The sequence below is a fragment of the Periplaneta americana genome, chromosome 1, assembly GCF_040183065.1.
Source record: "Periplaneta americana isolate PAMFEO1 chromosome 1, P.americana_PAMFEO1_priV1, whole genome shotgun sequence".
Classification (NCBI taxonomy): Eukaryota; Metazoa; Arthropoda; class Insecta; order Blattodea; family Blattidae; genus Periplaneta; species Periplaneta americana.
In genome coordinates this window covers 52,968,247-53,112,425 of record NC_091117.1, presented here as the reverse complement: position 1 = coordinate 53,112,425, position 144,179 = coordinate 52,968,247, and the positions used below count along the sequence as shown (strand labels likewise).

Genomic DNA, 144,179 nt, shown 5'->3' with positions numbered 1-144,179 from the left:
AGCAGACTCGTGTGGCATTACGTTGTTCTGCTTACCTAGCAACACCACTCATGAGTTACAGCCATTCCATAAGTCTGTGTTTGTCCCTTACGAAGCATTCTGGGATGATGAAGTATTGCTTTACTGGACAAAGCAGAAGGGTGCTCAAAGTCGTAAGTAAACAAACGGATATTTGGGAAAAATTAATAAGGTTTGGTCAAGAGCTGCTACACCTTCCAATGTATCAAGTGGGTTTAGCGCTATTGGAATTTATCCGTTCGACCCTAGTGTTATCCCTGAGAGTGCCTTCGGTCCTTCGGAACTCACCAGGAGAGAAAAGGCTGAAGAAGCCCCATTACAATCACAATCTGGATCCCAGTTGCTCCTACTTCAGCCAAATCAACCCAGAAAAGAGTTTCGAAACAAAGAGATTCAGGGGAATCAGGCTTCACAAGTGATATCTTCTCTCTTCATGACGAATCCAGTGACTTTTCCCATATCTCTAGTGATAATGAAGGAAAATTAGAAACTTCTTTCAAGACATTCTTCGTACCCCTGAAATAAAGAAAAAAACATACAAACCAGGGACGAAAAGCCCTTAATTACCAAGCAGTTGGGGTCATTAAGGAATTTTTTTCAAGACAAAGAGGAGACTAAATCAGTTAAAACTGCAAAAGGACATAGGCCTACAGAGGACCGCGAAAGTGATAAGAATGGTGCTACTGCTCCTAAAGGTTTGAGCGTGAAGACAGCTCAGAAGAGGAAAATATGTTCTGTGCCTTCCGTGAAAGAACTTCTTGAAGCTGGACGGAGTGGCATTCAAACTAAAAGATTGAGAAAAGAAAGTTGGTTCTGCTATTTATGCTGAAATGATCGTATTGCTGGCATGAGACTTCGTGTAAAGTGTTCAACTTATGTTCATGAAGAATGCGTTGGACTTACGGCTAAGGACAAAATATCCAGGCTTCTTTGCCCACACTGTAATATTTAAGTGAAAGACACAATACAACTTTTCTTTTTGCAGAGTGTAATCTTTAGGCTAAGGACAAAATATTCTGGTTTGTTTTCCGAGAATGTCTCTTAAACTTAGGACAATATACCAGTTCTCTCTGTGCAGAGTGTAATCTTCAGACAACAGTGAAAATATGGTGAAAATATTCAGTTTCCTTTGCCCAGAATGTGATCTTAGCCTAAGAACAGTTTTTTTGTTTACTCAGAGTGTGATCTTTAGACTAAGGACAAAATATCAATTTACTTTGTTCAGAATGTGTTTTTGTCTACTTAACTTTGAATATTAGTATTGTAGTTCATTTCGTTTAAATACAATTATTGTAATTTAATTGATTTCTATTTTCTTTCGTAATCATTATTTATTTACACATGGGCCTTATTTGGGACCGACAATGGGCCTTATTTGGAACGAGTGTATCAAATAAGGCCCATTACTCACATTTTAAATATTGCACTATTATAGACACGTTTTTCAATAACTCTAAATCTAAGACCACGTCTTCTTTGTTGCTCATCCTGAAGTATGTTTTAGTACAATTTTCAGAATTTTATCTCCTTCAGTAACAATACAATAGATCTTGATACGTTAAGTGGGCCTTATTTGGCACATGTACCTTACTCGAGTATTATCTCTTAAAATACTGATCATATCAGTTGCATAGAATCGTAATATAAAAACAGCCAGTTCATAGGAGAAATAGGACTGTCTCTGGGTTATTCCATTTGTTGCAGCAGAAATGACATGATAGATTTTGATAAGCGAAATCCCCTCTGAAATTTTCTGTCATCTAACTCCTCGTAAGAATTCTATCTTTCCACTAATGAAACTTCACGCTCATGTGATTTCTACCCAAGTATTTCGAGTACATAACAATCTCTTCGAAATATCAGCTGTAGATCTGACCGCCATTTTGTTTTACTAGACCTACACTAATCACTGGTTATCTCCCTTAACCACTCGAATATAGCCGGTTAGAGATTACCTGTTTAAGTTCTAAGCGAGGTCGTTGCACCGTAAAAATGCATAAACAGGAGTTTGGTGTGCAATTTTAATCGGTGGTTACAATAGGGATATCTTATGCGAAGTTTTACCGCTGGATGGCAGGAGCGTTCCATGCGACGCAACATGTTGAAGGGCTATGTTATGTCACATGCTACAGTTGGTTACGTTTTCCCGCTTATTGGTTTTCTGTGCGTGTCAAAATTGTATTTGCAGTTATTTTGTATAACCTAGTATAATTTAATATAATACAATATTTTCTTACCTCGTAATTTAATTTAATTTACAATAAATAATAACGTAAATCTGTATAATATTGAGCGATTTCAAGAGATGGGTGTGGAAATCTGCAGTATGCAGAATATAGATACGAGTAAATTGAATGTTCATGAACCTAAACGAGAACTTTGAGATCGAGGTGCACGAATAAAAAAAAGTAGGAGCTATGTCGAAGGTGAATATTGCCCTCTTTAATCATTAATATTTAAGAACCGTACGCTAAAAACAGGATATGCAGCCACCAATGTGGTTTTCTTTTTATAGGGAAGGGACTATCGATGTTGAATTCCTTGTATTTTTTTCTGTAGTTACAGAAAGATCAAATGCAATTTTTAATAGGATGATATAATATGATCGCAGTAGTATCACGATTAGTCGTGCGATTTGTAGGTTAAGGACATGCAGTTTTGAATACTATGTAGGATGGTTTTGAAAATTTGAAGTTAAAACACGGTTTTAATAACTAGGGTACAGTACATTAAAAACATTATTCACGAAATTGATTTCACTACGGATCGTCCTGGATAATAAACATCCTAGTTTATAGAGAGTTTACTGCAGGCGTGAACTTTGGAGACTCCTACAACTACTGCATATAATATAAGCTAACATAGCTCGCTGTCGAGGTTGCATAGGTTTTTATTAATTTTTCTTTTTCCTCTTCCAAAATGAAACTGTAGTCAACAATTCCTTACTTGAAGTACAGGTAGGTCTTTTATTTAATACTTTCGAGGCGCAATTTAATTACTTATATTTTTTTAAAGTTTAAAGCATATATTCAGAATATTTCGGGACATGATTGAAGACAAAAAGCTTTCCCTGGTTCTTACTTATAGGAACATAACAAAAATTTGCCATTTTTAGTTGTTTTTAAGAGTATTTAATATACTAATACACAACGTATGTCCTCAATGTTTATATACCGAAAAACAAATGCACACGCAAAGCGCATTCCTCAAAGTACACGTGCGCTATCTGTTGGTGCTAGTTCAGGATATCCCTATAACCGACGTTTTGTTGCACGTGGTCTTTGAACGCAAAAGCCTAAGTACAAGCATCCGTCCCGGGTTCGGCCCTCGCAAAACAAGCCAAGAATGTGGTTATGTAACACAGACGGGATTAACTGATAACAAGAAAATCTAAAATATTTTGGAAATGAGAAAGTTTGTGTTGTCTTTGTGATACTCCATTATTATTTCATATTATGTTATCATTCAAGAGGAAGATAATGGTATGCCACTTCCCCGAGCTAGTACGTATTTATTACAGTATTATAATATTGTTCACATTGCTTGTTTGTTCGGGAAAAGACAGTTTAGTTTTGTTGCTCGTACATTTTTAAGCATAAAAATTGTGTTAAATTACTGAGCAATGTAATGGCATGAAAGATAAGATTTTAGAATTAGCTATCATTTTAGAGTTAATGTCAGTGTTTGATTGTCAGCAGTTTCATTTGATCTCTCTGACGTCAGAAAGAAGCCGGATCTTCTGCTTGAATAGCCCTTTCTTTTCATCGCCTCGACTAAGGATGTTAATCGTGCAATAAACATACAATCCTGCAATATCCGGTAATGAGACCTCATTTAGAAACTTCAGTAAACCTAGATGGTTAAAGATAGCTCAGTCTCGGTGCTAAATTCGTTTCATACATATCGAGATCAACTGAAGAAATAAGCAACGAAACGCAATCGCGGTCTTCCTTCCGTGAAAAGAGGAGTAAGGTTTCATAATCCAACATCAAAACAAGAGAACACGAAATACAGCAAGTGGACTGCTGACCGAAATCTAGGAAGTACCGAGCGAGGGGGCTCAGACGGTAACGTTCGAGACTTGCTTCGGGAGGTCCCGGGTTCAACCGCCAATCTGACGTGGGTTTTTCATGGTTTTCCTCAGTCACAAAGATAAATGCTGGGTTGGAAATTTACATACCAAATTCATCACTCCTTAATCACCAGTATCGCATTAAAAACAAAATATATATCAGTTACATGAGCACGAGCCAACAGTAGACAGTAGAAACAGAAACTCAACAAGAGCTATCGCATTAAAAACAAAATATATATCAGTTACATGAACACGAGCCAACAGTAGACAGTAGAAACAGAAACTCAACAAGAGCTATCGCATTAAAAACAAAATATATATCAGTTACATGAACACGAGCCAACAGTAGACAGTAGAAACAGAAACTCAACAAGAGCTATCGCATTAAAAACAAAATATATATCAGTTACATGAACACGAGTCAACAGTAGACAGTAGAAACAGAAACTCAACAAGAGCTATCGCATTAAAAACAAAATATATATCAGTTACATGAACACGAGTCAACAGTAGACAGTAGAAACAGAAACTCAACAAGAGCTATCGCATTAAAAACAAAATATATATCAGTTACATGAACACGAGTCAACAGTAGACAGTAGAAACAGAAACTCAACAAGAGCTATCGCATTAAAAACAATATATATATATCAGTTACATGAACACGAGCCAACAGTAGACAGTAGAAACAGAAACTCAACAAGAGCCAAACGGCCTACTGGTATACCCAAAGATCCTGAACACGCGATTTCACCATAGATGTTAAAGTCGTAGTTCTACGTCAGAATATCACTCTACATTCTACAAGATTACAAGGTCAATACAGTAGGCTATGCAAATGTGCAACCTCATATAGTGGGCAAAAATTCGCTACTGCCCTTTCGGGGCGGATTCTTGATTTTAAATTAAGAAGTATATAATACAATTTGTTTTATGTCTACTAACACAATAAGAGTATAAAAATTTAAATTCACAATTTTTCATTATTTATAAATTCCATACATAACTTTTTAAATTCAATACTAAAACTATTAGAATTGACAAGATTAGGATATTTAAATATAAATGGTATGTATTATATTCTTAGGCCTAAATTACTACTACTCTGATTAAATACTGTAGTAATGTTGCATTTTGGTTCAAACAATCTTAAATAATTCGTATCTTTTGTTTCATAACTATGAGAATACAATTCATAGTTAAAGAATACAATTCAAGGGGGGAGGGTAAGCGAGCCAGCTATAGGGGAACAACTTAGAAAATTCCGTAGGTCTGCGCATGCATCACTCTTAAAGAGTGGCACAGTAAACTATTCACCTCCTCCTTCCTAATTGTCACCCAATAGTAAGCGCGTACCGATAGCAGTGATGCGTTAGATAACTTGTCAGTCATTAGCGACAAAGGTTCAGATTAATGGAGGGAAACTCCGACTCCGCCTCCAGCACAGCGGTAAGGTTTAGTAACCTCCTATAACGGAGTTTTGCCAGTTGTTAAGCTATAGTTTGCAAGTCGAAATATAGCGAGGGAGGGAAGCTTCTCAGTCCACTTTTCCTTCCTCTCACGCGCAGTTAAGTTTCACGAGATACTCGTACCAAATGGCCTATACATATTAGCCATAACCTCGATCAGATGTAAATAGAGTATTATATGGAACTCACCTCACCGGCCCTGTGAAGAATGCAAAAGCAATGTATCAACTGTTAAGGCTGGTTCACAATAAACCGGGAACAGAAACGACAACGAGAACGGAAATAATCTTAAAATAAACGTATATAACATTATTTCCCTTCTCGTTCTCGTTTCTATCCCCGGTTTATTGTGAACCGGCCTTTACTCACTCCAAAGCTACTTGAAACCACGCCCCTATTCGCCAGCTTCCGAACTGATAACGTGTACAGTACAAACTTCATAAAAACATTAACGAATTACTATTCATTAATTAACCCCTGCGGTAGCTGACTGATCAGACCTTTAACTTATCACCACCTCTTATCAGTTCCATTATATTCCCAGTCCAGCTTCCCCTAGGATGTTCTGCTCCGTTCAAGATCGGTTAGCTAAGTCTCACACTGCAGTGAGGCGAGTTATTTGATGCTATTTAATATTAGTAAACCAAGTCTGGCGTTTAACGATTAAAGGCTGGTTCACTATAAACCGGGAACGAAAACTACAACGAGAACGAGAACGGAAATATTATTAAAATAATAGTACATTATGCAATGAGCCTATAATGATAGTCATTAAGAAGGGAGTATGGATGTTTATGAAACGAGCGCAAGCGAGTTTCATAATTTTTATACGAGCTTCTTAATTACCATTATAGGCGAGTTTCATACGACTTTTTATGCTCGACCATATTTCTAACTTGAAATTATTCAGATTTTATTTTATTTTAATATTTTATTTGTATCTGACAAGATCGGAAGAGACCTTGTTCTAGGTCGTGAATTGTGAGATGTGCGCAGACGCGAAAGTATTGATTTTTTCCGAGGAACAATAATGTCATTGACCTTGATGTAATCCCGTTAAACTTGGTATAACCTTGATTATTGAATTCGACATTGAAAAACGAGATGACAAATTGAATTTATTTGAATATTATTTACAATTGACGCTAATTATTATAGTAACAGGACATAACCTTCTGCGACAGTATTGGATCTCCAGCCTCCGTGACTTTTCGCTAATTCTCTTTCGATTGCATATCCGAGAATAATCGATACTTGCGGTTTTATAACGGTACAAAGCTGACTTGTTATTGGCTGAACAAATGTAAGCTGAGTTGTCATTGGCTGAAAACACCTGTACTTTAATGAGTAGGTGTACTTTAATGACATGCATTAAAGGACTGCTACCAGGTGTATGATTACTACATTTCGGCATGGTCGAGCATAAATGTATTTAAATGTGAGCATTCATAATTAACTATTGTGAATGCTCACATTTAGATATATTTATTTTAACATTATTTCCGTTCTCGTTTTCGTTCTCGTTTTATTGTGGACCGACCTTTATTGTGATGTTTCCACCGTAGCCTGGAAGGTCCGGCGCCGGAGTTCCGTGTGTACTGGAACGCCCCGACCTTCATGTGCCACCGCTACGGCATGGACTTCAGCACTGTGCGGAACTGGGGCATGGTGCAGAACTCGGGTGACGTGTTCCGCGGCGAGCACATGGTCATCCTGTACGACCCCGGCGAGTTCCCGGCCCTGCTGCGGGACAAGCACGGTAACACGAAGCGACGCAACGGCGGGGTGCCCCAGGAGGGCGACCTGGAGCAGCACCTCAACAAACTGCGGGCGCAGGTCGACGAGATGGTGCCTGACCGCAACTTCCAGGGTGAGCTCAACTAAATTTTAGATAGCTCTGGAGAGAGCATGTTATAGCAAAGATACTAGAAAGTGAGAGTAGCCCATAACTTGATAATTCTACCATTGTGGAGTAACGCTTAACATGTCTGACCGTGAAACGAGCGGGTCAGGATTCAAGTTCTGGTTATTTATTTATTTATTTATTTAACCTGATAGAGATAAGGCTACCAGGCCTTCTCTTCCCCTCAACCAGGGGATTACTGGACTACTACTACTACTACTACTACTACTACTACTACTACTACTACTACTACTACTACTACTACTACTACTACTACTACTACTACTACTACTACTACTACTACTACTTACTGGCTTTTAAGGAACCCGGAAGTTCATTGCCGCCCTCATATAACCCCGCCATTGGTCCCTATCCTGAGCAAGATTAATCCATTCTCTATCATCATATCCCACCTCCCTCAAATCCATTTTAATATTATCTTCCCATCTACGTCTAGGCCTCCCTAAAGGTCTTTTTCCCTCCGGCCTCCCAACTAACACTCTATATGCATTTCTGGATTCTCAAACGTCTGGATTTATTGTTCCTAATTATGTCAGGTGAAGAATACAATGCGTGCAGTTCTGTGTTGTGTAACTTTCTCCATTCTCCTGTAACTTCATCCCTTTTAGCCCCAAATATTTTCCTAAGCACCTTATTCTCAAACACCCTTAACCTATGTTCCTCTCTCGAAGTGAGAGTCCACGTTTCACAACCATAAAGAACAACCGGTAATATAACTGTTTTATAAGTACAATATTAAGAATACAATTACAATTATAATTACAATTAATATTAAATTTGTAAGTACAATAAAAATCAAAGTACTAAAAGATTAACTGATCAATAAAGACTAGACAGTTTATTGTCGAAGTTAAGAAGAAAGAAAGATTTTTTATTAGACCTAATTAAGTAAAAATTAAACCTACTCTACGCAGTAAGAAAATGCTTAATAAGTTGCTTAGGACAAGTTGAGGTATTTTCGAGATTTTCCCTCTACCAATTGAAGCAGAATTGCTGGATAACGTTCAGCGTTGGATCAGGGACTCATTTCGCCATCATAATTGAAGACACTGGTGCAAAAAGAGAAGAGCTCCATTTTTATAAAGTTTTCAGGAGAAACAAAAAACTGAATGTGAAAGGATGTAATATTTTAACTAAAATTTTTCCATCGATTGGAGGTAGTTCAGCAAGAAACACAACCTTGTCACGATGTATTTTAATTTTTTCATTTACACAATAATTGTGTCACAATCACAATAAAACTGTTGGAGCTGCCTCCTTTTTGCACGGGAGAGTAGTTATTTCAAGATTTCATGTCTAAAATCTTCCTAATAAGGAAAATATGATTAAATAATTTTTATTGGGTTATTTTACGACGTTGTATTAACATCTCAGGTTATTTAGCGTCTGAATGAAATGAAGGTGATAATTCCGGTGGAATGAGTCCGGGATCCAGCACCGAAAGTTACCCAGCATTTGCTCGTGTTGGGTTGAGGGAAAACCCCGGAAAAAAACCTCAACCAGGTAACTTGCTCCGACCGGGATTCTAACCCGGGCCACCTGGTTTCGCGGCCAGACGCGCTGACCGTTACTCCACAGGTGTGGACATGATTCAATAAAAAGAAATAAAATTTCACAAGTAGATATTTATTACGATCATCAATTAATTTATTCCAATTGTTGATGATGATGATGATGATGATGATGATGATGATGGTGATGATATAGTTGGATGGTACGTATTTTATTGCTAGTTCTTTTACACTTTGGTCGCTTGAGTGGTAGAGATGCAGAATAGAGATGTAAGTTTTCATTAGGTAAGTTTAGTTTAAAACCATGATTTTGTAGAACATAATGTTCCTTCACAGAAGCACTGGCAAAAACACTGCATTGAATATCATTCAGTGTATACTCCAGTACACGTTATGAGGGTAAAGCAAACTTGTGCTTCCACTTGTTGACCACAGTCTTCTTAAATAATGAACTGAAATGGCTATTGAAATTTAAGCTCATTTCCTGGGTAGTATCTCCGGAGCTATTTCTTGCTCCGAATTAAAGTTGGAGGTAAAAGTTTTTCCTCATTCTCTTCATTACGAAAGCATGAAGCTACCCCCTTTGTGCACCAGCTGAAGCAGGCTCGTTCGTTTTATATATGCCGATCTTAACCTGCAATCTGACAAAAAAAAATGGAGCTATCCCCTTTTTACACAGTTATCTTCAATTACACTTCTCATCTTTCATCATCATATTCGTTTCTTTCCCATATTTCGGGCTCGCGTCCGATGTAGAGTCTACTGCGGGCCGTCCACAGAACTTGGACCCCATGGTAAGTGGCCATTAGTTGCTAATGGTACTTCTGTGTTCTATTGGCTCTCCCCCTGAGACTCATGGTAGCTCGGCTCGTGGGTCCGACACATAATTGCTAGAAAGATATTAATGACCTGCAAATGTTTTCAAACGTTTGTAACGTGTTCCGTGAAGGTAACATGTAAAGGCGGAGCATGCCGGCTCTGTATTCGCCTGGGCTGTGTGAGTTTGCTGTCTTATCGGTACGAATCCCGTAACCTGATGTAAAGAGGCGGGGTCTTGACTGGCACATGGCTTATTAGTTCCCCGCATCTCACAGCTGATCTTCAGATTCTTGGAAATAGTTAAAGGTTAAATTGTATTCAGAGGCATAAGAAAGATCATGTGAAGTTAAAGTGGAACTTTATTATTCATCAAATCAAAAAAAGAAAAGTACGTGCAATTCAAACTCAATTTTAATTTACTACTAAGGTTGGATTAAAAGTAATGGCAACAGTTCGATATTTCTGACATGGCTTTATTCACAGAGGTACAACATTTACGTATCTTCTATATAGTCGCCCCCCTTATTTATTATATTTTGCCAAATGTTTGGAAGGCGTCGTACACCATCAGCGCGTCCATCTTTGTTGATGTTCCCTATTGACCGCCCTATAGCACGGATAAGTTCATCTCTGGTATTGTACCGGGTCCCTCGCAGTTGTTCTTTCACTTTGGTGAAAAGATCGTAATCGCATGGACTCATATCGGGTGAGTACGGTGGATGTTCCAGAATCTCCCATTGCCAGCGGCGCAAGAAGTCCTTGACAGCAGCAGTGGTGTGACTCCTTGTACTTAAAAAATCGAATTCCGTGCAAATCAACTACGTACAAAAATCAGAATTAATTTATATGGCATTAAACGTAATTTTGCCAGAACCTGTATATAATTACATACAAATCAGAAATGTGTATAACTGGGTTACGTATAACATAGGTTCACCTGTATCTCTTATTGCCGTGTAATTTGTTTTGTCCACTTTAACAGCCAACCCCATTTGCAGCATTCTTGATCCGACTTAAGCCTATTACTTTTGAAGAATTTAATATTTTTTCTGTTGATTGAGGAGCTGACCCGACATAACAATCCCCAACCTAGAGGACCAAACGATTTAATTTGAAGGTGCTTACTATCTAGTAGAACGGCCTAAGTTTTCTCCTACTACAATTTCCTTTGGCACTCATTTCACCATTACTAGCCACTGTCGTAGCTCAGTGGTAAGGAGCTGTTATACCGATCCGTCTGCGCTTGGACGTGGATTCAAACCCCGCTCCAGTCAGATTACCTGGTTGCATTTTTGCGAGGTTTTCCTCAACTGCATTGCGAATGTAAAGTAATCCATGGCGAGCCTTCGTCCTTCCCTCACCAAAATAATATCTATCACGATTTCACACTGACGCCATATAACCTTGTTGTGGATACAGCGTCATAAAATCGATTTAAAACGATCACCGTTGCTCATCCGTATATCTTATTATCTCTGAAACGTCCTTGTAGTTTATAAGAGATACTTCACACATTCTTGCTTTTAGTCATATGAATCCGTAGATATATGAAAATCGTGAAGACGTTAAACCCACAAGAAATAGTACAATTAATAGTTAAAAGTGCCCTTAATTGCTAAGTTGAAGTATGTCCAACTAAACGCGATAACATACTTTGTTAACACGATATCGCTGCTAATTTAAAGCGTCACGCTACATAATAAGCTTCACAGACCCAAATACACTGCGTGATGAAAATCAGTCTGTGGGTTCGAATGTGCATACTCTTTACTACGAAGCTGGAGAGGTAGGCCACCCACCGTACTGCGCTGCGCAGCTGTACTTACAGCAATTACGCTATCAGGCGTTTCAATAACGAGGAATTTACTGCAGGCGACGAGGAAGTATTCAAATTCGTGATTCAACGTGGGTGATTCAAATTTGAACTGGATTTTATTTTTTATTTGTATTAAAGTAGTCTTTGCTCATAATAATTCCAGATGTACGAGTATTATAGGGTAAGGGTGCTGAATATGAGATCCCTTTTCAAAAAATATTATAACTCCTACTATAATTTCTAAATATAAAATTGTATATATTTATCTTAACATTTAGTTATTATTTGAAATGAAGTTCTTAAATTACAGGTTATAAAATGTTAGCAGATTCTGGGTTTTGAAAATGTTTCATAATATGAGACCCGTCACTGCTTTGTTCAAACAATATTATTTTTTCTCCAGACGTTACATTATGACATACTGTGTATATATATTAAAAAGTTTGTTGAAAAATTACATACTTACTGACAAAAATAGACGTGTACAGAAATTGACTGTACTTACAGTACATTAATGGTCATGTTACAAATTTCATTTATAATCTACATTACGTTTTGAGATTAAATGCACAGTTAACTAGAAAATTGAGTTGGAAGTTTCAGCAATCTGGCAACATCACCGCTAACACACTGCTCTTTCTTCTCGTAATACAGATGTCAGAGGTCAACGAACTCAAATCTGTCTCACTACGCGAACCTCTCTCTCTGACTACAACGTTTCAATGTGGTTGCATCGTTCAATTTCTTCAAATTAGTGATTTTTAAATTAAATTTACATGAAAACCGTCCACGTTATTGAAATATACCAGAGGGATAAATTATTCTTTATTAGATTTCCTATCGATATGGACAAAAAACATTATCCTACTCGCAATAGTTAACGAATAAGAGGGTATTAAACATTAGAGAAAAAGCATTTTTTTTTTAGAAAACTATGGACTTTCCACAACATGGTATTACACTTCTTTTGTTATAATTATACAACATGAGCTATTTGCTCTGAAAATCTGCAGGGTTATTTCACTTCCACTCTGTATATTAAAACAACAGCGAAAGTGGGCAGCCTTGCCTGATCCATTGTTTATCTCTGTTGATATTTAACCAGTACCATTTCCTTTGTCTGTTCGGATTTAAAACATGGAAGACAGCAAATTAAGTAAGAAATATTCATTTGAATACCACCTGGAAGAAGAAATCTTGGAAACTCACAACCGACATGGTATAACGGACAAGCAAGATGATTATTTGGATTATGACATTTGGAACATAGGGCTGTATTTTTTGGTTGAGGAAACCTAAGTAGATTACAGAAATACTCCTGTAAATAAAATATATAATAACATAACTGGCATTGTTATTTTCGTGTATATTAATGAAGTTTCGTGAGGTATAACTGGAATGAACTAGAGTCGGTTCTAACATGGACCGGACTTGAACTGGAATAGAACTGGACTGAACTAGACAAAGCAAGCAGCTGGTAGAGCGATACATATCTGATGAGTGATGATTATTCATTACTGACGATATTCTTGTTTAGTGAAGCACATAATATATTATCATGAATGATACTTCGAACTTTCGTTAATTAGTATCTTCCTAATATTCAGTATTGAGATGTATTACATTAAGAGCAAATATGACGGATTGCACTTCGTAGTTAATAGCTGTATAGAGGCTTGCTATATCAAAGTTTATTGTACAATCCATTGAAAATATTATTAAAAGACAGAGAAAAAAATAAAACTAAGACCTTAGTAAATCTGTTCTTTCTTTTTGCAATAGCATATATTTATTATTATTATTTTGTATTCTGATTTTCAAAACTGTTGCCTGTATGAAATTTATGAATTCGTTTGTGTTGCGTTGTTTATTTTCATTATAATGTGCTTGTTTGCTAGGTACGTTTATGTTGTTTATAAAGTTTTAGATTTACAAACTATGATGTTATTTTCTTTGACAAGAAATTTAACGTAAAATCTGTGATTTGTTTACTACCACCACCACCACCACCGTTACTATTATTATTATTATTATTATTATTATTATTATTATTATTATTATTATTCAAACATAGTGAAAAGTATTACAATGTAATACGCGTAGAATAAACATGTTTAGTTACTGTTAATTTGGTTTGTTTCTCTAGTTACTGCTTATTTTATTAGTTACGTACAGTTTATTTAAAGTCACACAAGCAGTGGTACTACTGATAAGTTATAGGCCTAAACATGACTTTCCACCACCGCTCCGCTAATGTACAGCATAACTGTACAACCCTAGACGACATTTCATAAAAGTTGAGAGGATGCGAAGGCATTTCTTTCCCCTTCTACTTGCCCCGAGTCCGTCAGTAACAGATCGGTAGCTGTTACCTCTTATACCTTCACCCCCCAAGTTGTACATGTAAGAAAATAAAATATTAAATAAAGTACATAAGTGGATAAAATACAGCCACACAGATGTTTGACAATTACATGTTTGAGTATATTTTAGTGCCGTTCTTACAATATTTTCAACTAATAATTAAATTAAGAAATGTTACTTTGTATTATGTCAGGGGGAGCGACACAGTGCAGATTGTCCCTTTGTGCATGCTGTACAGTAGCAACTAGCGGTGAAGAAAACATTTATCTTCTGCTCTCAGTAGCTTTTTAATGCGCCAGTTGATATAAACAACAATAAAATGAAATATTAACGCTTAGTGTAGACTTTCGAAATATAGATTACTGGTAAACACTTTCAATAACAAAATTTGTCACTGTGTTGAAAGTCAGTTAGTCGAACATTAGTAAGATGGACAGTAACATCTTCCCCTTCATTGATGATAGAGTGTGTGAGTAGAGGGGAGAGGCCTATCAACCAAACTGAAATGGAGTTTTTTTTTAGTTCACGTCACCACACAGACTGCAGATACCTCAGCGACTCAGTAATGTTCCCATACGGGCACGCTCCAGTCCTGTAGTAGCAAAGCGGGGAGTATTCCTTGCCGGCCCTGTCCTAAAGCACTGAGTTGCATTTTTTCCTCCTGCAACTTGGATTTTATGAAACACCTTTGTTTATACTTACTGAACAATTTTTATGGCCGTATTACTTACTACAAATCAGAAATAGTGGCAGTATTTACAAAATACTGTTACTTCGAGATTTTCAATATTGCAGGTTTATTGACCGGCCACGTGGTTTGAACTCGCGACCTCCCAAATGCGAGTTTACTGCGTTACCACTGAGCCACCTTGCTCAATCATTTTGCATTTGTTTCCAAGTATAGAAATATTAGATTTCATAAATATCAGGTACTTTGTCACATACAGTACTTCCCAAGAGTCAGAAGCTCAGTTCTTAAGTACTGAATTTGAATTGATGTAGGCAACAGTTTCGTCTTGGATGTTCTTGCTCACTCCTTGATGACTGAATGATGAATAGAGATGGTAGACAGCGTGGCCACGCTCCATGCCTAATTATAGTACTAACCGTAGGACTTGTCTAAGTGATCCAATTTACATTATTTGATAAGTTCACGCAAGACTGATATAAAGGACATAATTATTACTAACCAGAAATAACCCAATACCAAACAGAATATCTTCACATACATGGATAAACAAAAATAATAAGAAATGAAATTGAGAATTTATGTAGTGTCAAAAAAAACACCGAGCATATTTACAAAAATTTCAAATAATAAACAAAAGATGTATTCACGCAATGATCGGAATTCTGTGAATCTCCTCTCACTTTTTCTCATACCTATTTTTAAAGCGCGAATATTGATTATTGTACAGTTATATCTTGAAATTCAAAATATAAAAGTTGCATAATTTCTTAAATAATAAATGTTTTAAGAAGGCTTTGCGTGTTTTGCTACGGGATTATTTTTAATTTATAAGATTAGGCTATATGCATTGAAAAGAGAGGAGGTTATTCAGTAAACTTTAGATAAAAGTCAGGATAAGAGAAGAAATGTCGGAGGAAAGTGGAATAGGGGGAGGAGTACGAAAGGGTGTCCTTAATCAGCCACCCTGTTCTACATCGTTTTGTGAGATTTAGTGAAGTACTAGTTTTAGAACACGGAAGGGGTGATGATAGGAGGAAGACGAATAAAGTACAGTAGTGGTGAAAAAAAAACCGGACCGACAAGAATCCTGTGCTGTGTATTGTGTCAAACTGTGGTAATTTCAATATGGATAGTGAAGCCAGAGGTATGTACTGCTATTTAATGTAAAAATACGCAGTTATCTTTGCCGAATAGAGGTAGAAATGTAATATTGATGCCAGATGAAAATAAAACTCTCAAAGTTTTTTCGTCTGTAAATTTGAGGCACTGAAGGAAACAAAAGACGATAAGAATAGAACAAATGCAACAAATTTAATTGTTATAATTAATTATACAAGATGGATGTGTTTTGTGACTAGCAAAATTTGAATCGGTGACTCTGAAATCAGCTACAAGGGTCGGTTCGGTTTTTTTGCCACTACTGTACATAAAGTTTGCTGTTAATTGTGGCGTTGTTAGCAGAAGAGTAGACGATATTATGGGACATGCTACTGGAGCTAAAGGACAGCTGTGAGCAGTAGGAGGGATGAAGATAAATGCAAATAAGACGAAGAGCACGGCTATATGAAGAAAAGTAACTAAGGTAAAATTGCGAATTCAAAATAGGCAGTGGAACAAGTGGACAGCTTCAAATACTTGGTGTGTACCGTAAGTAGTAACATGAGCTCTTGCCAGGAAGCCAAAGCAATAGCAAATGAAGCTTTTAATAGAAAAAGGAGCGTTTTCTGCAGACCTCTGGAAAAAGAACTAAGGAACTAAGGAAAAAGAACTAGTGAAGCGTTTTGTATGGAGTGTGGCACTATATGGGGTAGAAACATGGACATTACGACGAAGTGAAGAGAAGCGACTATAAGCATTTGAAATGTGGATTTGGAGAAGAATAGAGCGAGTGAAATTGACAAACAACATAACAAATGAAGCCACGCTTCAAAGAGTTGGTGAAGAAAGAATAGCCTAATGCTGAAACTGATCAGGAAGAGTAACAGAAACTGGATGGGTCACTGGCTAAGAAGAAATTGGGTAGTGAAGGCTGCACTGGAATGAATGGAAAGAAGGGGGAAAAGTTCGGGGTATAAGAAGATATCAGATAAACAACATTAAGACATATGGATCATATTCGGAAACTAAGAGGAAGGCGGAAAATAGAAAAGATTGCAGAATGCTGGATTTGCAGTGAAAGACCTGTCCTTGGACAGAAAGCTATGAGTGAATGAATGAGTTTAAAAGTCAGGAAAGATTATTATTATTATTATTTTATTTTCACAGAAACTTCTGTTTGTTGTTTGACTATTGTTGCTGTAGCAAATTAAATAAAACATTCCAACTATTCTTCAGTGAATTTAAGTTTTTCTGTTTAACGAGGAACGTTTAAGGTCCAAGGCCCGTTACGGTCTCAGTGAGTCATTCTAAGCTCACCCTTTTTGACTTCCTAAAGATCTCTTCCCTTGGGGACGGTATTGAAGCATGGCTTTTGGAAGTCTATTCCGATTCATTCGTTGGACATGATTTTTCCACTGCAGCTGGTACTTGTTTATAAACTGTGTGACTGGTTGTAATTGAAGTTCTTGCATGATATCCTAATTTTTTTGCGGTCCAAGCGAGTATTAATTGGGTACCTAGTCAGGAAACATGCCCGTTATAATTTGTGTATTATTCTATGAGAGTGTTGCTTCTTAAAGGGAGCGCGCCGATGAAACCGGCAACATATCATTCCCCCTTAGCAGTAGCGACCGATAGAAAGCGCAACATAACATAATGGTTATAAATAAAATAACTCATAGTAATATAACATGCATAACAGGAGGGGTAACATTAGTAGCAAAAGAACTAGCTAGATATAGAATAGACTTCGTGGAAGTACAAGAGGTCAGGTTAGATGGGAATGGCATATCACAAATAGGAGATTAGTTGTATTATAGGGAAGGAAACAATAATCACCAATTAGGAACAGGATTCTTTGTTCATAAAAGAATAAAATCAGCAGTAAAAAAGGTCGAATTTATCAGTGACAGGTTATCATATTTAGTACTTAAGGGTAGATGATGCGACATCATAGTTACAAATGCTCACGCTCCTACAGAAGAGAAAGACGACCATATAAAGGATAGCTTCTATGAGGAATTGGAACATACTTTTGATCAGTTACCTAGATATCACATGAAAATTTTATTGGGGGATTTCAACGCTAAAGTAGGACAGGAGGATATTTTTAGACCAACTATTGGAAAAGAGAGCCTACACGTAGCTAGTAGTGACAATGGAGTTAGATTAGTCAACTTTGCCACGTCGAAAATTTAATTGTCAAAAGTACAACATTCCCCCATAAGGATATACATAAATATACTTGGACTTCTCCAGACGGATTGACACAAAACCAAATAGATCACATCTTGGTAGATAAACGGAGACACACTAGTATAGTAGACATTCGAACTTTCAGGGGTGCAGACTGTAATTCTGACCATTATTTGGTAATTGGAGAATTAAGAGAAAGACTATCAGTAGCCAAGCGAGTAGAGCAATAAGTTAATATTACTAAATTCAATATTTTTACATTAAAGAACGAGGAAACTGAGCAAAATTATCAGGTCGCAATTTCGAATAGGTTTGCCACTTTAGAAAGTTCCGACGAAGTTGAGAAAGAATTAGATGTTAACAGCGTGTGGGAAAATATCAGAGGTAGTATCTAAATTGCAGCTGAGCAGAGCATAGGCTATCATGAAACTAAGAAAAAGAAACCGTGGTTTGATGAAGATTGTTGCATGGTAGTAGAAAGAAGGAAACAGGCAAAATTGAAATTCTTACAGGATCCAGTTGAGGAGAAGAGAGATAATTATTTCAATGAAAGATGGGAAGCAAGTCGTACACTTAGGAATAAAAAGAGAGATTACTTGAAGGAAAAACTGAATGAGGTAGAAACAAATGGTAAGAATAAAAACATTCGAGATTTATATAAGGGTATAAAGGAATTTAAGAACGGATATCAGCCAAGGATAAACGTGATCAAGGATGAGAATGGTGACTTGCTTGCAGACTCTCCATCAATCCTAAACAGATGGAAAAACTATTTTGCGCAACTACTAAATGTACAAAGGCCAAATAGAAATGATCGGGACGAAATTGAAATACAAACTGCTGAGCCATTTATACCCGAACCCACGCTTTCAGAAGTCGAAATTGCGATAGAAAATCTGAAAGAGTACAAGTCTCCAGGTATCGATCAAATTCCAGCAGAATTAATACAAGAGGGTGGAAGTGCATTATATGGCGAAATTTATAAACTTGTGCTTGCTATTTGGGAAAAGGAAATTGTATCAGAACAATGGAAGGAGTCCATAATTGTACCTATTTTTAAGAAGGGGGACAAAACCAACTGTGGTAACTTTCGAGGAATATTACTTTTGTTGACGTCGTACAAAATTTTGTCCAATATTCTTTTGAGAAGATTAACTCCGTACGTAGATGAAATTATTGGGGATCATCAGTGTGGTTTTAGGCGTAATAGATCGACTATTGATCAGATTTTTTGTATTCGACAGATAATGGAGAAAAAATGGGAGTATGAGGGTACAGTACATCAGTTATTCATAGATTTCAAAAAGGCATATGACTCGGTTAAGAGAGAAGTATTATATGATATTCTTATTGAATTTTGTATTCCCAAGAAACTAGTTCGATTAATTAAAATGTGTCTCAGTGAAACATACAGCAGAGTCCGTATAGATCCGTTTCTATCTGATGCTTTTCCAATTCACTGCGGGCTAAAGCAGGGAGATGCACTATCACCTTTACTTTTTAACTTCGCTTTAGAATATGCCATTAGGAAAGTTCAGGATAACAGGCAGGGTTTGGAATTGAACGGATTACATCAGCTTCTTGTATATGCGTATGACTTGAATATGTTAGGAGAAAATCCACAAACGATTAGGGAAAACACGGAAATTTTACTTGAAGCAAGTAAAGCGATCGGTTTGGAAGTAAATCCCGAAAAGACAAAGTAAATGATTATGTCTCGTGACCAGAATATTGTACGAAATGGAAATATAAAAATTGGAGATTTATCCTTCGAAGGGGTGGAAAAATTCAAATATCTTGGAGCAACAGTAACAAATATAAATGACACTCGGGAGGAAATTAAACGCAGAATAAATATGGGAAATGCGTGTTATTATTCGGTTGAGAAGCTTTTATCATCTAGTCTGCTGTCAAAAATCTGAAAGTTATAATTTATAAAACAGTTATATTACCGGTTGTTCTGTATGGTTGTGAAGCTTGGACTCTCACTCTGAGAGAGGAACATAGGTTAAGGGTGTTTGAGAATAAGGTGCTTAGGAAAATATTTGGGGCTAAGCGGGATGAAGTTACAGGAGAATGGAGAAAGTTACACAACGCAGAACTGCACGCATTGTATTCTTCACCTGACATAATTAGGGACATTCAATCCAGACGTTTGCGATGGGCAGGGCATGTAGCACGTATGGGCGAATCCAGAAATGCATATAGAGTGTTAGGTGGGAGACCGGAGGGAAAAAGACCTTTGGGGAGGCCGAGACGTAGATGGGAAGATAATATTAAAATGGATTTGAGGGAGGTGGAATATGATGATAGAAACTGGAGTAATCTTGCACAGGATAGGGACCGATGGCGGGCTTATGTGAGGGCGGCAATGAACCTTCGGGTTCCTTAAAAGCCATTTGTAAGTAAGTAAGTAAGTAAGTAATATAACATGCGTAATGATCTTTAATTTATCTGCTGTGCATCAGAACCAGGCTTCTGTCCTGGGCACAGAAACGCATGAAGTTCAGAACGCACGGACCATAGTGTTGTGTTGGTCGAGTGGAGTGGAAGATGGAGCGCGCCGTTACTTCGTGTCTCAACATGTAAACAGTCCGTCACAGTACGCTACAAAATATATTTCACCCTGTACAGATGCAGTATATACAGTACATTACTAGTGTAGACAATAAATGTCTACCATTAAAGTATTAACGTGAGTTGTAACCTTCAATCAGGTGTTCCTACGCCGAAGCCTGTTACACGTACCGCAGCCAAGCAGCTATACACACAACGGTAATGCACATTACGGACCAGCCTGTGCTGTTGCAGTCGGGTGACTGCACACGGGTCATGACGTCATTTATACTCCGTGTACTCTAAACCTCATATTGGTTACTCTGTGTCCCTAGGCCCAAGCCTGATCATAACCTGCAAAACATGCAAACCCATACAATCACACAACCACCAATCACTGAAAATTTCCATGCAATTAGGCCTATGGGGATTCTACAAATCCCCTGTCATTTTTTTTAAATTCACACCATAAATAATGGTTTTGCCTGTACATTTGCAATTTGGTCTTATTCAGTGTTATCGTAAACATAATAGGAATTATTCCAGCTCACTGAGAAGATTACAGACTCTAATTGGGTTGAGGTATGAACACTGAAATTCGTCTTTGTGGAATCTTGGAAAAAATTGTAGATATTCCGCAAGATAGTTTCTAAATGAATAAATCTAATTTTTTATCAATAACTCTATTTGTATTTTAAAATGTTATGTTTTATTTAACGACGCTCGCAACTGCAAAGGTAATATCAGCGTCGCCGGATGTGCCAGAATTTTGTCCCGCAGGAGTTCTTTTACATGCCAGTAAATCTACTGACATGAACCTGTCGCATTTAAGCACACTTAAATGCCATCGACCTGGCTCGGGATCGAACCCGCAACCTTGGGCATAGAAGGTTAGCGCTATACAAACTCTATAAAATTATTTGTTAACAAAATTAGAGAACTTTAAAATCTTTCTTCACTTTTGAATAACTATGTACGTATATCGACCTGCTATATCGAATTGTACATGATTCCACACCCAACTACCTTGCCTCTCGGTTTACTCTCCTAGCTTCACATCATAATCGAAATACACGTTCACAGCACAATCTGTTGCTATCAATACCACGTCATCACACATCTCTGTACTCAAGTTCTTTCTCAATAGCCACGGCCCGCTCATGGAATTCGCTTCCGCTCGAAATCAGGGGTAGTCTTAGTCCTCAGTTGTTTAAAATTAGAGGGTCGTATTCATAGACATTCTTAGCGCGGGCTTTCGGTGGATGATCAGCGAACTAACGTTTTTCGTATTCATAAACCAGTGTCAGCGATATGATATAATATGAATCCTGTTTAGCACGCTCGTAGCCCGGGTTAGCGAAATGTCTATGAATAGCACTCAGGTTGTTTAGATATATTTTAAATGTAAAGAATTAGTTTTTTAGGTATAATTTTATTTATTATTATTATTATTATTATTATTATTATTATTATTATTATTATTATTTTACACAGTCATTACTTTATTTTTCCATTAACACTTATATCTAGGTAATTGTCATTGTCTCAATGTAACACGTGCTGTGCTGATCATACTAATTGTACTATTCCTTTATTTGTGAGATTATATTCATATGTATTAATTCTTTTTTTTAAAGTTAATACTGTATACTAGATGTATTTTCCTGTTTGTGATTATATATTCAGTCTCTTTTTTATTATATATATTTTTTATTATTGTTATTTTAAAGTTAATACTGATTGTGTATATGTATTCAATCTCTTTTTTTAACTTAATTATGTTTATTATTATTTTTATGTTAATATTTGTATACCGGTATGTATTTTTTTTTTGTATGTGATTTGATCCTGGTTGAGTAGAAGAGAAGGCCTGATGGCCTTAACTCTGCCAGGGAAAATAAAACTATTATTATTATTATTATTATTATTATTATTATTATTATTATTATTATTATATTACATATAACCTAACAGTAATATTACTTTTGAGTTTGTATAGAAACAAGTCAGCGTTAAGTAAAATCTACGAGCATTTAGGCCTACATAGCGTAACTGCAATGTTGGTAAAGTTGGGAAAAAAGCGGTATTACAAGAAAATAGCTCTTCTGAACTGTAGTACGACATAGGAACTTAATTGTAAGATACAACATCGGCATCTCATAGCAACAACAGAATGAGAGAACTGTTCGCCTCTGAAGGAATAATCGATGCGGGATGCGAGTCTTGAGTGATTGCCCTCCGACGTTGTTATACGCAGACAGAGGAGCAGCGCCACGGAGCTCATCAATCCTTGTTCCTCTTAATTTGATTAAGTTGCCACTTTATGTCCGACGCGGGCGTCGTTCCAGAGGACGTCGCCTCTTGGAGCCGATGCTATCAATCCTTCGCTGCAGCAGCAGCAGCAGTCATTTCCGTGAAGACTGCTGCGGCAGTAAACAAGACATTGTCCCTGTCACACGCATAAAACACATCAGTTTATCTCGACATCTACCAATCAATCCTTCCAGTTCTCTATTCTCTCGTGTATTATGGAAGGGAATTGAGTGCATCTCCAGTAATTGCTACAGTATGGCTAGCAGGATGTGCGACTGAACGTAAGGGTACTGTTATTATTGTCACCCGCAAGTTCATACCGTAGAAACCTTCTAAATATGCGTGCTAAAATGATCTTCAAAAGTTAAAAAACTTGCCATTAAACATACAACAATAAATGAACGATTACGTTTCATGTAACAGTACCTACTAATATAAACTTACATGCTCTCTTTAGAAATTAAAGAAAAAGTGCATCCGTTGTGTAAAATGAACGATGATTTGTAGTTCGTAAGAAGCAATTGGCTGATGTTTTGAGTGGACAAACTGCGTTTGCTGCACTTCAAGATAGTTTAGTAGCAAAAACGATTTCTTTCTACGCCACAGTATATTACTGAATTGTATTTAAATACCGTTAACTGTTCCCAAGAGAGAGATAAATCTGTTGACATAGTGAAAATATTTGTTTTAAAAATGTCTCAAATCTCTCGCATTCATTTGCGCCAGTGATTTTTTTAAAATTATTTTAGTTATCACCTTTAATCGAGTTATTTTGGAGAATAATTATCTTCCAGTAGAAAACAATATTTCGTTCAAAGATAATGACGAGTTATCCGTTCGATACAGGATAGTAACAAGTTCCCCATTCGCTGGAAGACAATATCGATGTAAAACGATGCCGAATTCTCGACTGTGTGGGATATAATGACGAATCTCCGACTTAAATCAATAACGAGTCCAGGACTCAATGTAAAACAGTGGCGAGTTCCGGCATAATTAAAGCAATGACGAGTCCAGGTCTTTATGTAAAATAATGTCGAGTCCGCGACTTAAACCAATAACGATTTCAAAATTCAATCTAAAACAATGCCGAGTTTCTGAATTAAAGCAATGACGAATCCAGGACTCGATGTGAAACAATGACGAGTCCCCGACTTAAACCAATGACGATTTCAAAATTCAATCTAAAACAATGCCGAGTTTCTGACTTAAAGCAATGACGAGTTCAGGACTCGGTGTAAAACAATATCGAATCCCCGACTTAATTAAAACAATGACGAATCCAGGACTCGATGTAAAACTATCACGAGTTCCCGATTTAAATAAAGCAATGACGAGTGTAAGACTCGATGCAAAACAATGTCGAGTTTTCGATTTAACTAAAACAATGACGAGTCCAGGACTCAGTGTAAGACAATGTCGAGTTCCCGACTTAAAGAAATGACGAGTCCACGACTGGATGTAAAACAATGACGAGTTCCCGATATAATTAAAGCAATGACGAGTGCACGACTCGACGTTTAACAATGACGAGTTCCCGATTTGATTAAAGCAATGACGAGTCCAGGACTCGATGTGAAATATGTGAAATAATGTCGTTTCCCTGACTTAATTAAAACATTGACGAGTGTAGGACTCTATATAAAACAATGGCGAGTCTCCGACTTAATTAACGCAATGACGAGTTCATGACTCGATGCAAAACAATGACGAGTTTCCGACTTGACTAAAGCAATGATCAGTCCACGACGCTGAATGAATTCTATAGTTGAAAGTATCTTTACATAAAATCCTAACTAATAAGAGATTGTCTACCACAGGTTTGGGTGTCATCGACTTCGAAGCCTGGCGTCCCATCTGGCGGCAAAACTGGGCGTCTCTACTTCCTTACCGCGAACTTTCCCGTGAGATTGAAAAGGGTCTTCATCCGTTCTGGTGGACGCCACAACAGATAGAGGAAGCGGTAAGTCACAAATCCAGGAAATAATTAGAGGAAGGCAGCCTTTTGGATCACCGATATAATTAACTGTTTCTGATGGCATCTGATCATGTAAAACGAAATACAGCAAAACTAAATTGTATAACTCTCGAAGGTAGCCGAGTTATTGGCAGAAAATATTAACCCTCTGCCGTCTTTCTAGTAGGCCTAATTTCTTACTGCTTCACGTAGCTGCAATAACTCAGTGAATAGATGTGGAAATGATAATGGAGAGGTCCCGAATTCGAGACTCGTATAATATTTTCCTATTTATAATCGCTGTTGCATATTTACTTATGTATTGCTTCTCATACGTTTAAAAGAATACACGTAGAAGAAGAGACGTGTTTAATCTTTTCTTTATTTACTTGCTTATTTGAGCAAATTTATCTCAACATTGTTAGGTTATCGAAAATCACCCAACTTTCATACACATACAGTAAGTGGTGTCATCATTTTGAATTACACTCCCGTTGGTCTTGCATGGATCTCTTCGTAAGGAAGTCCAGAGAGAATATATTTTTTTCGATTATCGAGGCCCATTGCCAGTGTAATGTCTGGAACATGGACAAAATAATAATGCCCAGCACTTTACAGATACTCTCGGGCATATTAGACAAAACATTAAGAGTACACGTCCAGCCTTTGCCTTTTGACAAGAAGAGAGATTTTACTACATGAAAATGCTAAAACTCACATCAACGGGGGACGAGTTTCGTTGGGAAACACTACAATTCCTCCCTTGCAGCCCAGACTTATTTTCATGCTATTTCCACATTGTGGAGAGTTGAAGAAAGGAACCACATTTCCATCACGCGTAGCGGTAAAAATGCTGTTAAATATTGATTCACCTTCAGACTACAGGGATTCAATGAATTCGGTATGCGTCATCTGGTGTCACAAAATATAACTTTGGCTTTGATCATAACTGGATCGTCAATGAGTTCTCATTTGAAGTAACAGTACGTATACTCTTGTAGTTCATGTATATCTTTAGCGTACGAAATAACTCGTAGATACTGAATATGAAGATATTGTCCATTAATTTTAAGAGAAATAACTGTACACAGGCGAATAAATAAAATACATAATTCAAAATCATTATTCGGATAGAGCGAATATTAAAAACTCACAATTTTCTTCGTTGTATTTCGTTTTACGCAAATAACTTCAAATAAATATAAGTGATTTCAAAGCGTATCTCTTGTTTGTTAATAAAACATCCTCACAGAGTGAGTATTAATTTATGTTGTTACGTTTGTGTAACTTGTTCCAGGCGTCACGTCGCTTCGAGAAGGCAGCGCGCGAGTTTCTTTTATCCACACTGGAGTTGCTGAAACAGATGCGCCCTAACGGCCAGTGGGGATACTACACATTTCCCTACTGTTTTAACTACACGCCTAAGAACATGCAGCCCGCTTGTCCGAAAGAGGTTCAGCACGAGAACGATGAGTAAGTGCTGTGAGTAAGTTATAGAGGGATTAAAAAAACACTGGCAAATCTAACCTGAACACAAATGCCAAATAACAATAAGTATAACACATATTAAAATTGCGTTCAATTATATTCCGTTCATAACGAAATAAAAATACAATCGTGTGTATTCTATTTTATTAACCGATGTTATGCGCAGGAGGTTACAGCTCGATAATGACGTAGTCTACGCCGACCATGCAAGCGTATGTTATGCGCGTGTTTCAGAAATTGAATTGAAAGGTAATCTTTTTAGAAGATTGTAAAAAATGGTAGAAAATTGTAAAATTGTAAAAGTTGTAAAATATTGTACAAATTGTAAAAAAATTGTAAAAATTGTAATTGTAATTGTAATTTTGTAAAATTTTGACTTGTTCCACATCTTAAAACTTCATTGCTAATTTAAGATCTATGGAATACAATAAATGAAATGCAGAATAGTTTATGATTTTCATTGAAAAACTATTATGTATTAGTCCCTCCGCCCACAAATAGGTATTATAGGGCATTTTCTGGAAGAGAAATACAGATCCGCAGTTGTAAATTCATTTTCACATTTTTGCGCGCGTGTTAACCAGTGAAGAAAGGACTGATATACTTCACCATTTACATCACTTTCAAGTGTCAAGCCACAAATGAAAAGTAATCGCTTCGATAATAGTTATTTACGATACAAGCATAAAAAATGACATTTTAATTTGCGAGTAGAAATGTTTGCGAAAAGAGGCCACGGATGAGTAGGTAAAACCTTACGAGCAAAATAAAATAATGTTCAACATGCGTGTCGTACACTGTTTTTTAGATAGCGGTTCGTCGGTGTTGGTATAGAAACAATTTCCTCGACTTCTTCACTCGTTTTAATAGTCAGACTTTATCACATTAAAAGCAGACGAAGGCATGGCTTACTGGACCTAAATGTCCTCACGTCTTTTACAATTACATTAAATTATTAATTGTTTAATATGGTTATCCATAAATTAAGTTTTGAAGCAATTTATTTCAACTGTGTACGTTTCTTAACCAAAAACTGTCATTTTAAAAGTAGATGTGGCATTGTTTCAGTCGCTTTTTTTTGATCGGTTGCGATTGCTGACGTGTACATCTGGTGGGAAACAACTGGCAATCGATGCAAATAGTTGTAAGTCAGTATTGAAAAATATAGGGTTTTTAAAAACTAAGAGGTAATTTTAATTGCTCACATTTTCTACACGATCTTAAAAATTGTGGAACTGGCTTATTACTCAAGAAATAGGATTTCTTTCATCACCATGACAACGTTTTTGTTTGTTTCTGATTGTTCTAGTGTTCGTGTTATCAGTAGGCACTTTCCTGTAACTCGGCCTGCACGATCGCCAGATATTGACTCAGCAGATTATTATTGTGGGGCTATCTGAGGGAAAGAATATTTTTTAGCAAACCAACGACAATGGATGAATTGAAGGACTCCATCACACACACTAGAAGATAATCCAGAACACGAACTCAGAGTTGCTGTATACAGCAATAAAGAGATGATGTTACTTGTATAAGAATAAAATGGTGGACACATACAACATCTACGATGAAGTTATGGCGATGGGTGGTGTTGCAAGAAATCTCTTCTTGCGTAATATGCCAGTGCTAGAATTTTTAAAATTGTTTAGAAAATGAAGGAAATGTGAGCAATGAAAATTACCTCTTACTTTTGAAAAACCCAATACTTTTTGCGTTAGTGTTAAAAGTAGACTATGTTTCGCACGCTAATGTATATAACAGTCTTTAACAGGCTTATGTAGCGGTTAAGGAGTTACTTACGTGATTTTTAAAACTTCTGCAATTTTAATCGACAATTTATGAATTTTGAATTACATAAACATGCCTACAATAGTATTATCTGTACAAAATTTGGCCCCCTTAGGGCTAATAGATTTGAAATAATATTTTTAAATACATTTTATATTAATGTCACTAAAAAGACTCTTTGTGACAAGGTTTTCAAAATGTATCAAAATTTGTCTATATAAAACTTTTGATTACCCAACAAAATTAATTTTTCAGGAATTTGGTGTATCAAATCTAGAACAAATTTATAAACAAACATTGGTGATTTACTTCCATAAAGATCACAATACATTTAAATTTGATCCTCATGAATACCATACGAGACAAAACTACAGTTTGTTTTTAAATACTCCCAAATGCCACACAACTGCTGGATTAAAATACAGGATGAATTTTGGACCCAAAATATATAATGCATTAATTAGAGCTTACCCTGAGCTAAGTACACTTAACACACATAGATTTAAGAAACAAATCAGATTAATTATTTAATTGTTTAAGCTAATTGAGTTAAAAATTGATACTCTAATATTCATGTACTTTTGTATTTTCTATTTGTATATAGACCCTATTACCTATTACATACTGTATATATTTTATAATTTATTAATGTTATTGTGCTCAATGAACTCTCTTAATTTTGTGATATATTTTGTATAACTGATCTGAACTGCGCCCGAACACGAGCTTCTGCTCTTTCGGGCTGCAATGCCTAATGTAGCTCAAGTCTAAAGTATAAAAAATATATTGGCTCAAAAGCTTGAAAATAGTCATGGGAATATAAATTAATTAGCTTCTTGAGCCCAGTCTAAATAGAGTCACAATAAATTTTAAGTGTATTTTCTTAATTTTCACCATTATTTCACCATAGTGTCCCCATAAAGATCTAATTTTAGGAATGACTGTCTCAAAATATATTAAATTTATGTTAGTTGGTGGAATGCACTACTGTAAGGTGATGTGTGAATCAGGTACTCTAACAAATATGTCTGCTGCAGGATACAGTGGCTCTTTGACGCCAGCGATGCCGTGTACCCATCACTATACCTGTCCAAGCTGCGCATGACTACGGACCAGCACGTGCAGTTCGCAGTAGGACGCCTCAACGAGGCGGTGAGGGTCGCAAACAATGTTCCGCGACTCTCCAAGCCAACGGTGAACGCATACGTCTGGTATAAGTACCACGACGTGGACCAGTTCCTGTCGGAGGTAAATACAAATCTTAAATTAAATGAAATCAAATAAAATCCATGGCGCGGCCAACAGACTGCTGGCCTCATATTCACGTGCTTCAACAGAGGTAAACGATCATCCAATAATTACGGGAATAACATGTGGTCAGCATGATGAATACGACAAAGCATGGAACGCAGGCTGAGTATGTTTAGAAGTAGAAGAAGATCATTTTCAACTCTGTGTAACATTACAAAGTGTTCTGTCTTGTTTTACTTTGTTTTTGTGTTTCTGTTAAACTTTCTCTTGTTTCATTGAATGACCTATTCTGCTGAATTGCTTATTGAATGTCTGAATTTTGCAAACAATAAAATCCCTCCTATCGTAGAAACTAAGATTTTCTAGACCAATATTTATATTAACTTCTTTTTATCGTGGGATATTTAAGTGGTCCGCCGCTGTGGAGTAACTGTTAGCATGCCTGAACGTGGAACAAGCAGGCCCGGGTTCAAATCCTGGTTGGGACAAGTTACTTTATTGAGGTTTTTCCGGGAGTTTCCCTCAGTCCATTAAGAGCAAATGGTCAGTAACTTTTTACACTGGACCCTGGATTCATTTCGCTGGCATTATCGCCTTCATATCTTTCAGACGCTAGATAACCATATACGTTGATAAAGCGTCGTAAAATAAACCACTAAAATAACATTTAAGTGGCACCTATTCGGGAAAAATGTCAGTCACCATTTCTTTAATACACTATGCGCATCTTGCCCCCTAGCGGCAGCGGATTGATGCAACCCGCAATATTTCATTAGCTGAAAAATAAATAAAGTTTGAATATCACGGTATATGTACAAGGTGCAATAGAATTGCACTTGTATTATTGTAGGGTTAAACATACTGTAAATGCACTCATTCTTTCCATGCCCGTTGAGTCAGTCTATCAAACAGCGTCAGATTGTCTTTAAGAACTAAGCTTCTACACTTGATTTGAAATGCATGATGAGGGCCGATAAGCTGATGCAATAACAATAGGAGTTTTGTTAGGATCCGTCTGTGCTTATCTATTAACAAATATTATTAGTTTACAATATTTGTCACATTTATTTAGTTTTTTAACGTTTTCGGCTTAATTAAGCCATCTTCAGAAAGTTTATGCCTATATACATGAAAGTAGTACATGTGTATTGATACAAATAAATAAACTGATTAAAATAAATCTCTGTAGAAGTAGGTGAACATACAATGGATTAAAACATTACTGTATTAAAACAGGTCTATGTGAGCCATAATCAACGTTATTAAAATTATTAAATACTAAAATTAAATTAAAAAATGTGCGATGCAGTTGCAATTGAAACAGGTTGGTTCATCTGTAGTGATGTCCAGATCTGACTAAAATATGGTGAATCAATATCATAAGTGCTGTGGAGACATCCCTATAGACACTGAGGTAGGAAGACAACCCCATATTTTAGTCAGATCTGGACATCACTACAGATGAACCAACCTGTTTCAATTGCAACTGCATCGCACATTTTTTAATTTAATTTTAGTATTTAATAATTTTTAATAACTTTGATTATGGCTCACATAGCCCTGTTTTAATACAGTAATGTTTTAATCCATTGTATGTTCACCTTTCTTCTACAGAGATTTATTTTAATTCGTTTATTTATTTGTATCACATACACATGTACTACTTTCATGTATATAGGCATAAACTTTCTGAAAATGGCTGAATTAAGCCGAAAACGTTAAAAACTAAATAAATGTGACAAATATTGTAAACTAATAATATTTGTTAATAGATAAGCACAGATGGATCCTGACAAAACTCCTATTGTTATTCTACACTTAAGTTTGTGCAAACATCTGAAGGACCTATTGCGATTTTTCCTGGAATGTCTCCATATACGCCTTATGGCTGGTCTTCTTCTCTGCCATTGAAGTGATGCATATAGTATAGATTCCAGGCGTTTCCTTGGTTCTTGATAAACTCTGTTTCCTATGTCGTGTGTGATCCCTGCATTCAGGGCAGTCTTGAAACTTATTGATTGCCGCTTGTATTACATTCAAGACATTTCTAGAGACTTGAGCAGCGAATGCTGTATTTATTTTCTTGAACTGGTTACGATATAAATTAAAAGATACAGTTCTTTGCATTATCATTATTCTAAGATGATTCTCACCAACAAGTACGTACGGTTAATTATTTGAAACTAACTATTAAAGAAAGATTAAGGAGGTATATATATTTTTAATGTCAAAAAAGTCATTTTTCAGTTTATTTTTTATATGAAGATTTGGCATTTATCCTCGTCAGTGAAGAAATGTTTACGATAAATACAATATTTTGGGAAATATGACCATAAATATGCGGCGTGCGCTTATTTTGCTTTCCACACATAAGGTGTATTTAATGCTCATTTCCCGTAACTTGTGTTTTTCAAAACCTTTTTGTAATAACTCGGTATGTTTTTAAGATACCGCAGTAAAATGTTTAATGCAACTGTCTTCCATACTTGTGAACAAGCTGAAGTACAATTTTATTATTGCTGTAACATTTACAGTTTATTTAAAAAAAATGAGCTAAAAACATTAAAAATTTAACTTCTCATAAGAAATTTAAAAAATACTTCTATTGTAAACGTTTCAAAGATTGTAGTTCATATTGTTCATTTGACATCAAGGAATAAGTAGAAAAAAGAATGGCTCAGAAATATTCATATTTGTGGACATTATCATAAAAACGGCACATCAATACACAAAAATGGCCACTTTTTTGTTATGATAATTATTCATACAGTAATGATGAAACTTTTAATAAATCTGAAAATAGTCTATAATTGAAGAAGCAGTGAATACTGAGCATGTCAAATTGCAAGGTGAAAGAGTCATTAGTTGCTGAGAAAGAAATTGAATTTCCCTAATATTTTAGTGCTGAAACCTGTATATCATCCCTTAAGATTACAACTTTTAACGATTATTTCACACAGATCATAGCATACAAACATCCAAACCCATATAATCACATAACCACAAACCATTTAAATGTTCCACGCAATAAAGGGATTCTGTGAATCTCCTGCATTTTTTATGTTTGATAAATGGGAATACGTCCCTATAATATTTGACATTAATTTAAATACACCCTGTATAATGTAACACAGGAAATGGTGGGAGTATTGACAGCACGATGACTACAACGGATGTGAGTATGCAAAGATGTCTTCTATAGTCCCTCACACTGTCTCTGTGTGCATCTATCCACGCAAAGAAAATGAGAAGTATAAAATAACTGTACTTACACACATAATTATAATAAATTTGGGCACACTTCATTGGCAACCTTCCTAATGTTGGGCACTAACTAGTAATGTGCATTGTATTGTAATCTACAGGAAGACATCCACAATTCGCTGGCCGTGGCTCGTCGCTTCAAAGCAGGTGGCGTGGTCATCTGGGGCAGTGCTAACGACACAAACTCAAGGGAGAGGTGCAAAGACCTCGAGAAATACGTGAACACCGTGCTGGGACCAACGGTCAAGAAATTGTCCAGCACACCCGGAAGGTCCCTTGTTATGAGTGATCCCGAAAGCGGCGGCGTGGGGTCATTCTTGAGACATCTGTTTCAGAGACTCGTCGGGAGACCCGGCGAGTGAAGACTTGGGGATTCTTCTATTCCAGCTGAAGAGGTTCCACAACCTAACTCTCGTAGCGTTGAAGTGCTAAGGTCCGATTTACATGGGTGTAGCAGAGGAAGTAGGTTACAGAAGGTTTCTGGCTTTCAGTGTTTGTGGTTTGCTTAAAAGCAGAGGATGCTGTCTGACGTCAATAAAATATAAATTTGTAACGATTAACACTTCATGCCAAGTGGATATCACGTAAAAGAACTATCACGTCAGTGTTAAGTTTGATGCAATTCACGTAGGTAGCATTTTTTTTTCCTAACGAAGGCCGAATCCGGGATGAATGCATATACTTAGACTTGGATATCGGCTTTTGTGTAGTCCGAGCGAATGGCTGTTGTGTGTACGTGAAATAAGCGAAGAAATTTTGCTATTACTCTTAAATTTTGGAATCGCTCAATTTACAATTTTACAGTATACACACAACATTTGCGGGTATATTTTGGTTTTAGATTATCTTTCTACCTCATACTTGATTTTATCAAAATTTTTAAACCTGAAAAACATAAATTGAATTTAAGTTAAAAGCATGTGTATTTTAGGTACATTTTTCTTGGAAACTACTGGCGATAGGAAGCTGAAATTTTGCATACTTCCGTTTCATATGATATTAAAAAAACATGAGCACCTTCACAAAGTTTTCAAAATTATTATGGATTTTACAGGCAGAAAAGTATGAACAAATATGAAAAATTAAAAAAAAAATGTTTTTCAGGACGGAAAATATTTTTTTTATTGAACAAATATTCATAACGTGATGAAAATAGCGGAAATATAGTCGACTACATTGGAAACATTTTTGAATTTTTAGGAACTTGTAGTACAAAGGGATTCTGAGAAACATGTTCCTAAAGTACCTATTTTTTTAACTTAAATTTAATTAATATTTTTTAGGTTTAAATTTTTAGATAAAATCAAGTATATAAGGTAGAAAGATAATATAAAAACCAAAATATACCTGGATATATTGCGTATGTGCTCTAAAAATTGTAAATCGATAGATTCAAAAGTTGAAGAGTAATAATAAAATTTCTTCACTCATATACAACAGCCATACGTTCGAACTACCCAGTCCTCTTAAGTCCGAGAAGTGGCAACAGGCTGGCATTCGTGAATTCAGAGCTAACAGACGGACCATCCTGCCTCAGTCCTACAGGGCAAAATTCCATCCCCAAACTAGATCTTGTAACTCCAGGATCCGGAACCCCAAACCCTTACAATCTATATAACCATTGGAAACACGTAACTACACCCAAGACGTCACTCATCCTACCCTTAACCAGTGCTGTTGATAAATCAGGTAAGGAGGTGCAGAGTGTGGTGGAATGAAAAGGGAAACGGGAGTACACTGGAAAAACTCTATACAATGTCCGCTTTTTCTACCACAAATTCTATAACGATCATACCAGGGATGGAACCTTAGCTGCCTGGATGAAAGACCTGCACGCGTACTAGCACTAAGCCATAGACGCCATAATTTCACTAGTGCAAAGCTACAGGGCTTTCATTTCAAAACCTCCCACTCTAAGTAACTACTTAATTCAATCAAATTTAATTTAAACAAAAAACACGTCAATTTGTATAGTAGCAGGCCATGGGTATAGATGCGACTTTGTTTTCAAATGTTCCTGGCATTACTCATATTGTGTTCATTTATTTGTAATTGTCGTACATTAACCGTTACATCATCACTGAGGTTATTTGTATTTGTTTGGTGTTACGGTTGCGGGATCTTCGTTTCAGACATTTGTTCCAAGAAATACGTGTAGTTAATACAAGTTCGTTTATGTGTTAATATCTTCTCAAATTTCCATGCTTTTATCCTTTGGAGACTTCTTTCTGTTTACTGAGAATAGAGATGCAAAATGTTTCTCGCATTACGCTTGGTTCATTTATTTGTTAGTAATTGTCGTACATTAATTGGTACAACATCACTAAGTATATATATATATATATATATATATATATATATATATATATATTTGGTGTTACAGTTATTAATAATTAAATAGTCACTGGAAAAAAGACACTACAATGGAAGCGTACGTTAGACAACACGTGTACCAAAACGATAGCAATAAGGTAACGAGGCTTTTCGTCGTGAAGAACAGATGAGATCCTTCGAAAATCTCGGGAGAATAAAATCAATTTAGAAAAGAAAATGATATTGGCCTTTGAACTGTCATAGGAGAATTCGCTTATGTTTTTCATTTCATAAAATATCTCGAACGCTGAACGTAATGTTATGTATTTGTGAATTTCCCGTTGATTTTTGATAGCTTTGGTTAGGCTACAATTTGCAACCAAAACTTTTGTGAAGGTACGTTTTATTTCTTAAAGTGCTCTTTATGACACTATCTAGCAGCCCTTATAAGTTCCTAATGTGGTCAATAACTTTGTTCTATGCAGAATATTTATATTTCGTAGAATAAAATACATTCTAGAATACAATTTTTTTAATGTCCATATTAAGTGAACCATTTTCCTGCAGTATTAAACATTTAATAGTTAATAATATATTCCTATCAATTCCAAATTCTTCGGAGTATAAGGTATACAAATAGTCAAGCTTTCCATAATTTATTTAGTCCCATTTTGTTACATTATTCTGTAATTTTTCTTTTCTACTGTGTGTTTTATTTCGTTTGATACAACCTTCGGGAAGGAATAATAAAATAACAAAATATTGTTGTAGCGGCGCTACAATATGACGCTAAGCATATTCAGAAACGTCGATTCACTCTCTTCTTCGTTTTCACAGTACGATAAGAATTATAATTTTAGTTAAGACGACATTACCAGTTTGTCAAGTGGGTTTCAATGCTGTAATTTTCCTACGTAGCTGTTAATTATAAACTATAAATTGTATGGTTTAAGGAAAGTTCTGAAAATAGAGTCCATTCAGTTTGTTGCACACATTTCAACGTCGCACCGTTGGCTGTAGATCTCACCCAAAGGAGCTTGGTTTCGTTTCACTGCCATCGCAAATCACACAAGCGACTAGAGAATCTCTGTAAAAGTTTATACTAGTCGTTATTAAACTTCTCACAAGATCCTAGAGGAAAAAACCGAGGCCTGGTGATCGTGACGGCCTATCTGTAAGGTATCCTTTTCAGATCCACCTTCCAGGATAATGTTATTTCATGTGCGACGCTTTTGAGTGCATGTAGTTGTGGCGTCGTACTAGTGCTGCAGGGTTTATTTTTATTATAAAGCTAGTTTCTTTTGACACCTGTTACTTCCCAGAATTTGTAACGAATGCGTCCGACATTCTTTGTACTTACATTCTCTGCACCTCTTGTAAATGCAAGTAATTCTATTTGGTGAGTATATAAACTTGAACTTCCCAACATGTACTGTTATTTCTTCCAAATTTTCTGCAGAGATGAAGGTAAGACTAAATAAGGAATTGATTTTAAATTAAAAAGTGATTATTAAATGCCGATTGGATTGCATATACTTACTGGCTTCTCTATTAAACCCATATAAATCAGGCCTTAATGAGGAAACGAGGAGTGAATCTGATATTAAGCAGACAAATGCTTAAAGTACCGTACCTTGATAGCCGCGAATTACCCACATATGGGTTAACTTAATTATTTTCATGTTTAAATAAAATGTAGATATCAAGTGTTAAATCTGATAGAAGAAACTATATTTTCGTCTGTGTCATTGTATCCCTGACAGAATCTAATCATAATAAGATATTGCGAAAAGTCATAGATGCTCTTCATAAGTATGCTTCTCTAATTGTGTGTGTGCGTGTGTATTCGTGTATGTTTTACTTATTTGTACTGGAGAGAGTCAGTAGAGATAGTACGAGTATTTTGAGTTACCTGATAATTCTTGTTTATAACAGAGTTATGAAAAACTTCATTGGCAAAAGTGTATTCGGGAAAGGACATTAGAGCACATGCACCTTCGGAAGCTTTTTACTTCTATTCTAAGGGTTTCTAGTCTGCAAAGAGCAACTGAAATAACACATCTTTGGAGAAACTAGTAATTTATTTCCAAAAAATGACAAATATCATCCACAAAAAGAGAGAGTTGTTTTAGTTGTAATTTATAATTTAATGTCTTTATTAAACACGAATGTGTACAACTTTACTTTCAGCCATTTTTATTTGTTCAGGAGGTTTGTCTCGGACCCATTCAGAGTGAGAATGATGATGAAGTAATCACGATAATGGTGAGGGGAAAGGGAGAACCCTGAGAAAACTCCTCGCGCCCACTTTGTCCACCATAAATTTCTTTGCAATCGAATCTGGATCGCGACAATTGAAGGCAGATCATTCGGCCAGGAGCAGCTAATAATTTGAAAATGTTCGCCTTTATAGGGACTTGTACATGGACACACAGAATCCATTATAAATTTGCAATATTTATTCTGCAGGCAGACAAAAAGCTGCAGCCATAATCTGATGTAATTTTTACAGCTTTTTAACGGATCATTTAGGAATAATAGTATTGATCATAATCGTTAACTGATATGTCATATACTGAACTTTTCACAAAATCCTAGAAAAATATCGAGGCCTGGTGATCGTGACGGCCTACCTGTAGGACATTCTCTTTCGATCAACTTTCCAGGATAATGTTAATTCAAATGACATTTTCAAGGGGTGATAAAAAAAAAAAGATAATCGAGGCCTTATACTAGTAAAAATGGCTTATCTTAATACGTAGTTCATTATGCATTTTTTCTATTCGAGAAACTCAAATTATTTTTGAAATTGTACTGCAAATTGGAAGACTGTGATGTAGGTTTGAGATACTTCTTAATTATTGACACGTCGAAAAGAATTATTGAAAACTCCTCGGAACATGGATCTAAGGTAAGAGTTTTCTCACGTTGAGCTAGATCCTTATTCTGGTGAGATATTGTCGCTGCGCCTCCAAAATATGTTGTGTGCATTTAAACAGATTTCCCAAGGGAAAGAAGGAAACATTGTCACATGATTTTCAAAGCTTCTTTGTCATTTTTCATGTAATTATTGAAATTATACCGAAAGTAGCCTTGAAAATCATGGGAATTAAAAGTGATTATGCGTTCATCTTTCTCCTGAAAAATTTGTTTAAATACAAATAGCTGATTTTGGAAGCGCAGCGATGGTATTTAATTGTTACTTCATGTTCTACTACGTTTGGAAACATTAGACATATAGTAGTATTTTATAAAACAGCATAGTCATATGTTACTGCTTTTATTTTTAAATTGTAATACTTTTATTTTAAACTATTTAATTTAACAACGAACTTATTCTCTTTAATGACATGGAACGTCTTTGTTCGAGGTACAAGTGAAAAAAATTGGTACCGTTTTAACACGAAAGATTTACTCTGACGTCACTCGTGGTATCATGGAAACATGGTTTTTCACGTGATCCGTCGCAATCTTTTCTCTATTTAATGTATTTTAATTCGAGCGTAGATGTTTCACGCGATCATTGGGATTTATCTGAATTCCTATCAATTTTTGTATCCCAAACCTTACGAATATTTATATTCTTCTAAAATGATCACACACTTAAGATGTAGGCCTAATGGTTATTTTGTTTCGGTATTTTAATTTCCTTTCGTGTACTTCAATTTTGGATAACCATTACGAAAAAATAGTACATCTATTTGTATAATTTTGACTTTTGACGATTCAGGGATTCCATAACTCTACAGCAGAGGTCTCCAAAAAGCGTATCGTCATTCGTGCTCTCGATGCTGCCGGCCGAACACAGTGTGCTGTGAGGCTAGAGCAGGGGAAGGGACTCATACCTCAACAGATGGAAGCGATCAGTGGGGGATCGTGGCAACGGTCTCCTTATGTTTATAAATTATAACATCAAAAGAATAAAAAACATCATACGTTTGTATATTATTTTGACATACTATGAAACTGGAGCCCCGTCTGTTGCTATAGACACAAGCCATTGCAAATTCAACCTCTTCTGTTCTATGGTGCCTTTCAGTGCCTGGAAAAGTTCTTCTCCAGTTGTATTTTGTAATTACATCTAGAAGACATTCAGACACATTAAAGTGTTCTTTAACTCCTCGGATGAAAATGACAAGGTGAGCTTTGTCGTTTCTATCTGTGCTTTCGTCCAATGCAAGTGAGTAAGCTACAAACTGGTTAATTGTGGTTTCGATTTCAGATTCAATTACATTTAAAATCTTGAAATTCTTTCTCTGAACTCTAATTGGAAACAATTTAATTTTCTTAAACTTTGACTTTGTTCTGGACACAGTATTTTAGTAACGTCCTGTATGCACGATTTTACAAATGATGCTTCTGTAAAGGGCTTCATTGATTTTCTAATATTCCAAGCTAGAACATAGATAGCAAGAAGCTTTTTTTGTTTAAGACTGAGGACACGTGTGTGATTTTTGTTGTATTTTATTGTTTTTTATTTATCAAAATATTAGTAGGCCTGCGCATTTCACCTAAAATTAAACGAAAAACTATGTTTATCATGCGGAATTGTGTGTAAACGTATTGCAATATACTGATTATTATGTATAACCAACAATTATACAGATGACCCAAAATAAATTATTTTCACATGTCCAGCATACCTGTAATTGTATGATATTCTTTGTGAAGAGCCGAGTATTGTCGTCGCATGTTGATTTTCAACACACCCTTAAGAATTTTCGAACAAATTAAGCATTTCACATTCTCCCCACTAACACAAAAAAGTTTCTCTTCCTATTCATCCTTGAATGTACTACGTTCATGAATAGAAGACATTGTGAAAAGGTGGAACACTCCGACCAACACAGTGATAATGGCAGTCCGCCACTACTCTTCGTTTGCGCATAAACATTGAGTACAGTAGGCCTACAGGTGGGGATGGGTGAGGCGGAACGTGCTCATTACGTACTGGCTTCGGTCCCGTTCAGGGGCTTACTCGCGAGTACGCTTTTGGAGACGTCTACTCTACAGAAAGACTAGTTTGCTATGAATGTATATGTATTATTGTCTCTGGAGTGTGTTACTAATATTTTATTCAAATTGTGTTTTTGTGCTATGAAGTTATGCAGCTAATGTTTCCCTGCTGCTATCCATTCTTAGAATAATTAATTTTAAGTTGTAAATATTAATATTTTGTGTTTTCATTTTAGAAAACAAAAGCAGTTTACTTTATTTTATGTTCAACCTAAGTAAAATTATTTTATGAGTACGAGAACAACGAAAGGTAATATTTGTTGTCTGATAAAAACAATGTTAGTAATGATGTATTATTTATTATGCTGGCTTTCACATTTTATAATATATAAGTGTAAGTATGTACAGCCTTTCACTGCCCGTAATATCAATGTAAAATAAAAAATTGTGCTATTCTGTAACTACATTTGATCTCCTTACTTCCCAGAATCCTTATTGCATAATAAACTCGTCTTGAAGCTCTTGGATCAATCCATTCACTCCCTTGCATCCAGCTTCTTTTGATCAATTTTAATATCACCTCTGCAGCTGCGCCATCACCCGCTGAGTGTTTTCATCTCCGCTGTTTCATATCCAGTGCGAATATGTGTCTCACTCCATTCTGACTGCTGTGCTAGAAGCGGGGAAGACATCCAGTAATTCTGAAAGAAATGTGTTCGTGTTTATTAACGTATTATATTCTTCCCTCCATATTTGCCTGCACAATCAAATTACGCAAATATCCTGAGATCAATCGAATCATGCCAATGATAAAGGTCGCCCTAGGCCAAGCAGAGAAGCTTGTTACATATTTCGTTGGAATGTCAATAAAACTCAAAGATCAAACGATGTTTATTAGTTCCATAATTAGACCACATGCTAGAGCCTCTGAACATTTTTACACCTCGGGAAAATTCAAGAGTATGTTTATAAATATTTAGTATTAGAAATCTCCTCATATCTCATTTATTTATTCTGAAATTTTTTTTCCGAACATTTTCGCGTTTGCCCCCACACTATTCTCTTGTTTTCCAGTAGAGGGCATGTTTACGGCCACTTAGCGCGCAACTTACCGGATAGATTGCTAGTCTGGCGCAGAAGATGACTGACGGTATGCCGAAGCGTCGTGATTTAGGATTATAAAATTGAGTACGGCTGTGGGCCATGCGTAATTGGTACTATCTCGGAATTTATCTGAAGAGACTTAGAAAACCACGGAAAACTCAAGTCAGGATAGCCAGCATATTGGATCGAAACCCAGTGTGCTGATCACGACACCACTCTTCTCGCTCTCAGGTAACTTCATTGTGATAATAATAATAATAATAATAATAATAATAATAATAATAATAATAATATAATTAGACTCGCTAACCCCTCAGTCACAGTCATTTTGGATTGCTCGTATTAAATTTCATATATCAGCTTATTTTTTTACTTGTAATGTTTCATTACATAACAAACATTTACTTATGTGCCAGAATTCTAACATAAGAAACGCTTTTTTCAAGGAGGATCGAACTATTTAATATCACTTGACGAATAAGTTGATATAGATGCAGATGCATACGGAGTCAACAGAATAAATTACACATACGGCCTATAACACTCTTGCGCGCGCATACTAGTAGTTCACGTTCAGACCTTGATAGGCGCTGATAGCTTCATGGCTTGCCACGGCGCCATAGGTGAAGCCACTGCTACAGGTAGAAGAAATTGACATCACTGTTGTAAAGGAATCTTCATTAATTATTTCAAGCATTTTTTTCATTTAAAAAATTGCATTTACCAAAATTAAAATAATAATAATAATAATAATAATAATAATAATAATAATAATAATAATAATAATAATAAAATATGAAAAGTGATTCAAGTACAGTCTCCCCTACCTGAATTTCTTCACAAAGCGTGTATCAGCGGATATTATGGTATTCATTTACTTGTTATTTTTCCTTTTCTACCGTGGCATCTGTCAATATCCCTTTCAGTTCTGCTACGCATTTTCTTACAGTAATTTTACATGCGGAGTGCCCTTAGATGCGTGTTTCGATTGGGATAAATCGGTTTAAAGTCGGTCCTGTTCATAACATAAACTTATTTAACTAGATGTCGCTTAAAATGAAGTGAAGAGAACTGTACTATACTCAAAATTTGAATTTTTGAACTTGTCCGGTTCTTGCTATGAACCCTTCAATTATTATTATTAAAAGTATGTTAATTAAAGAGTTAAAATAATAATTAAGACTTCATGTCTGTCAAAAAAGTCTTCTTCTTCAATATCAAACTACTAACGAACAATGCGTACAAAAATTGCCGTCGTCTTCTGATTAATAGTTTCTAGGAAAATGGTATCAGACGAAAGAAAAATGCAAATTTAAGAAATTCTTACTCCTGTGTTATAATTATTGTCAACCAAAAAAATCCTAGTTACATACTGTACGCATCAATCGATTCAGCAGAGTCCCTTTAGTGAGTGGTGAAAATTGTCTTTTTCTGTCTGCTATAGTTTAGCATAAAATACAATCTCTTTTGAAGTAAAGAAAGAGCATACTGAACAGCTGACAATCTCTACCACGTGACCTTAAAAATTCAACCATTTAAAGACACATTTCCAGTAAGAAGTAACAAGGTAATTTATTTACTTCAAGTATCTAGACTAGAGATACTAAAAATACAGAATATCACAGTCTAGTATATACAGTCACGAAGCTCAATACATAGTAAATATGCATTCACAGATAGATGCTAACCAGTAGGATCGCTACTATCGCCTCATTACTGATAATGTGAAATAGTACCGGCACAGTCTATTGTTCAACTAAGGTAGGTGAGCTATTTTCCGACATGGTCTTAATTACGACAGTGGGCTCTGCTGCAAAAACTTGTGGTCTAAACCGACAGAGGGCTTCAGTTTCTTGAAGCAGTCTTAGAGCAATATCAGTTCCGTAATAAACAAATTTGCAGAAGCGTTTCTCTGCCGGTCAGAGCGTGAGTAGACATTTTGTGTTATGGAAGTATTGTCTGAAGGAAGCATATTTTTTCTGAGTATTCTGCTTTTGACAAAGGTATGTAATTCATATTGGAGATCATCCACAGTGTAAAGTATTGTAGTTTAATATGACGTTCATTAGTTTCAGAATCTATCGATATGGATTGTATAATAGCGGGATTAGTAACAGCAAACGAGGTGCTCTTAAATCCGACACGTGTCGGAATTATGAACCCTGTTGCACTGACTTCAGTTTTGCCTACTACAGGATTTATGATAAAGCATCCCAATATAAATTCGAGTTATTTAATGCTCTTTAGCGTTGGAACGGCATACTTAGCAGTATTAATGCATTCTACCAAAACTACTGCATGTTTAGCTCAGAAATTAGGTGCAAAATTCGTTATCTTTAATACCTCTTTTTTATTTTAGATTATGGGTAAGCCACTAGCGAAAATTCCTGAGGATGTAATGGCACGGGCTGGTGTAGCTGTGAAGAATGATATGCCACTTAACACAGCTGCTACACGCTACGGTATAGCTAGGAACACCCTTAGGTATCATGTTAATGCTGGGGCTGAGAAGAAAGATATTGGTCGTCCTGCACTTTTAAGCTTCGCGCAAGAAAGAGAATTGTGCAGCCGACTTTTCCGACTTGCAGCTGTAGGGATGCCGTTGACTAGTAAACTTGTGAAAAGAAGTTTTCACATTTTGTGAAATAAACGGTATAAAGTATAATTTTAATAAAAACTTAGGGTTAGCTGGTAGGAAGTGGATGAAATTATTTCTAAAGCGGCATCAAGATGTGTCAAAAAGGACAGCGCAAACTTTGAACCAGGGCAGGGCAATGAAACTAAATTGTGTAATTGTGAAAGACTATTTTGATAAACTGGAAGTCATAATGGTGAAACATGGATTTATGGGAAAACCTGAGAATATTTACAATATCGATGAGAAGGGGTGTCGATTGACTCCTCATAACTCACAGGAAGTTTTTGCTGCTAAGGGCACTAAACGCTTACATTTGATTGCACCAGAACATGGAGAAAACATAACAATTGTAGCTTACTGCAACGCAGTAGGTCAAGCAATTCCTCCCATGATTCTCTTCAAAAGAAAAAGAAGATGACCGGAATGGGATGATGACATGCCCCCAGGCACAGCTATTGAAATTACAGAAAAGGGCTCAGTGACGTGTCAGGTCTTTATTAAATGGCTAGTTCATTTTGCTAAATTTAAAACTTTCGGCAAATTCTTGCTCATTTTCGATGGTGCAAAATCTCACCTTGATGCCAATATCGTTGATGTAGAAGATGAGCATGACATAATATTGTTTTGCTTGTCAAGTGACTGCACACACGAATTGCAGCCTCTAGACAAGGCAGTTTTCGGACTCTTCGAACAATACTGGGATCCGGCAGTTTTGGGGTACTGCAGCAATCATGGCGAAAAAACCATTACGAAAGCAAGATTTGGGAGAATTTTTTCCGACGTTTGGTTGAAGTCCATGACACCTAACAATATCATGTCTGGGTTTAGGGCTACTAGGATCTGTCCATTTAACCCAGAGGTAATATCAGATAGTGCATTCGCTCCCTCTGGTTTATATTTTCTGCAATCATCCAAAAAAGATAGAGAGGGGTTGAATCCGATGAGGAGAATGACGGTAACAGTGAGCTTTGCAACTCATCAGTCACTGAACGTGCTAATGATAGTGGAGTTCCTGTGAATGATGAAAGGTTGTCAACAAGCTTCACAGAAATTCTGATTTCACACAAACTTAAGGAGAAGAAAACCAAGCCAAGACGTCCCGCTATGAACGCAAAAGCTCAACGTATAGTGAAATCCTTATTCACGAAGACAGAAACGAAGAATCTTCCAAATACTATAGCATCAAAAATTCCAAAGAAAATTTCCGAATGTCCCAGTAAAACTACGTCTGTGCAGGATTATCAAGAAGAAGGCCCGAGTGGAATGCCTTCAAAGAGAAAAGAAAGCTGGTTTTGCACAATATGTATGATGGACAGAGTCGCCGATATGCGATTGTGCTGAAAGTGTAAGAAGTATGTGCATGAAGAATGTGCTGACATAAGTGCTGATTTTCGAGGATCCTTCGTTTGTCCTGATTGTGAAGAAGACTGATAATATATTTCTCCAGTCAAAGGATTTTTCTATCCAATTTCTATGTACCAAAGTTTCAATCAAGAATATGTGTTGATATTTTCTACCTTTTTTTTTCAAATCATCCTGCTTGTATTGTGTCACCATATTGAACTGTTTAGCTTTATTTAACTTGATGATTATAGTAATAAATATAATGAAAATGGTCTAGAAGTAATTAATTTCACTTATGTAAGGCTGCCTCAATGTTTCATAAGGTTTCTGTTAAATTTGTTTATGTGTCGGAATTAAGGTACATCGTGTGTCAGAATTAGGACCACAGGGTCGCAATTCCGACACTTTGTAAAGTTTTCAAATTCGTTCTACTGTTTGAATTTCACTGTACGTATATACCTGAAATATTTTTTCTAAGTATTTATGTAAATATACTAAACGTATATAAATTATAAAGTTTCCACGTTGAATGAAAAAAATATATATATAAATTTTCAAAGCTTAGCGTGTCGGAATATGGCTCATGTACCTTAGTAGCCTTAACAACTCAAGCTTCGTGACTGTATATACTAGACTGTGATGATATGTTAGGTTGTTCTTAGAAATAATTCACACTATTTATCAGCGCCCGTCTCCATGGAGAAGCGTGGTTGTTATGTATTGAGTCACTGAAGCGAGTCATTCTGAACAAGTCTGTGCAGGTTCAACTCAATTTCATAGAAATTTCTTCATCTACAAGCTATTGAAAATCGGTTAGGTCACGTTACTGTCTTAGATCAAAGATCTTTCATTAAAATTGAAAGTTTGCGAGGGCATTTATCGACAGAAAATTATCAGTTGTTTTCTTTCTTCTTTCTTTTCGGAAATAGGTTTTAGCTTAAGGGCGCTAAATGTGGCGAATAACGGAAATTGTCAATCAATTCAAAGCAAACTTCAACAAATTTTTGCAACGCAATGGGGGCCTTGTGAGTTGTTGAATTGTCTTACAAGAATAACACATATATGGGAATTTTACAGCAACATTCTTGCACAATTTTTTTTCACAAAACTTTGTTAATAATACGTGACCACCGGAGCATAGCTCACTCTATTTCCTCATGAATCTAAAATGAGTGCCCGTACTCAGTGCAGCGAAAGACGTTTTCTAGTATGTCAAATGAAAATTGTATATTTATTTTTATATTCTTCTGAGAAGATTAACTCCATATGTAGATGAAATCATTGGGGATCAACAGTGTGGTGTCAGGCGCACTAACAAGCAAACATTCTCATGGGGGCAAATAAAAAAGTTATTTTTTTTCTTCCACCATGTTTATAATGTCAAAACAATTGCTTATACAAATTTTGGCCACTCCACAGCAATTACGAGGCCGTCCAGAAAGTGATTTCCCTGGAGCTATTTACAGAAAAAATACACAATTTCATGGAAAGATTTATTGGAACAGATACAGCAATTGTTGGCTATTTTTTAACATATTCCCCCACCAGAATTGAGACATTTGTCATACCGTGGGATCAACAGAGAAGTGCACAACACGACGCAAGGATACAAATATTGATCCCACTGTATAACATATGTCTCAATTCCAGTAGGGAATATGTTGAAAAATAGCACAATAATTGCTGTATAAATTTCAATAAATCTTTCCATGAAAATGTGTTCTTTTTTTTGTAAACGGCCCCAGGGAAAATCACTTTCTGGACGGCCTCGTAATTGCGGTCGAGTGGCCAAAATTTGTATAAGCGCTTGTTTTGATATTATTAACATGGTGGAAGAAAAAAATAACTTTTTTATCTGTCCACATGAGAATGTTTGTTTTTAGAAGATCGACTTTTAATATTTTTTTTGTATCGACAGATATTGGAGAAAAATGGGAGTATAAGTGTACAGCAGCCTATATCAGTTATTCATAGATTTCGAAAAAGGCATATGAATCGGTTAAGAGAGAAATTTTGCATAATATTCTTATTGAATTTGGTATTCCCAAGAACCTAGTTCGATTAATTGAAATGTGTCTCAGTGAAACATACAGCATAGTCCGCATAGGCCACTTTCTGTCTGATGCTTTTCACATTCACTGCGGGCTAAAGCAAGGAGAAGCACTATTACCTTTACTTTTTAACTTCGCTCTAAAATATGCCATTAGGAAAGTCCAGGATAACGGAGAGACAGGGTTTGGAATTGAACGGGTTACATCAACTACTTGTTTACGCTGATGATGTGAATATGTTAGGAGAAAATCCACAAACTATTGAGGAAAACACGGAAATTTTTCTTGAAGTGAGTACAGAGATAGGTTTGGAAGCAAATCCCAAAAAGACAAAGTATATGATTATGTCTCGTGACCGAACATAGTACGAAATGGAAATATAAAAATTGGAAATTTATCATTTGAAAAGATGGAAACATTTAATTATCTCGGAGCAATAGTAACAAAATATATGAATGACATTCGGAAGGAAATTAAACGCACAATAAATGTGGAAAATGCTTGTTATTATTGGTTGAGTAGCTTTTGTCATCCAGTCTGCTCTCGTTGTGAAACTTGGTCTCTCACTTTGAGAGAGAAACAGAGGTTAAAGGTGTTTGAGAATAAGGTGCTTAGGAAAATATTTGGGACTAAGGGGGATAAAGTTACAGGAAAATGGAGAAAGTTACACAACGCAGAACTGCATGCATTGTATTCTTCACCTGGCATAATTAGGAACATTAAATCTATACGTTTGAGATGGGCAGGGCATGTAACACGTATGAACGAATACAGAAATGCATGTATTAGTATTAGTATTTATTTATTTAACCTGGTAGAGATAAGGCCATCAGGCCTTCTCTGCCCCTCTACCAGGGGATTACAACTATAACATGAACAATAAGATTACAATTAATATTAAATTTACAATTACAATTACAATAAAAATTAAAGTACGACAAGAATACCTGATTAATGAAAGCTAGACATTTTATCATAGAAATTAAGAACAAAGAATATTTTTGAATTTACTAAATTACAAATTAAACCTACAATAACAAAATTCTATAGTGATGAAATTACCGGATATTGAAATATTTTGTGATAGATTAAGAGAACTATTTACAAGAAACCATGTCTGAACGAGTCTCAATTACTGACCAAGTGCCTAGTAAGTTTGCATTTGAATTCAATTTTATTTCGACAGTCCCTGATGCCAGCAGGTAACGAATTCCAGAGTCTTGGCAGGGCTATTGTGAAAGAGGATGAGTATGAGGAGGTTCGATGGGATGGTATTGTTAGTATTGTTTCATGGCGAGAGCGTGTGTTCAGATTGTGGTGGGAAGAAAGGTAAGTGAAGCGAGACGACAGGTACGAAGGAATAGAAGAGTTCAAGATTTCGAAGAGAAAGAGAAGTGAATGTAAATCTCTTATCTAGTTTAAGCCAACCTATTGCTTCCAGGGATGGGGTAATATGATCATATTTACGAACATTGCTTACAAAACGTACACACAAATTATGAGCACGTTGAAGTTTCGTTTTGTTGTCGCTGGAAAGGTCAGTCAGTAAAATGTCAGCATAGTCAAAATAGGGAAATACAAGTGTCTGCACAAGGGACTTTTTTAAGCAAGAGGGAAGATGAACATTTATCCTTTTTAGCACATGAATAATAGAATATACTTTTCTGCAGGTTTCTGTGATTTGCATGTCCCAGTTGAGATTATTATCCATGTGAATGCCAAGATTTTTTACTGAAGAACTGAAAGGGATATGCACTGTACTTACTTTAACGGGGGAAATGTCGAGGTGCTTTACAGCGTCGGTTTGCTGTTTGTGTCCTAATATGATTGCTTGTGTCTTTCCAGGATTGATATTAAGATGGAATTTCTTTGTCCATGTCACAATCGAGTCAATGTCTTCGTTCAATTTATCTATAGCGTCATTTATTCGATCTAAGCGGGAAGAGATGTAGCATTGAAGGTCGTCAGCATACAAGTGATAGTTACAATGCCTTACATGAGATGTAATATCATTGACATAAATTGTGAACAACAATGGTCCGAGTACCGAACCCTGTGGTATACCTGATGTTATGTTAAGCCAGGAAGAGCTTCGATTCCCGGATACAACACATTGTTGTCTTTCCCGTAAGTAGGATTCGAACCAACTCACAGCAGTCTCTGACAAATGCAGATTTCTCAATTTATGGGTGAGCATGTCAAAATTTACAGAGTTGAAAGCTTTGCTAAGGTCAAGAAGTGTTAGTATTGTTACTTTATTAGAGTCGATTGCTTCACGAATGTCTTCTGTCACTTTAAGTAGAGCAGTGCTTGTGTTGTGTCCAGCTCTGAAACCTGACTGATACTTGTCGAATAGTTTGTGTTCGTTCATGTAGTTAGTAATTTGTCTGTGTACGATTCTTTCCAGTGCTTTTGATATGGCTGGCAGGATACTGATTGGTCTATAGTCGTTCGGGTCGGTGGGAACTTTGACTTTTGGAAGAGGAAGAACGAAAGCTTGCTTCCATATTTTAGGGAAAGTTGAAGTGATTAAGGAACTATTGAATATGTGTGCAATTGTAGGTATTACTATGTCTTGTATTTTCTGTATAAGTAATATGCTAATGTTGTCTGGCCCTTGAGCTTTCGTCTTGATGCGTCGGATGGCTTTCATTACGTCAATAGGAGTGACGTCAGTAAAATAGAATTTGTCTCGAGTTGGGGGAGCTGAGTCAGGCAAAACTGTGTCTTGTTTCGTTGTGTTGTTTAAGGTCGGGTCCTTTACAAAGTGTTCGTTCAATCGGTCAAGTGGGATGGGTATGTCTGCTTGTTCACTAGCCCTTCCAAGTCCAATAACCTTTAGATTTTTCCATAACTCGGAAGGGGTTGTGTTGGGCTCTATAAGTTTGTAGGAGTATTTGAGTTTAGCGTTTCTTATTAGTTGAGTCGTTCTGTTTCTTAGGTGTTTATATAAGTTAAAATATTCGTCGTTTTTATTGCGGGTGTATTTCCTATAGGCTAAGTCGCGTTCGGACATCAGGCTACGTATTTCAGTCGTCATCCAAGGGGCTGGGGTCTTTCTGGTACGTTTGGTCTTTAATGGTGCGTGTTTGTCATAAAGTTGAAATATTAACGTATTGAATAAGTCTACTTTCTCGTCTACAGTTCGTAATGTCCAGATCATGTGCCATGGAAGTTGTGCAGCGTCTTCTTTCAGTGCAATATCATCTATTCTTTTAATATCCCTGTAAGTAATAGAGTTGGGAGACCGGAGCGAAAAATACCTTTGGGGAGGCCGAGATGTAGATGGGAGGATAATATTAAAATGGATTTGTATGTATGTATGTATGTATGTATGTATGTATGTATGTATTTATTCACACTGCAAATGGGTATATACCCGGTGGCAGTGGAAGGTATGATATGATGGTAGAGACTGGATTAAACTTGCTCAGAATAGGGACCGATGGCGGGCTTATGTGAGGGCAGGAATGAACCTCCTGGTTCTCTAAAAATCATAAATAAGTAGTAAGTAGCTAATTGTATAACTCTTTGATTTTACTGTAAAACCGAAGAAAAAAATCAATATGACGATGAGGTCATATGGTATGGTATGGTATGGTATTTCTAGCAGGAAGAGAGGGATATTAATATTATTATTTAGACCTAGACTACTAATAGGCTTAATGAACGATCTGACTGGCCCTGGCTACTCATTAGTCATCACACAAAAATGTCCACTTCACTCCAGAAGTTGTTAACATTAATTGCATGATGAATTAATGCGTAGACATGCATTGAATGTTACTTGCCAAGTGGAATGCGTTATTCTATTTAGAAATGACTGCTATCTCGTTTATCTTTATATTTTGTGATTTAACCTTGAAGTAGGCCATGCAGGGGCGTAACGAATGTGATAGGGCCCGCCTGCAAAAATAAAATTTCGGGACCCCTAAAGTAAAGTGTATAACCTATTAAAACCAACAATAACCAATAACATACCTAAATATTACAACAGGTAGAAGTTCACTTTAATACAATATATTTACACACTATAAGAACAAAGGGGTTAATCGTTCATTATTGAAAGATTATTAAAATAATAATAATAATTATTAAAAATTTTATTAAAAAACAAAATATTAATATATACTCTAGTGATTGAAATTAAGTAGTCGGGTAGCCTAGCAATAAGCATATACGTCTATCTGCTGTTTGTTGTACTTATAAGTTAAAACTTTACTGTACTCACATTGAACTCTAGTGAAACTGGACCATGCGCGTGCTTTCTGTGATGCGAAGATATTGACGATTTCACCGACATGAAAGGATCTAGCCCTTTCACATTCGATACTGAGGAGGCTGAGTTCACTAAGTCTGTCTTGGATGATAGAATTCCGCATATAATAATAATAATAATAATAATAATAATAATAATAATAATATTTATTTAATACTATACACTTGAGCTACATTTGGCATTGCAGCCCGAAAGAGCAGAAGCTCGTGCTCGGGCGCAGTTCAGATCAGTTATACAAAATATATCACAAAATTAAGAGAGTTCATTGAGCACAAGAACATTAATAAGTGGTAAAATACATATAGCATGTAATATCAGGGTCTATATACAAACAGAAAATACAAAAGTACATGAATATTAGAGTATCAATTTTTAACTCAATTAGCTTAAACAATTAAATAATTAATTTGATTTGTTTCTTAAATCTCTGTGTGTTAAGTGTACTTAGCTCAGGGTAAGCTCTAATTAATGTATTATATATTTTGGGTCCAAAATTTTTGCTGTGTTTTAATCCAGCAGTTGTGTGGCATTTGGGAGTATTTAGAAAGAAGCTGTAGTTTTGTCTCGTATGGTATTCATGAGGATCAAATTTAAATTTATTGTGGTTTTTATGGAAGTAAATCAGCAATGTTTGTTTATAAATTTGTTCTAGATTTGATACGCCAAATTCCTGAAAAATTCATTTTGTTGGGTAATCAAAAGGTTTATATAGACAAATTTTGATAATTCTTTTTTGGAGAAAATTTAAAGGACGGAGAGTCGATTTTGCCATTCCTCCCCAACCTAAAATACCATACTGAATTATTGATTGAAACAGAGCTAAGTACACAGTACGCAGAACATAAACAGGTAAATAAGAGCGTAGAATGGAAAATTTGTGGATTGTTTTATACAATCTGTTACACAGAAAGGAGATATGCTTGTCCCATTTTAAATGTTAGTCAATAATAATGCCTAAATATTTAAATTATAGATCTTCATAAGTTTTAGCTACAAAATGATCGTTCGGCCGAAGAAACACTAAGCGGAATAGTTAGAAATAGATAAAATGCCGTGCATAAGTCCGGAACGTTACCAGCTACGATTGAATTTTCTATTACTAATAGTTTTGTTAAGTCAGCTACAGAGGTTAATAAGGCTATTTCTTTTTTCAGAGCGTTTCTGAAACCTATTACCTGGTCTGGGGCTGGATAAAACTTTCTCATATTCATTTTGAAGAACCACTGCTGCAGTGTGAATCTCTCGTCTGAAGCAGAATTTAGAAATTTTGGGGAAATAATTTTGAAGAAATGGTTAACGTTAGCCTATACCCACCCTCAAAACTGTTTTTTAATTCGGCTACAATACTGTTCAAGCAGTCACTAAAAACAGTGGTTCTTTGGATCTACTACCGCTCGTTCCGACACAATTCATCAAAACGTTTTTTCACTTTTCGAATTCTTTTATTCTCAAATTGTGATGTAATGCTCCAGCTCTTTGCCAAATCTGTAGCTGATGACATTGTTTTTTCAAAATTATTTCGGTAGCAAGATATCAGCTGCATTCTGAATAAGAAACACGCGTTATCGAGCTCTACACTTCCCGACCGCATAATATGTGATGCTAAATTAGTACATTCTAGAACCTTTGATTGCATCTTTATCTGAAAAATGAATTGAAATTTTTTCTAATTGGTTATTCAAATATTATTATCAATATTATTCAATATTATTATCAATATTCAATATTATTATCATCTTATTCAGTTTTGTGTGTAAAATTGTAGTGTACTTTGCAAATTTGTAGTGTTTTTTGTAACGCAGTTTTACTCCTGGTTGAGTGTTAGAGAAGGCCCTATGACCTTAACTCTGCCAGGTTAAATAAATCATTATTATTATTATTATTATTATTATTATTATTATTCAAAGCAACAGCTTGTTCTCTTTCTTTTTTTTAAGATATTAATATTAATTTTGACAGAGCCTTAAATACATCGACATAAGCATAATCCATATAGCTTATTGAAATCATTCCACAGCTCTTCATGAGAGCAGCCAATTTGCCAAGAATTGATGGACTTGTGGATGGATCCTTGATGCTTCTTTTTAAAATGAGCCTGCACTTTTCAACAAGAATGTCGTTGCTTTCCTAATCAAATTTAGAATTAATTGTAATTTTCTCTCTGTTCATAATTGAATTTCTAACGGTGGTTACTAATTTTAACAATTCAATAATGGCGTGCATTATACTCATAGATTATCCGATCAACTCGTCTCATGTCGATTACTTTCATAAAAAATATAAAATTGAATAAGAAGAAATAATTTGCTATCGATCTTGCATATTTACACGTACTTCATTTATCATTGTCATGTTTATGAAACGCTGTTGACTATTCACAAATTGTATTTGCCAAAGCAGGTAAGAATTGTCAGAAAACAAATGCTTCCACATTCTGACATATTTGTAGAATTGTCATAATTGTATAACTTGTCAGCTTTATGAAATAGGGTCCTAAAGACAGTGTCATGAAATCAGGTCTGGATTTCGATCTCCCGATACTGAGTATCCTGACTGAATGTTTTCATGGTCTCCCTCAGTCACTCCAGACAAACGCCGGGATTGTTTCTTAAAATATGCGCCACGTCAGCAAAGTTCTCTATTCACACTTGCAAAGTATTTAGATATGTGTGCATTATGTATGTTTGGTAAGACTTTAGATTTGTAGCCTATTTTTATTGTTACGTTTACTTTTTTATTATCTGTAACTGCCACCATCTGAAAACCCATTCGTAGTTAACAAATACTAATTGATTAATTAATAAATCATTCATTCATTCATTTATTCATTCATTCATTCAATCAACCAACCAACCAACCAATCAATCAATCAATCAATCAATCAATCAATCAATCAATCGATCGATCGATCGATCAATCAATCAATCAATCGATCAACCAACCAATCAATCAATCAATCCAATTTATAAATCAACTAATTCAATCTCATTAATTAATCATAAAGTCAATGAATCACTTCAATCGATAAATCAATCAATCAAATCGATCAATCAGTCAACGCAATCCCATTCATTTTTAAATTCAATCAACCAATCCAATCGATCAATGAATCAATCAAATCGTTCAATCAATCAATTCAGTCCCATTCAATCAAACTAATCGATAAATCAATCAATTCAATCCCATTTAATTAATTAATTCAATCCAATCCAATTGATCAATCAATCGATCAATGCATTACCCTTAATTAATTAATAAATAAATTAATTAATCTATTTCTTTCGCTGTTTCCCACATTGTTTTTTACCTCCAATTCTGCGACGATTTAGCTTCTTGGGAACTGTTTCTTCGCTCACCCGTGCAGCACTCTGCTAATTGCCGTTAGTTAACTGATTAAATACTTGAATCGATCGCAATGCTCAGTCGGAGAATGGTGTCCCGTGTGCCGCTGTTGCCCGCAGCAAGTGACAGTCTGATATAAGCGTGTGAGAGGCGCCTGTCACCTCAGTGCGCGCTCAGACATGAGACAGTGGTGTGAGTTGCCGCTGCTACTGCTACTGCTGCTGCTGGTGGGCATGGCGGCTACGAAATCCAGGTAACCCATCACGTGCTCTTTCATTGTTGCGCTGTCACTCTGTCGTGTATAGGGTACCTGCTTCAGTGAAGTGTCATTCATGTTGCCGCGTATTCACGGCGTTAATGGCTTTTATTAATGTAATTTTTTTGTTCGAATTCCTGTCAAGGAATGAATATTAAGGAAGGAATTTGGGAGAGCGGAGGAAAAATATATGAAAGACAAAGGCTGCTCTCACGTTCTGGTAAGGGCTTTCGAGTCTCACTGAAAAGCTGTGTGAGATCCAAGCCAGTGGGTCATTTGTCTCACTTTGAAGGTTAGACTGAGATGAAATTTTGTCACTGTTGTTGAAAAATAATAGATTTTTAGCATTAAAAAATGTATATGATTCAGAAAACCTCTCCACAAATTTTCATGCAGTTAAGCCCCTTCAATCAGCTGTTTCGGACGACGCGATGCTTTGGTGGCTTTGGGTGGTCCTTTAAATCTTTAAACTCAATTTTCTCCATTTACGTTGTTCTTACATATTGCTTCACTAAAAATAATAGCCAACACTCAACTTCCACTCCAGCGGAATCTCACATATCTAGGAATACCCCTCACCTCCAAACTCTCCTGGACCGAAGTAGCTAAAGAAGCCTAGAGGAAATATAAGGCAGCCACCAGATCAATAAGCTACCTAAGTGGCATCAATCGACCCGGCTGTATAACCGAAACACTCCTCCACCTATAGAAAGCATTGGTTAGATCCCTATGCATACATCCCTCCATTTTCCTCATACAAGCCCCTCCAACGACCCAAACGAAATTTGAAGCACGCGAAAGAAGAATTCTCCGCCAAATCTTCCACCTGCACAGATGCACCAGAAACAACACAGTTTACACTACGACAAAAACAAAGCCACTCTTCACGCACCTAAACAACATAAACAGGAAATACACACATTCGGCAGTAAATCGCGTATATACACAACACATCTTCGCAAATCCGCCGAACACAAACAGAACAACACTGGAGAAACTCCTCTACAACTACCACCAGCCTCAACCACCAAACTAAAACACACAGACAAAACCGCAAACACATGTTGGAAATTTGAATACTGTCTGAGAGGACACACGACAGCAACAGAGAGGCAGATCAATAAAATAACACTACACCATGAAAGTCTTCATAACGATTCAGACGCTTCTGGCACCGGAAGGGGAAATTTAGAAATCTAAAAAAAAAAGTATGCATGTATGTATGTACAGTGTATTCTGCCCAAGAGCAGGTCTTTAACTGCAAACCCAGCATTTCCCATCCTTCCCAATTTCTTACTTTCCTCTTAATCTCCCCATATAATACCTTAATGCTGTCTACCAACTGATATCTTTTACCCCGAACTCTTGTCCCGTTCACCATTCCTTAAGCATCGCAAATTAACAAATTACGCCTGCACCAAAATAAAAAATAAAATAAAATAAAAATAAAGTAAAGTAAAATAAAAAATAAAAAAAGTAAATGATTAAAAAAAAAGAAAGAAAAACCAATCACTGCACTCACACACCTACTGGCACTTATGCCAGAAATAGTTTCATACAGGGGGGTTTAACTCAAATGAGAGAAGTTGGATGCTCATAGATGTTCCTTAGTTTGCCGCATGTGGTCAGGACAGCGCTAGCTGTATTTCAATCACAGAATTTGTATGATCTAGGGTAACACAAGGTCTTTGGTTTCGAAAGTTCTTTGGTTATAAGTTTTGCCAATATGACAGTTTTTTAACAGATATCCATTATTTACAGGATGTGTCAGTTTTATAACACGGAAAATATTATTGTTATTATTTTTATATTATATAATTTTTGTATAGCCGATTTTCATCTTTCGTCGGAGACAAAGCAGCGATAAATTCGATATTTCTATTTCTAATATAGTCATATTTGTTCAGTTGATCAATGTGTGGATGTTGGCAGCTCTGTTTCGTGTGGATCTGGAAAAAAAGGACGACATTTTGAACGACTGTTGTTATCATAGACAAATAAATAGAGTTGTTATATCGAAGTGAGTTCGAAGCAAAGATTTAAAATAAAATTAAGTATTTAAAAAATTTCTACGTGGACCCAGGTTCACGAGTGGGTTTTGCAGTGACCAAAGTTTTTTTTATAGTGGTTTTTGCGAGAAGGAGTAATTCGCAACGGCAAAGGTAAGAAAGAATTAGGTTTGAGTTTACTAGAATTACCTATCTAATTTTTAAATGTTCATCATTTCTTAAACATGTGATATACTGAGATCGTTTAATTGTTTTAAAAAATGTAATGTACTTTTTCAGATATTAATGCGTGACACTACCCTTCCTCTTTATTTCAGTTCACCTAGACCACGTGGTGAATGAACTGCTTCTCGTGTGCCGAATTTCAAGATTCTGTAGGCCTAAATACAATATCACGAAGAGACTGAGAGGTAAGCCAATCGAGTTAATACACATCCTGAGTTGAAGGAATATCTCATTTTTTTTTTTATATACAGTTGGGTTAGGTTATTCAGACGTCTTAAAATTCTTGAGATAGAATCTGAATTGAATGAATATATTATTCCCGGAAACCAGATATTTAGAAAATTTGAATTTACAGTTTGCAGTAGTACCGTTACTTAAATAATTTGATAAAAAAAAGTTTCGTGTTACCAGTGGTAATTAGCGTACAGGTAGTTCTGGCGATTTTGAAAGCGAAAAACATTGAATTAATAAGGAATTTTTTGTGAGGATGGAGTTGATCTATATACAATACATAACAATAGCCTCAACTAACCAGACCTAACCTGTCAGAGATTCGTATATGCAAGGTGTATAAGCGGAGGACGAAGGGAACTACCTCTGCGCTAGTTTAGCCAATTTCCTGTAATTATTGTTTTATGAAATGTATCATTAATGCATTAAATTATACTAGTCTACTTCTTGTTTGTTTCAGTTAATTGAAAGCAGATGGCAGACCTTTTACGCCGTAAATGTGCTGCAGTTTATTGCCAGAAATCTGGCAGTGATGGGAAGACATGGCTATTCCGATTTCCAGTGCCAAGTAATGCAGCACAGCGTAAAAGGTAAGGAAATAGAAGTAATAATGGCGTTAATAATAATAATAATACTTTTTATTGACGTTAGACATAAGCTTCAATCATTTATAGCCTTTGGGCCTATTTGGTAAACTGTAGTGATTCTTATATTTAAATGAGATTTTCCGTTGAAATCAGATTTGTTTCTTTAAATTACTTTTTGCCTCCCAATGTAATTAATTTGAAGTACATTTATGCATTAATTCTTTCATGCTATTATGTTTCTGAATATGATATTTTAAGTACTAATAACATTATATTAAAATCTGTCTTTGTTATGTTAACACATAGGCTTAATTTAAAATACACAAACAGTTACATCACTAATAATTTACACTTAATTATATTAGCTTAGACTTGGGTAAGATATCATTCGAAGTTAAATTGTTATTCTATAGAAAAGTATTAATATCCAATTTACATGAACTAATGTTATTGCAATAAATTTATGAGAAGAGCTTTTCACTGTGTTTTTTTTTTAAATAAATACATAACCAATATAGCATTTGTGCAACTGTTACTTTGAATATTGTTAAGAGCTACAGCTATTCGTTTCAGCCCCCAGCATTATACCATACTTGAATTTGGTTGTAATTCCGAAAGTAGATCCTACTTGACTACTTGCGCCATGTGTTCTGTTGTCTCTCTTAGGAATAGATTTAAGAAGTGAGCAGAATAGCCAGCCATATGTAAAGACGTTTATATTTTCTTCTTTAAAAAGTTGTTCTCATCTCAACCATGTTAGCTGCATATAATTTGAACCTGTGATTTAAGTAATGAAATTATATGATGGAAATAATGGAAATTATTTCATTTACGTCATGATTAATTCAATGACTTAAATTAGTACCAACTCTGGTTTGCGTTATTTTTCGAAACTAATAACAGAACCTTGATTGTTACAGGTACCAGATATGGGCTGATGTGGCCGAAAACCAGTTCGCTAAAAAAAGGGCCTATCTTTGTGAGAAACATTTCCACAAAAACCAGTTCAAGGATCCCTTCAGGTACAGCTTACTAAGAGGGGCCATTCCATCAAGAGACGCTTGGTATCTCTACTCGGGAACTACAGACATCACACCATCCTTTGAACTACCATCCAGTCCTACATCACTAGTCCTACCTACTTTGTCCACTTCACCACCTAACCTAACCGCGTCATTCATTTCACCATCTGATCTACCTCCTCCATCCCCTTCCCCACCAGATCCCGCTCTACCTGCTACCTCAACTCCAAAACCATTCCAACCTATCCAGTTGTTTGCACCCAGTCCTGATGTCAGTCATTTTTCTGAATCAAACTCTGATTGTTTGGCTACCCCGCTGGAGAGTTATGGTTCCATGAGTGACAGTGTTGTTGCAGATATTGCAGTTGACAGTTTTGCAACAACACCTATAGCTAAGAGAAAGCGAAGGAGTTTGGTACTTTCCAAAATTAATGTATCAAGGATAAGTCAGTTGACACCCAGAAAGAAATTCCTTTTCGGCCGTTTGAAAGATAAAGTGGTAGACTTACAAAGACTACAAAAGAAGTATAGAAAAAAGACATTGGCTTTGAAACGCTTAAGTAATGATATGAAAAATGGGCACAGTTCTGTTGTTGGGGCACTTTCAAAGTCAATGTCTTTGACAGCCGCTAAGCTCTTAGCTTCACAAGCGGGCCATTCACAACGGGCGCCAAAGGGTCATAGATGGTCGACTGAAGAAAAATGCATGGCATTATCCATCTATAAACGATCCCCAAAATGTTATACCTTCCTCAGATCCATATTCACCCTTCCCTGCAAGAGTACCCTCATGAATCTGCTGAACCGTGTTCCATTTGCAACTGGAATTAACAGTCAGATTTTTGAGTCTCTTGCAAAGTCTGTTTCAGAACTTGCGCCGCCTGATCGTATATGTTCTCTCATGTTCGATGATATGGCCATTATGGAACATATACAATATGACCCCCGATCAGACAGAATCCTTGGTTATGAAGACCTGAGTGGTTGTGCACAACCCAGTAAGAAAGTAGCCAACCAAGTCTTGGTGTTCATGGCCAAGGGTCTGCGGCGAAAGTGGAAACAGCCTGTGGGATATTACTTCCATCGTGGTGGGATGTGTGGGAGTTCCTTGGCGATGCTCTTGAGAGAAGTTCTCCAAGCCTGTAGGGAAGCTGGGTTGATTATTGTTACCACTGTTTGTGACATGGGTGGCAATAATGTAAGAGCCCTACAGGATTTGGGGGCTTCTTTTGAGAAACCATTCTTTACATTTAATAATCAAGAAGTGGTGACTATCTATGATCCACCCCACCTCTTGAAGTGCACTCGTAACATGCTTTACAAGCATGATGTGCAGTTAAATGTAAAGAATAGTAATGGGACACTGCGTGTCTTGACAGCTTCTTGGGATCATATCCGGGAAGCTGTCAAGCTTGATAGGAAAGAACCTTACCAGGCATTGTACGAAATAACGAACGACCATCTGGACCCTAACGCTTTCAAGAAAATGAAAGTATCCCTTGCTGCCCAAGTGATGAGCAACAAAATGGCAGCAAACCTTCATGCACAGGCTGTTAAAGGTGAGTATCATATTCAATTTCAAATTAACAAAATATAATTACGTTTCAATGTTATTTATTACTTGCTGTCGTATTGCATATGAGAACATTTTATTAGACGAATACTGAAATCTAATTGTAACTTAAATCTTATGCTCATGTAAGTTCTTATCCTACTTCTGTCATAGTTAATAGCATGTTATAATAGAAAATCCATATAATTTTAATTTTTAATTTTATTTAAATTCAAATATACAGAATAAATAAATATGATTACAAAACAAACAAAGAGAAATACAAATAAAATAATACAAGCAATATAAAAAGAAGATACAGTAGTATTAACAAAATTTGAGACCGAATGAGCAGCGCTCGTGCTCGGTCGCAGTTCAGATATAATATTAAAATAAAAAATCATAATATAAATAAATAAGTAAAATAAAATAGGAACTAAAATATAATTACAGCGGCAATGGAATTATATAATATAATATTAACACTAGAAAAGAATAATATCGCACGTGAAAAGTAGGACTAATAATATGACTTTAATATGACTTACAATTACAATTACAATTATAATTACAATATGACTTTAATAGATCAATGTTTGCCTTAGTTACTTAGACATATGTTCTTTGTTTTCAGGTTTAATACCCGGAGCAGAGGCAACAGCTCATATGGTATCTTACATAGATAAGTTATTTGACAGCCTTAATGCCTCATCAGCCTGTGAGCAAGGTCCAGATGGATTGAAACGTTTTATACATGCCAAGAAAGAGAACCGCCATCTTGCTTTTTGGGATTGTGCCATTAAAGAAGTAGATAGTTGGCAGTTTCTGAAGAAGTCTTCGGCTGTGAGAAGTGAAACTACTTCTCCAACAACCAAATCTAAGATTCTTCGACCACGTTCACAGGATGGCTGGCTTGCCTCTGTACGTGGTGTGAAGCATCTTTGGTTTAGTTTAAAGGAGAAGGGATTCAGATACCTGCAGACAAGGTCACTCAATCAAGATCCGCTGGAACACTTGTTTGGTTGTATTAGAGCTAATTGCGGTTCTAATAATAACCCAACAGTGGTTCAGTTTCAGGCTGCCTTGAAAACAGCCATTGTTAATGGCCTCGCTTTCAAGGCGCTGAAAGGTGGTAATTGTGAGCAGGAGGATGAACCTGGCGACTGGCTGAACAAGCTGCGTTGTTTTCTAGATGCAGAGCCAGAACCTCCTAGTGGTCAGGAACCCAGCTCTACCATTGAGGAGGTGCCTCCTACTCACGATGTCCCGTATGAGGGGGTAATATCTGACTCTGTTGCCTATGTCTCTGGGTATATAGCCAGAAGATTTCTTAACGGTAACACCTGCATTCACTGTAAAGCTTGCCTCACAACAGAATCAGTGCAGTACTTTCATTCAGGAATTTCTCTTCAAGAGCATTCAGATACCAACCGCCTTTCATACCCCACTGAAGAATTATGTAAGGCAGTTGGAGCTGGAGCAACTCTTTTAGAAAATTTGATGCCAGAAATTGCTCACTATCCTGGGGTGTGTAAGCGTGTTGCAGGTGCTATCAAGGAAAATGTTGATTTTACTTGGATTAGGGGAAAATGTGTGGATCATGAAGTACCCATAACCAATGGCATTATTAAGGGCATATGTGCCATTTCAATCCCTTGGTGGTGTCGAAGGTTCAATAGGAACAATAGGCACCTCCGAACTAAAAGGCAGGATAAGAGTAAGGTTAAAATTTGGCAACATGTGTAAGCTGTACCTGATTCTGAACTGTGTATGAATTGAACAACGCTGTAACTTCTATTTGATCGGGGTGTGTTTGTATATTTCGTATTGTTCTAGTGTGTTTAGTTTTTGGTTCTTGGGTTGTATGTGTAGGATTTCCATGTCTGTATTTATGTTATTGTATGTATGGTTAGCATTGGTTATGTGATCGGCATATGTAGATGTATTGTGTCCTCTGGTTATTGCTTTAATGTGTTCTTAATTATATCCAAGTGTTAAAAGTAATGTACGCAAGATTCAACATGGAATACCTCGAAATATTGTATAATTTGCATAAAATTTTTGTTGCATTTGTGATTAGTTAACTTTGAATTTTACTACACTAGTTAAAAGGAATCACAAATCAGAAGATTACAGAGAACTTGTCAGTGAACTGATTAAAAAACATAACGTGATGGGATGTCATATCTCTCAAAATAACATTGATTCTCATCAATTTTTTTCTTTCCTCAAAATCTTTGCGTTGTTGACGACGAACTGGGGAGCATTTTCACCAGATTTGGGTGCATTATGTAGAATTTTTAGAGAGTAGATATGTTGTTTTCTAATGCCAGGCATTTGACAATAAAGTCATTTCATCTCTTGCACTCCAATATTTTTCAAAATTATTGTCATGGTCAGCCACTGAAGCACAGATTTTGAGGTGTTCCAAATCCATTTCTTGGTTTGAGTTGCACACTGGACAGTTAGGGGACTGATATATTCCAATTCTATGCAGCAAAATAGTCCCTCAGTCGGATCTCCGGCCCGGGACTACTTTAATGGTACAGAAGCAACTAAACTTCTTATAATGGAATGCTGGTTGTATAACATCAGCTAAGAAAAGAGTAAATATGGTACAATATTTTGAGGAACGGGGCCACAACCAAATCAAACACTCTCAGTATCAAAGCTCAAAATTAGGAAATGTTGCGAAGTATCGACTTATCGCTAATAAATTGTATTGCACTTTTTCTAATATGTTCAATGTTTTGAATCAACTATACATCAGGGAATGAAAAAAAAAAAAATTGTATCTCTTAATGGTGTTATTATTGAAAGTCTAAGTTGATTTTATGTCTATTGTAGATAAATAGTTTTCTTTGTATTCTTTATCAATGGTGATTATTGATTATTGATTACTTAGATTTTTAATATCCATATATTAAACTAATGACAGTTTTAAAAATAGATGTTCAGCTCTGACGGTGTAAAACAAATAAAGTGGTGTTTTATAAATGTTTATGAACGTGCGTTGTACTATGTCACAGCAAAACATCTTATGACTATTTTTAAGCTAATGTTTGACATAAAAAAATTAAGAGCGAATTATAATTATATAACTGACCAATAATAACTTCGAAGTCAATATTCCATACTCAATCTTTGTTTTTATCTTCCAATACATGATGCATAACATTATTTAAAAATAGTGCTTAAGGTGTTTTGGAGAGAAGTATCCTATCCTATTCGCATCCAGTATCTCAATTACATATTTTATCTAGAAGATGAAAAAACTTTTATTAGTCAACTTTGATAAATTAATTTAATAAAAGGGTTAAATGACGGTGTTAAAAGAGGGAGTGTGTTAATGGTTTTTCAGTTTCATGTTCAACCATTATATTTATATTCACATGTTAAAACAATAATGTGATATAAATATTGTGGTTAAACATGTTATTTAAACTGATAAACCATTACACACTCCTTTGGCGATATGAAAAATACTAGTATGTGTTGGTATAATAGGTATCTGCAGTACCGATCGGGCTCCAATGTTGGCATAACGGATACCTGTAATACCGATCGGGACGTGTAACATGGGATGTTAGTTCGGCATTCTGCCGCTATGTGTAACGAGATGTAGTTCCGATGTTTTGCCGCCAAGTGTCTCGACGTCGTGTCAATAGCGTGTCGAAGGTAATGCATTGAGTTGGGGGTCTTTCTATTTATTTGTCTATGGTTTCATATGTGTAAATATATTTATATGTTCTTTATGTACAATGTCTGGAGAGGGCATCCTGCGCGTATAAGACCCTAAAACGGCCTCTGGCTCAAAGCCAGAAATGTCAATAAACTACTACTACTATTCACTAAAAATGCTCCTCCTCCTATTATGTGCATAATTGATTGTAGGTCTTCTTAAAGGTTTGATTAACAAAACTTGTTATCAGAACTTACCCTTAAGGCTAGGGCTCCACTAGCTGTATTTGACAGCTGTTGTGATCTGCAGACTACTGCCTGAAAATGGAATACACGCAAAACAATCTAGGTGGCTATATGGGCAGTATTTCACTGCGCCTAACAGAATTACGGCGGTAGTGCCAAGGTCTACTGCCGGAGGAATAGAACATGTTCCATTTTCGTGCCGTTATCTGTCGCCGAAGCCTGGCTCCACTGGCCGTAGTAGTCAGCTGTAGTAAAACAGTCTACGTTTCGCAGTGCTTGTAGGTGTGTCACAATAGTGTTGTTGATTGATTGTTTGCAATTTGTAAAATGGAGCTTGATAGTGAGGAAATAAATTATTGAAACTGAGAAATATCCCGTACTGCAAATTTGGGTTGCCAACTTGTTTTGAAGAAAATACGGGAGATTAAGGAATCGACAAAATTTCGAATATAAAATTGACAAATAATCCGTTCAGTTAGCTACTAAAACAACTTTATTCTACACTTCGCCAGCTAGGCTTAAATTACGAGTATTTTGAGACAGATTTTTCTCACGTAATCGTTAAAGTCGACTGCAGTTTTCAGCTCTGATTTGATTAGATGTGTCGTGCTCCTTTTTCGAACGTCTGTCCAATTCTCCATGAGGCGAAACACCCCCTATGTATGAGCATTATTACTTGGTATGCTTACGTATTTACTTACAAATGGCTTTTAAAAAATCTGCAGGTTCATTGCCGCCCTCACATAAGCCCGCCATCGGTCCCTATCCTGTGCAAGATTAATCCAGTCTCTATCATCATATCCCACCTCCTCAAATCCATTTTAATATTATCCTCCCATCTATGTCTCGGCGTCCACAAAGGTCTTCTTCCTTCCGGTCTTCCAACTAACATTCTATATGCATTTCTGGATTCGCCCATACGTGCTACATGCCCTGCCCATCTCAAACGTCTGTTCCTATAATCTCCTATTTATGTCAGGTGAAGAATACAATGCGTGCAGTTCTGCGTTGTGCAACTTTCTCCATTCTCCTGTAATTTCATTCCTCTTAGCCCCAAATATTTTCCTAAGAACCTTATTCTCAAACACCCTTAATCTCTGTTCTTCTCTCAAAGTGAGAGTCCAAGATTCACAACCATACAGAATAATTACTTCGTATGCTTAGAACAAAATTCCTACATCCGGTAGAACTAAAAGAATTTAGCTGGATATTCCCTAAGTTTGTGATGAATTGCGGCAAACATGCCTTCATGTTTTCTGTTACTTAATATTGGATGGTCCACACCTGTGGAGTAACGGCTAGAGCGTCTGGCCGCGGAACCAGGTGGCCCGGGTTCGATTGCCGGTCGGGGCAAGTTACCTTGTTGAGGTTTTATCCGGGGTTATCTCTCAACCCAATTTGAGCAAATGCTGGGTGACTTTAGGTGCTGAACTCTGGACTCATTTCACCGGCATTATCACCATCTCATTCAGCCGCTAAATAACCTGAGATGTTGATAAAGCGTCGTAAAATGACCTACTAAAAATATATATATTTTCTTTGTTGCAATCTTCGACGACGGCGAACCACTAGAAAACATGCAATCACCTTGATAAATAGTGTGCTCATTTTCACTGCAATTTTTGCTTGATCTTGTAGTACACAAAGAACATCACAACGCTGTTTTCAGCTGAACAACAGGAGTGGAGCCGGGCCAGAGCAAGAGCGGAGCAGTAGACTACGGCTTTCACACGCAGAAAATTTACATTAAGTAGAGCCACCTTCTTGCAGTACAAATCTAGGCAGTAGAATGCAGCTCACATTAGCCGTCAAACACAGCTAGTGGAGCCCTAGCCTTAATCTCGAGGTTTTTTGGGGGAAATATATATATATTTTTTTCTAGACACCACAGTTTTTACCTGTTTTTATGTTTGATTATATAAAATTAAATTTTCTTAGCTGTTGCAGAATAATCTGAAAAAAGTAAATAGCGAGTTATGTTTCAAGGAGTTTGAAACATGTGCAGCATATTTCAGATATAAACGTCGAAATTTGTAGGAGGAATAGTGATTTTTCAAAACAATCTTAATTTACAAGAATTTTAACAATGTATACTAATAATAAATCTGTAACAGAAAATTTTCTGGTAATTTTCGCTTTTCCAAAAATAATTGGTGTTAACATGTATATTTAATCATCCTGAGGCCGAAAATCGCTTTTGAAAAATTTTTATTTGTGTGTCTGTCTGTCTGGATGTTTGTTACTTTTTCACGCGATAATGGCCGAACGGATTTCGACGAAAATTGGAATATAAATTGCGTTTGTTGTAGCTTAGATTTTAGGCTATATGACATTCAAAATACTTTATTTAAAAGGGGAGTTATAAGGGGGCCTGAATTAAATAAACTGAAATATATCGCTTATTATTGATTTTTGTGAAAAATGTTACATAACAAACGTTTCTTTAAAAATGATTTCCGATAAGTTTTATTCCAGGCAAAATTTTGATAGGACTGATATTTAAGGATATACAAGAGTTCGAAAATAACAATACAATACATTTCCACCGCCACCTCAGATTATAGCGTCGTTGTTCCGTAACGCCTATATGCAAAACATAAAAGTTTTCAGTAGGAAGAAAAACAGATTTATTCATTCTATGGCAGTGGTACATAGGACATCGTGAATTCTTACATTTTCGAAAGAAAGAAAGAAATATAATATAATAGATTGTATTATTTGCTGTATCACTATTTAAGTTAATAGAGCAAAAATCTGAAAATCGATATGTCACATAGGAGTTATTGCAGGAACGATAACGATGGCTATAATGAAATAAAAACAAATGATTCCGTCTCTTTGAGGCGACCTTGACGTTTATGAATAGGCCTATTAATATATTAATTTGTAGTTTCTCTAGATGGGTGTAATGTTACATATAAGGACTGAAGTAAGATGAAAATAGATCTTTACGCACAGAAAACTTGATATTCTGTCGAAATATTGTATAACTTGATTATTGTAACTTTATTTTGTCCACATAAAATACTCTAATTTTATACACTTAAGTTTCTTTTTGTTCACAGAACATAATAGTTAAGAGGTTTTGTCGTAAAGATGAGTATTTTTACTTGACCAAAAATTCAGCTCATAATAAATAAGCATTTTACCATAGAGCTCACTGGAGCTGAGTTATTTTAAAACGTGTCAGGAAATGGCTTTTCTGCGCTCATAATTTACCCATATTCGTTTCCTGTGTTTCTTAAAATAATATTTATGTAGTGTACCTCATTTTTTTTATTTGCATAAACAATGATATACAACCGTGCGAGTTGGCTCAGACGGTAGCGTTTGAGACACGCATTCGGGAAGTCCCGGGTTTAAACCCCGTGGCCTATCAATCTGACTGGGGGTTTTCATGATTTCTTTTAGTCATAAAGCCAAATGCCGGATTGGAAAAATACATGCCATGATTCATCACCGCCTCAATTACCAATACCAAAAAAAATTAATCAAAGTCTATAATCAGTTACATGAACACAAGCCATCTACAACATACAATAGAAACAGGAACTCAACAAGAGTAAAAACGGCCTACTGTTATACCCACACATTCTAAATACGCGACATGACCACAGATGTTAAGGAATGAATAAAATAAACTTAACAAAGAAAAAAGATGCACAGTAAGGTTAACATAATTAAATTATCTTCGTACACAATCAACTCTATTAATTTGGAGTGATTTATTAAAGGATGCATTCAAGACTAATTTAGAAAAATGCTAAAAGATTTATCCTTGCACCAAAAACGGATGTTCTCTGAACCAAATGATCATATTTTAGTTATTCGCATATAATAACAATTAATAAACATGTTAAAGTATTTATCATTTCACTAAATGAGTGGTCTCTGGACCAAAATGATCGCATTTTAATTACTTAAATACAATTTAAATTAAGTGACATATTAAACGATTTGTACTTCTATCAAACACGAATATTTCCTGGACCAGATGTCCTATTTTAATTATCTAATTATTTTATATTTATTTCTAACAAGTGCAGCGGAGCGCACGGGTACGACTAGTTCATAATATTTTCGACTAAATGAGATTAAATTTTGTATAAAGGCAATTTATATGCAGCATGATATGTTTACAATTTTTTAAATATCTAGCTGAAATCGTTAAACAATTCAAATTTCATCTCTGTGTATTCTTAAAATTTATTCTTCTGTTGATAATTTTGTATTTATGTATTATTTACTTATTCTTAAATTTATTTATTTATTTAATATTGTGAAGTTAGGTCGACAGGGTTTCTCTACCACACCACAAGAGTTACAAAACAAAAAATGCAGAGTGAAGAAAATAAAAAAAAAAAAGAAACAAAAAGTACAAAAAAAAAGCTGCAAAGTACAGATACAAAATCATAATAGACACAAAGAAGTACTAGTTTACGTATTAATAGCGTAATATACGTATTTAATGATTAAAAGAAATAACTAAACATAAAGAAATAAGTAAGTAGCAGATTGTACGAATTAATTTAAGGAGAAACGAAACAGTAACATTTTAGAAACATTTAGACCTACATAAAGATAAAATTTTCAGTTTACCGCTTTGTACTTCCACTTAGTAAGATAATGCTTACTCAGTCTATTTTCGAATACTGTTAAATTCCGACAGTCTCTAATGTCACTGGGTAGGGTGTTCCTCAAGCGCGACAGCGAGATAATAAATGGTGATGAATGATTGTTGGTATGGTCAATCTGCGGCTATTTTGCGTGCTTGAATTTCCAAATTTTCCCCATGTCAGCGTACTATCAGTTGATTTTTCTATGCACTGTTAACATTATTTACTTCGATGCTAGCCGCTAGACTCTATGTTCGCCGGTTCAAACCCGACCGGGGGCGTTAGATTTTAAAAGACAATAAAATCCTTACTATGGAGGAAAGTAAAGTTGTGATCCCTTGCCGTAGATATACGACACATAAAAGAACCTTGTCCCTGATATAGGGATCCAGGTGAACTTTGTCGTCCATTTCTCGTCTGTGTTAAATTATAACACAGAATAACATCTGGAGTTGAAGACGTCGTTCAATAAAATACTTCCGCTTAGAAACGATTGCATATTTATCAGTACAAACTAAAATAATATGTCAACGGCTAAGATGCTACGTTGGAACGACAGTCGTGGGTTCCAATCTTGCTTACGGCATGCATTTTTGACCATTTTCAGTGTGATGTCCTACTTTATTTGCAATGCCTGCTTCGTGATTATTTCAGTATAGAAAAGTTGAAGCTGAAGTACACTTGAACTCGGTTATAGCATCGTCGGAAGGATCAAGGAAATCAGGTCGCAATAAACGAATGTAATATTGTAATATTGTATTTATTTGTCAGTCAAGTTTCCAATTCACAGTTATGGTGGACCATCACATTTCTGTTTTTCGATCCACCATCCCTTTAATACATGCAACTCTTTTCTATTAATGTATTCTTTGCCGAGTATTTCTTGATTACTTTCTAATGTTCTATTGTAACTGAATTGCTCTATGTCCTTCCCTCTCTATCCTCTTCTATTCTCTCCCTTCTACCTAGACTGTCTCCCTTCCACTTCTCGCTCACCTATTAAATATTGCATATTCCTTCCTTAATAATTTGCGTTATTTATTTATTTTCTTCTCTACCCTCAAATCCTACCTACTCTTAATCATTGTTTTCCAGCTATTTTCTCCTACATTACTTGCTGACTTTTCCGTTTACTCTATTTTACAACACTTACATCACTTTTTTTTCCAATCCTCTGATTATTTACGTATTGATCCCATTTTCTTCGCTTCACTCCTAAATTTCCTATTTTATTGCCTCTTTCCCTACATTTATTTCTTTAATACTCCTACAGTTATAGTACCCCTGATACTACTCCCAACCCATAACATTGAAAAACATGAAATATCTAATTCACTTAATTACACTTGCAATTTCTCTCTCATTCCACTTCACATTTGTTCAGATTTTTTTCACTTTAATTCTCTTGTATTCATTGTAATAAACGAATGTAGTAATTAATAAATATATAGATCTATAAATGAATGGATTATTGAATGTATGAATAAATAAATGAATAAATGAATTGATTAATTAACGAATGAATAAATGATTCAATGAATGTACGAATGAACGAATGAATGAATGAATAAATGATTGGTTGAATAATAAATAAATAAATAAATAAATAAATAAATAAATCAATCAATAGACAAACGAATAAATAAATATGTAAATAAAGAAGAATATAATAAATAAACAAGTAAACAATAAGCAAATTAATAAATTAACAAGCAAGGTAAATAAATGTAAAGTAATATATTTATTGTCATTGAGCTCCATACAGGCAATAGATAGTGTCAAACTTAAATGCGGGTATAAAAACTTAAATAACTACATAACAATATTACTACATATTTTTAAGCTTCATATTTAAAAATTCGTCAGTAAGATATGCATTTACAACTAACAAATACAACCTTGTTTTAAAACATTTAAAATTCAAGTTTTCGACATCAAATAAACATATTATATTATATTAAAATTCATAAATAAATAAATAAATAAATAAATAAATAAATAAATAAATAAATAAATAAATAAACAAACAAATAAATAAATAAATAAATATAAGTAAATAAATAATTAGGTAAGTAAAATTTAAAGAAGGAATACATTTACAATTTCTGGCTGATAAGTACACTGGATCCAAAGACAATCAAGAACTGTCATGCTAAACTGATGACCACAGGATCTGTGGCGGATATTCGGAGAAGTGGCCGTCCCTCAACATCGAGGTCAGACGAAAATGTGCGAAGGGTTGAGGAAATGTTCACCAGAAGTCCACAAAAATCAACACGACAAGCCAGTCGTGAAAGTGGTCTCTCCCGACACACAATCAGAACTGTGCTGGAAAAAGAATTAAATTTCCGGCCATGGAAGCCACATTACTGTCAACAGCTATCGCCGGAAGATTGTGACCATCGAATGGAATATGGTGAACTTATGCTAGGTTGGTATGGAGACTGGCCCCAGTTGTTCGAGAATATCATTTGGAGCGACGAAGCAATTTTTCGTATTGGTTTGTGAACCGTCACAATTGTCACTACTGGGCACAGCATGATCCAGGGGCAACAGTTGAAAAGTCTCAAAGCCGCCCTAAGGTCACAGTTTGGTGTGGCATTACATCCAACAAACTTGCGGGTCCGTTCATTCTTCGAGACACCATGAACTCTGAACGGTACCTAGCCATGTTGGAAGATGAAGTTTGGCCAATTGTTTCCACCTGGTATAATATCAATGACCTAATTTGGATGCAAGATGGAGCCCCACCACATTTTGCACTCAACGTCCGTGACTGGTTAGACCGACATTTCCCAGGACGTTGGTTGGGTCGCCGTGGTCCGCATGAGTGGCCAGCACGGAGTCCCGACCTCACCCCGTGCGACTTCTTTTTGTGGGGTTGGGCGAAGGAAGAAGTTTATCGCACCAAACCACGAACTTTGGATGAACTGGAAGATCGTCTACGCCAAGTCCTCAATAACATACCACAGGAATTCCTGCACAAGTCAATTGAAAGTATCCCTCGCCGGTTAAGAACATTAGTGGAAAATGCTGGAGCATATGTGGAGTTTTAAGTTAATCCATAGACTCCTACCATGTTAAACTACAAAGCAAAATTTGTTCCAGTCAAATAGAATAAATATTAACAGATTTATAACCATATTACAATAGGGAGTTACTTCCCACCCACTCTGTATTATCAGGCAGTACATCTCACTTGACGATATGTGTCTGAAGAAAAACAATTTTATTGTTTGTAGGCCTATACATCTGAATTCTAATTAGTGAAATGTGTCGTTAGTCAGCGATGTATAAAATGGAGTTGAAAAGGAACTGGTCATCCTACCCCATTAGCCTATATCCAGACTTAGTTGCCTCAAGAGTGAGTCTTTATAGGTGTCACTTATGAGGTTGTAATCTGTCTTCGGACAGTTGACTAAACAATAATAATAATAATAATAATAATAGTTTATTTATTTATTATTATTATTAATATTTGTGTGCTGAACAACAGCCAGAGGCCAATTATAGTTCAGCACAATACACAAACAGAAGTTACAAAGGTGCAAAAACAAATAAATAATATCTTAAATAAACAAAAACATACATAAATAAAATAGATAACAAAAACAGTAAATACTAATAATCAAAAAGAAACTATACCTTAAAAGGATATAATTTGTGCCCATGCAAATTGGCATATTTTATGCATCTACAGACTGGAGAAAGTGTTTTAGAATTTCTGTTATAAATTTTTTTTTGAAATCTTAAACCTTTTGTAGGAATACGAAGGCTGATGTTGTTTATGATAGACTCACAATCAATATCACCATTGATAACTTTGCAAAGAAATTGATAATGAAGATTTTGAAGTCTAGAATAAAGGCTACAACAGTTAAAATATTTACAGGTAATCTCATAGTTAAAGTCAGAGGAATTGGGTATAAATCGAAAAGCACATAAGGAAATAAATTTTCTTTGAATATTTTCCAATTTAACCGAATCTGTCGAAGCATTGGAATTCCAGGCTACAGATGCATATTCAAGTTTAGATCGAACCAAAGTAAGGTATATAATTAATAGTGACTCTGGAGTAGAAAAAGAATAAGTTATAGACCTTATTAAACCAAGCATTCTTATTGAATGATTATAAATATATTGAACATGATCGTGAAAGTATAATTTAGAATCGAGTAGTACACCAAGATCTTTAATAGAATTTTTCCTAATAATACAGACGTTGTTAAGAGAATAGTTAAATTTTAATAATAGTAATAATAATAATAATAATAATAATAATAATAATAAACATTGTATCATCTGCGTAGTTACGAAAGGTCAGTGTGGTTCTGACCACGGTAGAGGAAGGTCGTGTGTTTCCGATCCGGCTTGTGTACTGTGACGAGAACTGATTGATTACGCGCACGTAAAGTTTCTTATTATTTACAGTGTAAGTAACATAGTGCGGTCAAATAAGGTACATTAATAACAGACAATATACATCTAATTAATATAAATAGTTGTGCTTTAAGTGAATTTCAACAAGAATGACGACCTTTCGTCGTGTCAACTCCATCAAGGTTCAATTAGAGACAACGGCAACGAGACCTACAGCAATGGAACTGCACAGATGGATACAACAACAGTTAAAGATAACAGCAGATCAGTTGGACATGGTACAGCTCAACACACAGGAAAGATCACTTTATCTTAAGGTAATTTCTCCTAACTTATTTGAGAGAATACTACAAACGTATGAAGGGGAAGTACCTTTTAAATATGAGAATGGTGAAAACTTACTTACTTACTTACTGGCTTTTAAGGAAGCCGGAGGTTCATTGCCGCCCTCACGTAAGCCCGCCATTGGTCCCTATCCTGAGCAAGATTAATCCAGTCTCTATCATCATATCCCACCTCCCTCAAATCCATTTTAATATTATCTTCCCATCTACGTCTCGGCCTTCCCAAAGGTCTTTTCCCCTCTGACCTCCCAACTAACACTCTATATGCATTTCTGGATTCGTCCATACGTGCTACATGCCCTGCCCATCTCATACGTCTGGATTTAATGTTCCTAATTATGTCAGGTGAAGGATATAATGCGTGCAGCTCTGCGTTGTGTAATTTTCTCCATTCTCCTGTAACTTCATCCCTTTTAGCCCCAAATATTTTCCTAAGAACCTTGTTCTCAAAAACCCTCAATCTCTGTTCCTCTCTCAAAGTGAGAGTCCAAGTTTCACAGCCATACAGAACAACCGGTAATATAACTGTTTTATAAATTCTAACTTTCAGATTTTTTGACAGCAGACTAGATGACAAAAGCTTCTCAACCGAATAATAACAGGAATTTCCTATATTTATTCTGCGTTTCATTTCCTCCCGAGTGTCATTTATATTTGTTACTGTTGCTCCAAGATACCTGAATTTTTCCACTTCGGAGGATAAATCTCCAACTTTTATAGTTCCATTTCGTACAATATTCTGATCACGAGACATAATCATATAGGCTACTTAGACTTTTCGGGATTTACTTCCAAACCTATCTCTTTACTTGCTTCAAGTAGAATTTCCGCATTTTCCTTAATCGTTTGAGGATTTTCTCCTAACATATTCACGTCATCCGCATAGACAAGAAGCTGATGTAACCTGTTCAATTCCAAACCCTCTCTGTTATCCTGAACTTTCCTAATGGCATATTCCAGAGCGAAGTTAAAAAGTAAAGGTGATAGTGCATCTCCCTGCTTTAGTCCGCAGTGAATTGGAAAAACATCGGATAGAAACTGGCCTATACGGACTCTGCTGTAAGTTTCATTAAGACACATTTTAATTAATCAAACTAGTTTCTTGGGAATACCAAATTCAGCAAGAATATTATATAAAACTTCTCTCTTAACCGAGTCATATGCCTTTTTGAAATCTATGAATAACTGATGTACTGTACCCTTATACTCCCATTTTTCTCCAATATCTGTCGAATACAAAAAATCTTATCAATAGTTAACCTATTACGCCTGAAACCACACTGATGATCGCCAATAATTTCATCTACATATGGAGTTAATCTTCTCAAAAGAATATTGGATAAAATTTTGTACGGCGTCAACAAAAGTGATATTCCTCGAAAGTTATTACAGTTAGTCTTGTCCCCCTTCTTAAAAATAGGTACGATTATGGACTCCTTCCATTGTTCTGGTGCAATTTCCTTTTCTCAAATTGCAAGCACAAGTTTATAAATTTCGCTTTAATACACTTCCACCCTCTTGTATTAATTCTGCTGGAATTTGATCAATACCTGGAGACTTGTACTTTTTCAGATTTTCTATCGAAATTTCGACTTCAGAAAGTGTGGGTTCCGGTATAAATGGTTCAGCAGTTTGTATTTGAATTTCGTCCCGATGAATGGTGAAAACACACAAGTTAAAATTAGCAAAGCGGATTTTCCCTCATTCACAGTGCGAGTATTTAACCTCCCCACGGAAATACCAAATTCCGTAGTGACACAAGTGTTAAACCGATATGGAACCATTGCCTCAATACGAAACGAACAGTGGAGTACAGCCTTTCCCTTCTCAGTCAACAACGGAATTAGGGCAGTAAAAATGGAAATTAAACAACATTTTCCTGGATCAGTAAAAATTGCTGGCTTCCCTGCACAAATAACATACGTGGGTCAACCGCAGTTGTGTTTCGTCTGCCACGAGCCAGGTCATCTAAAAGAAGAATGCCCTAAACGGAAAACCAAATTGAATGTGAGTGTTCAACTACTGCTAAGTGACGTTGTTGCGGGGATTAGCGAGTGTTCCGCGCCAGCTTCCCATGCCGCGGAGCACACCGAATCTACTTTAACGACGGAGCAAATACATGATGAGCAGCCCGACCCAATGGATTTAGAAGAAACACATCCGGCGTCTCCTACACCCGTCATCAAGTCTGTAGAAAAGTCAAATGACGTAAATTATTTGCAGGCAACGGAGGACTTTGTAGAGCAAACACCTGAAGAACAGGATAACAAAGCAGAATACAAAGACATGGAGGATAAAATTCAACATCAGGGGAAACATCCACCAGAAGAAGATACAACAATATCTGTGGACTGCAAAGCGCAAGAGCAGCAGGTAGATGCAACTCCCAACAAAAAACTGAAATCAACAATAGAACACGAAATTATACGAGATCCTAGGCTACGAAAAAGAGAACTAGCAAATTCAAGTAACATCGTAGAAAAAGAGTCGCAGAACACTAGTACAATAGGTAAAATTAAGAACATCCCGCGACCCCATCCTTACGCGATGTACGGTCGTACTAAAGAAGGAACCAAGAAAGAAAACGCGGTTGAAACGGGTTCTAGCCAGGAGATAACATTGCCTTTAAGTTCGGCTTTTTGTTGCAAAAATTTATTATGAAACGTGGTGGTACATTTCCTGGCAACTATATTTTACATGCGATCACAGTTCTTTACTTTTTCAGTATGGTAATCTTAAGAAACTATGCTACGTTAAATATAAATTGCATACAGAGTAAATCCAAGCAGAACGCTTTGAGTCAATTTATTAGAGACAATAACATAGATGTATTACTGTTACAAGAAGTAACAGTAATTTTAGTTTTTTAGGACCACAATTTGATTTTGTAGTTCATACAGGAGAAAACAATAGAGGTACTGCTGTAATCTATCGTGCTGGTTTTATTGTAAAAAATATTGTAAAAAATATGGTAGAGTAACATCCTTGACTTTAAATGACACCCACATAGTGAATGTGTACCTCCCATCCGGAACTAATAATCGTAGGCCTACTGAACGAGAGAATTTCCTTAGTAAAGACTTGCCCTTCTTTTTACGACATCGATATAATTAGCTAATTCTCGGAGGAGACTGGAATTGTGTACTACAAGCCAAGGACCAATCTGAGAGTTATAATCCCTCGCCTGTTCAGTGGCGGCTCGTAATAAAATATTATGTGTGTTCACAATTTTGTGGTTCCAAAATCGAAGAGAATTTGATATCGTACGTTTAGTCTAATATGAAATGTCATGATTCCAATGTTTCACTATCGAAAAAAACCGTATATAAATTCAAAACAACATAATAATAATAATAATAATAATAATAATAATAATAATAATAATAATAATAATAATGAAACTCAGTCTTTTTATTTCCACATTCTTCTTGGTAAGCCAGTTTACCCAGTTCTTTACTGTTCAAAATTACTTGAACAGAGTTCATTGTTTACGTTTGTTAAAAATGAATACATACCACAGTCTCGTTATTTACAAACGCGTGTGTTCAGTAATATATTTTGATTCACAACACACTGACACACTATAGCCTATACCAGTATTGTGATCCCACTCGCATAGATTATTATAAATACATGCCAGTAAATATTATTATTAAATATTATACACTGCCATACAGATGCTTAAATCCATACCACCACCACAGTCAACTAGCACGTGTTTGAAAGCCAAACTATGCTATTATGCCGACACTGAAGTATAGTAATTCACAAAATACACTCTCGTAGCAGCACTGTACACACATCCACGTAAGTAAACGTTCCTACAGTCAGATGCTGACATCTACAGGCTATTAAATTTCCTCCTCGAGATATAGCACGTGAACGATAGGCATCGATGGACCTGACATCTGTAGGATAGATACTCATCATGTTCACTTAACGCTTTGTGCACTTGACGAGTCATAAGCGGCCAGCTAAAGACAATTTTCTACGGCGCATGCGTGAAATTCCTCTAACCATCTCGAAAAGAGACGGCTTGTACGTGAACGGATATTGCCAAGTTTAAATAGAAGTTTATGCAAGATGCGGGAAGTTTAAAATACTCGATTCTGATATTATACATCCCCACTACGTCAATACGATATCAAATAATAAAAGTAGTCGTACATTAATGGAAACAAGGTGTTCACGTGCTCTTGTGCCCTTATTGACGCACCGCCACTGCGCCTGTTTTAAAAACACTAGTGACGGCCTTAAAACTTGTGGACACATGGGAAAATAAGCATGGAAACAACGTAACGTTTACATTTCACAGACAGAACAGTGCGTCCCGACTTATATCAGTGAAGCGTATACAAATGACATATAAAACGTGACAGTCATTCCCACTCCATTCTCCGACCATGATTGTGTGCGATTGTCAACAATAACCGAAACACTACCTCCTTTGTATGGACGCAGTTATTTGAAGCTAAACAACTCTTTATTTCAACTGCATGATGTGAATCAGAATTTTAATGATCATTTTGAAAATATAAAACGCAGAGTAAAAAATTCCCCTCTAAGTATTACGCAGAAATGGATTCGTATTATAAAACCCGGAATTAAGTCGTTCTATCAGACTGCGGGATATCTGCGAGCACAGAAAAGTAGAGCTACACTTCAATTTTATTATCAGATGTTGAACGAACTTCATTCTCGTCACAAGACAGAAGGTAATAAATGGGAAGAAATCCGTCAAGTTAAACGCACAATATGCACTTTGCAGGAAAAGAAAATGTATGGAGTAGTAATTCGATCGAAAGTTCCTACAATAAACGAAGACGAAAAATGTGCTCTCTATCACTTAGTAAAAGAAAAGCAAAAACATGTCAAATTCATTACAAATCTTCAGACGGCGGCTGGGAAAACTCTCAACACAAACAACGAATGTATAACAGAATTTGAGAAACACTTTACGTCTCTGTATGCAAATACAAATACATCGCAGCAGCAAACACAAAAACTACTCAAACATACCAATCGTCACTTAAGTGTGATACAGCAAGAAGAACTGCAACATCCAGTCACAGAAGAGGAAATCCGGAAAGCATTAGACTCAACGCCTAAACACACAGCACCCGGTCCAGATGGTCTAACATACCAGTTTTATAAAACACATTGGGTAGTGATGAAAGAATATTTGTTGGAACTGTTCAACTATATTTTAATACTCATGATATAACTGATGGGTTCAGTGACGGTGTGGTGACGCTCATCCCGAAGAAAAAATCTCCTAATACAGCAGCCGATTATAGTCCCATCACACTATTAAACACCGATTATAAACTACTGATGAAAGTTCTAGCCAACCGTTTTCGACCTATGCCTGAAGATATTTTTGAAAAAGGGCAAACATGTGGCATCCCTAATAAGTCCATCATAGACAATCTCACTGCCATCAGAGACACCGTATTATACTATGAAGAACAACCAAATGAAAGTGGTGCACTGGTATCACTCGATTTTGAGAAAGCTTTAGACAAAGTGAACCACAATTATTTATACGCAGTCATGCAGTACTTCTGTATACCTCAGAAAATAATTAATATCATTAAAGCGGTATACGCTAAGGCACATTCTCAGATTCAAGTTACTGGGTTTATTAATAAAAGAATTCCAATAAAATCCTCAGTCAGACAAGGGTGTCCTCTATCTATGTTTCTTTTTGCCGTCAGTGTAGAACCATTTATACGACTTGCACATCAGGTACTGCACTCTAGAAATCGAGTACTAACACAAATGTTTACAATAAGAGTGTATGCAGACGACGTTGTCCTCCTGCTTCGTGACATCGAAGAGTGTGAATATCTACCAGACATTTTGCAAACTTATTGTGAGGCCTCAAACGCGCAAATAAATTATCAAAAGTCAACTTTATTGCCCGTAGGGAAATGGCCTCAACAACAAACAATTAATAACATCCCAATTAAATCTAAAACAAATATACTAGGTCTAACGGTATGCACCTCCTTTGACGATATGGTGGAAAGCAATTGGTCTAAAGTTACTACCAGCAGTCGAGCCTCAATGTTTAAAAACATCACCAGAAATATTAATTTGTTTCAGAAAATTTGGCACGTCAATGTATTTTGTCTGTCAAAATTATGGTATATCGCTCAAGTTCTGCCGATGACTAACAAATATTCATGCATCATGGAAAAAGCGGTAAACTATTATATATGGAAGGGGCATTTCTATAAGCTCAAAAAAACGCAATTATATCTACCGAAAAAGAAGGGAGGGTTGCAGCTAACAGCCGTAAAACAGAAATGTCAAGCATTTTTTATACGCAACGTAATGCGAGCACTACAGGTAGATATAAATTTCTGGGAACATCACACACCATCACTACGAAAGAGGACCTCCACATTACCCCACTTGATAAAACAATCTTGGGAACAGATTGAAAAATACCCAGCAGATTTTTTGGGGGTAAATGGCCCGCAACAAACAAAAATGATATATCAGCACATTCTGCAAGACACTTATCAGACACCACATATAATGGAACGATATCCGAATGAGAGATGGTCCAAAATCTGGAATAACCTCCACCTGACTGACATTCCCACCACATGGAAGATTTCAGCATATGAATACATCAATGAAATTATCCCAACGGAAGAGAAGAAGTATCACCACAACATCACTGCATCATCGGCCTGCAAAAAATGTGGGTTTTTAGATACACAAAAACATCATGTAACGAACTGTGGACCTGCAAAGTTTGTTTGGGAAGAAGCAAAACGACGACTGTATAGTATAGGAGACATCCAGAGTGTGAATGGCATGAATCAGGTCCTTCTTTGTATCGACCCACCAACAGAAAGGAATGTATTCGTACATGTGTGATTGGCAGTAAGTTTGCTGCATTACCAATTAACAATAGAACTACCAACTGTAAATGACTGTATAGGAATGCTGAAAACGGAGAAGATTAAAGTAAAATGTAAATACCAAAGTGATGCTCGATCAATAATCCACCAACTTGACCTTCTTCAATTATAACAATTTAATTTCTTTAGATTAAAGGTCGTAATTCTAAAATAAATACTAAGATGTGATCTCAGAACACTATATAACAATGTCACAAGAGGAACGGTGTTTCTATATACAGTATATATATATAATGCAAGTTAATTTGTTTGCAATATTATGGTTTTGAAATGGACGGTATATTTAAAAGAAAACATTATATCCAAGTCTGTTTACAAATGAAAACATGCTAATTATTATGTATGCAATATTTTAAGTGTAATGTTTATTTTCTGTCAGCGTTTTTCGAAGTTGATTTCATTTATTAAATTACAAAGATTTAGTGGATTATTAACATGTGTCACTTTGCCTACAAGGGTAACTGTATTCACGTAACCTTTAGATAAGCGAATCTTTAAACATAAATTTAAGGTGTGTAATTATGTAAATCAAAACACAAATGTGGGAGAAAAAAATTAGGCCTCCTTGTTAGCAAGTATTGAATATGTAATTTGGTTCAAAAAAAGCCGTGTAGACGACACAAGTTGTATGATATCCATTATAGTAGCTGTTAATGTTATTGTTTTATTTAACGTATAATATTGGATTCTCAATCGCAGAGCACGCTGCTATTAAGGTGTAATTTCAAAGCTGTGTGGAAATCATGGTCAAGAGTTTGAATCCCGTATGTGACTTGTAAGTTCAGTCTGATTAGTTGGTGACCTGTCAAGTAATGAGTTGATATACAACGTCATGTTAACTCTACACTACAGAATTCCTGCCAAGTGTTCATCCTTGTATGTGTGTGTATGTGTGTATAATAGTAATAATAAGAGTATTAATGTTAGGAATAAGAATAATAATAGGAATAATAGTGTCAATATTAGGAATAAGGGTCAATAATAGGAATAAATGTCAACACAAGAAAAGTAGCTGACTACCATTTTATGTTCATCTCAGTCGCACTTCAAGAGCTACGGAGTGTTTAAAAATAGAGGATAAGATTTCAAGAACAGATTCCTAATACAGAATCTCCGAAAATAAATGGTGGGGTTTTCTTTGAGGTTACTCTGAAGTGGTACCTAATATACGTAATGGATTAAAAATGTTTTCATTAATTCAGTTACTCGTAAAGATTGCGTTCATGGGTTTTTTATTTTCTATTACTGTTGTCCTAATGAAGTCATTGCTGTTAAATTTATAGTTTCTCTTGTTTCAGTAACTGAAAAAAATATTTAATTCATGAGTTTTTATTTTGTCATTCTTTCTTTCTTCATAATGAAGTTATTGTTGTTGCATCAGTAACTGAAAAAGTTTGTGTTCATGTGTTTTATTTATTTGTCGTTGCTGTTATTGTTACAATAAAGTTATTATTCTTAAAAAAAAGGTCGTACCTGTAAGAAAAAGTTTCAAAACAACAACAAAACAACATTTCTTAGAAACGGTTACTTAGCAGCCATGCAATATATTACATCATATCCAGTACATAATCTCTACTACGTTATAATATTACATTTTGTAAATTTATAATAGTTTTTTTTACATATTTTAATGTTAGAATAGCATCAAATATTGTCTGTAACACGTGTATAATCTTCGTTATAAACACTCGTGAATTGGCGACGGCGAGGTGTTGTTTTGCCGAGAGATTGTCTGTATTCTGTTACTGTATTTATGACTTTTGTTTTATTTAGATCACGTTGTATTTCCGTGCTGCGTTTATGATTCAGTAATACAATTTTACATAAGGAAGTTGTCTTAATATCGCCTCTATTGCATCAATTCTGGTAGTTGACCACGTGGTCAGAGATTATCTCATGTGTTGCCATGCCACCAAGGAGTCCCGACATGAATCCGATTGAACACGTATGAGACATGTTGGGACGGCGTGTCAGGAAAAACAGCCGCCGCCAGAAAGCTTACAAGATTTGCGGCGAGCACTTCTTCAAGAATGAGGGAGTATTCTACAGGAGGACATTGTTAACCTGTTCCAAAATATGCCAAAACGTATGAATGCAGTTATTCAAGCCAGAGGAGGTAACACATGTTATTAAAACGTGTTTTTAATGTTTCAAGCACTGAATTAACTCACAGTTGAAACAAAAATTGTCATGATGATTTACATCTTATGTGGCTTTTCTCCAGAGGATAAAGTTTTTTTTCTATGTTATTGTGATTTAATGTGTTATATTAAACAGTGTTTGTTTCAATGCCTCTCCTTTCATTTTAAAATAATTAACAACAACTACAAAGACAATTGTGAATTTTATTAGAAAATATAAGTGGGGTCTATATTTAAAAGTGTCAGGTTATTTTTCCATGAATGTATAATATTATTTGTGATATTTCTTTTTATTATAGATTCATATTTCTGTCATTTTTGTCTGCATTTTCTAGTATCCTCTAATGTATAAAATAAATTTAAAAACCACCTTGGGGTTTCGCGAAACAATTTGAGAAACGTTTTCATAGAACATTCTGGATTCCACCAGTGAACTCTTGCTGTCATTAAGAGTTTTTATACCGATGGTATTTATTTATTTATTCTAATTCCATTACCCTAATTCCTGTATAGGCAGTACACGCAATCACAGGGATTTCCTCAAATTCCCTACCACTTTTTGTCGTCTTCTTGTTTAAAGTTTATTTTAACATAAATTTTAATCTGTCACACGTTAAAAGTGTTAAATTTGTTTAAAAAGGCATCCACCTTCGACAGACGGCCCGTTTCGACGCTATTTGTCGTCGTCTTCAGTGTCTCTTGAACCACTGCTGATTTTGGCTCTGCGATGTGCAGTTGTCGATGGTAGGGGTGGGGGTGTGTTGTTCCTATGGTGGGGGTTGGCTGTCTGTATGTTATGACGTATTATGATGTCAAACAATGTGTGCGTATTGAACTGTAGTTGCGTATTAAGTATGTAATGTGGGTGTGCTATTGTGTTCTTATATATTTCGTATTGTTCTAGGATATTTAACTGTAAACTTTTTGGTGTGATGTGTAAAATTTCCATATCTGTTTCTATATTATTGTAGTCATGATTATTGTCGATAATGTGATCTGCATAATTTGATGTAATGTAAGGTTTGGTTATAGCTTTAATATGTTCGTTGTATCTTGTATGAAAGGATCTTCCTGTCTGTCCTATGTAAAAATGTGGGCAACTATTGCATTTTAATTTGTAAACTCCAGTTGAATTATATATATTTGAATGTTTAGTGTGGTTATTTAAGTATTTCTGTGTTGTATTATTTCTTTTGTATGCAATTTTGTACTTTAGTTTTCTGAATGAAGTTGCGATTTTGTGGGTATTCGTATTGTGATATGTTAATGTTATGTATTTATTCTCGCGTGCTGTTTGTGTTGGTTTGGTCTGTTTTTGTTTTGCCTTTTTTATTAGTGTATCTATTATGTTAGGGTTGTATCCATTGTCTTGTGCTATATATTTTATTGTGTTTAATTCTTCAGTGTAGTTGTCATTGTTCATTGGTATATTAATTATTTTAACGTTACATAGAACGTTTGCTATTTTACTTACTGTGTCGTCGTCATAGTTTAATGAAATGTCACAACAATCTAGGTAACCGAAGCATCTTACTTCAGCAAGAAAAATGTGTTTGTGCGATTTTACACATACATGAATTATAGGGACAAGGTTTAGTTCCATTCTGACGTCACAGTCAGCCGGTAGTTCGTAAATGACACTGAGAGCCGTTGCTCTCGTCTTAATTTGCCTGCAGCTCTCCATTGTTTTCGCGCTTTAATTGTAGTTGCGTCCATTGTCACCGGGACAGCTGTCAGCGCACTTGATTAGAGGCGTAAGCAGAGCATTAATCAAGCGACATATCTATAACTTGCAGCCCGCCTCATATATTTCTGCCGCGTGGCAGCGTGTTTGCGTCATATGAAACTGACAGACACAGAAAAGACCAAAGGAAACGAAAATAATTTAGGAGATGCACGAATTCGCACGTCTCCCCAACGAATACTGGGTCTGTTGGATGACTATGTATAGTGTCAGTCACGCTGGAAGGCGTCTCGTTTTACACCGGTCTTGCGCTTTAGTCACTTGATAGTTTAATAAAATTGTTGTGTACATCATTGGTGAAATTATGTATCTCATGGTCTCAATTGGGTTTATATTATACAGTATTTATTATTATTATTATTATTATTATTATTATTATTATTATTAGCAATAAGACCACACCGTACACGAGTCTGGCTCTTACGGTAGTGGCTAGAAACATTTTTGTTTTATAAATTTAATTTGTACTCACTAGCTAGCTAGTTAAATACATGAAATAAATGATTAATGAATTTGCCTGTGTATACCAATCTACAAGTCATCCGTCTCTTTGTCGATTGGCAATATGTTTATTGAACTCGGTCAAGGTCATTAGTTGGAGTATGTACGGTTTCAGAAACAAAAAATGGCCCCATTCTTGAAGCTCTTTACAGAACACGATTCACACCACGATTTAACAGCAGTTTTCAACCCAGTAGAGTAAGGGAGGGGATTGTCGGATAGGTCTGGTAATGTCGGATAATCTCGGATAACATATTTCTTTTCCATCGAATGGTACAATCTGATGTGAAAATAATGCATTACGTTCTCTACAAGTATACGAACATCTGCATGAATAGCCATTACTGTTGAGTGCTTCACTGTGTGTGAATAGCGTGTTTTCAAAGTTTCTGCAAAAATATATTTACACAACATGGTATGCATTGTTTGATATAACATAGATAAGGCTTCTTAATTCTCTAATTGCAGAAATGCTATCGACAACATGTTTCATGCAGCTGGCTTGTTTTACTGTTTGTGAAGAGTCGGCCAATGTCGGATACTAGCTGGGGGCAATGTCGGATACTAGCCGAGGGCATTGTCGGCTGTCTTTCAATGCTACTTGCTACATAAAAGCTGCCTTAAACCCATTTATAAGTTTTCTATAACAAACCACTACATTTCTACTCATGGGTATTTTTAATTAATGTAAGTAATTAATTTTGTAATTAATCGAATATTATGAAGTAACGAATTGTTTCTTCTTCTGATATTTTTAGATGCTTAAAGTAAAAGAAAAAAGAGATTCAGTCAAAAAAAATGGAAGTCTCAAGATATGGTAAATGCCATTGTCGCAGTACGGGAGAAAATAATGGACTATGTTGCTGCTTCCAAATGTACCTCGATCAACATTATTTGATTATGTACGGTCCAACTCTGAGCCCGCCAAAGCCGTTAAATCGAAACTTGGACGAAAACCAATACTCCCAGCTTCACTTGAAGAGAAGCTAGTTGACTATGTGTTAATGATGGAGAGAAAATATTTTGGATGAACCAGAAATGATGTTAAAAGGCTTGCATATCAGTTAGCTAAACAGAACACTATTGTAATAGTTTCTGATATGCAATACATTATTTTAAATGCATTGTCATACCTCCTACATAATAATGTCTAATGTATCCGACATTAGCTTCCCATTCTGTCAGTGATGATATGATTTCTGTTTTCTCTTTGCAAGTTATACAGCAAATACATATTATGTAAATTACCTAATACTTATGTACAATCTGCAGGAACCTCAAGAGGTTATTATAATACTAAGTAGGCTAATTCCAGTTCTAACTTTTTTCAATTACCTTTATTTTGAAACATCAAAATGGTATCCGACAATACCCTCCCTTACTCTATTATTTAAATAGTATTTTACAACAAATGCAAAAAGCACGAAATTAATCTGAAAATAAGATAAAATTAATGCCTAAGAGTCGTTATTAAACAAACACTATGCATACGACACCCCGATTATGGCAATTCATCGCAAGCATTCCGACAGTTCTGTGCTATCGTGCTAACAGACTGCAAAGTTCAGGGTTCAGATACTGTTGAGGAAAAAGTTTTTTAAAAATTAATTATGCAGGTTAATTTCGTTTTCTCTCATTTTATTTTAATGCACGAATTAGGTCTATAGGCGAGTATCGAATCCACGTCCGAGCGCAAATCCGGATCGGCAGGCAAGCGCCTCAGCCGATTGAGCTACTCCGGTGGCTGTAGAATTATTAAGCACTAAGTTAGTAATTAAACAACTACGCAATATCATTATTTTTTAAATTTTCGAAATAATCCTGTTCCAGTAAATTCTCTACATAATTCGGACTTTCACTGATTCAGATGGAATTTTCCCCAAGTTAGTCCGAATTAGTGAGGTTATACTGTATTATTAGAAAAGAAAAGGAAAGAAAAAAAGAAAGAGTTATGAGTTAGTACTAATAAAATTATACAAAATTAAACAAAGTAAATAATTGACTAAAACACGATAAAGGAACTGAATTGCAAAACTTACAACGAGAAAATGTGTTACCTTTGGAACATCATGTTTTATATATATGTAATTGTTAAATTTCTCTCGTGCAGTTAATTAAAATTCGATGATAATACTGGAGATATTAATAGACATCCTTATGATTTACCGTGGTTCATTTTTCTTCTTACATTAAACATTTTGTGGTTGAATTGCAGGCGAAATGAAAACAGACCGCTACTAGATTCATCGCTCAATTCGCTGATTGTAGACAACATGGATATGATTCAGATCGTGTTTGCATGGCTGAGAGCTCAATGAGAATCGACTGGCGCTCGTCTCATAATGCAGGTTGTCCGACTGTGGGCGACTTAATGGCTCTATTCCTCAATTTCCTCTTGAAGAAGATTTGAGGTCTAATTTCCTTCACGTCATTTTTGCCCACTTCTTGCAACCCAACTTTCTTAATAATTTGGTAAATTTCTCAACTCCATGCTTCTTCACTTTAGTTCATTGAGTAAATCCATTTCGCGTTCCTTCTTGATAGAAGTGATCGTGTTTCACAAAAGTGTAAGGTATCAGATATGATACAGTCTCTGCCGGAAGTGTAAAGTCATCTGTAAAATTAAGGATTACGTGCTTGATCGTCAACGAAATATGTTTCAAATTCTTAAATGTGAATTAATGAAACTAAAGTAAAATTAAATTTTTTTAATGGTTGTATAAATTTGAACATTTTATTCAAAATTAGTTATTTTTTTTAATTCCGAAAATGTATAAAATGTACATTTTCTCATTCTAAGAATTTTATTGATAATGTTTTATTTATTCTGGCAGAGTTAAGGCCGAAGAGCCTTCTCTTCCGCTCAACCTGAGGATAAAAGATACGTAATATAGTGAAGAATTTTTAAAATATAAACTTACTAACCTAATAAACACATCTTGAAGGCTATAGAATACCCCTACATTCTTTTTTTCTAGTTGGTTATTTAACGATGCTGTATCAACTACTAGATTATTTAGTGTCGATAGAATTGGTGACAGTGATATTATATTTGGCGCGATGAGGCTGAGGATTCGTCATAGATTACCTGACATTCCTCTTACGGTTGAGGAAAACCTCAGAAAAAACGCAACCAGATAATAATCAGCCCAAGCGGGAATCGAACCAATTCCTCAGCGCAACTTTAATTCGGGGGGCAAGCGCCTCAGCCGACTAACAAGAAAAACTTACCAAGTGGTAATGAATTTTCACAACGATTTTTCCCCCGTACATTCCATTTGAAATAAGAAATCTCCCTATAAATTTTACATCCCGAGAAGGCCTAGCCTTCGGGAAATGATTTTCCAAATAATCGCTTGACACTCATGTAAGTCTCATATCTCTTTGCCATCGTAGAGAAGAAAATATTTAAGGCCCCAAATGTTTATTCATTGCCCTCAAAATCGGGAAAGCTTATGAAAATTAACCTCTTCAAGTTGTTTCAAGAAGTATATTATCCATCTGTCAGCGATTTATTTTTTTAAACTCAACAACCAACAGAAGTAAGCTTCCAATTATAGGTGGCTTACACTGTTCCAATTTATGTACAAAATACATAATAGTGTAAAAACAAACAACACAAACGGAAGAAAAAAGGACACATAATAGATGCTAGAATGTAATATTACAGTTAATATTAGTGCCAAATGTCAATATGATAATGAAGAATTATTTCAAAATTAGAATAAAAACATATAATACACCTATTCATAATTTAAACACCTAAGGGAACATAGTTCTTTTTAAAATCACAAGAAGTTTTTTAACTGATAAATTGAAATCTAATTCAAAATCACAGTTTAAAGACAGAGAGTTGTAAGTATTACACATAACAAGCAATGGAGAGTTCTTGAAGAGAACAGTACTAGGAATTGGAATAACAAAAGTTTGCTTATGACGCAATTCTGTTCTTTTGACATTAAACTGAAAGAATTTAAGGAAATCACAGTTAGTCAATATACCGTTAACAGTCTTATAGAGTAAAATTTGGCAATTTAAATCGTCTAGATTTTAAAGTTTTATAATTAAATTAAAAAAGTAACTGATTATATGAAATTTACTTTTTATACGACGATACGCAATGTTTTTAAAATATAAGTAACTTAAAAATCTTTTCTGTATCCTTTCTATTTGCATTTTATGGGGCTCGAACTGAGGTGATCATATTGCAGACCCATACTCTAGTTTACTTCTAACTAGAGTTTTATGTAAATTATCAATAGTATTTATATTTTAAAATTCTTTTGTATTTCTGATTAAAAATCCTAATTTTCTATATGCATCAATTACCAAGTGTTCATAGCATTCTTTTGGTAGACTCGTGGATCAGTTACTGAAGTAGACAGGCTATAGAAAGAATAACTCCAGAAGGTAAAACAGTGGAAGTTTTGGCAATTCCAAAGCACACAGCTCCGATTGTTCAGTCTCTTGACGTTTATGGCTTTAGGCCTTGGGAAAATTTCGTTAGGAAGGTCTCTGATAGTGTTTTTTTACTCGGCTAAATATGATATTGTACCAGAGAGATAATGTGGTAAAATTACCGTCCTTCACAAATAATCAGCTTTCAGTTCCTAGATATGTAAATATGTTTCAAAATGGCTGGCATAAAGCCCATTGTCTTGACAAGAAACCTGATAATTCGATACTCCTGTAGAATTGTTTTCACGTTGGTGTACACTTGGTCAAAATGAAAGTGGCCGGTCTCTTGAGCAGCGAAAATTTTCCAAGTCCCTTCGGGTGAGCGCGCAGTTCACTACCGTAAACCTCCGTGCGCCGCTTTGGTTAACTCCACAATACAAGGCGCTGATTTGGACTACCTCCACAGCATGCTTCGAATATCCGTAGTGAATTTTTTGTTTTGTCCTTTCTTTTATTTTTACAACTCCTTTTAGTGTAATATAATCAAATAATTTTGCTTGTGCTAATTCATGTTACAGATAACTACAAAATTGGTGAAAACTTGTGGGTATAATTCCATGAAATCAGGATATGTTTTGTCATCAGAATTATGGTTTTTCTTCTTGTTTAGAATTACTACGTCTAGGTCCTGATGATCACGGATTTAGATTAGTATAAAAATCATATTGCAAATTAATCATTGCCAATTATTATTTAACCGTCAACATATTTACTGAATGTTTCTTACGCAATAGAATGCAAAGCAGCAGGGATTAATAAAATAATTAACACAGCATTTTAATATGAAAGTCCCGAATTGTCGTCTTTAGTGTTACTTCCATCTAGCGCCAAAAGTTTCTCTTAATACGAAAAAAAATAATAAAGCGAAAAGTATTCTAAGGATAAAAAATGACGAAAATAGGAACATTGAAATTGTCCTACAGTTGAAGTTGATTGAAAACATCCACGGAATCTGGGACTTCAAACATATTAAGATATAGCGATGCCCATCTATAATGAGTTACCCAAACCCGTCTTGGGTACTGTTTTGTTGTGATTGCTTTCACATGTCTAGGTTAAGAGTCAGTGACTCTTGTTTCCAACTTTTAAGCTACTTTCGAATTATTTGAATGAATTAGATCGCAGGCTGGCGCCACTGTTTGGGAACTCCCCATGTAGATCAACAACTATCTTGAGTTACACCCTAGATCATATATGTAACAGATAACTCCTCGCTACGTTAAAATCGGCAGCACTTTGAAGAGAACAGCCGCCAGGATCGCCACCCGTCCGCTGTAAACGAACACGAGATGGCAGCACAGTCGCTAATGCAATTCAAATGGGAATTATGACGTGACTCCTTATGTAACAACTAGATGGCAGCGTAGTAAACCTGACAAAAGTTGTTAACTTCAAAGCCTATAAGCCCGACATATCTGTTACATATATGATCTAGGGTTACACCTATCAGCTTCATTTGGAAACACCTGTAAACTAATGAACTTCACACCAGCAATTAGGACGTTATCACTTTCTTTTGTTTTAAAAGTAGTAAACACACTATCTGGGACAAGAGGCCACAGATAGTAACATACTGAAAGATAGGCAGGCGTTCACTACATCATATTGCATTCCCGGGCGAATCGCACGCAATGGATATTTTAAGTGGAGTGCGTTCACTGTAACGGCTCTAAGTCATCGCCTCATCGAATTCCCTATCAGCTGTTTGGTGTAAAACATATGACGTACGCTAATGACATTGATAACAGAGGAATTTTGAGGTTAGGCCTGCTAATTTATTCTGAGTGATAGCGAAAAAAAATTGTAATTGTTTCATGTTTATTATTAATTGAATAGGAAGAGAGGAAACTTGTATTTGTGATAGTTAAAGAAACAAGGAAGTGTAAACAAAGACGTGTGGAGTGTAATAAGTGAACTAAAGGAGAAATCTGACTGAGTCTGTGGTATTAGATGCGGTCAGAAAAGATTAGATCAATTAGTGTCACTGAAGTGAAACTGTGAATATGATAGAGGAGTAAGTAGTGAAGTGTTAATGAGAAGATGGATAGAATAAATCAGTGAGAAGAAAATCACTAAAGGTAGTGAGGCTAATAAGAGTTAGAAACAGTAATCTATACTAATAATAAATCTGTAGCCGAAATTTTTCTGGTAATTTTCGATTTTCCAAAAATTATTGGTGTTAACATATATAATTAACCACCTTGAAACCGAAAATCGCTTTTTTGAAATATTTGTTTGTATGTCTGTCTATCTATCTGTCTGTCTGGATGTTTGTTACCTTTTCAAGCAATAATGACTGAACCGATTTATATGAAAATTGGAATATAAATTAAGTTCGCTGTAACTTAGATTTTAGGCTATATGGCATTCAAAATACTACATTTAAAAGAGGGGTTATAAGGGGGCCTGAATTAAATAAACCGAAATAGCTCGCTTATTATTAATTTTTGTGAAATATGTTACATAACAAAAGTTGTTTTAAAAATAATGTTCGATAAGTTTTACTCTTTACAAAATTTTGATAGGACTGATATTTAATGAGATAAATGAGTTTTAAAATTAAAATACAGTGCCATCTAAGGCGGTGTAATGAAATGAAAACAAATGACTACGTCTATAATGGGCCTTGGACAACAACAATCGAAAGCTATGAAACATAGCCTACAGAGAATGTTTCTGTGTTTGTATAAAGTAATATCGAAAGCTAACCGATTTGTATAATTAATTATTATTTCACCATCGGAAAGTGTAGTTTCTCTAGATGGACATAACGCTATAATGTTATTACAGTAACTTCTGAGTGCTCTCTGGACCAAAATGATCGCATTTTAATTATTTAAATACAATTTAAATTAAGTAACATATTAAACGATTTATCCTTCTATCAAACACGAATGTTCCCTGGATCAAACGTCCTATTTTAATTATGTAATTACTTTATATTTATTTCTAACAGGTACAGCGGAGCGCACGGGTACGGCTAGTAAATGATATACCTAGGGTTGCATGTAATTTAGAGAGGAGGTAGAAAGTGAGTGCAAGTAGTGAGAGTGAACCGTAAAAGTTATCCAATAAAGTGAAAATGTGATAAGTGCATTGAACAAATAATAGCAAGTAAGTATTACAAACAGGAGAACATTGAACAATAAATGAGACAAATAATATGATTCGGTAATGTAGATGAGAAAGTAGAAAAATTTAGTGAATACTAGTCGAGATAAAAAGGTTTTTAAGATAATCAGAAAATTAGGGAAATAGTAATGTAAAATGACGATGTTAGTAGAGATGGATGAGTACTGTAGACTGTACCCGTGAATGTTTCTATATAAGAGCAAGGTTGAGAGCAGAGGTCTGCATCGGACGTTTTCGCTCGAGCGCCAAGTAGTTCATAGCATAATCCGATAGGTAGCGCACATGCATGATGGGTAAAATTGTCACGAGCGATAAATCCTCGACCGGTATAAGCCGAGCGTTAGACATTCGTTCTTGTTACAGTGATGAACTGTGTAGTAACATCATAAATGTTTATCATTTCAAAACTTTGCAGTGTTTAACTAACCTCTCCATAGTACAACTACAAAACATGCTTTAAAATAATATAAACGTTGTAGGTAAATGTTTTTTTTTTTTTTTTCCACACAGGGGTGATTTTGTTTTTGCCACATCTGATAGATGTTATTGGATGCAAATGTAATTATTATAAACGGAGAACACAACCACGATAATGCAAGAAATGTATCACGTTTTCTAGTAATAATAATAATAATAATAATAATAATAATAATAATAATAATAATAATAATCACCATCATCATCACCATCATAATAATCTCTAATAATTAGTGTATCAATCTTTGTGTCTGTAACAGTTGTGCAGCATGATTATTCGTTTTATTACATTTTCTGTGACGTTATCTCTGTTTGTTATTAATCTACTGCTATATTAATAATATTTTGTAAAACGTTTCTACATTGCCGCAGTATATAGGCGGAACACTGTGTATGGACTTACATTATACAGGGTGTTTAAAAAATACGGGGCATAATTTCAGTTATGTATTTCCCACATGTAGACAATCTAAATAGTTCATTACAACATGTATCCGGAAATGCTTCATTTCCGAGTTATGGCCTTCACAACATTGAAATTCACCGCAACGTTTTTCTTTCCGCAGGTCGTTGTCATTACAAAAGATGTTCAAAATGTCCACCTCCTGCTTGAATACAGACCTCACATCGATGTCTCATTGACCTGCGAACACGATCCCAAACTCCAGGAGTATTGCGTATGTCCTCAGAACATGCCACAATTCGGTTCCGAAGGGATTTCAAATCAGGCACCGGAGACGAATAAACCAATGATTTTAAATGGCCCCACAAGTAGAAATCGAGAGGGTTCAGATCAGGTGAGCGTGGAGGCCAAGCAATTGGGCCACCTCTACCTATCCATCGATCAGGAAACCTTCGATCCAAGTACCGGCGAGACGTACGACTGAAGTGTGCAGGAGCGCCATCATGCAAGAAGTGAATGTGTTGACGATTGATCAGTGGAGTGTCTTCTAAAACATGAGGTATGGTGTTTACCAGGAAGTTTGTGTACGCCTGCCCCGTAAGTCTGTTTACAAGTACATGGGGTCCAACTAATCGATCACCAATGATACCGGCCCACATGTTGAGGGAGAACCGCACCTGGTGATGAGATGAAACAGTTGCACGTGGGTTTTCATACGCCCATACATGCTGATTGTGGAAATTTGTTATGCCATCTCGTGTGAACTGTGCTTCATTTGTAAATAATACTAAGGCAGGAAAGTTCGGATTTACACCACACTGCTGCAAGAACCACTGACAGGACCTAACTCGTGCAGAGTAATCTGCTGGTGACAGGGCCTGTGCACGTTGCAAATGATAAGGATACAATTGATACTCTTTCAACAGTCTCCAGACAGTCGTATGAGGAACATTGACTTGCAACGCTACCCTTCGTGTGCTGATAGAAGGAGTCATGTTCACAGCCTCCAGAATCTCCTCCTGTACTTCTGGAGTTGTAGATCTTGGTCGTCCCCTTCCCAAACCAGGAGAGTTAAATTTTCCATTCTCGCACAGACGGTAATGGAGACGTACAAATGTCTTCCGATCTGGACATTGTCGCTGTGGGTACCTCTCCTGGTACAAACGACGAGCCAGCGCAGCATTGCCGTCCGCCTTACCGTACATGAAGTGTATCTCTGCCAGCTCTTGATTTGAATACATGTCGCACAGTCTAACGCCTACACATCACTGAATGTAACCTTCGCCTCGGAATGAACTGTCAGAGTGCTCTCTTAATGTCTCCTTTGACGGCAACGACCTGCGGAAAGAAAAACGTTCCGGTGAATTTCAATGTTGTGAAGGCCATAACTAGGAAATAAAGCATTTCCGGACACATGTTGTAATGAACTATTTTGATTGTCTACATGTGGGAAATACATACCTGAAATTATGCCCCGTATTTTTGAAACACCCTGTATATGTGGTAAATCAAACTGTATATCGAAGTTTTTCATACTATTTTATTTATAACTTCATGTTCCTGTTTTGGTACGTTCCATTGACTGTTCCATTAAACGTTTGTCATAAACGCAGAAAATAAAGCCTTATTTTTACCGTGTGAGCAAAACATATGTGTATCTTATCTGTCGCCTTCCATACAAGATAAGACATGTCGGTGAGATGACCTTGTACTATGCTTCTATTTATTACGAGCGTATCACGACCGATCGTATCTCACTCGAGAGTGCGACACTCGACCGAGCGATTTAACTCCAATGCAGCACTCTGGTAGAGATAATAATATAATAAATATGAAAATATGAATAGGAAGAAACGGAAGAGATATTTAAAAGAATTTATTATGTAGTTACATCAGTCAACAACTTATCATTATTAAGATGAGGTTAAAAACCTATCAGCTCATAAGAACATAACCATTCCACAAATATTTTCAAACTTCCAGTAGGTCATCTTCAGGTGGTGCACAATAACTACACACTGAACCGTACCATTATGTAAATCATGTACTACAAAATTCGAGAGTAATCAATACTCAAAGTTCGCAGTTTCTATTTTCGGTTAAATACCTCAATTGGAACTTGAAAACCTGTAGCATCCAGTCTGACCTGCAGCACTTGACATCTATTAACGACTTCGTCGGAGATTTGTCGAGAGGACCCGGTGAGCGTGAAGTTTCATTAGTGAAAAGAGAGAATTCTTACGAGGAGTTAGGTGACAGAAAATTTCAGAAGGGATTTCGTTTACCAAAATCTATCGTGTCATTTCTGCTGCAACAAGTGGATCAGTTAGAAAAACCCAGAAACAGTTCTATGTCTCCTATGAACTGGCTGCGTATATTACGATTCTATGCAACTGATATGTTCAGTATTTTAAGAGGGTATTAGTCACATAACAAGTTTCTACAAAAACCAGATTTATGTCATTGAAATGAGTGTTTGAAAATGTAGCAAAAAACGGATTAGTCCGACATCTTTCTCGCAAAAGACGGACAAGTCACAAACTTTATTGACTTCTTTTATTTCATCGGCATATTAGTTGTTATTGTCAGAATTATTTGTTAAAAATTTCGTTTTACAAATGAATGATCATCAAAATGAACCAGACCCAAAAAAATCAAGTGACCAGATTGAGGAAAATGTTGAGGTGGCAGAAGATAACAATTGCAGTGGTTGTGGTGAGTGAAAACAGCTATAATAATAATAATAATAATAATAATAATAATAATAATAATAATAATAATAATAATAATAATAATAATATATTTTTTGATTGGGCATAGTTTATTGTTTTGCTATTAGAATAATTATTTTTCTGTATTTGCCTACCTGATGTGCCAATAATTCAAAGACTGAAGAACATAAATTTAGAAGGAGAAAAATATAAACATAACAATATACTTTTCTTGTTCATCAAATCATTCCAACATTAAGTTTCATTTAATAAAACACTTATAAAGTATTTATTTGTATGTTGCTACAGTTGGGCATATGAATGAAACATGATTTTATATCCATTTTCTCAATTAATGTGTGTACATATAAAATTTTCAGTAAAAAGTGGATATGTCCAAAGATTTTTTTTAAATCGTACAAAAGAGAACAGTGAAAAATTTTTACCAAAGTTGGTAGATATATGAGATACCTATATAAAATATTTTATTGTATGAGAAACGTTAGGGACAGTTTTTTTTTTTTTACGTTTTCTGAAAGATCAGTATTTTGGACTTGTCCGGTTTTTGCTATCAGCCCTTCAATTAGTGGTATTAGAGAATTAATTCGCTTAATGTTTAGCTTGATATTGTAAAGAGGAATTAATTTCATTCGATCTCTCTGATGTCCGAAGCCGGATCTTCTGCTTGAATAGTCTTTTCTTTTCATCGGCTCGACTAAGGATGTTAATCGTGCAATAAACATACAATCCTGCAATATCCGGTAATGAGACCTCGTTTAGAAACTTCAGTAAACCAAGATGGTTAAAGATAGCTCAGTCTCGGTGCTAAATTCGTTTCATACATATCGAGATCAACTGAAGAAATAAGCAACGAAACGCAATCGCGGTCTTCCTTCCGTGAAAAGAGGAGTAAGGTTTCATAATCCAACATCAAAACAAGTGAACACGAAATACAGCAAGTGGACTATTGACCGAAATCTAGAAAGTACCGAGGTGGCACAGACGGTATTTGCTTCGGGAGGTCCCGGGTTCAAACTCCAATCTGACTTTGGTTTACCATGGTTCCCCTTAGCCACAAAGGCAAATGCCGGATTGGAAATTTACATACCAAGATTCATCACTCCTTAATCACCAATATCATAAACATTAATAATAATTAATAATACGTGGCACTACAGCCCTTTAAGGGCCCACACCGAGTAGTCGGCATCTGGCCTCACGTCCACATGCCGAAGCAGAGGTGGACGATCATCCAACCAGAATGGAAGTATCGTGTGGTTAACACGATGATCCTCCCAACCGTTATAGCTTGCTTTCATAAACGGATTTCGCTACCTATCATATCTCTCCAAGTGCATCACGATGCTGGGTGGTCACCGATTCCATACATTGGCCGAAATTTCATGAGAAATATCTTTCCCCAGTTTTAGTTATTTGCTGGAAAAAATGGCGTGAATTGGTTAGTCAGGCGTATTAAAATTAGCTGTTTGTAACGACTCCAACAAGTAGGATATCCTTTTCATCTTAAGTTTTGTTCTTTTAAAGACGAAAATGGAGCCAATCTTCGAAACGTTGTGAATTCTTTCATTCATTACTAACTATGGGAGCAGTCAAGTCTACCCCTTTTATAAACAATCTACCGTAGCTACAAGCATCTTTTGTTTTTTAGAATAAACTACTCATTATTTTATGCTCGACCATGCCGAAATGTAGTAATTATACACCTGGTAGTAGCCCTTTAATGCACCTCATTAAAGTACACCTATTCATTACAGTTCAGTTGTTCAGCCAATGAGAAATCACCATTGTACCATTATAAAACCGCAAGTATCGATTATTCTCGGATATGCAATCGAAAGACAATTAGCGAAACGTCACGGAGGCTGGAAATCCAATACTGTCGCAGAAGGTTATGTTCTGTTACTATAATAATTAGCGTTAATTGTAAATAATATTCAAATAAATTCAATTTGTCATCTCGTTTTTCAATTCTAAATCAATTTCCAGGTTATATCAATATTAATGTTCATATTACTCTCTAGATTATATCAAGGTCAATGATTTTCGTCCCTCGGAAAAAATCAATACTTTCGCGTCTGCGCACATCTCACAATTTAGAAGGTCAGTTCCGCTCTTCACTTAGATAACCATAACATGAATGCTTATGAATAATTTCAAGTTAGAAATATGGTCGAGCATAAAAAGTCGTATGAAACTTGCCTATAATGGTAATTAAGACGCTTGTATGAAAATTATGAAAATCGCTTGCGCTCGTTTCATAAACAAACATACTCGCGTCTTAATTACTACCGTTATAGGCTCGTTCATAATGTACTAATCATTGCCTCGTCCAACACACTGAAGTACTATCGAGAAAGTCGATGTCCGTAGCGTAAAGTAATGGGAGTGGTTGTAATATCTGAGTAAAGCTTAAATTAACATTTACCATGAACTTTGAGTTGCAAAGGTGAGATCTCCGTATAATGTAGCTCCTTTTAGTCACGGTGTTTAATTACAGTGTACGTAGCACCAAGTGAAAACTCGCACCATTACAGACTATGCAGTAGTTTTCTTGAAATAGGAATGGTGAATAGTTGCCATGGAAACGTGGGGCCTATATATACCGGGTACCAACACTTGTTTAGCTTGACGCCTTCTTCCTTGCGATTAAAGTTGTTGTTATGTTTATATATTTCGATCGCTTCTCTATGTAGACGGAGGAAGAAGTGCGTCGTCGTGCTCAAGATGTCAGTGTCCTTGAATCGTATGTTGTGATCGCCCTCTTCGTAGGCATGTGCTGCCACTGCCGATTTGTCGAACTGTCCTAGGCGGCAATTCCTATTAAGTTCTGTCAGTCTCGTCCTGACGCTCCGCTGTGTAGTACCGATGTAGACCTTCCCACACGAACACGGAATCCTGTAAACTCCGGCGGACAGCAGCTTATCTCGTTTGTCCTTGGATGGCCTCAGCATACTCCGGATTTGCTTGGTCGGCAGGAAGGTCGTTTCCACTTCATGACGCTTCAGCACCCTGCTGATACGGTCCGTCACATTCCTTAAGTACGGTAGGAAGACCGTGTCCTTCTTAGTCGTTCGTTCCTGTGACCGCATCGACGGTGTTATACTCTGGGGCGTATGGCTCACAGGATCAGTTGCCTCAGGTACGCCGAGAAGAGTCTTGCGACCTCAGATACCACTCCACTGAATATGTCTGCCGCAGTTGCAGACGAAACGTCTGGTATAAAACCAACCAATAGACCACGGCCTCTCAGCCCGGAAAATGAATCTACATCAATGCATCAAATGTTACTTACTCCAAAGCTAATTGAAACCACGCCCCTATTCGCCAGCTTCCAAACTGATGACGTCTACAATATATACTTCATACAAACATTACCAATCACTACATCTTTGGTAGCTGAATGACCAGACTTTTAGCATGTCACCACTTATTAGTTCCACTGCATCCCCACTCTCAGCTTCCCCTGTGATGTTCTCCTCCGTCCAGAGCCGCTGAGCTAAGTCCCACACTGTAGTGGGAGGAGTTATTTGGTGCTATTTAATATTAGTAAACCAAGTCTGACGTTTGACTCATTGTGATGTTTCCACCGTAGGTTGGAAAAGCCACAGCAGGAGTTACGTGTGTACTGGAACGCCCCGACCTTCATGTGCCACCGCTACGGCGTGAACTTCAGCACGGTGCGGAACTGGGGCATCGTACAGAACTCGGGTGACGTGTACCATGGTGACAACATAACCGTCCTGTACGACCCCGGCAAGTTCCCGGCCCTGCTGACGGACAAGGACGGCGTCGTAACGAAACGCAACGGCGGGGTACCCCAGGAGGGCAACCTGAAGCAGCACCTCGAAAAACTGCGGGAGCATGTCAGCTACATAGTGCCTGACATCAACTTCGAGGGTGAGCTCATCTAAATGATAGATGAAAGAGAGAGTAGCCTATAAACTTGATTATTCCACCGCTGTGGAGTAAAGCTAAACATGTCTGACCGTGAAACGAGCGGGCCTTGGTTCAAATCCTGGTTGGGACATGTTGCTGAGGTATTTTCCGAGATATTCCCTCGGCCAATTGAAGCAGAATTGCGGGTGACTTTCAGCGTTGGATCTAGGACTCATTTCGCCATCATAATTACACTACTTTCATCATCATGTTCGTTTCTTTCTCATATTTCGGGCTTGCGTCCGATGTAGAGTCTACTGCGGGCCGCCACCGAAATTGGACCCCGTGGTAAGTGGTCATTAGTTGCTGGTGGTACTTCTGTGTACTATGGGCTCTCCCCATGAGACTCATGGTAACTCGGCTCGTGGGTCCGACACATAATTGCTAGACAGATATTAATGACCTGCAAATGTTTTCAAACGTTTGTAACGTGTTCCGGTCAAGGTAACATGTAAAGGCGGAGCATGCCGGCTCTGTATTCGCCTGGGCTGTGTGAGTTTGCTGTCTTATCGGTACGAATCCCGTAACCTGATGTAAAGAGGCAGGGGTCTTGACTGTCACATGGCTTATTATAGTAAAAGCCAGGTTATGAACCGACTAAACCGGAAGCAACGTTCTGTTGCTCTCTTTCTGAGCTCTGTTGCCACATTGTGGCGCGAGATTCAAAGCGTGTTCAACGTTTGTCACCGATATGTTTAAAATAACTGTCGTAGCTGTGTTTTCAATTTTATTAACATAATAAAGAAGTATATAACGAATTCAAACATTTCAGTTAAGTGAACGAACAACCATTCAATTCAATAATAATAATAATAATAATAATAATAATAATAATAATAATAGTCAGCTTAATAATAGCAATAATAGTAATACTAGTAATAATAATAATCATAGTAATAATAATAACGATAGTAATATAGTGTTGACTAATGTATCAAGATATACTATAGTAATTTTGATTTTATTTTGAATTGTTATAAATCGAATTTTATTATTTAGCTATTTTTGTACATCAATAATAATAATTTAATGGATATTATCTTTATCTTAATTTTATATTTATACTGATTGAGTCATGTACGAGTATATCAATTATTATTATTATTATTATTATTATTATTATTATTATTATTATTATTATTACTACTTCTGCTACTACTACTACTACTACTACTACTACTACTACTACTACTACTACTACATTTCACATAATATATCAATAAGGAAATATACAAATTTAAAAAGAAAAATTCGAGCCGTCTGAGCCATTGTTTAAAATAAATAAATAAGAGTATTCGGACATTATTAGATCTATTATAAATGTATAGTTACATACGAGTACAATATGAAAATCAGAACAGTTAAGTAAATCACAAGCAGTGCCTCAGCCGTTTGCCGCGCTGCTTCTTCTACCGATGTAATGCCTCCATTTTACACTTTTGTCAATAATATTTGTATACAGACAAAATCATTTCTCTTTCTCTCCAGACTTAAAAACGCGCTTCCTTTTTGTATCGTAGCACTCGGAAGAATTCATTATTCTATTCAAGTACTACTTTATTTAGTTCTCGGTAACATTATCAACAATATTAGTAATTAAAATTACTGCTTTAAGAAAGCACGAGTTAATGGCACGAATTGCGACTCGTAATGCACGTGGTATTGCAAATGAACTGGGAAGTTTGGCTACACTGTCTCCGTGATCCCGTTGCCAGATTTTCGTTAGCAGACGACATTTTCACGTGAGATCCAATGAAAAGCTCCGTTCTCCTTCTCTCCTCCACCCCCCACACTCAACGTGTCATCACTGCAGAGACTACTCCTCTAACCCGCAATTTCCTCTCGCCCACCCTACTACTTCCTGTTTAGTCGGTTCATAACTTGGCTTTTAGTATAGTTCCCCGTATCTCACAGCTGATCTTCAGCTTCTTGGAAATAGTTAAAGTTTAAATTGTATTCAAAGTCATAAGAAAAATCATGTGAAGTTAAAGTGGAACTTTATTACTCATCAAATAAAAAAAAGAAAATGTACGTGCAATTCAAGCTCCATTTTAATTTACTACTTACAAAAACGATTTCCGTGCAAATCAGTTAGCACAAAAATCAGAATTAATTTAGGCCTATATGTCATTAAACGTAATTTTGCCAGAACCTGTGTATAATTACATACAAATCAGAACTGTGTATAACTGGGTTACGTATAACATAGGTTCACCTGTATCTCTTATTGCCGTGTAATTTGTTTTGTCCACTTTAACAGCCAACCCCATTCGCAGCATTCTTGATCCGACTTAATCTTTTTATTTTTTAAGCATTTAATATTTTTTCTGTTGACTGAGGAGTTGACCCGATGTAACAGTCCCCAACCTAGAGGACCAAGCGATTTAATTGCAAAGTGCTTACCCTATAGATCAGTGGTGGGCAAAATGAACGCAACCCACAAGACAAGATTTAAATGGCAACTACATACTGTGGGAGGGGTTGCACCACAGTCTAATAGATACAGTCACGCAACTCATACGTATAAAATATGCCAACATTTGACAGCTGGCGCGACAGTAGCCCTCTAGCGGCAGGCAAGTTAAAAGTGTGCACACGACTTATGATAACACATCAGAAAACAGGTTTTGCGTAGTTTATTTTATATTTTTATGCTATACAATAAGTGTATATGGTTCTTATTAATTCTACTTTAGAATCCTGGAAGAATTTCACACGCAGCTAATCTACAAGTTTCAGAAGCTGGGAATAAAAGTAATTCTTTCTGCTCCTTACAACTGAATCATGGCTCTGATCACGTATCATGGTTTGAAATAATATAATTGTTCGTGCGTGGTCGGTTAATTCATTCATTCCTAAATATATTTATGAATCACTGGAGCTTTGTATTTCCAGTGAGAAGAGTAAAAATTAGTAGCTTCAGAATTGTAGGGCATATCTCGTAGGGTACATCGCGTGGTGAACTCCTCTCCCTATTTCCTGATAAATTAACGATTTTGCATACCGCAAATTGGGGTAAACTTGAAAATAAAGAAAAGGGGAGGATTTAAACATTAATATGAAGTTCATTATTTTTCCATTTCTTAAGAACCTGTATTTCCTTTATTATTTTGAGTCACAAATAGCGCTGATGTTATGGTTTAAATTTTTATGGCAAGTTTACCGCATTTTACATTACATTTCCAGTTTTCACACATAATGCCTAAGTTTAACTTATCCTACCTATGCACTTACTGTTAATATGACGTAGGTGAGAACAAATAAATCAACACACAATTTTGTTAAAAAAATTGTAACTTCAATTAACTCAGAAAATGTAGGCCTAATTTTAATTTCAGAGCAGAAGTGATGTAAGTCAAAAATGGGTAATTAGGGATTAAAGTAAACATACTGTAAAATACAGCGCAAAGTGGCAGTTAATATTGAATGTATTTAAACTATTAATAGTCGGTGAATAGAACGAAGGATATATTAATTGCTACTTTGCGCTGTATTTTACAGAATTCTTACTTTAAACCTCATTACCTGCTTTTGACTTACACCACTTCTGCACTGAACGGCTCAAATAATCACTGGGAATGTAAAATCAACACCAATAACAGTCATGCAAATTATTACAGAAAAGATTGCTTTTTATATTAAATTTAAAAAGGCTCTTTTATTTCTTGAGAACTTAATACGTCTGCCACATGAATCTACACTAACACATCAGAAATTTATCGATACAGTCTGGATTTATTCAAGAAGTGAATATTTTGCAAAAGGATTACTATACTCCATGAATTCTTGCAAAATTAATACCATGATACCTACTTGAATGCTATATAACATTCAACTTTTTAAAAATATAAAGAAAAAAACACGAATACAAAAATTATGGAATTACTTGCATTAAAAACTGTAGATATATTATCCAAAATCGGAATGGTTACACATTTACACATATGATCTCTGAAAAAAAATAATATACTGTAACAGGTATTTACTTTGTTTTTATTTAAACTGTTCTTCCTGACATACAAATAGGTAACCGATAACTAATAAATGTTTTATAGAACACAATACGTAGGCTATCTACAACGTGGATTATTGGTTTACGACTGAGTTATGATTTTCTCTTGGTCTTTAGGGAATCTGAAGAACGACAAATTCGGAGATTTAAACTTGGTGTTACTGCAATTTTCGTCATTGCACACATTGCCTTTATTCCGACGCATGATTAAAACGTTATTATAACATCTCGCATCCCTTTAAAGCACGTGCTGGCTGTATCAACCCTATGACCAGTGCCTTGCCTGCCGCTTGGGCGCTAGTGTCGCGAATGTTGGCAAAAAAAGTGTTGAAGTTGCGCGACTGTATGTATAAGACTGTGGTTGCACTCTACAGTGCAGTGACGGATTTACAGACAGTTGCGCCACTACACTCCTACCTACCATATGTAATTAGAATAGTCCATTCACGTGATATTTAATTAATCATTTTTCAAAGCAATTTCTTAGAAATTGGGATTTATATCTGTGCATGCTATTTTCAATTGCGCAAGGAGATGAGCATCGCTTAAGCGGGATCTGTGGCTGGACTTTATACATTTCATTTTAGAAAACAGCTGTTCGCACTGGTAGGTTGATGAATACATACCGTCATTTCCCATAACTATGGTCCTGGAACACAACTATGGTCCACGATACAACAATTCAAAGATCATTGTAGAAGTAACATAGACCGTTCGTAGATAGCTGCAGTGACCTGAATTCAAACTACAGTACAGCAAAAATATAGATAAACGAGGTACTACGTCAGTGATGTCAAAGCAAGCGCATTTTTCTGACCTTGACGTCGTGCGCGGTCATCAAGCGCTAGGTATAGAAGGAGAAATAAGCAGCCTGTTGGATTAAGAAAACAGTAGTGCAAAAACTTCAAACGGAACGTGAAATTTTATGTCGTTATTTTTATATGGCTTCTTTCTGTTCGATATTATCTATATTGTCTGTAAAACAAAAGTACTACCACCAATTTCTTAATAATGCAGTTGCGTTTTAAACGTTAGTAGCATAATAAAAAGTTAAGAAGGAATATTCACATAAATTCCATAGCAGTACAACTATACTGTACTATACTAGTGGATGAAACACATCATTTATAAAGAAAGTGATATCTCCCCGCCCAAACAAGTGATTGAGTATAACATGATAAGGTGGATTTGATATTAATGGTATCTTTAGCCTTATAAAAGTAATCAATGAATTAATCAAAACAATGTTATAGCACAGAGCAAAGATACCTAGGTACTGTATATGCTTTAAGTGTAACTAATAACTTATTCCATAACAAAACTCTTATCGCATTATGCTTTTAAAGTGATATTGGTGAGCAACTTCCTATCATCAGAATGTTACATTATTTTCTCTAAACCTGCTGAAGCTATAGAGCTAACATTTTTACAACACATAGGCACATATCCTTTGCTTATGATGTAACAGTATTTGCTTTGTTAATTCACTTCCTTACAAACATTTTCCATGCCAATATTTTCAAAATTTGTAATACACTATCTTCAGTAATACGTATTTGCGGTATATTAGATTTACGAAAACATTGTTTCAGTACCTGTAAGGGTACTAAAAAATAGGCCTATAACTGAAAATTTCACTTTTCTATAAAAAAATTGAGAATTAAAAAAAAAACAAAGTTCTGAAAAATGAGCATTACAATTAAAACTTACATTCTTATAATGCACTCATACTTCTCAGAAAAATCTAAAAATTAACATGGATACAATTTTAATAAGTTCTCTTCCCTTTATCCATTGAATCAGTGCTGGCCATCCCTGCATTTACAGTAGCTCGACCAAGTGGCATATACTACCTCTTTCGTCTGTCTCTTTCCTTTCCACTGTAAAGCGCTCAGGCTCTCCTGAGCTCTAAAGCGCGCGCTTACGCCCATGGGCATCAATTGACATGACTGTACTACGTTATGGAGTACAAAATTTGAATAGTTGTATCGTGGACAATAGTTATGTTCCAGGACCATAGTTATGGGAAATTACGGTATACTAATTTTTTTAAAGCAAACTCTCTAAGCAGTGGATATGTAGTAATGGACATCTTTTAAAAAATTTTTACCCCCAGCACACCTTCACATTCTGCTTTCAAGAGGCTATCATTCTGCAAATTCAGTACCTCTAACTGCAATTCAGGGACAACATTTTCAATTTAAACATGAAAAGGAGTGGCAAAAATATTGAAGTCTTTCTCCATCCTTTGAAAATCACTGAATCTGTGTTCTTTGAACTCGAATAACAGGTGATATATTTTAAGAATGTACATATTTAAGTTCGCGTCCTGAATATTTATTTATAACTGATCCTAAACATGAGAAATGAAAGAATCGCCTTTCTTGTAAGTGTGATATCCTCTCGATTCATATGATTCTGCGAAAGACATTATATCACTAGTGAAGCTCCGAAGTACAGCAGTCCAGTATAATCCGCCACGTACACACGCAGTTTTTCATGGAGTGGGTGAAGGGGAAGGTAGGGGGTAAATTGATGCTTTGCTGAGGTCTGATATCACTGCGGCAATGCCGCAGGAGTGCCCGCCATTGCTATAGATGAACTGCCTAAGTCAGGGGTTTTTAAACTATGGGTCGCGACCCAAACAAGTGTCGCCGTGGCTTCGGGATGTGTCGCCGTAGCTTCCTGAAAAAAAAAAAATAAGGAAATGTGAATTAAAGTACTTGGGATTATGATTATATTTTATAATTATTGCTTATTAAGAAATATTACAACTCTATATTAATAAATAATGCCTACACTTACTTACTTGTTTTTATTACAATAGCACTGTTTAACTTCAAAACAGGCCCATGGGTTGCGCAAGTTTATCGCCCAGTTAACTTTGGTTCTTGGCCAAATAAGTTTAAGAACCCCTGGCCCAGGTTTTCTCGTACTACTGACATTTCCTTTGCCCACTCACTTCACCACTGCTAGCCACTGTTGTAGCTCAGTGGTAAGGAGATGTTATAGTGATCCGGCTGCGCTTGGACGTGAGTTGAAACCCTACTCCAGTCAGATTACCTGGTTGCATTTTTGCGGGCTTTTCCTCAACTGCATTGCGAATGTAAGGTAATCCATGGCGAGTCTTCGATCTCCTCGCACCAAAATACTATCTATCACCATTTCACACTGACGCCATGTAACCTTGTTGTAGATACAACGTCATTAAATCTATTTAAAATGATCAACGGTGCTCATCCACATATCTTCTGAATATCTCTGAAAAGTCCTTATGTTTTATAAGGGATACTTCACATATTCTTGCTTAGATGTATGCAAATCGTGGGACTTGCAAATCACAGAAACCTGCAGAAAAGTATATTCTATTATCCATGTACTAAAAAGGATAAATGTTCATCTCCCCTCTTGCTTAAAAAAAGTCCCTTGTGCAGACACTTGTATTTTTCTATTTTGACTGTGCTGACATTTTACTGACTGACCTCTCCAGCGACAACAAAACGAAAGTGTACGTGTGTGTACGTTTTGTAAGCAATTTTCGTAAATATGATCATGTTACCCCATCCCTGGAAGCAATAGGTTGGCTTAAACTAGATAAGAAAATAAATTTACATTCACTTCTCTTTCTCTTCGAAATCTTGAACTCTTCTATTCCTTCGTACCTGTCGTCTCGCTTCACTTACCTTTCTTCCCAACATAATCTGAACACACGCTCTCGTCATGAAACAATACTAACAATACCATCCCATCGCACCTCCTCATACTCATCCTCTTTCACAATAGCCCTGCCAAAACTCTGGAATTCGCTACCTGCTAGCATCAGGGACTGTCGAAATAAAATTGAATTCAAACGCAAACTTACTAGGCACTTGGTCAGTAATTGATTTCTTGTAAATATCACAAAATATTTCAATATCCAGTAATTTCATCACTATAAAATTTTGCTATTCTAGGTTTAATTTGTAATTCAGTAACTATAAAATATTCTTTCTTTTTCTATGACTATTACACTCTTACTACATCATACTACTTTTGACCAATAAAACGGTACGAAAGGACGTATTTTAACCAATCATGGCTGCTTATCGCACAATTTTATCGCGTCCCTAGCATTTGTTTAATTTTATCGCGTCCCTATCATTTGTTTAACTTTATCGCGTCCCTAGCATTTGTTTCTTTGTTTGCCAACATTTGAAACTGCGCTGGTCTGGACGTCAAAAAAAAAAAAAAATATATATATATATATATGAAATTACAAACCACTCCAATCGATGCACAGCAGTTTCAAATATTACTCGCATTGGCATTCAAGGACAAGAATTAATAAAAATCACTGATCATACCTATGCATCTTCTGAAATTCTATTTACAAATAAATGAAGAGCACCATTCGAAATCCTGACTAAGTTGAATACACCATGTAGGCCTACATCAACGAGTTCCACTTCTATTACGCACACGTCCAATATAACATCAATTGAACCACCAACCACATTCAAATTTGAAAATTGTACATTCAATAATTATTCCTTTTAAAATTATTCATGTTTATTTTTTATGTCATCGTCGTTAATTAAAACTTTTCTAACACTTGTGTATATTATTTAGGTTATGTTATAGCTTCTGCTATATGATATTATGGATAGTCACGTATCAGAGATTGTTTAATATTAAGATTTATTGAAAATCATCTTCAAGTGACGTTGATTACTGGGATTCGGATAATTGAAGTGGAATGCAACTGTTTTAATAAAAATGAAACTGAATCAACAAAGCCTTCTTGACTAGTAACACAGCCATCGTGATATAATCGAGAACGTCTCGACGAGAAGGCATTGCTAGTAATCATAACTCACTACTGCCATCTAGCATGCATCTAGCGTAATATTTGTAATGTTGAGATGGTACAATAATACATTTGAAGACAGTTGTATTTTCGTAAGTCAATTAATATTTTATTGTATTGGAGTACTTCGTTACTTCTAATCTTTATATACTTTCTTCTAATCGTGTAATAGTCAATTAAATCCCACTCGAGTTTTGATTTTCTCTAGATAAATCAAAACCTCTAGTGAGATTACTGTTGATAAATTAGCTAGCTTTACTTAGTCAGGTAATCTTTTCGTACTTTGATTTTTATTGTAATTGTAATTGTAAATTTAATATTAATTGTAATTTTATTTGTAATTGTAATTGTAAATCTAATACTAATTGTAAATTTATTCTTCATATTATAGTTGGAATCTCCTGGTAGAGGGGCAGAGAAGGCCTGACGGCCTTATCTCTACCAGGTTAAATAAATAAATACTACTATTACTAATACTACTACTACGTTCAACCTACAAGAAACAGTGAAATTAACAGTTAAAAGTGTCCTTAATTGCTAAGTTGAAGTATGTCCAACTAAGCTCTACAACATACTTTGTTAACACGAAATCGCTGCTAATTTAAAGCGTCACGCTACATAATAAGCTTCACAGACCCAACTACACTGCGCAATGAAAATCAGTCTGTGGGTTCGAATGTGCGTAGTCTTCACTACGAAGCTGGAGAGATAGGCCACCCACCGTACTGCGGTGCGCAGCTGTACTTGCCAATATTACTCTGTCAGGCGTTTCAATAACGAGGAATTCGGGCCTATTTCAAATTCGCGAGTCAACGTCGGTGATTCATATTTGAACTGGAGTTTATTTTTTCTTTGTATTAAAGTAGTCTTTGCTCATAACAATTCCAGATGTGCGAGTATTATAGGGTGAGGATGCTGAATATGAGATCCCTTTTCAAAAAATACTGTAACTCCTACTAGAATTTTTAAATATAAAATTTTATTTATTTATTTTAACATTCAGTTATTATTTGAGTACAATATGCCATAGTTTCATAACCTTAATATTGAAATGAAGTTCTTAAATTAGAGGTTATAAAATGTTAGCAACTCCTGTGTTTTGAAAATGGTTATGAGACCCGTCACTGTTTTGTTCAAACAATATTTTTTTCTTCAAACGTTACATTAGGACATACATGTAAACATTTTAAAATGTTTGTTGAAAAATTACATACTTACTGACAAAAACATATGTGTACAGAAATTGACCGTTCTTACATTAATGATCATAATACACATTTCACTTATAATAAACAAATTAAAGTCTGTAGTATAAATGAAGAAATGGACTTCTTCTTAATGTTAAAATGTATTTTCTAGTTGTAAGTATTAAAATTTCTTTTAGTGACCCTACTGTTTATAAACAATAGTATTGATTTAAAAAATAGGGTTCTAAAATGCAACCCCTATCTAACATTAATATCCAGTTAGGGTTTCATATTGAGCTCTTATGTAAGAGGTCACTTGTCCAGCTATATTAAATCAATTAGGTACTAGTTTTGTTGTTTTGTGCTGGGTTCCAGTAAATGCCATAAGTTTGTGTTTTTATTTATATGTTTAAATTATAATTGCTTGTTAGTTTCCATAAATTGAAAGTTGCTTTTTGGAGTTACTTTTATGAACAATATGTACTATAACTTGTTCATCTGCAAATAAAAAAATAATTCATTCTATTTCATATGCCATCAAATGTTCTAAAATATTCTGTCATTTATTCATGGTATAAGTCAAGCAAAATAAACGGTAGAAGTGAAATAATTCTGCAGATTGAAAGGGACGATAGGGTGCACTTTAATGAATTGAAAATCTATATTACGTTTTGTGATTAAATGCACTGTTAATTAGAAAATTGAGTTGGAAGTTTCAGCAGTCCGGCAACATCACCGTTAACACAGTCCTCTTTCCTCTCGTATTACAGATGTAAGAGTTCAACGAATGCAGATCTGTCTCACTACGCGAACCTCCCTCTCTGACTACAAGGTTGCAATGTGGTTGCAGCGTTCAGTTTCTTCAAATCATTGATTTTTAAATTAAATTTACACGAAAACCGTCCACGTTATTAAAATACGCCAGAGGGATAAATTATTCTTTATTAGGTTTCCTATCGATATGGACAAAATCACGTTCCTACTCGCAATAGTTATCGAATAAGGGGGTGTTAAACATTAGGGAAAAACTTTTTTTTTCTGAAAAAACTATGGACTTTTCACCAATATGGTATAACACTTTTTTGTTATATACAACATGAGCTATTTGCTCTGAAAATCTGCTGGGTTATTTCACTTCCATCCTGTATGTTAAAACAACAGCGAAAGTGGGCAGCCTTGTCTGATCCATTGTTTACCTCTGTTGATGTTTAACCAGTACAGTTTCCTTTGTCTGTTCGGATTTAAAACATGGATGATAGCAAATTAAATAATAAATATTCATTTGAATATCATCTGGAAGAAGACAGCATGGAAACCCACAACCTACATGGTATAACCACAGTCTACTATATACAGTCACGAAGCTCGAGTTTTGAGGGTGCTAGAAACAATAGACTGTGACGGTACTATTTTGCATTGCCTGTAATGAGGCGATATTAGCGACCCTAGTGGTGAGCAACTACCTAATGTTTGCATATTTACTACGTATTGAGATTCGCGACTGTATATACTAGATTGTGGTATAACGGACAAGCAAGATGATTATTTGCATCATGACATTTGGAAAATAGGACTGTATTTTTTGGTTGAAGAAACCTATTAGATCACATAAATACTCCTGTAAATATAATAATATAACTGGTATTGTTATTTTCGTGTATTTTAATTAAGCTTCGTGAGGTACAACTGGAATGAACTAGAGTCGGTTCTAACATGGATCGGACTTGAACTGGAATAGAACTGGACTGAACTAGACAAAGCAAGCAGCTGTAAAGCGATATATATCTGATGAGTGATGATTGTTCATTACTGACGAAATTCTTGTTTAGTGCTGCACATAATAAATGGTCATGAATTATACTTCGAACTTGCGTTAGTTAGTACCCGCCTGACATTCAGTATTGAGATGTATACAATGCTAATCTAAATAGCCTCTACTCACTAGTCAAAACATTGCGCTATCATTTTGCATTTTTGTTAAGTTTATTTATACAAGCTTTACATTCGGTCCCCAACTGTATTAAACATTATTATAATTGGACACTTTAAAGTAGAAAGGTGCAAAGTGCCAAAATCATAGAAAACGAAATTATTATGCAGAAAAGTGCAATGTGTCTAGGAGGATGATGTATGAAAGAGGCTACATCCAGTTATGTTTCTTAAGCGAGATATTTAGATGTTACGTTGCCAGCACCATGCAGTTTCAGACGGTAAGCACCCTATGAGCTGCATCATAGAATGCAATGGATCTTCAACAGGTCATGTTCGTGCCCAAACTTACACACAAGCGAAATATTTTACAGATGTCAGCTTTCACGTTATAACTTTGGAGTTTGTGCATGTGACACAATGCAGTTTTACATGTGTATGTGGGATGAAAGCATCGCGAGTAGAGGTGCCAATGAGATTGCCTCATGTGTACTAAAACTGATGAATATGGACATAACAAACAAGAAGAATCTGATAACTGTGCAGTTGAAAACAAAAATCGTGTAATGGTTTTCATGTGTCTCTTTTTAGTTGCCATAGGTTTATTTGAGCACATAGAACAACGTTTCCTTCTTAGCGGCCACAGTTTCTTGCAATGCGATTCTGATTTCGCTTTGATTGAAAAACAACAGAAAGTGACAAAAGCCTTCATTCCTAGTGACCTGCTTAAAATCGTACAAGACTATAAAGTTGTAAAACCATTTCAAACCGTTTCAATGCTAGAGTCATATTTCCTTAATATGCAAGATGTTGCTGATCAACTTATTTCCATCAAGAACTTGAATATTTCTAAGGCATGTTGCATTCAGTATGATGTTAGTAAAGCAGGGTCCACACCTGTGGAGTAACGGTTCGCACGTCTGGCCGCGAAACCAGGTGGCCCGGGTTCGATTCCCGGTCGAGGCAAGTTACCTGGTTGAGGTTTTTTCCGGGGTTTTCCCTCAACCCAGCAAATGCTGGGTAACTTTCAGTGTTGGACCCCGGACTCATTTCACCGGCATTATCACTTTCATCTCATTCAGACGCTAAATAACCTAAGATGTTGACAAAGCGTCGTAAAATAACCTGCTAAAATAAAGTAAAGCAGGTGATGTTTCTGTGAAATAGTCCCATGATAATGAAGCAGTGCATACCATTAAAGTGCTTAAAAAGGAAAAAAAAAAAAAAAAACATGAAAGATGTGCAGTCAGCATTGTTTCAAGTTAAAGCATAAAATAGGAAAATTACTGAAGAAAAGGTCTTCAACTGGACTCCCCCGGAAAAAAAGAGAAGAGGAAGGCCAATGAAAAAGTGGAGCAAGGAGGTTCAGGAGGATATGGTCTGCAGGGTCTACAAATGGGCGATTGGCAAAACCGGAGTACCTGGAAGTTGAGAAGCGGGAGACGGCGACAGCCGTAAAATTACTCGCAATATATACATACATACTGAAGAAAAGAAGGGGGATCTACTAGCAATGACTCCCTATCTTCCAAATAAGGAGCATAGGCAGTTCTACAGGCAGATCTGTGAGTAAAAATTGCTCCAGAATTAGAAAAAATAGGTATTGGACTTTGCACCTGCAACTGTACCCATTACTTAACTCTTTTCACAATCTGTGTTATATAATTAAATATGGAGAAATAATGTATTTTACATACCACTATTATTAATGAGTAAACACTGTACTATTGCTGTTTTCTGTCAGTAAAAAAAAAAACATGACACAAATATGTGTACAATTATTCTTATAGCTACATTTTTTTATCTTATCTCCAATGTTTCATTTTGGCACTTTGCACCCTTCTACTTTAAAGTATCCAATTATTATCCTCAATTTTTCTGGTATTTATTTTACGTTCTATTTGTATTTATTTACCTATTTATTTATTTATCTATTCATGTATTTGTCTATTCATTTATTTATTCATTTATTTACGCATTTATTTATGTATTTACTTACTTATTTACTAATTAATTTACTTATTTATTTAATTAATTAATTAATTAATAACCAAAACCACGTTTTCAAATAATATTATACATAGTCACTTGAAACATCTAGGTCATTTCGCCTGTGCAGAATCTTTGGCTTTATCAGTAGACCGTGGAATTTGTGATTTTGTTTCTATTGTTATAATATGGCTTCTGTTCGTTATAACTGATTTCAGTTTTTAATGATTATGATAATGATGGTTAGGGCTATGATTAAGTTTCCAATCCGAAATTGCCTTTGTGACTAAGATAATGCGATGTACCGAATGATATTTCCGTGCAGGAATTCTGCGTTAAAGCCCGGACGAGAAGTTATGGCACCAGCGCGAGGGACGAATTTTAGTTTGTTTCCTTGGACTCGCCCTCACACTCAACTGGAGGGGTGTTGGGTTAGTTGGTTACTGGCATTCCGAGTGTTCAGATCGTTCTGCTACTACCGCTATTGCTAATACTGAAAACATTGTCCTTCTGAGCGCCCTCATTATGGCACTGTCTAAGGTGTGAAATCATAGAGTAGTTCATAATCAAGGACATGAAATAGCACACAATGTATGGAAATTCATGTCAGAAGAGGCTGTAAATGAAATACCAATTCCATTGAAAAGCGTGTGGTGTGTGCAAGAATACTGGCTGCGACTGGTATTTCAAAGCGAACCTTGGAAAGAATCAGGAAATAAGGGAAAAATATTGATGCAGGAACAGCAGATTCTTTCTCCAGTCCGGAAATATCACAGCCGAAGAAGAAGATTGTTGCAGCTGTAGACAGTTTTGATGAGGAAGTCATAAGACTCATCTATAATTTCTACGCTACGCATAAGCGGGGGCCAACTCTGTAATCGCTTCTTCCAAGAATGGATATCAGTGTATGATTAGTGAAGAAAGTAGAGAATAATTATATTGAATGTGAGCACGTGATGGACAGTATTTTTGAGAACATCTCCATAAACTTAGGGACGTCGGGTTCTAGCACAAATCAAACGTCTGATTCGGACGAAGAATAAGAATATAAAGATGAAATAGCGGGCGTAATTCCATTAAGTATCTTCGGACTCTTGAGTAGGAAAGTGGTGATATTAAGGTAAGACGAATGTTTTTAGAAAGAGATTAAACGGATATGCCTGCCGCTCTGAGCTTGAGAACCGTAACCCAAACAACCCCCACTCCTCTACCCTGCTGGCCGGCAATTTAAAACTTCGCGCAGGTTGATGCCATAACATCTCGTCTCAGCTCTACCATATGATGAAGGATGGGTGGAGGGAGAAAAATTCTCTCCGGCACCGGGATTCGAACCCGAGTTTTCAGCTCTACGTGCTGACGCTCTATCCACTAAGCCACACCGGATTCCAATTCCGATGCCGGATTGAATCCTCTCAGTTTAAGTTCTACGTCTTAGTTTCCCTCTAGTGGCCAACCCTCATGCACTGTGTAACAGATATGTGACAGTGGCACCATGTCCAACACACTAATGTGCAGAGGTGCACTCATTAAGAGTTACTAAGTGGCCGAGATCCGACGGAATAGCGCCGTCTTAAATCACTAAGTGATTATTTTACGCAAATCATATATTATTGCGATGTACCGAAATATATATGATATTTCCATGACACAGTTACTTTATTTACTTTCTATGGTTACACAGTAACTTTTTTTTTATCTAATACCAGATATTAACAAAATGGTATTGACAAACTAAGGAATTGTTCAAAATTGGGACCGCCATTGTTGACACACGAAGTATAACGTCGTATGATTGAACGACGAATTCTTCAAAGGTCGTCGATAGTAAGAATAATTCAAACTAATTCTTCTGCTCTGTCGATGGGGGTTTCATAAACAATTGATTTAATATGACCCCAAACACAAAAATCAACTGTAGTAATATCTGAGGAAGTAAATCCCGAAAAGACAAAGTGTATGATTATGTCTCGTGACGAGAATATTGTAAACGTTGTTCTATGTGCTCAAATAAACCCATGGCAACTAAAAAGAGACACATGAAAACCATTACACGATTTTTGTTTTCAAAATGGAAATATATAAATTGCAAATTTATCCTTTGAAGAGGTGGAAAAATTCAAATACCTGGCAGCAACAGTAACAAATATAAATGATACTCGGGAGGAAATTAAACACAGAATAAATATGGGAAATGCGTGTTATTATTCGGTTGAGAAGCTTCTGTTGTTTTTCAATCAAAGCGAAATCAGAATCGCATTGCAAGAAACGGTGGCCGCTAAGAAGGAAACGTTGTTCTATGTGCTCAAATAAACCTATGGCAACTAAAAAGAGATACATGAAAACCATTACACGATTTTCGTTTTCAAAATGGAAATATAGAAATTGGAAATTTATCCTTTGAAGAGGTGGAAAAATTCAAATGCCCGGCAGCAACAGTAACAAATATAAATGATACTCGGGAGGAAATTAAACACAGAATAAATATGGGAAATGCCTGTTATTATTCGGTTGAGAAGCTTTTATCATCCAGTCTGCTGTCAAAAAAACTGAAAGTTAGAATTTATAAAACAGTTATATTACCGGTTGTTCTTTATGGCTGTGAAACTTGAACTCTCACTTTGAGAGAGGAACATAGGTTAAGGGTGTTTGAGAATAAGGTGCTTAGGAAAATATTTGGTGTTAAGAGGGATGAAGTTACAGGAGATTGGAGAAAGTTACACAACGCAGAACTGCAGGCATTGTATTCTTCACCTGACATAATTAGGAACATTAAATCCAGACGTTTGAGATGGGCAGGGCATGTAGCACGTATGGGCGAATCCAGAAATGCATATAGAGTGTTAGTTGGGAGGCCGGAGGGAAAAAGACCTTTGGGAAGGCCGAGACGTAGATGGGAAGATAATATTAAACTGGATTTGAGGGAGGTGGGATATGATGACAGAGACTGGATTGATCTTGCTCAGGATAGGGACCTATGGCGGGCTTATGTGAACCTCCGGGTTTCTTAAAAGCCAGTAAGTAAGTAAGTAAGTAAGTAAGGAAGTAAGTAAGTAAGTAAGCAGGTAAGTAAGTTATATCATATGGAAGTTAGGAAACATTATCCGACATCATAACATGGTAAGTTGAAAATCACTGTTAAAGTTTCGATTGTTTCAAGCGGAGTTGTCTGGTGCTTACTGGCAACACTGTTCAGATAAGAAGTGTCGTGTCGTAGATTAATGGCATGTATAAATTCCATGTTCCTAATGGAGGGCTCGAGGTGAAATTCATCACACGTTGAATTTCGACGCTGAATAAGCTCTCTAGATGACAGTATCATTACATAAAATACTAATAAGAGATTGTCTACCACAGGTTTGGGTATCATCGACTTCGAATTCTGGCGTCCCATCTTTCGGCAAAATTGGGCGAGACTCGAACCTTACAAGACACTTTCCATTAAGCTCGAAAGGGAACGTCATCCGTTATGGTCGGACGCAGCCATAAAAAAAGAGGTTAGTCAGAAATCTAGAAAATAACTAGAGAAAGGCAGCCTTTGGGATCACCGATTTAATTAACTGTTCCTGATGGCAGTTAATCATGTAAGACGAAATATAAGAAAACTAAATTTTACAACGCTCGAAGGTAGCTTGTTGTTTTCATAAGACTTTAACGCTCTGCCGCCTTGCAAGTTAATGTATTTTCTTACTGCATGACATCACGTAGCTGCAGTAACTCAGTGAACAGATGTGGAAATGTTAAAGGAGAGGTCCCGAATTCGAGACTCGTATAACATTTTCCTGTTTATAATCGCTATTACGTATTTACATATGAATTGCTTCTCACATGTTTAAAATAATACAAGAAAATACATGTTTAATCTTTTCTTTATTTGAGCAAAATTATCTTAACATTGTTAGGTTATCGAAAATCACCCAACTTACATTGATTACACGTAAGTGGTGCTATCATTTTGAATTAAGTTCCGTTGGTCTTGCATTGAGCTCTTCGCAAGCAAATCCAAAGAAAATATTTTTTTTTCTTCGATTATCGAGGTCCATTGCTAGTGGAATTTCTGAAGAATGGACAAAATAATAATGTCCAGCGCTTTACGGACATTCTCGGGCATCTCAGACAAAACGTCAAGAGTAAACGTCCAGGTCTTTTGCCTTTTGACATGATGAGTGATTTTACTTCTAGGATTCACGCTGGTACATCAAAGGGGGACGAGTTTCGCGGTTAGACACTACCATTACTCCCTTGTAGCCCAGACTTCTCCAAGCGATATCCACATTTTGTGGAGAGTCGAAGAAAGGAAACGGTAAAAGTGCTGTTAAATATTTATTCACCTCCTGGCTACAGGGATTCAATGAATTCGGTATGCGTCACCTGATGTCACAAAAATAACTTTCACTTCGATCATAACTGGATCGTCAATGAGTTCTTATTTCAAGCAAGAGTATACACACTCTTGTGAACGAAATGACTCGTAGATACTGAATATAAAGACATCCAATCAATGATTTGAGAGAAATAACTGTACACAGACGGATAGACAAAATACATATTCAAAACCATTATTTAAATAGAGTGAATATTGAAAACCTAAGGCCGGTTCACAATAAACCGGGAACTGAAACGACAACGAAAACGGAAATAATGTTAAAATAAATGTATTTAAATGTCAGCATTTACAATAGTTAATTGTGAATGCTCACATTTAAATACATTTATTTTAACAATATTTCCGTTCTCGTTCTCGTTGTAGTTCCCGTTCCCGGTTTATTGTGAACCAGCCTTTATAGTTTTCTTCGTTATACTTCCAATAAATAAAAGTGATTCAAAAGCGCATCTCCTCTATATTAATAAAACATCCTTATAGAGTTATTATTAATTTATGTTGTTACGTTTGTGTAACGTGTTCCAGGCGAAGCGTCGCTTCGAGAAGTTCGGGAGCCAGTTTCTTTTATCCTCATTGAAGTTGCTGAAACAGATGCGCCCTAATGGCCTGTGGGGATATTACTCGTACCCCAACTGTTTTAACTACGTGCCTAATAACATGAAGCCCTTTTGTCCGAGACAGGTGTGCGTCGAGAACGATGAGTAAGTTACAATTGGATTCAGAAAAACACTGGCAATTGTAAGCCAAATAGCAATAAATATAACACATATTAAAATGGCGTTCAATTATATTCCGTTCATAACGAAATAAAAATACAGTCGTGTGTATGCCATTTTATTAATTATATATTCGATTAATCGAAGTTTTACGAGTAAAAATACGCTTGAGGTTATGGCTCGATAATGACGTAGTCTGTGCCGACCATGAAAACGTATCTCATGCGCGTGTTTCCGGAGTCGAGTTTAACGTTTTGTGGAATAATTTATATTTTTCATTGTAAAACTATTCCCTCCTCCCAGAAATATGTATTTCAGGGCGTCTTCTGGTAGAGAAATATAGATCCGTAGTTTTATATTCATTTTCGCATTTTTACGCGCGTGTTAACCAGTGAAGCAAGCCTGATATACTTCACCATTTACATCACTTTTAAGTGTCAAGCCACAAATGAAAAGTAGTCACTTAGATAATATTTATTTACGTTACTTACTTACTGGCTTTTAAGGAACCCGGAGGTTCATTGCCGCCCTCACATAAGCCCGCCATTGGTCCCTATCCTGAGCAAGATTAATTCAGTCTCTATCATCATATCCCACCTCCTCAAATCCATTTTAATATTATCTTCCCATCTACGTCTCGGTCTCCCCAAAGGTCTTTTCTCCTCTGGCCTCCCAACTAACACTCTTTATGCATTTCTGCATATTTACGTTACAAGTGCTAAAAAAGGACTTTTTAATTTGCGAGTAGAAATGTTTGCGAAACGAGCCACAGATCAGGTAGAGCAAACCCTACGAGCAAAATAAAATTATCTTCGACATGTGTGTCGTACACTATTTTTTAGATAACAGTTGGTCGCAGCTGGTATAGAGACAACTTCTCCGACTTCTCCACTGCTCTGTTTCTCGCTTTCTAATAGTCAACTTTTATCACATTAAGAGCAGACGATGGCGTAGGTCACAGGTTCGTGTGCTCTAAAATCTTTCATTATTACATTTAATTCTTGTCTCTTATAGTTATCCATAAATTAATTCCTGTAGCAATTTATTTAATTTATTGCATTTCTTAACCAATAACTGTCATTTTGAAACTAGGCCTGACATTGTTTCAATCGCTTTTTTTTATCGGTTGCGATTGCTGACGTGTGACATCTAGTGGGAAACAATTAGCAATCGATACAAACAGTTGAAAGTCGATGTTGAAAATATAGAATTTTTCAAAACTGACAGATTACTTTAATTATTCATACTTTCTACATTTTCTACTTAACATTTCTAGCACTGGCGTATTATACAAGAAATGGAATTTTTCATCATTATGACAACGAGTTTGTTTGTGACTGTTCTGATGTTCGTGCTATCAGTAAGCACTTGCCTGTAATTTTACTTGCACGATCGCTAGATATTAACCCAGCAGAGTATAGGTTGTGAGACTCTCTGAAGGAAAGAGTGATTTGAGCGATGATTTGAAGGACTCCATCCACACACTGGAAGATATAGCTAAGAGAACACGATCTCAGAGCTGTTGTGTACAGCATTGAAGAGAGGCTGTTACTTGTACAAGAACAACATCTATGATGAAGTTATGGAAGTGGGTTATGCTGCAAAAAATTCTATTTCTTGTGTAATATGCTAATATCAGAATTTTTAAGATTGTGTAGAAAATCAACAAAATATGAGCAGTTAAAATTACCTCTTAGTTTTGTAAAACTCCTATACTTTTCGCGTTAGTATTTAAAAGTACGTTTCACACCCTAATGTACAGTACAATATAATAGTCTTTTAACAGGCTTATCTAGCGATTAAAGATCTAATTTTAGGAATGGCTGTCTAAATAGTACATTATGCAACGAGCCTATAATGAAGGTAATTAAGAAGCGAGTATGGATATTTCATACGAGCTTCTTAATTACCATTATAGGCGAGTTTCATACGACTTTTTATGCTCGACCATATTTCTAACTTGATATTATTAATTTTCTTTGTATCTGACCTTGGCCAATGTCCCGTATGTTGTGAGATATGCGCAGACGCGAAAGTATTGATTTTTTCCGAGGAACAGATGTTCACATTGAACTTGCTAGGCCATAAGAACCTACAGAGATAACATTGAAATTAAATTAGATATTGAAAAACGAGATGACAAATTGAATTTATTTGAATATTATTTACAATTAACGCTAATTATTATAGTAACAGAACATAACCCTCTGCGACAGTATTGGATTTCCAGCCTTCGTGACTTTTCGCTAATTCTCTTTCGATTGCATATCCGAGAATAATCGATACTTGCGGTTTTATAACGGTAGAAAGCTGACCTGTCATTGGCTGAACAGTTGTAACCTGAGTCGTCATTGGCTGAAAGACCTGACCTTTAATGAGTAGGTGTACTTTAATGACATGCATTAAAGGTCTGCTACCAGGTGTATAATTACCAGACATCGGATTCTAGGGCAAATGCCTATTTTGTTTCTTTAGGAGAAAAGTAAAAATAATTATTAATATTTGTGTTTCATGGAAATTGAAAGGTATTCAAAGAGTTTTATAGTGCCCTAAAATGCCCTAAAACGGTTATTAGAGCCTAATTTGTTAATATTCGCCTAATAATGCCTAATTCACTATAAAGTTTCGCATTTTACTCTTACTTTTTATAATTTATACATGCATTCACTGCGAAATTTAAATGGAAAGTTTGCTTCACACCAGCCATGAAACCATTGATAAAGGAAACAAAATGTTTTGAATCTCACGACACTCGCAATAGATTTCACCGAATTTAACATGTTTGGAGGCATAAATGCCGACAAAGAACCAACCTTAGTTTTGAAGCAGGCAACAATCACAACATGTGCTGCTACCGATTCAGAGATATACTATACTATAAAAATGACTGTTTTCGGTCTGAAACGATTAGCTGTACTGCCCTTCAGAGTGTCATAAAATCACAATTTTTGGAGAAAGAGTGTTTTTGAAATATTTATGAAAAGTCGTAAAACTGCGAATTAGTAGGGTAAACCGTTACAAAATATTTAAAAGAATGGCCCTCCTAGTGTTAACACTACCAGGAAATGCAACAATAAGTGGAACTTTGTATTCTTGTCCAATTGAATCTCAATAACAACGGTTCATTTGAATGCTCGTTAACAGTTGCTCTTTCCCTCACCTTATTTGTGTTGAGAAGTTTTGAGCGGTAGGACGTTTTCCTGTGAAGTTTAACGTGATAATGCCGAAAAATATAAGTGCAAAATCTACATTGATCCGGCAATGGCTAACAGAATATTCAGAATTCACTTATGATGGAAAAATAATATTCTGCAAGATTTGTAGCAAACAGGTATGTAACAATAGTTGAAATATATAAATTCTATTAATTTTAATGAGTAGGCCTATAATATTTATACATTGACTGAGCTATCCTGACGTATAATTCTTTTTAAGACCACTACACTTTAACCTTTTAAATTCCGATAGTTAAAGTATTTGCAGGTCATTAAAATTTTGATTGTTCGAACCCACTAACTTTGTGATAGAAATACGGCAATACAACAATTAGGATTTTATTTTAATTCAGTTTACTTTACATTTTTAGATTTCGCAAGAAAAGAAGTGCCACCTAAAGCAGCATGTGCAAGGAGCGGCTCATAACGCTAAAGCTCAGCAGAAAAATCAACTGCAACAAACTTTACTAACACAGCCTACTTCATCCAATCTCAGCAGCAATTTCTATGCTGATTTAACCAGAGCGTTTGTTGCTGCTAACATTCCCTGGAATGCAATTGAAAATCCGGTTTTAAGACAGTTTTTACAAAAATACTGCAAACAAAATATGCCATCTGAGTCGACCCTAAGAAAAAATTACTTAGACAGAATATACAATGAAACTTTAGCTTCCATTCGGGAGGATATAGGTGATTCTTACATATGGATCTCTGTGGATGAAACCTCAGATCCTATGAATAGGTATATAGCAAATATGGCAGTAGGAAAACTTAGTCCTGATGGACCTTCGATTCCACACCTCGTATGTGTTAAGGAACTTTCGAAAGTGAATAGCCAAGCCATTGCTTATTTTGTAAATAAAGGCCTACAGCCTTTATACTCAGGTAATATAGACGATTCTAAAGTTCTGTTGTTTTGTACTGATGCTGCCTCATACATGGTTGCTGCAGCTCCACTTCTTAAAACATTTTATCCTAACCTCACGCATGTAACCTGTCTAGCACATGGCCTTCACAGGGTTTCTGAAACAATCCGGAATGAATTTCCTCTTGTCAATTCGTTTATTTCTAACACAAAAAAATGTTTTTGTAAAGCCCCATCCAGGATTTCAATATTCAGAGAGAACTTTCCAGATATCCCACTCCCACCTCAGCCGGTTGTTACACGATGGGGAACCTGGATTCAGTCAGTGGTGTATTTTAAAGAAGTGGTCACAGTTATTGATAAATTACCTGAAACTGATAGTGCAGCGTGTGTGAAAGCAGTGAAAGATTGTCTGAATGACTCACGAGTGAAAAACGATATTGCCTACATAACACCAAACCTGCAAGCATTGAACAATTAGAACGTGAAAAACAATCTCTTTGTAGCCAAATAGCAATAGTAAAGGAAGCTCAAGTGAACATACATTCTGCTTTGGGCGAAACTGGGAAAAAAGTTAAAAATAAGTGGGACAACGTATTAAATAAGAATGTAGGATTTTCATTGTTGGAAAAAGTATCAAGAGTGATATCGGGGGAAAGTGTAAATGTTCCAGTAAGTATTGATGTTTCTATTGTACCTAATTTAAAATTTGCGCCTCTCACATCAGTTTCGGTTGAAAGAAGTTTTTCTGCTTTCAAAATGATTCTCAGTGACAAAAGGCAAAGGTTAACTGTGGAGAATTTAGAAAAAATTCTGGTGGTGTACTGTGAAGATAATTATAATAAAGTCTGAGCATGGAACTGAATTTCAATAACTTAAAATGAGTAATCTTGATATCAATAATCATTATTTCATTAGTTTCAATATATTAAATTTGTGCAGCTCTGTTTATGAATATAAAATAGTATTCTTTTTTAATGTTTAAACATACTTTTTTGTGCGTATTTTAGTGCATAACTAAAAATTTCAGTGAAAGAAATAAGTATGATACCTTGATGTGCCTAAAATGCCTATTTTCATTAAAATAGAGCCTAATTTTACAAATTTTGAGCTTATTTTAGGCGCCTAAAACTGCAATTTTTAGTGCCAAAAAATCCGATGTCTAAATTACTACATTTCGGCATGGTCGAGCATAAAATATATTAAATTTATATAATTTAGTGCAGTAGTGTCAGAGTTGTAAGTTCCGAAACCGGTTGTGGTGCTAGAGACGTCCAGTCGGAGCGTGAACTTGCTTATGTCTGTGGAAGCACCGGAGCTCGCAACGAGTTATAGTGGAGCGCTGCGCTCCGTTTAGGCTGTGTCTGACAACGCTGATTTAGTGGAATGTAGGCCTACTACTGCAAAATGATGTGTGAATCAGGTACTCTAACAAATATGTTTGCTACAGGTTAAACTGGCTCTTCGAGAAAAGCAAAGCCTTGTACCCATCACTATCGCTGCGCAAGGAGCTGCGCTTGACTACGGAACAGCTCGCCCGGTTCATAACAGAGCGCCTCAACGAGGCTGTGAGGGTCAGAAACAATGTTCCGCAACACTCCAACCTGACAGTGAACGCTTACTTCTGGTACAAGTACCAAGACGTGGATCGGTTTGTCTCGGAGGTAAATACAAATCTTAAATTAAATTACATTAAAACCGTGGTGTAACAGCCCATGGAATGCTAAGGTCAACAAAACTACTGTTGGCCTCACGTTCACATGCCTCAGCAGAGGTGAACTATCATCCAATAATGATTAAGTTACGGTCATGGTCAGCGCGATGATTGGCATCACCCGCTACATTTGTATTCAGCAGAATACGACAGAATAACATTACAAAGTGTTCTAGCTTCTGTTTACTTCGTTTCTGTGTTTCTGTTAAACTTTCTCTTGTTTCATTGAGTGATATTTTGTGTTGGATTTCTTGTTAAATGTTTTATATTTGCAGAAACTAAGATTTTCTAGACTCGTTAACTTTTTTTTAACGTGGCACCTATTCGGGGAAAATGTTCGTTATCATTTTTTAATACTCTATGCGCATCTTGCCCCTTAGCGGCAGCGGACTGGTACAACCCGCAAGCTTTCATTAGTGGAAAAATATATCACATTTGAATATCACCGTATATGTACACTTAGCGGCAAAGATAGAAATGCTAAGTTCTATCGCGCGGTTCACTCGTGCAAACGTAACCCACTGCAAGGCATTGCTGTGGTGTCTCTTCATTGAAAGTCGTCCGTCTATAATGTACTAAACCTTACGAGCAGTGTGTGGCCCGGTAGTAAGGAGTCTGACATGCGTACCAGAGGTTGTGAGTTCGTCTCCCGGTACGGTAAAATTATTATTATTTTTATTTTAACTTTTACTTAATTTATTAGTTTAAGTGTGAAATGGCATTTGTTAACAAACTTCGTTATGCCTGCCTTGTAAAAATATTATTGCCCATCACCTGTGGGCTATTAATAGGTGAGACCTGGCCTGTATAAACAAAAATACTAGCTTCACATCCTAAAAAACCGGACGCATATCAAACACAAATAAATAATTAAATTAACAAAAACAAACAATTTTTTAATATATTAACAAAACAAGGCCTGTGGTGGGGACTAGTATCTCGTCCACAAACCACCTGCGTCAACAACTGCCCTCATTCTGCGCGGCATGGAGTCCACAAGATTATGGAACAGGTCTAAATTCTTGGTCATCTCCTCCCACGCACCTAGAACTCTGTCCCACAATTCCTCAGGTGTCCGAACGGGTGGTTGTTCTGCCCAATTAGAGCGTAGGATCCTTTTGACTGCAGCCCACAAATTTTGAATCGGATTCATATCTGGTGAATTTGGAGGCTGGGTCGACATCATGCCTCCTCGTAAACCATCTTTGAATCCGGTTGGCGGTGTGTATCGGATGATTATCCTGTTGGAAGAAAAGTGTTCCTTCTGGATATCGTTTTCAGGCGGAAGGGATCATTACATTTGCCAAATTGTGTTCGTAGACTTCTGCCGTAAACCGCCCGTGGATGCGTTCCAGAAGTCCTGCCCTTCACGCAACCCGACTTGTTAATAATTCGTCTCACGAAATGTTCACCGTATCGGTGGCCATTCATACAATAAACTAGGGCAGTACTATCGTTGCTATTGGAGACAATTACCTCGTCGGAGAAAATTACATTTCTCCAATCGAAGTCCTGTCGGAGAGTAGCATACGCAGAATAACCTATGCGAACCATGGCAATTAGTTATTGTTTCTGTGCCATATTCAAGCGTAATGGCGAGACAGAACGTTGTATTAACAGATAGCAGTATTGCTTGAAAGCGAGAGGGAAGTTTATTATTTATTAGAGTTTGGGCATATTCTAAGAGATATCGCCACATAATTATAGCTTTGCGAGACACATATAATGGCAAATCTGTAATTAAAAAAAAGAAGATTGGGAGAGATTCGAATCTTGAGCTACTACTATCAACTTGTTCAATAGACCAATGCCGTAACGACTTACGCTACTGTGACTGTTATTATCAGTTCGGCATAATACGTGGTTTTCCTGTTCATATTCGCTCCGGTTGATTTTATATTTATCAATTTTGTTATTATTTCACTCTTCAAGGGCCCTGATATATCTAGAATCAACCCGCCATTCGATTTTATTACATATTTTAGACTCTTAAACAAAATACAGCAAATTTAAATGGTTTAATTATGTGTTAGCTGGTGAACTATGGCTTTGTCGAGACGAGCATGCGCAATATTATGTCTCTGGAACTTAGAAATTGTCGGCCGGCCCATTCTTTTTGCCGCTAAGTGTACAACAGAGTGCTGCAGAACAGCGCTTACAACCGGTTTATATTCAACCGGTCGCAGAACAACCGGCGAGGTTGAATATTCGTTCGAATATCCGACCTTGAAGCGGTTACGCCTGGCTAGACACAACGACAGATATATAGGACAGAATACCAAGCGCATTTCATCATACAGGAACTCTGATGACATTTTCTAACTACACAAATGAAGTAACAATTGAAGGAAATTTATTTTTCCTAATTAAAAAAGTGTTAGCTTGAAATTCTTAGGAAAATATTTGGGGCTAAGAGGATTGAAGTTACAGGAGAATGGAGAAAGTTACACAACGCAGAACTGCACGCATTGTATTCTTCACCTAACATAATTAGGAACATTAAATCGAGACATTTGAGACGGGCAGGGCATTAAGCACGTATGGGTGAATCCAGAAATGCATACAGGGGTTAGTTGGGAGGCTGGAGGGAAAAAAAACCTTTGGGGAAGCCGAGACGTAGATGAGAGGATAATATTAAAATGGATTTGAGAGAGGTGGGATATGATGATAGAGACTCGATTAATCTTGCTCAGGATAGGGACCGATGACGGGCTTTTGTGAGGGCGGCAATGAACTTGCGGGCTCCTTAAATGCCATAAGTAAGTAAGTTAGTTTCAAAAAGGATTAAAATTGATTGGATACTTTGGTATATTTATCTTCATAACTAATATATAAATAAACTAATGAACACCTGTAACAACAAAAGAAATAAGTGTAAATGCATAGATAAGATCTGACATGTAAACAAATACAAGAATAAAATAAATTACAATTACTTACAAAATAGAAGAGCAAATAAATACACATTTAAACTACTATTGTAACGTTCATACTTTAAACTCAAAATACATAGGCTACCCCTGAAAAAGTAGCTGTTGATATAGCCTATGCCTTTTATAATTATTCAAAGTGGGTGTATTATTATTTCACTAATAAATCATTTTTAAAGAGATAAAAAGTTATTAACAAAAATAAAAGCACTCTCAAGTTCTAATGATTGTAGCTTCATGATGCTTGCTGTTGCAACACCTGGATTATTGAATCATCAATCAATCAGTCAATCAATGGGAAGAGAGGAAGAAATATCAATTGAAAGGTACACGATGAGAATCGGTCCTCGCAACGATTCTTGCAACTTCTGGATGGCTCAATATTATCTATCTTTCACGATCCAGCGCCGTCCACCCGAGAGAGACTCGTACATTCGTTTAATCGAAAATTGGACTACTCCGCGAGACGCAAGAGCTTCTCATACTGCCTATAGAGCCAGGCGTTCAGTAGCAATATGTCTTTGCTAACTTTCGTAACCGGTTGTGCACGATTCTAATGTACAAGGTACAATCGCACTGCAAGATAGGTGGGCGGGCAAGCAGGTAGGCAGATAGACAGACAGACTGACAGACAGACAGACATACGGACTTATTCGTTCCATAATATTCTTAAAGTTGCTTTGTAGCATAGAATAAATAACAAGTCCAAATTCTTGGGTTTAACATATAAAAAAGCAAATATGAAATATGTACAGAATTAATACCTTAATAACAATAACATATGCATTGCAATATGTTTACCATTCAATAGTATTAATATATTTACACAGTACTGTGAAATATCAAGAATTCATCTACAGAATAGAAGGTGTGAGATATTAAGTATTTTTTTTTATTTCTACCTTAAATAATGCAGGGTTTTGGTTATGATTACTAATGTCTTCAGGAAGACTATTGAAAATTTTTATCGCCATGTAAGGTACTCCCCAATGATAGCATGATAAATTTGGCGATGGCGTATGAAAATCGTTCTTTCTGCGGGTATTTATACTATAGGATGGTTCAATTAGTTGCAAAATTTTCTTTATTACATAAGAGCTTATTTTTATTTTTTTTATTTTAGTAGGTTATTTTACGACGCTTTATCAACAACTTAGGTTATTTAGCGTCTGAATGAGATGAAGGTGATAATGCCGCTGAAATGAGTCCAGGGTCTAGCACCGAAAGTTACCTAGCATTTGCTCATATTGGGTTGAGGGAAAACCCCGGAAAAACCTCAACCAGCTAACTTTCCGCGACCGGGAATCGAACCCGGGCCACCTGGTTTCGCAGCCAGACGCGCTGACCGTTACTCCACAGGTGTGGACTACATAAGAGCAAATTTATTAAAGAGCATATGTACCGATTTATTAAGGTTAAAATCTCTAATTAAAAAAAAAATGGTCTACACGATTCTCTAGCATTTGCTCCAACTGTTATTGTAATTGCTCTTTTTTGAAATAAGAATATATTTTTAGTATCTGCAAAATTTCCCCAAAATATTATTCCGTAGGACATAATGGAATGAAAATAGGCAAAATCTATTGTCTTTAAGATACTGCTGTTTAGAAATTGATGTAATGATCTAATTGCGAGGCATGCTGAGCTAAGTCAACTTTGTTTGTCATTTTATTATTGTGTTATTGCATTCTGGATCCTTGTGGCCACTCCCAGTGGAGGGCAGACGATTTTTTCAAATATCTCTCTCTCTCTCTCTCCATCTCCCCCTCTCCCTCCCCTCCCCTCTCCCTCATCTTCCCTCCCCCTCAACGTCCCCTCCCCCTCCATATCCCCTTCCCCCTCCCCTCCCATCCCTCTCTCCCTCTCTCCTCCCCTCCTCCCCTCTCTCTCTCTGGGGGTTATTTCTTTAATATGATTTTTCCAGTTTATGCAAACCAAGAAATTCGGTTGTTGAGTTTCTAGTAGGGGTATATTGTTGATAGTGGTGTCTAATATTTTAGAGACTGAATTTGAAGTGGTTTTAAATTGCATTGTGTTAGTTTTATTAATGTTTAATGCTAGTTTATTGGTTGTAAACCAGTCATAAATTTTAAGCAGAATTGTTTCTATTTTATATTTGAATGTGGCAAAGTCGTTGTCTGTAATTATGATACTTGTGTCATCTGCAAATAGTATAGAATAATCTGTTCCTTATATAATGGGGCCAAGGTCAATTATAAATATTAGAAAAAGAGTACCACTAAACATACATGCGCGTGTCACTGAAGATCATTGCTTCCATGCCTGTTAAGTCAGTCTGTCAAACAGCGTCAGATTGTTTTCAAGAACAGAACTTCTACATGTGTTTTTATGCAGACATGTCAACACCTATTGCGATTTTTCCTGGACTCTCTCCATATACGCCTTACGTCTAGTCTTCTTCTCTGAAATGATGCATTTGGTATAGATTCCAGGCGTTTCCTTGGTTCTACATTAGTATAAATTCTCCGTTTCCTATGTGCTGTGTGTTGCCTACATTCAGGACAGTTGTAAAACTTATTGATTGCGCTTGTATTGCAGTCAATATCTAGTGACTTGATCAGCGAATGCTGTGTTTATTTTCTTGAACTGGTTACGATAAAAATTAAAAGTTCCAGTTCTTTGCATTATATTATGCTAAGATGATAGTCATCAATGGGTACCTACGGTTATTATTTGAAACTAATTATTTAAAAAAAGCTTAAGACTACACCTTTTAACGATTATTTCATACACATCATATCCTAAAAACATCCAAACCTATTTAATCACGCAACCACCAACCATTTAAATGTTCCACACAATAAAAGGATTCTGCGAATCTCCTGCACTTTTTTATATTTGATAAATGGAAATATGTTCCTAGAACATGAATGTCCAATATTGTAACTCGTACGAGGTAAACCCTGGCGTAAGCAACCCGCAGCGCATATTCTTTAAGGTCGTTTTTCCTACTTTATACGGAAAGTTATTGACCTGAGCAGAGCATACTTGACGTGCAATATATCCTGGTTCTATAGGCGTTTGGACACCCATGCCCTAGAATATTTGACACTAATTTAAATACACTCTGTATAATATATCGCAGGAATTGGTGGGAGTAGTGACAGCACGATGAATACAACGGATGTCAGTATACAAATATGTCTTCTATAGTCCCTCACACTTTCTCTAACCATGCAAAGAAAATGGAAAGTAGGAAATAACTGTACTTACACACATAATTATAATAAATTTGGGTATACTTGCGTTGGCAACCTTCCTAATGTTGGGTACTGCCCAGTAATGTGCATTGTATTGTAATCTACAGGAAGACATCCGCAATGTACTGTCCGTAGCTCGTCGCTCCTTAATAGACGGCGTGATCATCTGGGGCAGTTTTAATGACGTAGAATCAAGTGAGAAGTGCAAAGACCTCGAGAAATACGTGAACACCGTGCTGGGACCAATGATCAAGAATTTGACCAGCACACCGAGAGATAACTTGTAATGAGTGATCCCGAAAGCGGCGGCGTTGGGTCATTCTTGCGACATCTATTTCAGAGATTCGTCGGGAGAGCCGGTGAGTGAGGACTTAGGAATTCTTCTGTTCCAGCTGAAGAGATTCCACAACCTAACCCTCACAGTATTGAGGTGCTAAGGTCTGGTTTACATGGGTTTAGGAGAGTAATAGGTTGTAGAAGGTTTCTGGGTTTCAGTGTTTGTGGTTTGCTTAAAAGCAGAGGATATAATCTGACGTCAATAAAATATAAATTTGTAATAGTTCAGAGCCATACCAAGTGGATATCACGTAAGAGAACTATCATGTCAGTGTTAAGTTTGTTGAAATTCACGTAGGTAGCATTTTTTCCACTAACGAAAACTGAATTTGGGATGCATCCATACACTTACGCTCAGATATCGGCTTTTGTGGGACAAGTTCTCTTAAGGGGACTGGGTAGTCTGACGTGAGCGTATGGCTGTTTTGTATAAGTGAAGAAATTTTACTGTTACTCTTCAGCTTCTGAATCGCTCAATTTAAAACTTTACAGCATACACACAATATTTGCGGGTATATTTTGGTTTTTAGATTATCCTTCTACCTCATACTTGATTTTACCAAAATTTTTAAAACTGAAAAATATTAATTAAATTTAAGTTAAAAACATGGATATTTTCATAGCCATCTTCAGTTACAAGCCGGAGCTTGGTAGGTTTGGCAACGCTGAGTGGAGGCAGGCAGAGGCGAAATAAAGGCATGACGTTTGACGTTTTAGTGCTTCGATTTCGTTGTCACGTGCACATTTTCGACATTAATTGATACAAAACTAAGTGTATATGATCAAGATTCAGTGTATTGATGTACGTAATTTATTACGGAATCCGAAATGGTATTTTATTTGAATTTCAGAATACCGCGTAACTACTTGCATAGTCACTTATAACTTAAAAAAATTAAAAGCATAACACGTGTTTTTATTGATGGTATAAGGGAAAATAAATAAATACTTAAAGAAATGTTACTTGTACCAAAAATAAATAATATAACGATGCACTTTCGCAGTATCCTATTCTAATCAATCAACCATTATGTTGCTAGTAAATTGGCAATGTTTTGCCGCTTTATATTGTTTCACCTCTGACGTGAAAGGTCTAGGATATCATATACATTTTAATTTCATGTGATTATCTTTCGTGCTTTTCTATAAATATGTCAGATGTCCAGGAAGCCAGTTTTAGTTTGAACCTCGGCAGTCACCAATACTGTTATCCTAAATTGTTTGTTACAAATTTTCTAAAATATAATTTTAAATAGGCCAAGACCAATTATAAAGATCTATGAAAAACTGAAGAAACATACCTTCAACATAAAACGTAACAAAATCCATCATTATGTATTAAGTATAATAATAATAATAATAATAATAATAATAATAATAATAATAATAATAATAATGATTTATTTAACCTGGCAGAGTTAAGGCCATACGGCCTTCTCTAACACTCAACCAGGAGTAAAACTGCGTTACAAAAAACACTACAAATTTACAAAGTACACTACAATTTTACACACAAAACTGAATAAGATAATAATAATAAAATGTAAAGAACAAGTAAGTAGAAATCAGACATAATATATAACATACAGAAAGAAAGAAAAAAGCATAATAAAATGTGAACAGCAGGTCAAAATAAATGAGACATACAAAGTATAAAGTATAAAAAGTAAGACAATTAATAATAATAATAATAATAATAATAATAACAATAATAATAATAATGATAAAAAATTAGAATAGTAGTAATAATAATAATGATAATAATAATACTAATAGTTATAATAAAATAGTGCAGTACAATGCATACAATGAATACAATATTTTTAAGTACACACAGTAAGGAAAATTATGATCATATATAGCTCAACTTATCATATTATAGATATACCATTATCGGAAAATATGAAAACAAAAATATAAAATAAGTTAAATATCACTAGAAATAAAAAAAATCTGAATACGTGGAAACATGCAATACAACACTTGTCATAATAGTAAGTTAGTTTGGCAACTCGTCATAAGATAATTTTCTAACTTGGATTTGAAAGATTTCAATGTTCGGCAGCCCTTGACTTTAGGCGGCAGAGAGTTCCAGTGACGAGAGGTAGCAACAGTGAAAGATGAGGAATACAGAAATGATGTGCGAAGTGGAATTTCTAGCGTGTTATCGCGTTGTGATCGAGTATTAATATTATGATAGCGAGAGAGAATATGAAAACGAGCGAATAAATAATAGAGGGATGAAGTGTGCATAATTCGATATAAGAGAGAAAGTGAGTGCAGATTTCTCCTCTCATGTAACCTAAGCCATGATAACTTCTCGAAAGAAGGTGAGATATGATCGAAATATCGAACATTACAAATGAAGTATGTGCCAATTAGCGTAAACTCAGTGAACTTTAAATCCTCTAAATAACTTACGAAGTAAAAAGAAACATATTTATAACTAATTTATTACAAAAGAAATAATATTAATAAAAAAACCTTGAAAACCAACAAAGTGAGTGTATGTATCTACAAATTATAGGTGGCCTAGTTCTAACGTATAGCAGCAATTCCGAATCTTCAACAAAACTGCAACATTTATGGGATCACAAAACAGCTGTTTACAACGAACTTGAAAATCAACGGCGTAACTTTATTGATATAGCAGGCGAGACTCAACAATTTGGCTAGAATTCTGATACACCACAAACCACAAGTAAAAGTATAAAAATGTAGTTTATACAATAGTATTGTAATAATTAGAAGAATTGTCAATCACTTTGTCATTAATAATAACCGTAAAAATTGCTAAAGACTGCAGCACATTTATTGTCTTATTTTTATCGCCAATACGCACTTAGTTTATAATACATAAAAAATTAACGTTTGGTACGACAGCGAACATAATTCCATCGACACACACTTATATTGTAACATTAATTTACATTGAAAATCGGCATTACCACAAACACATGTTCTGGATAGTAGGCCTCCGTTTGACAGTTAATTACAGTGTTGCCGACGTATGGCTCCGGCTTGTAACTGAAGAAGGCTCTGGTATTTTAGATACATTTTTCTTGGAAACTACTGGAGATAGGAGGCTGTGGTTTTGCATATCCCTATTTCATATGGTAGTGAAGAAACACGACCACTTTCACATAGTTATCAAAATTAGTATGGATTTTACAGCCAGTAAAGTATGAACAAATATGAAAATTTATTCAGTTTTTTCAGGATGGAAAATATTTTTTATTGAACGAATATTCGTAAAGTGATGAAAATGGCGGATACTATAATTGACTGCATTGTAAATATTATTGACTCTTTGATTCCATATTACACTACACAAACACAGCCCCACAGGAAACACAAACAAAAGGCGCCAAGACCAGCACCAACCAGTTCTGAAGATGGTCCAAAACAGGCTGAAACATGTTAACCAGGTACTATAAAATTTAACACGAGAAAGATATATAATACATACTCGTATTCCGAAGTGATACAGTGTTAAAAGTTGTGTAATCAAGATGTATAATATTATTCAATTTTTAGGAACCTTTAGTGCAAAAAAGGACTTCTGAGAAAAATGTTCCTAAAGTACTGTAGTTATGTTTTAAACTTAATTAATATTTTTCAGATTTAAACATTTTTATAAAATCAAGTGTAAGACGTAGAAAGATAATCTAAAAACCAAAATATACCTGCATACATTGTGTGTATGCTGTAAAAATTGTACATTAATAGATTCAAAAGTTGAAGTGTAACAGTAAAATTTATTCACTCAAACACAACAGCCATACGTTAAGACTACGCAGCCCACTTAAGTACGGGAAGTGCCACTGGGTGGCATTCGTGAATCCAACGCTGACAGACTGGTTATCCTGCCTCAGTCCTGCAAGGCAATATTTCTTCCCCAAGCTAGATCTTATAACTCCAGGTTCCGGAACCCCAAATCCTTACAATCTATATCATCTTCGGAAACCCGTAACTACACCCAAGACGTCACTCATCCTACACTTAACCAGTGCTGTTGATAAATGACATGAGGAAATGGAGTGTTGGTGAAATAAAAAGGGAAACGGGAGTACTCCGGAAAAACCTTGTACAACGTCCACTTTATTTGCGTCAGATTCTATCACGATTATACAAGGGATGGAACCCTAACTGCCTGGATTGAAAACCAGCACGCGTACTAGTTCTAAGCCACAGAGAGGATAATTTCACAAATGCATACAGGGCTTTCACTTCAAAACCTACCGTCTAAATACCTACTTATTTCAATCAAATTTAATTTAAACAAAAAAACACCTCAATTTGTATAGTAGCAGACCGTGGAGAGAGATACGACTTTGCTTTCATGTTTCTGGCATTACGCATATTGTGTTCATTTGTTTGTAATAATTGTGGTACAATAATACTGACATATCATCACTAAAGGCCCATTCACAATGAAAATTAAACATAAACATAACATAAGCATAAAACCTTGTGTCCATGTTATTTAATGAAAGCATTCACAATGAATTACATAAGCATAAACTTAATCTTAATCATAAGACCTTAACATGAAAGTTTGCAAACTCCATACTTTCATGCTAATGTTTATGCGATTTGGAAACAGTACACAAGCGGAAAGCGTGTTTTCACTTTTTGTTTAACATCTCATGGGCTTTGCCTACAGGCAATATTTTGATCTATTGACCGTGATGATAGCTAGGCGCGCAACATGGAATCATATGACGAAAAGTTGATTATTTTATATCTCCGTTTCTTTGATTTCAAGTATTGAAAGCCATATACTGATGCCATTGTAGTTATTAGAAACATAAATTGAATAGCTACATCGTCAGTTATTGTGCAGTTCTCCATTTTATGTAATAGATTCTGTAGTTTTGTTCATTCGGTATGTTTGTTTCCACACACATGTTATGTTTACGTTATGTTTAATTTTCATTGTGAATGAGCCTTGAGACTTGTATTTGTTTGGTGTTGCAGTTACGAGATCTTCGTTTCAGTCATTTGTTCCAAGAGTCACGTGTAGTTAAATATGAGTTCGTTTATGTGTTAATATCTTCTCAAATTTCCATGTTTCTGTCCTTTGGAGACTTTTTTTCTGTTTACTGAGAATAGAGTTGCGAAATTTTGTCTCGCATTACGCGTTCATTTACCTATTTGTTAGTAATTGTCGTACATCATTGAGATATACATATATATTTGGTGTTTCAATTAAGATTATTTAAATAGTCTACTGGGAAAAAAACTACATTCGAAGCGTAAGTCAGAAAAACATATACAAAAACGACAGCAATAAAGTAACGAGGCATTTTGTCTTGAAGAACATATGAGAGATACTGAGACCCTTCGAAAATCTCGGCAGACTAAACTCAATTTACAAAAGAAAATGATATTGGCATTTTGATCTGTGTAGGAGAATTAGTTTAGGTTTTCATTTCATAAAATATCTCGAACGCTGAATGTAGTGTTGTGTATTTGTGAATTTCCCGTTGCTTTTCAGTGGTTACTGCTAGTTTGCCTTATAATGAAATTTGCAATCAAAACGTTTGCGAATGCTATTTATTAATTTAGATATGAAGTGAACCATTTTCCTACAGCATCAAACATTTAATAGCTAGTAATAGGCTATTTTTCTTTCTATCAATTCCAAATTCTTCGGAGTTTCCTGTAAATAAATATTCAAGTTTCCCATAATTTATTTAGTCCCATTTTGTTATATTACTGTCAAAATTTTCTCTTCTACAGTGTATTCTAGTGCGTTTGTTACAACCTTCGGGAAGTAATAAGCAAGTAGTTTTTTCCATACCTAGCGACGCTATAATATGACACTACGCAACTTAGAAGCCTCTATTCACGTCTGGTCATTATACGACTCTCTTTCTCGTTTTCACAGTGGGTTAGGAGGAGTTAAATTACAATTTTATCTAAGATTGCATCACCAGTTTGTCATTTATGTTTTAATGCCGTAATGCATGTTCTTACGTAGCTGTTAATTATAATACTATAAATTGTATGGTTTAGGGGAAGGTTTGAAAATAGAATCCATTCAGCTTATTAAGACACATTGCAACGTCGCACCATTGACTGTAGATCTCGCCGAAAGAAGCTTGGTTTCGTTTCACTGTCATTATAAGTGATACAAGAGACTAAGATTCTCTCTGAAAGTTCATCCTAGTTATTATGTGGTATGTGGTAGATTAAAATTTTCGAAAGATTCTAGAAGAATAAATCGAGGCCTGGTGATCGTGATGGCCTACCTGTAAGTCATCCCTTTCAGATCCACCTTCCAGGATAATGTTATTTCATGTGCATGTAGCTGTGGCGTTGTACTAGTGTTGCAGCGATTTTATTTTTTAATAAAACTAGTTTCTTTTGACATCTATCACTTCCCAGAATTTGTAACAAATTCGTCCGGCAGTCTCTGTAGTTACATTCTCTACACCTATTGTAAATGCAAGTAATTCTATTTCGTGAGTATATAAACTTGAACTTCCCAACATGTACTGCTATTTTTTTCAAATTTTCTACAGAGATGAAGGTTAAGACTAATTGATTTTAAATTAAAAAGTGATTATTAAATGCCGATTACATTGCATATATGTATTAAAACCATGTAAATCAGGCCTTAACGAGGAAACGAGGAGTGAATCTGACATTAAGCAGACAAATGCTTAAAGTACCGTACCTTGATAGCCGCGAATCCCCATATATGGGTTAACTTAATTATTTTCACATTTAAATAAAATGTGGATATCAAGTGTTAAATCTGATAAAAGAATCTATATTTTTGTCTTCGTCATTGTATCCCTGACAGAATCTAATCGTAATAAAATATTGCGAAAAGTCATAGATGCTCTTCATAAATATGCTTCGCTAATTATGTATGTGTGCGTTTTAATTATTTGTACTGGAGAGGGTCAGTAGAGATAGTACGAGTATTTTGACTTACCTGGTAATTCTTGTTTATAATAGAGTTTTGAATATGTCTACACAGTATCTTTCATTGGTAAAAGTGTATTCGGTGAAGGACATTAGAGCACTTGCACCTTAGGGGATTTTCGCTTCTATTCTAAGGGTCTCTAGTCTACAAAGAGCTAACTTAAGTACGAAATCTTTGGAGTACTAGTAATTTATTTCCAAGAAATGAGAAATATCTCTCACAAAAAGAGAGAGTTGTGTTCAGCTGCAATTTTTAATTTATTTGTCTTTATTAAACACGAATTTGTAGAACTTTACTTTCAGCCATTTTTTATTTGTTCAGGAGGCTTGTCTCGGGACCATGCGGGATGAGGATGATAGTGGTGTAATCATGATAATGGTGAGGGGAAACGGGAGAACCCTGAGAAAACTCCTCGCTCCCGCTTTTTTCACCATAAATTTCTTTGCAATCGAACCTGGATCGCGACAATTGAGGCAGAGAGGCTAATCATTCCGTCACGGGCAGCTAACAATTTGAAAGATTTTAATTTTATGGGGATTTGTACATGGACACACTGAAATTCATTATAAATTTGCAATACTTATTCTGCACGAGCACAAAAAGTTGCAGCCGTAATTTTAATTAATTTTTCAAAGTTTTAACGGATCATTTAGGAATAATAAATATTCATCATAGTCGTTAACTGATGTCATATACTGAACTTTTCCCAAATTCCCAGAAAAAATCGAGGCCTGGTGATCGTGACGGCCAACCTGTAGGACATCCTCTTTAGATTCACCTTGCAGGATAATGCTAATTCAAATTAAATTTTCAAGGGCGATACAAGTAGGATAATCGGTCTTATACTAGTAAAAATGGCTTATCTTAATACGCACTTCATTATGAATTTTTTCTATTCGAGAAACTAAAATTATTTTTGAAATTGTACTACAAATTGGAAGACTGCGATGTAAGTTTCAGATACTTCTTAATTATTGAGACGTCAAAAGGAATTAATTAGAAATTCCTCGGAATATGGATCATGTTGTGAATTTTTTCACACGTTGAGCTAGATCCTTATTCTGGGGAGATATTGTCGCTACGCCTCCAAAATCTGTTACGTACATTTAAACAGATTTATCAGGAGAAAGAAGAAAACATTGTCATTTGATTTTCAAAGCTACTTCATTATTTTTCATGTAATGACTGAAATTATACCGATAGTAGCCTTGAAAATCATGGGAATTAAAAGTGATAATGCTTTTTTCTTTCTCCTCAAAAATTTGTTTAAATGCAATAGCTGATTATGGAACCGCAGCGATGATATTCAATTGTTGCTTCATGATGCACTACGTTTGGAAATATTACAGACATAGAGTAGTATTTTATGAAACATCTTCATATGTTACTGCTTTTATTTTTAAATGTTATTATTTCTATTTTAAAATATTTAATTTAACATCGAACTTATTCTCCTTTATGACGTGAAACGTTTATGTTCGAGGTACAATTGAAAAAAATGGTAACGTTTTAACATGAAAGCCTTATTTTGACGTCGCTCGTGGTACCATGGAAATAGAAACGTCCTGGGATCCTGTCCGCACGGCGAAGGTCTGCGAAACGCTAGACACCACCAAGTACGATCAATTATAGCCACTGCCCTTAAAGATGCCTATTACAACACCTTTGAATAAGTACATGGTCTCTCCGTCACTGGCAGTAACGGCGCATAGATATAATAGCTTTCAAGGAATCTACAAGATCTGGATTCATAATTGATCCCACTTTGCGTTTCAAAACGAATGAGGAACAGCCAGCAGAAGTGGATAAGGAAAAAAAGAATATCTACAATCCTACCATTCCATATTACCTCCAAAGGTACCAGCTAGAAGAGCTTGAAGTAATCGGACTTCTGGTTGGAGCAAGAGGTACCGCTACTCTCTTCATGAAAGGTGTGTTTAAGAGGCTTGGAATACCTACATCTATTATTCCGATTGTAACTTTAGCTGCATTGAAAGGATGCTCTCCTGAAGCATCACCCATATTCGAAATGAAACCAAGTTCATTAGCATTCTTTACTTTTTTGTAACACTTGCCTCTCTAAAACTAGGTATATTTCCACCAATCACAAAATGTATTTGCAGCTATGTACTTTTAGGAGTTTCATTGTCAAAACAAAATTAATGGTTCACTGAACTTGTAAACATTTATATGGTTAAGTACTCTTTGTCCCTTGTGGCAGCTCACGAATAGTGAGAAGATTTCAAAATGAATTAAGACGAACTTCGCACCTCATGGTTTTCCACGTGATCCGTCGCAGTCTTTTATCTACTTAATGCATTTTAATTCCAGCGCAGATGTTTCACGCGATCATCGGGATTTCTCTAAATATTCTGTCAATTTTTTGTGTCCGAAACCTTTACGGCCAAAAATAAGAGTATTTATATTCTTCTAAAGTGATCACACATTTAAGATGAATGGTTATTTTGTTTCGGTATTTTAATTTTCTTTCGTGTACTTCAATTTTGGATAACTATTACGGAAATAATGGCACACCTAGTATACTTCTGACACTTCATGAGTTTCACAACTCCACAGAAAGACTAGATTGCTACGAATGTATAGTTTGTATTTCTGTCTCTGGAGTATGTTACTAATCTTTTATTCAAATTGTATTTTTGTACTATTAAGTTATGCAGCTAATGTTTCCCTGCTGTTATTCATTCCTTAGAATAATTAATTTTACGTTGTAAGTACTGTATTAATGTTGGTTGTTTTCATTTTAGAAAACAAAAGAATTTACTTTATTTGATGGTCAATCTAAGTGAAATTATTTTATGAATACGAGAACAACGGAAGGTAATATTTGTTGTCTGATAAAAACAAAGTTAGTAATGATGTATTTAAGTGTAACTATGCACAGCCTTACACTACTCGTAATATCAATGTAAAATAAAAAATTGTGCTTTTCTGTAACTACATTTGATCTCCTTATTTCCCAGAATCCTTATTGCATAATAAACCCGTCTTGAAGCTCTTGGATCAATCCATTCACTCCCTTGCATCCAGCTTCTTTTGATGAAGTTTAATATTGCCTCTGCAGCTGCGCCATCACCCGCTGAGTGTTTCCATCTCCGCTGTTTCATATCCAGTGCGAATTTGTCTCTAACCCCATTCTGACTGCTGTGCCAGAAGCGGGGAAGGCGTCCAGTAATTTTGGAAGAAGTGTGTTGAACTGCTGAGCCATTCATACCCGAAACCACACTTTGAGAAGTCGAAATTGCGATAGAAAATCTGAAAAAGTACAAGTCTCCAGGTATCTATCAAATTCCAGAAGAATTAATACAAGAGGGTGGAAGCGCATTATCTAAAGAAATTTATAAACTTGTACTTGCTATTTGGGAAAAGAAAATTGTATCAAAACAATGAGAAGAGTCCATAATCGTACCTATTTTTAAGAAGGGGGACAAGATTAACTGTGGTAACTTTCGAGGAATATCACGTTTGTTGACGTCGTACAAAATTTTGTCAAATATTCTTTTGAGAAGATTAATTCCATATGTAGATGAAATTGTTGGGGATCATCAGTGCGGTTTCAGGCGTAATAGATCGACTATTGATCAGATTTTTGTATTGAATAGATATTGGAGAAAATATGGGAGTATAAGGGTACAGTACATCAGTTATTCATAGATTTCAAAAAGGCATATGACTCGGTTAAGAGAGAAGTTTTATATAACATTCTTATTGAATTTGGTATTACCAAGAAGCTACTTCGATTAATTAAAATGTGCCTCAGTGAAACTTACAGCAGGGTCCGTATAGGCCAGTTTCTATCTTACGCTTTTCCAATTCACTGCGAGCTAAAGCAAGGAGATGCTCTATCCCTTTACTTCCTAACTTCGCTCGAGAATATGCCATTAGGAAAGTTCAGGATAACAGGCAGGGTTTGGAATTGAACGGGTTACATCAGCTTCTTGTCTATGTGGATGACGTGAATATGTTAGGAGAAAATTCACAAACGACTAGGGAAAACACGGAAATTGTACTCGAAGCAAGTAAAGCGATCGGTTTGGAAGTAAATCCCGAAAAGACAAAGTGTATTGTACGAAATGGAAACATAAAAATTGGAGATTTAGCCTTCGAAGTGATGAAAAAATTCAAATATCTAGGAGCAACAGTATCAAAATTTAAATTATTGTTTATTTTACGACGCTCAGAACTGCCGAGGTTATATCAGCGTCGCCGGTGTGCCGGAGTTATTTTACATGCCAGTAAGTCTAGTGACATGCGCCTGTCCAATTTAAGCACACTTAAATGCCATCGACCTGGGCCAGGATTGAACCCGCAACCTCGGGCACAGAAGCCCAGCGCTATACCAGCTGCGCCACTCAGGGCGACAACAGTAACAAATATAAATGACACTCGGGAAGAAATTAAACGCAGAATAAATATGGGAAATGCCTGTTATTATTCGGTTGAGAAGCTTTTGTTATCTAGTGTGCTGTCAAAAAATCTGAAAGTTAGAGTTTATAAAACAGTTAGGCCTGTAATACCGGTTGTTCTTTATGGTTGTGAAACTTTGACTCTCACTTTGAGAGAGTAACAGAGGTTAAGGGTGTTTGAGAATAAGGTTCTTAGGAAAATATTTGGGGCTAAGAGGGATGAAGTTACAGGAGAATGTAGAAAGTTACACAACGCAGAACTGCACGTATTGTATTCTTCACCTGACATAATTAGGAACATTAAATCCAGACGTTTGAGATGGGCAGGGCATGTATCACGTATGGGCGAATCCAGAAATTCATATAGAGTGTTAGTTGGGAGACCGGAGGGAAAAAGTCTTTTGGGGAGGCCGAGACGTAGAAAAATGTTATGTTTTATTTAACAACGCTCGCAACTGCAGAAGTTATATCAGCGTCGCCGAATGTGGCGGAATTTTGTCCCGCAGGAGTTCTTTTACATGCCAGTAAATCTACTGAAATGAGCCTGTCGCATTTAAGCACACTTAAATGCCATCGACCTGGCCCGGAATCGAACCCGCAATCTTGGACATAGAAGGCCAGCGTTATACCAACTCGCCAACCAGGTCGACGCGAGACGTAGATGGGGGGGATAATATTAAAATGGATTTGAGGGAGGTAGGATATGATGATAGAGACTGGATTAATCTTGCACAGGATAGGGACCGATGGCGGGCTTATGTGAGGGCGGCAATGAACCTGCGGGTTCCTTAAAAGCCATTTGTAAGTAGGCCTAAGTAAGTATGTGTTCGTGTATATTAACGTATTACATTCTTCTCTCTATATTTGCCTGAAATCAATCGAATCATGCCAATGAAAAAGGTCGCTCTAGGCCAAGCAGAGAACCTTGTTACATATTTCGTTGGAATGTCAATAAAACTCAATTAAAAGATCAAACGATGTTTATTAGTTTCATAATTAGACCACATACTAGAGCCTGTAAACATTTTTACGAAATTACGAGAGTAGGCTATGCTTATAAATATTTAGTTTTAGAAATCTCTTCATATTTGATTTATTTATTCCTAGGTTTTTTTTTTTCCCGAACGTTTTCGCGGTTTGCCCCCACGTTATTCTCTTGTTTTCCAGTAGAGGGCATGTTTACGGCCACTTAGCGCGCAACTTACCGGATAGATTGCTAGTCTGGCGCAGAAGATGAC

General features: G+C 35.9%; 3 protein-coding genes across 4 annotated transcripts in view; all 3 read left to right on the top strand.

Moving 5' to 3' along the window:
• The window catches only part of LOC138695492 (hyaluronidase-like), a 112,543-nt gene extending 72,212 nt beyond the window's left edge, over positions 1-40,331 (top strand). For both annotated transcript variants that reach the window (XM_069819806.1, XM_069819805.1), the window contains exons 2-6: positions 7,128-7,432; positions 24,671-24,813; positions 26,105-26,280; positions 29,121-29,331; positions 32,700-40,331. In XM_069819806.1, the coding sequence (XP_069675907.1) occupies positions 7,128-7,432; positions 24,671-24,813; positions 26,105-26,280; positions 29,121-29,331; positions 32,700-32,960 (1,096 nt within the window). In that variant the 3' untranslated portion in view covers positions 32,961-40,331. The remainder of the gene's footprint in view (positions 1-7,127; positions 7,433-24,670; positions 24,814-26,104; positions 26,281-29,120; positions 29,332-32,699) is intronic.
• A 14,445-nt stretch (positions 40,332-54,776) lies between these two features.
• Positions 54,777-138,424, top strand: LOC138694581 (hyaluronidase A-like). Its single transcript, XM_069818874.1, has 6 exons — positions 54,777-54,878; positions 99,893-100,197; positions 117,554-117,693; positions 119,106-119,281; positions 124,827-125,040; positions 131,349-138,424. The coding sequence occupies exons 1-6, from the start codon at positions 54,805-54,807 to the stop codon at positions 131,526-131,528; spliced, it is 1,089 nt and encodes a 362-aa protein (XP_069674975.1). The 5' UTR covers positions 54,777-54,804; the 3' UTR covers positions 131,529-138,424.
• Positions 57,821-72,106, top strand: LOC138708784 (uncharacterized). Its single transcript, XM_069838965.1, has 4 exons — positions 57,821-57,936; positions 58,854-60,514; positions 61,142-62,177; positions 71,482-72,106. Exons 1-4 carry the CDS (start codon positions 57,821-57,823, stop codon positions 72,104-72,106), a joined length of 3,438 nt encoding a protein of 1,145 aa, XP_069695066.1.
• Positions 138,425-144,179: the final 5,755 nt, after the last annotated feature.

Bases quoted from the DNA above. Each gene is read 5' to 3' on its own strand.
- LOC138708784 (XM_069838965.1), top strand. From the start codon at position 57,821: ATGGCAGACCTTTTACGCCGTAAATGTGCTGCAGTTTATTGCCAGAAA. The intron at 57,937-58,853 runs GTAAGGAAATAG...TGATTGTTACAG, and splicing joins AATGCAGCACAGCGTAAAAG to GTACCAGATATGGGCTGATG. The intron at 60,515-61,141 runs GTGAGTATCATA...CTTTGTTTTCAG, and splicing joins TCATGCACAGGCTGTTAAAG to GTTTAATACCCGGAGCAGAG.
- LOC138694581 (XM_069818874.1), top strand. From the start codon at position 54,805: ATGAGACAGTGGTGTGAGTTGCCGCTGCTACTGCTACTGCTGCTGCTG. The intron at 54,879-99,892 runs GTAACCCATCAC...TTTCCACCGTAG, and splicing joins ATGGCGGCTACGAAATCCAG to GTTGGAAAAGCCACAGCAGG. The intron at 100,198-117,553 runs GTGAGCTCATCT...TGTCTACCACAG, and splicing joins GCCTGACATCAACTTCGAGG to GTTTGGGTATCATCGACTTC.